This window comes from Mytilus galloprovincialis, chromosome 14 (assembly GCF_965363235.1).
Source record: "Mytilus galloprovincialis chromosome 14, xbMytGall1.hap1.1, whole genome shotgun sequence".
Classification (NCBI taxonomy): Eukaryota; Metazoa; Mollusca; class Bivalvia; order Mytilida; family Mytilidae; genus Mytilus; species Mytilus galloprovincialis.
The window spans coordinates 21524581-21668759 of NC_134851.1; the positions used below are offsets into that span (position 1 = coordinate 21524581).

The 144179-nt window shown below is 31.7% G+C and overlaps 1 protein-coding gene and 1 long non-coding RNA gene across 2 annotated transcripts; both read left to right on the top strand.

The window, feature by feature from the left end:
• Positions 1–1638: 1638 nt before the first annotated feature.
• On the top strand, positions 1639–64069 carry LOC143059015 (uncharacterized). The gene is made up of 3 exons (XR_012973342.1): positions 1639–1809; positions 2662–2706; positions 63992–64069. It is a non-coding gene; the product is annotated as an uncharacterized LOC143059015 (long non-coding RNA).
• Positions 35854–62847, top strand: LOC143059298 (uncharacterized). Its single transcript, XM_076232778.1, has 10 exons — positions 35854–35926; positions 37331–37441; positions 38842–38952; positions 45683–45805; positions 52607–52711; positions 56284–56400; positions 58274–58483; positions 61368–61469; positions 62054–62239; positions 62795–62847. Exons 1-10 carry the CDS (start codon positions 35854–35856, stop codon positions 62845–62847), a joined length of 1191 nt encoding a protein of 396 aa, XP_076088893.1.
• Positions 64070–144179: the final 80110 nt, after the last annotated feature.

Genomic DNA, 144179 nt, shown 5'->3' on the forward strand with positions numbered 1-144179 from the left:
ACGAACGTGCCTATTAACGGTATAAATATATTAAATAGAACAGTTGTATTTATCTTAATTTTAAGTTACAAGCATGCATATTTATAGAATGTCATGTAAACTAACAGTTTTAAATATATTAAGTTGCGAGCATGTTTGTTAGCGGTATGTCATGTAAATGAACAGTTTTATATATCTGAATTTTAAGTAATGGCATGTTTGTAAGTGGTATGTAATGAAAACGAAGAGTTGTATATATCAAATTTTACGAGCATACCTGTTGGTAGTATGTATGTTATGTTAACGCACAGTTATATATATATATATATATATATATATATATATATATATATATATATATATATATATATATATATATATATATATATATATATATATATATATATATATATATATATATATATATATATATATATAACTTTTACCTACGATAATACCTATTCCCGGTTAAAAAAGCCAGTTAATAGTCATACATATAAATTTAAAAAGTTCTTTATGACATTGCGTACATGTATACGTGTTCACGGTAATTCTGAAAACAAGCGTTATGGATCTGAGTATTTATATTCAAATTTGTTGCATTAAATCTATCGTTTCGAATCTCTAATTTGTTTTTGGAGTAACTAGTCAGAGGTTTGCTCGTGAAAACTCTTTTACTCATTACTGGAAATATCAATAACACTTGATAACTTAGCCATAAACTCAGACATCAGAAGAAAACAAATATTGATACATGAATATAAGATGAATCTTGTGAATATACATAAGGACCTAGTTGATAACATGTCTGTCATTTCATTTCGCATCAAATCGACTTTGGCTTGTTCCAACACGTGATTGTCAAAAGTAGATCTCTCAGATTCTTAAACAAATGGAAATTGACAGACTCAGTGTCGTCTGGAGGAGCAATGTATGCTTGTTATGTATGACTCGATTTTAATAGAAGTCATAGTTGAGGAATTTGTCAAACATCCAGCTAGTCTTAGAATTGCAAGGTATAACAAACTATCGATAATGTTACCTATGCGTATAATAGGAAGATTAGGAAATCTCATAGAAATTCATGAGCAGAATTTACAATCGGTGCTATGTATATTAACTGTACATCAATGATTTTGCTGAATTAAGTTATCATTGATATGTTCATAATAATAAATTAACTGTTAACAAAACTTTGAATTTTTGAAATATTAAGGCTTTTTTACATTAGGAATAGATTACTTTAGCTGCATTTGGCAAAACGTTTAGGAATTTTTAGTCTTCAATGCTCTTCAACCTCGTACTTTATTAGGCTCTTCAAATATTTTGTGATTGGACCGTCACTGATGAGTCTTTTGTAGACGAAACGCGCGTTCGGCGTAAATATAAAATTAAAATCCTGGTATCTATAATGAGGTTTTTTTTGTAGTGCATAGAAGACGTAAAAACATTATTTTGATCCTTAATTGCATTTTTTTTTTTAAAGTTTGATCTTTGTTCTTTGAATTGCTCTTACTTGACCAAGTGCAAGAATATCTTTATACAGAGAGTAGACACTAATCGTTTGTATGATAGTTTAGTTTGTATTACGTTTGTTTGTAGTAATTATTGTCATGCCTTTCACGAATATAAATGTAATACTCTTTCTTAAATTTACCACAGAAACTCCAAATGATGATGTCGAACACACTTCCAGTGATGGTGATGGCGACACTGACGGTCTTGATGACGGCCGTACAATCCAAACTCGTGTCGACAATGATGGCAGAGCAGACCATAGTACTGCAGGCCCTACAATAATGGAGGATGAAAAGAAAGAAGAAGACAAAGGTAAAAATCCCTAAAACCGCATGTCGTTTGATTGATTAAAAAGGAAACGATGAAGTGACTAGAGCTAATACAGTGTATGAAATGTTCATTGCAAACATCATAAAGTTATCAAGAGATTTATAAAAACATTGATACATTAAAAACGTAAATGTGGTACGATAACAGATGAAACACATGTTTGTCCAAGTTCAAATGACATGGAATTAAGCATCCATACCATATAAGGTGAATGCATATTGTACAACAATGGATACAACCGCTATCATGACTATTACAAAGTGAGCTGCTATCCTACTTATATGACCTGCCATTACAAAATGCAAAACCATTCAAACGATTTAACAAGCAGCCTGAAAAAGGACAACAAAAAATTAAATCAAATATGAAAGACTACAAACAAACGCCAACCATTGGGGCAGAGATTCCTGGCTTGAGGCAGATACATAACAATTGTGGCGGAATTAAACATGAGTCAGTAGTATTACACCAAATAATATAAAGCAAGCTGTAAAAATCACCAGGCTTGCCTCATCAAAAAGGGTCGAAGTACAAACATTTTTTTGTATACATAACATAGTAAATTCCGATGATCATGGTGGAATCACGTGCGATGATGAGACTTATACATGAAATTATGTTACATTAAAACTAGTAAATGTGATATGATAGCTTGCCAAACAAATAATCACTTAATTTCAAATAACTTTGATGAAAGTCAGCATAGCATGCATAGGTAAATATATATAATAAGATATAACCTATATTGCATAGTCAGTTGTATTCATGACAGTATTTCGTGCCAATGACGTTATTTATTTTACAACATGGCTACATGGAAATTTCTACTTTCAGAATGCGGATCGAATATGATAATGGATTTTTTCAATAATTGTTCAAGTAAGTAGAACACATGATGTATTTAAAATATTTTGACAATATAATTATGGATATTACAATAAGTTGTAAAATAATTAAAACATATTTCTTTACAGAATTCAAAATTACAGTAAAGAGATGTGCCATAATAATCAATTTGAAAATTTTTCCCAAGATGCAAAAGTATGAGCACTTTTACCAAATCAGGTCACCTGTTACAATGAAAAAAAGAACATACTATACTAGCAATGCATTCTTGTTAAACATATTGATATACTTGCTCTACAATAAGAGTTTTTTTCATTATTGGTCACAAATAAATGAATCTTTATCCTTTGTTTTGAACTAAACAAATTTACAAAGCTCATTGTAAAATTGTAAAGATTGTCAATGGAACTGAATAATGTTCTGTATATCAACAATCTATGAATAGTATAAAATTCTCACTTTCACGATACACCATTGCACTATACACCATACACATTACTCCATACACTGTACACCATTTTACACCATACGCCATATACTAAACACTTGTATACCATACAGCATACACTATACATCATTGTAACATACTGCTATACTACATAACTCATTTACAACTACACCACACAACATACCCTTTTCCATATTACACCATAATACATACACTATACACCATTATACAATACTGCATACACATTTACAATATGAACGTTTTTTATTGAGAATTCTTTAACTACAGGTGCAACAAGTGTAGGAATGAACATCATGTTATTTGGACTTTGTTTACTTGGAGCAATTTATATCACAGCTTGATGGATCAAGTGTTAATCAGAAGTCATTTTAAAATTAAATTGTTGTCTGTTTTTTTATAACTTCACAGACCTCATTTTGATATAAGAATTGTTTTGTTTTTTTGTAAATTTTTAAACAAAAACTTAGATATCGTCGCTGGGCTTCCAAAATGTTGTATCTGACTTTTTGGCTAAAAATACTTTTTAACACCAATGATTTGGGCGGGAGGAAATCTGTGGTATTACAAAATAGCATGCAGTTAGACCAATCAAAACGTTTGAAATAAGACATATTACAAAATTGTCAATGTCAGTTGTATGAAAATGAAAACTTGAAATTCGTTGTATAATGGCTTTGGGGATACAATAAATAATACATTTATTTATTTCTTTAAAAATAATTTAAGTTCTCGGATAATCCAGAAATGTCAAAGTTTTTATTTCACTGCTACTTACAAAAATGTTTAAGTCCACATACGACAGTTTGGAAGCATGCATGTTGTCAAAATATTCAAAGCCTGTTTGTGAGATACATTTTTCTTGACAAAAATGTAATTTACAACATTTTGGAAGCCCAGCGACGATATATGATTTTTATATTAAATTTTGTCACTTATTTTTCAGTACTGTCGGTTATTTACGTACATGTTTTGATGTTTAATTACTATATTAATTGTGAAACAGTTGTATTCTTCTTAACCTTTTCATTTAGTTGCTTGCTGGTATATTTTAACAAATTTGTTCACGATTTTCTTTAATTTGTATTTCTTTTTTGCTATAAGCTATTTCTAATTAGAATAATTACTGATTGTTAACACTTAATGTAAAAAGTCAGAAAGAATAATACAACGTTTTGATTTTTATTTATCATTGTTCCAAAAAACAAACAGTTTTTCGAAAATGATTTTGAGGCATACTTTCGGACGAAGTCACTCCATCCACTATGAAATTTAATTCTTATTTAAATTGTGATTGTATACAGTAACGTTTTTGCTCGACAGAACGAGATTCAAACGTTATTTTTTTTGAACTGAATTGAAAAGTATCTTTTTAAATATAAATATAGAATATCGGTTTCTTCCTCAGTTAAATTTCAAAGGATATTTTTTTTTGTGAGCCTAAAATTTTGGAAGCATATTTTTTTCTCTAAACAGTTAAAAGATAATACTATGATATCTAAATTACGCATGGGACAATTGTGTACATGAATAATTTGTTAAAGATTATAATTGTGTTTCCTTCTATTGAATAAGGATTAATGTTGTATGCATGTTATTCAATGTAAATATTCGGTTTTGTAATATAAGCATACTGTATTAACGTCAGGACTTATCTATTATTAAGCAGTTAACTATGAGAACAATACAATGTTTTAAACTTTTTGCATTATTCATCAAAGAAAGCTGTGCTATTTTTCATCAATTTGTATATTTCTGTCGACGATTTTTTGAAAAAGAAAATGAAAATAAATTTTAAGAAATTGTACAATTGTTATTTTTTCCAGCCAGTTTTTACAAGGTTCATATACATATTTGTTATACATCTTATTTACTCTTATTTCAAAGATTTCATTTTTAAGGAGTAAATCATGGCAGAAACATTAATGACGTCGCGGTCTATATTCTGACATGAGCTAATAAAAAAACCATATAATATCTAAAACTAAACTGAAATCAGGTGTACACATAGTTTTCATCATTTCCATGACCACTTATCTCTGGTCGTTAAATAATCGAACTGATCATGTTCTGCTTCCCGTTGTTAAAGCTTTTGTAATTGTTGAATAAACAATAAATAAAATGATTATCAAAGAAGTTTTATTATTCCGTGGATTACCTGTCGATATGTAATAGTATATTATATATTGATGTATTTCTCTGTCCTGAGTGTTCTTGCATTTATTATACCCACGCTTTCAAATAGGGCGGGTAATACTGTTTACCTCTGTCTCTCCATACATCTATCTATTCATCTATCAGTCCATCCATCAGTCCGTCAGGAACTACAATACAAGTATTTCTGAAATTTGGACTTCCTGTTTACCGAACACTTGTGTCATCTTACACCTGATACCCAAGTTGAAAATTCTCGTCACATTTTCTCAGGAATTACAATACAAGGATTTTTGAAATTTGGTTTCAGAATATATTAATGTCAGCTTTACTGTGTGATGCGTTTTCAGATTCATCACTCGACAACTTCCTGATTACCGAACACTTTACACCTAATAGCCAAGTTGAAAATGTTCGTCGCAGGAACTACAATACATGAATTTCTGAACTTTGTATTCAGGGTTTACATAAGTCAGCTATACCGTGTGATGCGTTTTCAGATTCATCATTCAACAACTTCCAGTTTAACGAACACTTGCATATTTTTACATTACTAAAATTATCCCCTTACGGCGGGAGTATCACATAATATTGTCATTTTGTGGTATTCTGAACATTTTCATATACACGATGTATTAAATACAGAAGGTGATGTCACATGGTTGACGTTTATTCAGGAAGTGGCTCTACCTCTCAAAAACAATTTATATCTAACATGAATTTGAATAACAATCAAAAATTGTTTAAACCTGCAACGTACTATTTTGCAAATAGCTATTTACAGTATTACTAGGTGTCAGGCAAATACTCTTAGGGATTGTACTTTGAATAGTTTGGTAAGACTTTTTAAAACGAATTCATATTGACTAGACCTGTACATTTGTATGTGTATCATTGTTTAATAATTTAATTTTGGATGTAACGCGTCTTCTGATTGGCTGACGTTATTTTGTTATGAGCCCATAGACATAATTTAGTCATGTGACCGTGACGTCATCAACGTTTTTTCATGGTTTTCTACGGTTTAAAATGGAATTTAGAATACATTTATAAGAAATGACTGTAATATTTTTTCTGTCTATTCGAAATAACATAAAAAATGTGGTACACACCGTTAAATAACCCGCTACGCGCGTTATTCAGTGTGCACCAAATTTTTAATGTTATTTCTTCATAGACAGAAAAAATATAACAGTCATTCCTTAAATGTATTTAAAGAATAAAACATAATCTAGTTTCCTATAATGAGTTTGAAAAAATATAATGCTGATGTTTTTGTTTCTTTTTCATTTTGAATGTCAATCTGGTATCTTTGGCCTGTCTTTGAACACGTTGTTATAAATATTGAAGTTGAAAACGGCATGAAGCAAAATGATTTAAATGAACTGCTGATAGTGTCATGAAAAATCAACAGATTATTGTGTAATACGACCATGTCCAAAAATAGAAAATGCGTCGACTGTTCTCAAATACAGTTTGTTGTATTATAATCATTATGTCAAATTTGACATACAAGTTAAATGAAACAGAAACAAAACTAATAACATTATAAGCTAGACAAATATTTTACGATAAAATATATTTTAGATTATAATCATTTAGGTGTTTGTTAGGTTGCTACGCAACTAATATATATTCCACATTGTCATTAATTTATACTTATACATGTACGCCATGTGTACCCTGGTTGATAGTTATGTTATTATAAATCAAACCCATGTTATTTTGTTTATATCATTAATTACCAATTTAAGGTATTATGAAAAAAAGATATGGTAAGATTGCCAATGAGACTATTCTCAAAAAAAGATCAAATAACACAGAAATTAACAACTATAGGTCACCGTGTGTTAAAATGCAGTTACATTATAGATAGCAATAAAAAAAATATAGTTTTTGTGTCATTTAAGGGACTATAATAGCTTCAAACTCGTTGAATATCCAAGAATGTACACTCACGTCCAGCTAGGTGTACTGCTTCTTCTTTAAGTATGTGGTCACAAGTCTCAGCATAATTGATAACTTTTTGATTAGGCTTGAATATTCAAATTAAATATATCAATGGTTTTCATGGTGAAGTCTATTTCTAAATAAGTTTTAAAAAAACTATAGCGCAATTGTCTTTTAAAAAGATTCGTATGTAATGATTTATGGTCAGAGTAAATGAAGAACGAAAGGGGTAATTGTTTTGATAGAGCTTTTTAAAGTTCCTAGCAAATTGTATTGTTATAAATTGAAATGCCAGTTCTAAATATAAAATATTTCAATTGATAAAGTATTTAAAAGGTTGTTTTTCATTTGTGAAAGCTAACGTATCATTTTCTTATGTTGTTACTTTCATTTTTTTGTTTTCTCGTTTCAACGTTTTATTCTGTCATGTAGTATTCATGCAGCACCTGATACCAACTATTTGTTTTAGAGATACGATCATAAAATAACTGTGACTGCGAGTCTTAAGTAGAAGTCAAATCCTAGAGTTAAGCAATATTGTTATTTAAAACACACTTTGCATACATTCAATTGTTGGTTGTGCAACTTTGATTCAATTGAAGTTGATGGAGACCTCTCAACTCATTCGGTACATGTATATAGTACTCGAACTGTCTCTCTATATTAACTAGTCCAGTCTTGACTCGCTCAAACTTTGATATAAATTTCTTCTTGAATCACAATTCGCCAAAGCTGTCGGTATATATATATATAACTTGCTTTTTTTATGAACACGTTTTCTTGATAAACAGAACTTTGTTCGCTTTATTATTTAATAGTTGATTATTTGAATATGGTGCAGATTTCTCAATAAGTTTTTTGTAGGTATCGGTTTTTACAAAAAGTAAACTATCGCGAAAAGAAAATTAAAACCAACAGTTTTAATTCGTATTTATTGTACACATTGCGCTATATTCTTTGAAAATATATGGCTAAACCTGTACAAATGCATTTTATATCAATGAAATTAAGTACAGTTAAAGTAATGTATCAATTAATATTGATAAAGATATACAAGTTTATTTGAAATAGCATGTGTACAAACTTTTTGACATGCACATTGCTATTAAACATTCATCAATAACTTGATCGTGCTGATCAGTACCATACTCGTTATGCACTATAGGATTAATATTAGATAGATGTACAGTATATATGTACATCCTTGTTCTAACATAGCCGTACTGTCGGCACGGAAAACTCGTTACGAGGAGATTAATACGTAAAACTTACATTTCCTTACTGTGAAAAAAAAACAATGGTAGATTTCTTTACTTACAATGTATGATGTGTATGATGCTATTTGTGTGTGGTTCGTGTTGCTTTGTCTGGAGTTTGTAAGTGATGTTGACTTGCGCTTGTTTTTCGTTATTTTCTGTTACGATTTTGTCCGTTTTCAGTCGCTCATTCAAATTTTGATGGTGCATTTAGAATCATTCGTTCTTTTTCATGTTTCGAAGTATATCTTCATATGTAGAATGCTACACTGTTGCCTGTTACGTATTATTTTTTTTGTGTAACCATGATGATGTCTTTTAAGGGATATCCTTCCATAAATAGACTATATATTTAACTATATGTGATAGTGTGGCATGTTGAATCCCGTTATAATTTTTTATTTTCATGGCACTTGTCATTTAGTAGTTGTCGTGAGATACTGCCTATCACATTTGTTTTTCGTTAATTATTTTGTCTTCAATTAGTCCGATTTCCCGTATAAAATGTTCCACTTTTCGTCATGTCGGGACTTTCTGTAGACTATTTCTGCGACATTTGCGCAATGTTGTCGTATGGTAATGGATAGTTGACTCCATGAATGTCATATACTATCTGGTGCATAGTTGAAACATTTGCAGTCGTATCACATGGCATTATTTCATACTTGTCAGATTTACATCATGTAAACAGTTATGTTTGTTTCCCAAAAAATGGCCAACGTAGATACACATACATTGACTTAGGAAGGGATACATCGTACTTAAAATACTAAATAAAACAAAAATTCTCTGAAACTGAAACTAAAATCGTCAAGACGACCGATGTCTTCATTGGCAACATATTTGTTAATAACGAATATGGAGACGTGTTGGATAACAAACAATCGACATTCCCATGGGAATCAACTGTGTACCTCTTCTTGCAAACTTATTCCTTCATTTACACGAGGCTGACATCATACAGGTGCTTCTTAAGATGAGTGAAAATAAGCTAGCATTTTCATTAAGTTCACGTCCGCTTCATGATGTCCCCTCACTAAATAATTCAGAGTGTGGTGACTTAGTTGAACGCAACTATCCTATCGAACATGACATAAAGGATATAATAGATTATAACACAATATTGACTGCTGTACCCCTATTTTTGACATTTTTACATATTGTGTATTTTTGTTTTGTTCACGCAGCGTTGTCAATGTAATGTCATACAAGTGAGTGATTTAGCTAGCTATAAATCCAGGCTTAATCCATCATTTTCTTTTTTTTTCGAAGGTTAAAAATCTAAAAGTTGACAATGACTACAATTGGAAATATGAGAGTAATAAGGTGCAGCATACACTTAATTCTGGATTTTTAGAAGACCTTTATCGAGTAATTTGGGATATTGAAAATTGTAATTCAGACTATAAATGTAAAACTTAAGTTGAGGTTATTGTCGCTACAAATTATTAAAGATTGCTGATAGCAAAGATGGTGATTGGGATACGGTAAGGCAGTATTAGATTAACCCGGTTGGAGGATGAAAACAAAATGACCAAAGCCAAAAAAGCACTATTAAAAAGCATTCGGCATTTAAATATTTGTATCAATAGTTAATCTGTCGAGCTGTTAGCATCGGCGTTGTCATGCCATCATCAATTTTACAAAATATTTAGTAGTTATTATTATTTCATTGCGTGGTATAGTCATATTTTGATAATAAATAAACTCATCATAGATACCACAACTACAAAGACGCGCGTTTCGTCTGCAATACCCATCATTGACGCTCGAATAAAAAATGTTAAAGGCCAAATAAAGTACGAAGTTGAAGATCAATGAGGATAACAAATTCCTAAATGTTTTGCCAAATACAGCTAAGGTAATCTATTCCTTAAGTAGAAAAGCCTAAGTATTTCAAATATTCAAAGTGTTGTAAACAGTCAATTTATAATTATGACCATTTCAATGACACTGCATGACAAAACACAAGTGCTGACTACTGGGCTGGTGATACGGCAGTGTCAAATATATGCTTAGATATTTTATATAGGCGTTAGTGTTATGTCTTCATTGTTGGGTAGTTTATACAAGGAGTAAAAATATTAAAAAAATATATTTCCTTATCTGACTTAAACGTCATCTTCGACTGGGAGTAAACACAAAATATATATGTTCTGTGAATTCATCAATTATCGTGGGTATCAATTTTCCTGGGTTTCTGAAATCTTGCATATTCGTGGATATTTAATTTCGTGGTTTTGCCAATCTCTGTAACAAATCTTATAAAAAATGTGATATTCGTTGAACATTTGATTCCGTGGTTCACCAAATCCCCCAAAACCTATGAAAATTGGTATCCAACGAATAATAATAAATCAACAGTATTACGATTAATTTCTGAAGTTTAATGAAAATATAATTACAAAAATGAAGTATCGATGATGCATCATGTCAACAAGAGATAAGAAAACAGGACAAATTATTGTTTTATATTCGGACGATACCATGTAGCACAGTTCGAACACAAACAATGTTTTTTTTATTTTGTTTAGACTATTTTTACCACTGAAACGGTCATTTTAAACTGAGCAACTCTTAAATGGCAGAAATTACCTCAAGAAAAAATGTCATGATCTTTTCCAGTTGCTCAGTACATGTTCAGTACCCTAACTATTGCGATAGATTAAGTACCAGTCAGTAGTAGTTCATGTGATAAATAAAAAAAAAACCAGATGGTTAAATCAAGATTTGTTACTAGTAATTACATAATAGTACACCTTAGTTCCTAGATAAAATACTTGTTTGGGAATTTTCAGTAGCGTTCAGTACTAGATAAATCTATCAATTTAAACATAAAATTATATGTTCAGACTCATAAGGTATGTATTCCTTTATTCCAGCTTGTTAAAAAAATATGATATATAATTAATTACTTCAGTTCTTACTTACTGTTTCGGTTATTATGTATGCATCCTTTTCTGTCAAATACTCGGTTATAAATCAACGTTCCCGTTGAAGTTTATTCATGAATAGCATATCCAACGTTAAATTTAGAAAATGGACGCATGTTATTTCTAAAGTTTAGTTTTCAAAAATCAAATTAGCTATCGCTTCTTGAAGAAATGACCGTGAAAGCACAAACACGGCATCCAAATAATTAAAGGATTTGAAGCAGCAAGTCTTACTTTAACATCAATACATGTTTATTATTAACTTGAGTCATTTTTGCTAGTATCTTATTTAAAGTAGAAGCTTGAAGCTTTCTTTTAAGTTACTAGCTATATAACTTTATTCAAAGTTGTAGTTTGAGCTTTCTTTCAAGATTTGAAAGGTAAAGATATGCTCTTGATTAAGGAAGCTGGCTTGTCATTTTTGGATTTTTTGTCAGATTTTAGGAATCCTCTGGTTTCATCCATTTTCATGCCTGAAACAAATTTGCCCATTGACCCCCAGTTTTCTTTTTATAAATTTTCGACATGTATAATGATAAGCCATCTGAAAAAGTCTTAACTATTTTTTGAGAACTTAAACTTGTCAATGAAAAGTCAAGAGAGAATATTTTCCTGTCAAAATTTTAAGTGCTAATATCTCGAAAACAAGCACTCCTTTGATTCCTATATTAATCCCCTGTCATTATAAACTTGTGTTTTAAAAAGTTAATTATTTTGAAACTGAGAAACCAACTCCCTTAAATTGTATCTTACTGTATTTAATGGTTTTCGCCTCTTTTGTGTAGGAAAATAATACAATATCAGGCTTTAGTTTATGAACCATCAGGGGATGTTTTAAGCGGTGTTGAGATCTCTGAATCCATTGAGAAATTCAAGATAGCAGCGAGAGAGAACAATGCAATTTATGAAACATCAGGAAACTTTTCAAGAGGTGTTGAGATCTCTGAATCCATTAAGTAATTCAAGATAGCAGCGGGGTAGACCAATACAATTTCCACTGTTCAGATCGCGGTGTCGTGCTAAATGATTACATAGGAAATACTGGAAAACAATTTAGGCCCAAGAAAATCTAACAATCTCTTTGTAATCCCCGATGGTATCACAAGTCCAGTATTTCAAAATTCTGTGTTGACATGAATTATCATTGAAATAGTCTAAATATAGATAAACTGGTTACACATCTTTAAAATTTTTAAATACTAAGGCTTTTTAAGTCTTCAGGAATGGATTTCCTTAGCTGTATTTGGCAAAAGTTTTAGGAATTTTGGTTCTCAATGCTCCTTAACTTAATACTGTATCTTAATTAACTTCTTTTGATTGGCCGTCACTGATGAGTACTTTAATTGTAGACGAAACGAGTCTAGCGCAAATACAAAATTTCAATCATTAATAAAAACTTATCTCAAATGAATTTTAATAAAAACATTAACTTAAAAGATATTGTAATAGGCTACAAAATAACAGATAAGGAGTATATCGGATTCAATATAATTCTGACACTTACAGGATTTGCTATCTACAAATCATACTATGTATCCAATCAAAGAAATAAATCTACTAATGTATTCAATCTCTTTAAATTTGAATTAGACGAATACGTAAGATCCTACAATCTACAAGAATATACTACAGTCCAAATGCTTCAAACTTTAATTTCTCCAAAAATAAAATACTCTTAAAGAAGATATTTCTAGAACACTTTAACTAATATAAATAAAGAAATGACTTACCTAATATGTTTAAAATCCAAATAAAAAGAAATTAAGTCGCCAAATTCAACATACATCCTTTAAAAAGCATGCTCTCTCTCACCTTTAAACAAGGTAAAACATCCGATCAAGAAAATCGATATCACACACTCTTAAATCATGTAATTTTTAAACGAGATAATTGACACCAGACAATCAATTTCGGATAAGTGTATTATATGGGTGTTATTTAATTATGTATGGAAGAAAAGTATATCATTAATTTCAGATCAGGGTATTGAATTGTATTATATTATTATTGAACATTGTACTTAGTTGTAATATTCTAATATAAAATTTAAGAAAATAATACTTATCTATATGAAACCTTGTTCTTATAGATACTAACAATTTCAGGGTACCTTACCGTTAAAGCTGTAGCGGTAAGGTTATTGTTAACAGCTTTAGTGCAATAAATTTATATTCAAGTGAAAAAAACAAAATTTCAATCTTTGTATCTATGATGAGTTTATTTACTACATATGACCAGAACACCCAGTAGAAATTAATTTCATTCTAATTAATGCAATGTCTGATAAACCGAATGAATTTACAATTTCAATGCTCCTCAGCATTTAAATTTCATTTGATAGCATTAGTTCAGTGACACTGATGAGTATGGTGTAAGTATCGTAAATTATAAAAAAAAAGGTATTTAAAAAGATAATGAACAATTGTTAAATAGTTTTTCAAAGTCATAAACGTAGTTCGTAAACATTTGTAAGGTTAAGTATTTTTTAAAAAACATTGAATATTCCTACGCTTCGAATAGAATTTAGCACCTACTTAATTTTTAGCTAAAACAATATGTTAATACTGATCACATGCTGTTCACATTAAAACTAATATAAGCAATAAAAAGGACATAAGACTAAATAAGTCTTCTGACTAGACATAATTTAAAATTACATTAATCATTTTAAAACACGACATCACACTCAAAGTGTTTTGACTTTTTGGGTGCTAACAAAAATAAACCAAATATTTTATATATATCCAATCATATCTTAGTATACAGACCTATAAATTATCTTCAAACAGTTTAGATATACTGTACAAGAAGGTACAGGAAACAGTCCTTGAAAGTAGAAAATCAAGAAATAATGGTAAGTTCATACTTCGTCTTCTTTTTGTAACTTCCTCCTGCGGTTAGGAACACCCCAATTTCATGATTTGTACAGTGAAATTATCCCACATGGACGAAAATAGATAAAAATAGCTAAAGTCACTTTAGTATTTATTTAAGGAATGACTGTACTATTTTGTCTACGAAGAAATAACATAAACATTTTTGTGCACACTGAATAACGCGCGTAGCGGGTTATTTAACAGTGTGCACCATATTTTTTTTATGTTATTTTGAATAGACAGAAAAAATATTACAGTCATTTCTTATAATTTAATTCTAAATTCCATTTTAAACCGTAGAAAACCATGAAAAAAAGTTGATGACGTCACGATTACATGACAAAATTATGTCTATGGGCTGATAACAAAATAAATACACCACCGTTTTGTATTTATGGCACCTTCCACTTGTTGTACTACTGGCACAATTTACTTATATTCATGACATTATTTCAAGTAACGCAGTTAGACTAAACACGTTTTACAAGTAAATTGAAGTAAATATTGGTGGAGTTTAATGTCGTCATTATTATTAATGATCCATGATTATAAGGAATTCAACCACACATGCATAGCACCACTGCTTTCTACGTTAAACTCGCCATTTTTTCTATGTTTAACTCACCACTGTTTTCTATGTTAAACTCACCACTGTTTTCTATGTTTTCAATCATCTACAGCTATGTCGTCCTTATTTGAAATAAAGTTACAGTCATTTAATAAAAAAATTATACTTTATCCTAGATTGTGCTTAATATTCAACATACCATTATCGAATATTAGAGTGAACTTATTCCCCAGAAGTTTGGTAGCACAAAACAGATACCTCTGATCTGAACAACAGATAAACGTGCCCTCCTTTTTATATTTTATATCTTCCTATCATTTGGAAGAAAACGAATAAAGGGAATCTACAGTGACCACAAGTCCTTTTAAGCTTTCATTTGATACCATTTTTGTTCTAATATCTTACTAATTGACACAGTTGCAGCAATACGTCTGAAAGTTTGTGTTTAAACATTGACTTCTTTCTGTATGTTGTTTTTTTCCGAGCCCTGATTAGTAATTCTATATCACAAGGAAACCCATGTAGAGTAAAGAGTAGAAAACAGACTAATACATGTAACTGGACTCGTGAAGCTATTAATTTATTAACGGACACAACCAGATGACCAATACTTAGTAAACTCATCATATATATACCACGATTGAAATTTTGCGTTTGCACACGACGCGCGTTATGTCTACAATTGACTTATCTGTGACGCTCGAATAAAAAAAGGTTAAAAAGGCCAAATAAATTAAGAAGTTGAACATGTTGAAGAGCAATAGAGACCAACATTTCCTTAAAGTTTTGCCAAATACAGCTAGGATAATATATTCCTGAGGTAAAAAAAACCCTTTGTATTTCACAACATTAAAGTTTCTGAATGGATGATTTATAATTACTACCATAACAATGATAATTGATGTCAAAACAGAAGTCCCGACTACTGAGCTACCCTCGAGGAATAAAAACTCCACCAGCAGCGGAATCGACCCACTGGTTATAAGTAAAATTATCTTAAATACCAGGATTGAAATTTTGCATTTGCGCTAGACTAGTTTGTAACGCTCTAATAAAAACAGGTGAAAAGGCCAAATAGATGACGAATTTGAAGAGAACTGAGGACAAAAAAATCCTAAAATGTTTTGCCAAATACAACTTGGATAATATATTCCTTAGACTTTTTACCCTTTATTTTCTATTTTTTATACTTTTTGCCCGTTATCTCTATTGTTTATAATTGATTCCCTCATTATTCTATATTCTTTTTATTTCATTGACTCATCTATTCTTAATTTTCTTGGGGTAGATTTTTCTATATTTTTCATATGTGTTGCCAATTAGTCTCCTTTCTTTTTATTCTACTACCCATTATTCTCTATTCTTTATTTTCTTGGGGTAGATTTTTATCTATTCTTTCAATTGTTTGCCCATTATTCTCCTTTCTTTTTTTATTTTACTACCCTTTATTGTCTATTTTTTTTTCTTGGAATAGATTTTTAACTATTCCTCAGATTTTTGGCCCATTATTCTCTATTCTTTGTTTTCTTTGGTTATATTTTTATCTATTCTTCAGATTTGTGGCTCATTATTCTCTATTCTTTATTTCCTTGGGGTAGTGTTTTTATCTTGTCTTTAGCTTTTTGGCCGATTATTCCCTACTCGTTATTTTCTTGGGGTAGATTTGTATCTATTCTTTAGATTTTTGGCCCATTATTCTCTATTCTGTAATCTCCAACCACATCCTTATGTCAGGCTTTTAAAGGTTGTACGAAACGGATGACAAAAGTTAACTCTATTTAAAAAAAAAATTGACACTACATCAATAAAGAGGTAAGAGCATTTAACACCAGAAATTATAAAACGATTGTAATAAAACTATGAAATATAAAAAAGAAGATGTGGTATGATTTCCAATGAGACAACTATCCACAAAAGACCTCAATGACAGACATTAACAACTATAGGTCACCGTACGGCCTTCAACAATGAGCAAAATCCATACCACATAGTCAGCCATAAAAGGCCCCGATAAGACTGCATTTGGCCTTTGTAATTTTTTTAAGTCTAGTATGTCAATAAACTCATTATAGAGTTTGGATTGAAATTTGTATTTGCGCCAGATGCGTGTTTTGTCTGCAAAAACCCATCAGTGACGCTCGAATCAAAAGAATTTAAAAGGCCTAATGAAGTAAGAAGAGCAAAGAGGACACACCATTACTTAAAGTTTTGCCTAATACAGTTAGGGGAATCTATTCTTGTATGTTTTCTAATTTTAGTTCATTGATATGTTTCGGAGTTTAGTTTGGTGTCCATTTCACTAAACTAGGACACATTTTCGTCTAGGGGCAACAGAAGGCCGCTTGTGCGATTTTAATGCTGTGCTGAAGACCCATTGATGGCTTTGGGCCTTCTTTTCCTCTTTGGTCGATTTGTTGTCTCTTTTGCACGTTCAAAATTTACTTTCTCAATTTTATCTAGGTATGGGGTTTAAAATTTTAGAATTTGAACCAGTACAGCGAGTCTGTGTTTTAACACACTAGTGACCTGTTTTTGTGGTTATTTATCAATACCAGTTCATAGTTGTATGATCTGTAAATGTTTCTATATTGTCCTACTCAGGACTGGTCCTCTCCCATGCTAAGGACAAGGGACCAGTTTTTGTGGTTATTTATCTTTCAATACCAGTGTATAGTTGTCTGATCTGTAAATGTTTCTATAATGTCCTATTCAGGACTGGTCCTCTCCCATGCAAAGGACATGGGACCAGTCTATATCTTATTCCAAATTGTAACATTTGATCCGAAATAATGCACAGCAGAAGACGCCTACCAGCCCAAAGCAACCACCCTCACTTTTTTTTATGTTAATTTGTTTCCATCAGATTTCAAAAAAACAATAAATGATCGGGACTGTATTATACTTACTATTTACATTGGTGAAAGTAGTTATAAGAAAAATAATATATATACTTTGAAGTATATGTTTGTCAAAAAAATGATGTGAGCTCAGCTCAGTAGTCAGTGCTTCGGTACTGACATGATTAAACAAACTTTACTAAAATTGTCCGTTGATAAATTTTGAAATTATTATGAAACTAAGGTTTAACTCCCTCAGGCAAAGTTGGCTTTAGATGAATTTGGCTATTTATTTTAAGTATTTTTAACATATAGCTCTTCAACGATTTTCGGTACTTATACATCTTCGGATTTCAAATGTTTGGCTTCGAGCGTTCCTGATGAAGGTAAATCCAGAAAAGCGCTTCGGACGCAATAAATTATTAAACATGTTGTTTTAAATTTTTACATCACTGGGTCGATACCTCTGCTGGTGGACTATCAGTCCCCGAGGGTATCATCAGCTCAGTAGTCAGTGCTTCGGTACTGACATGATTAAACAAACTTTACTAAAATTGTCCGTTGATAAATTTTGAAATTATTATGAAACTAAGGTTTCAACTCCCTCAGGCAAAGTTGGCTTTAGATGAATTTGGCTATTTATTTTAGGTATTTTTAACATATAGCTCTTCAACGATTTTCGGTACTTATACATCTTCGGATTTCGAATGTTTGGCTTTGAGCGTTCCTGATGAAGGTAAATCCAGAAAAGCGCTTCGGACGCAGTAAATTATTAAACGTGTTGTTTTAAAATTTTGGCTTTTAGTTGAAGACCGTACGTTGACCTTTAATGATTTACTTTTGCAAATTGTGAATTGAATGAGAGAGGTACGGTGTCTCATTGGCACTCATAAAATTACCAAGATTTTAATTTGTGGACCCTACGCGGTTTTAGTGATGACTGAATCTAAAGGATCAAGTGCGGTAAGAAGGCCAAATGAATAACAGTAAAATAAATAAAGGCAACAGTAGTATATCGCTGTTCAAACTCATAAATCCGTGGACAAAAAACAAAATCAACCTAAAACTGAGGGAAACGCATAAATATAAGAGGATAACAACGACACAACACTACAATGTAACTAACACAAATAACCCAGATTACCGCATAATTGATATTTCATGTCAACAAAGCCCAATACTGATTTTTGGTATCCAAGGTGAAGCAACGTCCACCAGCAGTGAAATCGACCTAGTGGTTTTTAAATCTTTCAAAGTTATCATGTTTATAAATAAATAAATTAGTTTTGGATGTAACGCGTCTTCTGATTGGCTGACGGTGTTTGTTTATCAGCTCATAGACATAATTTTGTCATGTGACCTTGACGCCATCAACGTTTTTTCATGGTTTACTCCGGTTAAAAAATGGAAATAAGAATAAAATTATAAGAAATGACTGTAATATTTTTTTCTGTCTAAAAAGTATGCTACGCGGGTTATCTAGTGTGCACCACATTTTTGATATTATTTGTTCATAGACAGAACAAAATATTACAGTCATTCCTTAGATGTAGAACATCAATCGCACATCTCATATACATTGTAATCATATACTGTGGACTTATTATTATTGGTTGGATACCAATTTTCGTGGGTTTTGTTTGTACAGGCGAACCACAAAATCCAATGTTCAACGAATATCATATTTTCAATATGCTTTGTATACAGAGAATGACAAAATCACGAAATCAAATATCAACGAATATACAAGTTATAAGAAATCCACGAAAATTGATACCCACGAAAAAAAAATTAATCTAAAGTATTGATTTAAAAGCTCGACTTAAAAGATAAACACCAATGTAATAAATTAAGGTGGTACCAAACACCTTGACGAAAATTAATTTGGCTAATTTAATTTTCATAAAATTTTGACGAAATATTTCATTTGATCCTTAGATAAAAATATGAAGAAATCAAAAATCTCGAACCACACACTTCTCTGAAAAATTGTCATTGAATATACAGCAGTTATATACAATTGTTTATCATTGAGCAGCTTGAATTTCCTCAACTGTTACAATAGAACGTGTTTCAAACGCGCAGCTAATTTCTGCAGAGTTATATCCCTATAATGTAATGTACCACCTTAACCAGATAATAAACTTTAATGTTTTTACTTACAATGTAGGATATCTTAAAAATATGGACAGTGGTATTATTACTAGGAACAAGCCTGCAGTGTTCAAGTAAGTTATTATTTGTTATGGTATGCATTAGCAAGAGTTAAAGCCAATGAAATAATAAAACAATTCACATCCTACAATTTAGATAGGTACATATCTAATAAAGATATAATTCATGTAAGCCATAGATTTGTTGGAAATTTACACATAGCCTGGGCCTTGATATACATTTGTACGAATTTAAGAATTTAAGACTAAAGTATATCATGGCCCAGACCATGTGTAAATTTACAAAAAAATCTATGGCTTCTAAGAATTATTTAGATTCTAATAGGACAAATACGGTCACTCTAAAACTGAAGCGATTATGGGTATGCCGTCTGTGTGGCTGTTCTATTTTACCAAGAGTTCGATAAATGTAAAAATTTACATTTTATCTTGTAAGCTACCGTCATATTATAATCAAGGAGGCGCCATGATGACTTGCTGAAATTAACCAAATGTGCCGATAATGCAGCAGAATAAAAAAAAAACCTACCTTAAATCTTTTTTGTAATGTAATTATATCCGTGTTTATACGGTAAACGCAATGGAAAAAAAACCCTTCAGCGTTGATTTTTTCATTTTTATGACGTCATGATAAGAAATAACGTTAATGTGTCAAAAACAATAATGGAATTTCGCGGTAATTTAATTTATTTGATTTTGCACATTTTTCCAATCTCACGCATACATTCTTTTTATTATGCACCAGAGTAAAGATTATGTAAGTTTTCTTTCCATTGTAAAATTTAACACAAATAAATCAACATAGCATTTGCGTAAAGGTTTCGATACATGTGGATTTACGTGGGAGGTATATTTTAACAGCCATTTATATGTTCATCTCAGAGTCTGCGCTGAGTATAGATACATCGAGAATACAATCACGGCGTTGTTTACAAAGCGAAAGAAGCAAGTCATATTAGAGTAACAAGTACACACCCGTGATATCGCTGGTCCGTAACTGAATTAAAGTATACAACTATGCCTAAGCCTTATTTTAGTAATTGGTATTGTCATCTGATAAAGTCATGTCGATTATAAGATAAACAGTTTTCTCTGCTTTCAAATCTTTCTGTTTGAACCCGTCGACCTAAAAATTTGACAAAGATTGAATTTAGTAGTGTCGGCCCTTTAATTATGACCCGTGTGTATAGCAAAATCCTAAATACACCGTTTGGTGGTGCGCCTGTCAAATGCGGAACGTACCCTTTGATTATGACCCGTGTATATAGCAAAATCCTAAATACACCGTTTGGTGGTGCGCCTGTAAAATGCAGAACGTACCCTTTGATTATGACCCGTGTATATAGCAAAATCCTAAATACACCGTTTGGTGGTGCGCCTGTCAAATACGGAACGTACAGATAAGGTAATAGGTAACAGGTGAATATACTATTGGTATCGGTATCGGATTCGACCCGGAACTTGTTAATTATTGGCAATATTAATTATTTGGAAAACAAAAGGGTCTGGAGTGGTGTAATTTTTAATCTACACCATTGTCCTATATTAGCTATATATAGAGTTGAATTGTTTGATTTGTCGTTTTTACCCGATGACGGCTGACAAATTGGACCTCGTAATTTTAGTATTATAGATGCGTTACAAATGGATATTTTTTGTAACGATTTTTTGTATAGTCTACCTATTGTTTCAAGAGACGTTTGTATATCGTTGCATATAAACTTGTAATCTTTTATTTAAATAAAAAATTCTCAACACAAATTCTTAGTATGATAAGAAAACCAATTCAACGTATTGTCCTTATCACTTATCACGTGACTACGTTAAACCAATCATAACGTCATAATATACGCGAGGTGTGATAATGTACCATTAGCCAACTAAATGAAATTTTCGTATCGTTTATTCATACAACACAACGTTCAGTAATCACTCAACCTTGGCCCCAAGGATTATCAAGTCTTTTTTTTTTCGAAAAGCAATCGAGTTGTGATGACAGTCAGTAACATCAAAGAAAAAAAACAATTTAAAAATCATCAAAATTATTAGTGAATTTGTAGTCATAAAATCATAATACTATGTCAATGAAATAATTTGGTTGTTCTTGTAGGTGCATGCGAAGAATGGGAATTTAGCTGTTCGGACAACACATGTATTCCCACTCATTGGCAATGTGACGGTGAAAATGATTGTGACAATGACGAGACAGCGATAAGTTGTATTTCAGGTAAATGATATAAGTATGTTCTCTCCTCTTGTTTTTGATTTTTTTTGCCAAATATTCGGAATCCTCTGGTGTTATACATGTAGGACCTGTATTGTTTATTTGTTTTTAATATTATAACTCTTTTACTTTATTTTGTCCTAATTTTAAAAGAATAAATCTTCAAATGTTAAAAGTATGGAAAATCTAGAGAGCGTAATATCCAATAAATTCAATTGATTATATTGCAAAAACAAGAACACGTAAATATCATTAAGGTCTTTCCTTTTTCTATAAGGAAAGACCTTACTGTATTTCTTCTGATTATTAGGTCTTTCCACTTTTCCGTGGAAAGACCTATTGGTTTTCTTCTGATTATTATTTTTTTTTCCGCCTAATTTTCTTTCCTTCGCTAACTTTTTGTTTCACAAGATGTCACTTAGATATTTTGTATATGATATCGAAGAGTTAATACGCTTTTGAAACTGATACCGCGTAACTAAAATCTTTTCCATATAAGAGTTATCTCCCCGAACACTGTTTTTCTTGTTATCACTTATATGTCGCAACCATATAAGAAACCGACAAATTTATTTTACCAAATTGCTCGTTATATCCTCAGGATGAAATGAATAAGTTTAGTCGAAGCTATCCGGAGACTCCATATGAGAGTTATCCCCCTTTTGTATATGATATAACTGATTTGCATTTCTAACTGGTGAACGATAAGTGACATAGGCCTAGGGTCTTTTGATTTGAGGTCCTTGGTTCAAAAAAATGAAAATGAGGTCAAGGTCAAAGGTCAAGGTCATGTTCAAAATTTTGACTTTGGCTTGTTATCGCCCATTTTTAGAAATCTTATAAGATATCGACAAAATATTTTCACACAATTGTTAGTCGCGACATGTAGTTACACATAAATTTTAGTCAAAAGGGTACGTAAACATTTGATGTTAGTTTTCCCCCCTTTTATATCTAATATCAGTCGTATGGTAATATAACTCATTAACAATATAAAGTAAAGACCTAGAGTCTTTTGATTTGAGGTCCTTGGTTTATGACCTTGAAATTGAGCTCAAGGTCATATGTTAATTTAACATTCAAGATTTTGACCTTTGCTTTTATCTCATATGTATTCATGTTAAAGCTATTAGACTTTTTGCATTAGGTTGCAAGCAATATGACGTTGAAAAAGCTAACCGGAAGTGACCTTTTGCAAACCCGAAGTAGCTAATTTTTGTAATAAATTATTGTAAAAGTATGTAAAACCATATATTTTTGGAATCAGCGTCGAGTAATCTATAGGACAGTACCGGAAGAAACATATTTTGAACGGGAAGTAGAAAATTATCTCCCTTATTTATATCTTTTTGTATATAAACTTTATATTTTTGTAATCAGCGTACAATAAGTTGTCATTTGACGCTGAAATTGACATTTAAAACCAAATTTTAATATTTTCATATAAAAAAAATCATTACTGGTGGAAAGACCATCAATGGTTCTCTAAACAATTGGTTTTTAATATTGTTCTTACATCTCTTCTGAAAAAAAATCCACATGTTTGTTATCAGTTAAACTCTGAAACTACAAGTCCAATCGACCCAAAAATTTGCATTCAGCAGGGCATACATGTACTAAAAGTTTATAAAACAACGTGGTGCAGATATCTCTCAAGACCTTTCCTAGAGAAAAGAAATTGCAATGCCGTAAAAATCGCTTGCCAGGTCCGTAAATCTCAGTGAAATCTTGCAATAAAATGTCCGCTCCTAGATTGAAATACTAATCTGTGTTACAAACAGGTGCTGAAAAATGTACATTATCAGAAAATAATCCTTAAATGTGTATTAAAGTTACACCGGATCAATTAAATCCAAAACATGCACTGCTGGTGAATTGTGATCAAAATGTCAATTTCCTCCTACAATGACAAAAGAAATTACATTGTGTACATTCAGTCTCTATACATGTTGTCTGTTCAACGTCCCCACCTAAAAAGGAATAAAGTTTTCGTTATTATAAACCCGCGTCACGTGATGTCTCCTCAATCTGGCGCGAGAAGTCGCACGCTGGACCTGAAATAAAATAAAAACTTTCCGAACTAAACATGAAACTTCCCCGGAATAATATAGACCCCTTACAGAAACAAACAAACAAACAAACAAACAAACAAACACACACACACACACATAACAAACAATCATGTTTCTAAGTGGGGAAAGACCGTTTACAATTGCTTTTTAAAAGCAATTGATTTATATTTATTATTATTAAGGTCTTTCCTTTTTCAAAAGGGAAAGACCTTACTGTATTTCTTCTGTTTATTAGGTCTTTCCACTTTTTCGTGGAAAGACCTATTGGTTTTCTTCTGATTATTATCATTTTTTTTCTTCCGCCTAATTTTCTTTCCTTCGCAGTTTTTTTGTTTCGCAAGATGTCGCTTAGATATATGGTATATGATATCGAACAATTAATACGCTTTTGAAACTGACAGCTCGTAACCAAAATCTTATCCATGTAAGAGTTATCTCCCCAAACACTGTTTTTCTTGTTATCGCTTAATCTTCGCAACCGTATAAGAAACCGACAAATTTATTTTACCAAATTGCTCGTTATTTTCTCAGGATAATTTGATTCATTTTGACCGAAGCTATCCGGAGACTCCATATGAGAGTTATTTCCCCTTTTATATTTGATATAAGTGATATGCATTTTTAACTGGAAAACCATAAGTGGTAGAGGCCTAGGGTCTTTTGATTTGAGGTCCTTGGTCCAAAAAAATTAAAATGAGGTCAAGGTCAAAGGTCAAGGTCATGATTAAAATTTTGATTTTGGCTTGTTATCTCTTATTTTCAGTAATCATACAAGATATCGACAAAATATTTTCACACAATTGTTAGTTACGACATGTCGTAACACATAAATTTTAGTTGAAAGGGTACGTAGACATTTGACGCGAGTTTTCCCCATTTTTATATCTAATATCATACGTATGGTAATATAACTCATTAACAATATAAAGTAGAGGACTAGAGTCTTTTGATTTGAGGTCCTTGGTTTATAACCTTGAAATTGAGCTCAAGGTCATATGCTAATTAAACGTTCTAGATTTTGACCTTTGCTTTTACCTCATATGTACACATGATAAAGCCATGGGACTTTTTGCATTAATTTGTAAGCAATGTGACCTTAAAAATCACAACCGGAAGTGACCTTTTGTAAACCGGAAGTAGCTATTTTTTGTACTAAATCAAAGTAAAAGTATATAGAACCATATATTTTTGGAATCAGTGTCAAGTAAACTATCAAACAATACTGGAAGTAAACTTTTTGAACCGGAAGTAAAAGATAATCTCCCTTTTCGATATATTTTTTTTATAGAAACCATATATTTTTTTAATAAGCGTTCAATAAGCTGTCATTTGGCGCTAAAATTGACATTTTAAACCAAATTTTAATATTTTAATATAAAAAAGGTCTTAACTGGTGGAAAGACCATCAATGGTTCTCTGAACGATTGGTTTTTAATTATTATTATTATTCTTTTTCCGCCAAACTTTGACGAAGTTAGCAGCCTTAACCGTAAGACTTGTCGCTTTCATGTTCACACTTTGTATCGGTGTCATGAATACCTATCCAGAACTCACCCTGTTAGTCGAAATATTTTGTCGGTTCGGAGTAATCCCTCCGAAACCCAAAAACCTTGTTATCTTTCCAACACCGTAACCGTAATAGGTAGAAAAAAAACAAAGGGTGAAATTTGTTCAGGACCAGACCCCGGTTCTTCGTTACATTTGGATCGAAAATATTCAACGACTCATTGGTAGGGTTATGCCCCTATGAAAATTAACCGGTGTCGGTTGGCCACCAAAACTCAGAAACCGTAAGTCGTAGACACCTAGGATCTTCACCATTCATCATCAATTCATGTGACTTTGAAAAATACCTCAAGGTCAAATGTGTATGTTGACCTTGACCTTTGACATAACACCTTGTTATGGGATAATCTCAGAAACCATTATACTTACAGAAGTTTTGAATAGTGGAAAATGTTTGGGTTATTTGGGCGCAACTTTGTTACATTTTGACCAAAGAGGTTTGACCTTTCTGTAAGGGGCATAACCCCTGATTTAGGTTTCTGAAAAGACAAAATCAGCTTTTACTATATAACCAAAGGTCCTAGACCCATGGGGTCTTCAGCAATGACATTGGGGACTAATGACCTTGACAAAGGTCAAAAGGTCAAAGGTCAAGGTCATGTCCTATATAGCGAATTATGTGTTTTTGACCTAATTTAAAGGATTTTCAGTGTGTTTTAAAGCTTTTCAGTACATTCTACGTCTATTGGAACATGTATTTTACATTACAAAAGGAAAGACCTCTCAATTGTTCAAGAACAATTGACATTTTAATTATTATTATTATTCTTTCCGCCAAACTTTAACGAAATTTCCCAAAAAAAGTACGCAACATGTTGAAATGATATTAGGTATCTAGTATCGGTTGACCAAAAGCTATCATGTGGTGAGGTCACGACCCCGTAACATTTCGTTTCTAGGGGTTATCTCCCCTAACACCAAAAAACTTGTTATCATTCTAACTCCATAACCATAATAGGTAGAAAAAAAACAAAGGGTGGAATTTGTTCAGGAACAGACCCTGGTGCTTCGTTACATTTGAATTGAAAAGATTCAATGACTCATTGGTAGGGTTATGCCCCTTTGAAAATTAACAAATGTCGGTTGGCCACTAAAACTCAAAAACTGTAAGTTGTAGCCACCTAGGATCATCACCAATGATCATCAATTCACATGAACATGAAAATTGACCTAAGGTCAAAGGTCAAGGTCATGACCTAGATTTTGACCTTAGCTTGTTATCGGATTTACTAAATAACCGTAAAAGATGGCTGATAAAATGTAACGGAGAAAATATCTTGTCGAGATCTACATTTGTTATGTTGGGTTGAAAAACATTGGACCAACTGTTATGGAACTAGGGAACCAAAACTGTTTTTGGGGTCCGAAATGATGATTGTTTGCTTATAACTCAAAAGTGGTTACAGATAGAAAGAAACTTTGAAGCGCAAAAATGATCAGCATAATAAGATCTACAAAGTTAGGTCAAGGTCAGAGGTCAAGTCCCTAGCAACGACAAAAACACCATAGCAACCATATATTTTTGAACTTAGAAGGCTATGAATAATATAAATATGACATTTTTATTACTTGAAATGACATTTTTGTCCCTAGCAACGACATACAAGTCCTTAGCAATCACTTATTTTTTTAACTTTAAAAACTATGAATAGTACATATGACATTTTTAATAACTTATTTTAATATATTTATCCTTAGGAATGATTTTTGCCCTAAGCAACCACTTATGAACATAAAAGTCCTTAGAAACCATCTATTTTTTAACTAAGAAGGCAATTAATAAAAGAAAAAAAAGGAAAGACCATTCAATTGTTCATGAACAATTGACTTTTTAATTTTTTCTACATTTTTTAAAGTTCAGTTATTCATACACTATCAATTAATACCAGTGTTACAAACAGCTTGTCATTTTAAAACACAAAGGCGAACATCCATAAACTCTATATTCTTACCTATTTGTATGTTAACTATGTTATCAATTTACTAACATGAAGGTGTCAGAACACCAATTCAAAACGCATACAAAAGTAACCCTACTCTGATACAAAATAGTGCTCTTGATATTTTCAATCAATCAATCAATTAATTAATTTCGTCAAACAACTTCATAACTGTATACACTCCACTCCTAGTATTCTGCCATTGAACAAACGGTCAGTTTACATAATGCCAATGCATATTATGAACCATTATTACTTTTAACTTCTGCTCACAAATATGTTTATTACTTAGTTTCCCTCGTTTTTAGTTTTTTATCCGGAATTGTTTGTTTTCTGAATCGATTTATGACTTTTGAACAGCGGTATACATGTAGTAGTGTTGCCTTTGTTTATCACCTATACATTTCTACAAGTATACATAATTATATCAAATAGTTTTTCCCTTGAGCCACAATCATAGATAATCCAAAAATTACCAGAGCAAATACTTTCAGCAGAAAATATCATGATTAATTATGGTAAAATTTTGGTAGATTTTACACATGATGTATGAACAGATATGCAAATTAATAAGGGAAACAATGAATGTTATTGTGACTTATTTCGTAAAACAGATATTTTTAGTTAGAGTATTAGTATATTGACGGACTTTAAGATCACAACACTAGATATTTTTTTTATTCCCATTTCGAATATGCAAATTTTGTAAACAAAATGTTTAAACATAAATTCTATTCATTTCTTTGATGTCTTACAAAACGTTTGCCGTCATTTAATGTTCAAATCGTGTGGTATGCATCCAAACCCTGGTTTACCCCTATCAATGGATTTATCACCGTTTGAGGCAATGACCAGGGGCGGATGCAGGAATTTTCGAAAGGGGGGATGCTAACCCAGGGCAAAGGGGGGGTGCAGGGGGGTGCAAAACATATGTCCCGATACAAATGCATTGATCGGCAAAAATGAAGGGGGGTGCGCATCCCCGGAACCCCCCCCCCCCGGATCCGCCACTGATGACTGTATGTAACGAATGACAAAATTATTGTCAGAGAGGTAAATAAAATTTGTTAGGCATGTTTTGAGTGTTTTGATGTTGCCTCTGTCCCATACATTACAATGTGTTTTGTCAATGATTCGGTAGAAATTTTAGTACTTATAAATGTTTATTTTATGCAGACGATTTTTTTACAGGCATTTCAGTATATTGGAAAGATTTTTTTAGCATTAGTCGGTCTGTAATGACATTTGGCGACTAAATTAGTAGTTGACGTTGTGACCATGAATATGTCTTTCTAATGACTTGCACAAATTGTTGTCACTACAGGTTAATCAAGTCACATATGATCATCAACAAATCTCATCTGCTAGTACCGTTGTTGTAAGGACAGTAAGACTGAGTTTCTGACATGATATTGTCTGGAAACAGCACGGTCATGATTTCCTGCCTGCGATATTATTATGACTTGATTAATATTTTTATTGCTAATTCTCGACAATATGGAGATAAAACATTTTGTTAATGATTCGAGTGTGGGTATGGATTGAACATTTTTTTTTAAGAAATTAAACCCTAAATAAAGGGTTTCAAATTTTGCTTTGAAAATTCGTGTAACTTTTATAATCTGGTATATTCAATTGGCTGTTTCGAAATCTAAAGGACTATGGGTAATTTAATTGTTCGTACCCCAAAATGAATATTACGTCACGTCATTGGTTAAATTCTATTGTTTATGACATTTTTTAACCAATCCCGATGTTTTGGTGTACACTTTTGAAAATATAACCCAGGATGCATTAGATTACATGTAAGTCATTTGATGATTTGTTTTCTAAAAATAAAGGAGCACGGTAAAAATGAATAGTAGTTCTATTATGATCAAACATGATTTGGTAAAACACATTCTAAAAATGTGTGTTCTGTTTCTTAAAGTCCATCAGTGTTTCTGTTGTTTTGTTGATTTCCTCATAAAGTTGATATGTTTATCACAGTTTTAGTTTGTAACCCGGATTTGTTTTCTTTAGATCGATTTATGACTTTCGAACAGCGATATACTACTGTTGCCTTCATTTAAGTACTTAAACATAAAACAATATTATGGATTATGCTAATCGGCTGTATGTAAGAACATAAGAAGAAAATAAAATAACAAAAAATATCGAACATTTAAAAATTTAAGACAAAGACAATATGTTACTTATGAGCCGACAGACCGACATATGAGCCGCGTCGGATAGAAATCGACCTTATACAAAAAAAAAACTCAATTTGAATTTTCTTCAAAACAATTTTGCTTATAGTCATACAATTTGAATACAAAAAAACGTTTTTCTCTACTTTTTTCCTTAAAATATTTTGCCATTTCAAAGTTTTGACGGGTACATATATTTAACATCAGAATCTCACGACAACGTCGTGAAATTAACGTTATCTTGCATTAACTTTATTCAGTATCGGTCCTTTTTCTCGTAATAAAGAGAGACATGAAAAGATACATTTGTATACAATATTTAATTGAGTTTATAATTAAGATTGTTTTAATGAAACAATACATGATTCTCAAGTTTGCAATCCAAGTTTAACCAGTATATGTAAAATGTTACTCCTCTGAAGTTCATAAGTATGCAACCTATCATAATGCTACTTTTGTATTTATATATCAGGAAATTATTATAAAAGAATAGAAATATTCATTTTCGATAAAAATAAACAATCCGTATACAGTACTTGCAACCTTAGGCGTTACTATTTCAGCGATCAGTCAGCGGTCATCGATCAGTCACCGATCAGTCCAGTTCGCGTCAAACTCACGTCAGCAATCCGTCAGACTTATAGTAAAAGTGATTGACTGATCGGACTGATCGGACGGATAGTACCGATCGACCTTGATGACGGATTGAACTTTAATACGTCACATGATAAACTAATACAAATTACGGAATCTTAGTTTCGTTTAATCTAATTAAAATGGCGACTCTTGAAAATCGAACGTTCAATGATACATTTTGTTTATTAAGTATTTAGCAAAGTTTTATGAATTGAAATGAAAAGAAATGTACAGATAAAACCTAAATTAAAATATCATCATTAAAGAATGGTCTTTTTCGTTTTATTTAGGTTATATATTTTCAAAACCGGCGAGTTCTAAAACGGTGTCTACATCGCGATTTTTATTTCATAAAATTCTTAAAAAAAAAACTTATCATAATCACGGACTTTCTATATTCTCGTCACAATCGAAGCATTTAAAATAACAAATTACAAAAATAACTGCTGTATTTTTTAACAAGAAATAGAAATAATTTTAAACAATGCAAACAACATTACATTATATTTTTCTGATAGTCTTTTTTTTAATAAAAAATCATTTATAACAACTGATTGCAATTGAAATTACAATATTTTCCAATATGAGAAGAAATATTTGCATTTTTGCCAACACGTGCAAAAAAATAATATCTCTTTCCTTAAAGTAAACATAAATTATGAAGAACAACCAATCCTGATGGACAAAAAGTAATGCAATCATTTATTTTAAGTATTTTAAGTCTCATTACATCTCAATTCTAATAAGCAGACTTGTCTCAAGATGGTAAAAATAACTGATTGTCAATAAAATAGTATCATTTTTTATAAAAAGAAGAATAATTTTGATTATTTTAAACAATGCGAACAAAATTTTAGTATGATTTTTCTGATATTCTTTTAATTTATGAAAAAAAAACTATTCTTAAATATAAAAAGTACAAAAATCCAATGGCAGTCAATAATTTTCAGTAAAATGAAACAATATTTGCATTTAAGGAAACGCGTACAAAAATTTTATATCTTTTTCCTAAAAGTAAGCATATTTTATGAAGAACAGCCAATCCAGATGTACAAACAGTACTGAAATCATATGACGGTTAATAATTTGTATAAAACTAAATCAATAACTACATTCCTGACATTCTTATTCCATATAAATAAAAGTTTCAGTATTTTAATTCTCACTATATCTCAATTCTGATTAGAAGACTTGTCTCTAGATGGTAAAAATAACTGATTTCAAATAAAATAGTATTATCTTTAATAAAAACAAGAATAATTCTGGTTATTTTTAACAATGCGAATAAAATTTCAGTATGATTTCTCTGCCATTCTTTTAATTTTATGAAAAAAAAACTATTCTCAACTATAATAAGTACAAAAATCCAATGGCGGTCAATAATTTTCTGTAAAATGAAGAAATATTTGCATTTTAGGAAACGCGTACAAAAATTTAAAATCTTTTTCCTTAAAGTAAGATTATTTTATGAAGAACAACCAATCCTGATGTACAAAAAGTACTGAAATCATATGACGGTTAATAATTTGTATCAAAATAAATCAATAACTGCATTCTTATTCCACAAAAATAAAAGTTTAAGTATTTTAATTCTCATTATATCTCAATTCTAATTAGAAGACTAGTCTCAAGATGGTAAAAATAACTAATTTCAAATAAAATAGTATCATTTTTGATAAAAAGAAGAATAATTTTGATTTTTTTAAACAATGCGAACAAAATTTTAGTATGATTTTTCTGATATTATTTTAATTTTATGAAAAAAAACTATTCTCAACTATAAAAAGTATAAAAATCCAATGGCGGTCAATAATTTTCAGTAAAATGAAACAATATTTGCATTTTAGGAAACGCGTACAAAAATGTTATATCTTTTTCCTAAAAGTAGGCATATTTTATGAAGAACAGCCAATCCTGATGTACAAAAAGTACTGAAATCATATGACGGTTAATAATTTGTATAAAACTAAATCAATAACTACATTCCTGACATTCTTATTCCATATAAATAAAAGTTTAAGTATTTTAATTCTCACTATATCTCAATTCTGATTAGAAGACTTGTCTCTAGATGGTAAAAATAACTGATTTCAAATAAAATAGTATCATTTTTAATAAAAAGAAGAATAATTTTGGTTATTTTTAACAATGCGAATAAAATTTCAGTATGATTTCTCTGCCATTCTTTTAATTTTATGAAAAAAAACTATTCTCAACTATAATAAGTACAAAAATCCAATGGCGGTCAATAATTTTCTGTAAAATGAAGAAATATTTGCATTTTAGGAAACGCGTACAAAAATTTAATATCTTTTTCCTTAAAGTAAGATTATTTTATGAAGAACAACCAATCCTGATGTACAAAAAGTACTGAAATCATATGACGGTTAATAATTTGTATCAAAATAAATCAATAACTACATTCTTATTCCACAAAAATAAAAGTTTAAGTATTTTAATTCTCATTATATCTGAATTCTGATTAGAAGACTTGTCTCAAGATGGTAAAAATAACTGATTTCAAATAACATAGTATCATTTTTGATAAAGCGAAGAATAATTTTGATTATTTTAAACAATGCAAACAAAATTTTAGTATGATTTCTCTGACCTTCCTTTAATTTTATGAACAAAAAAACTATTCTCAACTATAAAAAGTACAAAAATCCAATGGGGGTCAATAATTTTCAGTAAAATGAGACAATATTTGCATTTTAGGAAACGCGTACAAAAATTTAATATCTTTTTCCTTAAAGTAAGATTTTTTTATGAAGAACAGCCAATCATTATGTACAAAAAGTACTGAAATCATATGACGGTTAATAATATGCATCAAAATAAATCAATAACTACATTCTTATTACACAAAAATAAAAATTTAAGAATTTTAATTCTTATTATATCTGAATTCTGATTAGAAGACTTGTCTCAAGATGGTAAAAAAAACTGATTTTAAATAAAATAGTATCATTTTTGATAAAAAGAAGAATAATTTTGATTATTTTAAACAATGCGAACAAAATTTTAGTATGATTTTTCTGATATTATTTTGATTTTATGAAAAAAAACTATTCTGAACTATAAAAAGTATAAAAATCCAATGGCGGTCAATAATTTTCAGTAAAATGAAACAATATTTGCATTTTAGGAAACGCGTACAAAAATTTTATATCTTTTTCCTAAAAGTAAGCATACTTTATTAAGAATAGCCAATCCTGATGTACAAAAAGTACTGAAATTTAATAATTTAATAATTTGTATCAAAATAAATCAATAACTACATTCATGACATTCTTATTCCACAAAAATAAAAGTTTAAGTATTTTAATTCTCATTATATCTGAATTCTGATTAGAAGACTTGTCTCAAGATGGTAAAAATAACCGATTTCAAATAAAATAGTATCATTTTTGATAAAACGAAGAATAATTTTGATTATTTTAAACAATGCGAACAAAATTTCAGTATGATTTCTCTGACCTTCCTTTAATTTTATGAACAAAAAAACTATTTTCAACTATAAAAAGTACAAAAAATCCAATGGGGGTCAATAATTTTCAGTAAAATGAAACAATATTTGCATTTTAGGAATCGCGTACAAAAATTTTATAACTTTTTCCTAAAAGTAGGCATATTTTATGAAGAACAGCCAATCCTGATGTACAAAAAGTACTGAAATCATATGACGGTTAATAATTTGTATAAAACTAAATCAATAACTACATTCATGACATTCTTATTCCATAAAAATAAAAGTTTAAGTATTTTAATTCTCACTATATCTCAATTCTGATTAGAAGACTTGTCTCAAGATGGTAAAAATAACTGATTTCAAATAAAATAGTATCATTTTTGATCAAAAGAAGAATAATTTTGATTATTTTAAACAATGCGAACAAAATTTTAGTATGATTTCTCTGACATCTTTAAATTTATGAACAAAAAAACTATTCTAAACTATAAAAAGTACAAAATCCAATGGCGGTCAATAATTTTCAGTAAAATGAAGAAATATTTGCATTTTAGGTAACGCGTACAAAAATTTAATATCTTTTTCCTTAAAGTAGGCATGTTTTATGAAGAACAGCCAATCCTGATGACTTTGTACAAAAAGTACTGAAATCATATGATGGCTAATAATTTGCATCAAAATAAATCAATAACTGCATTCTTATTCCACAAAAATAAAAGTTTAAGTATTTTAATTCTCATTATATTTCAATTCTAATTAGAAGACTTGTCTCAAGATGGTAAAAATAACTGATTGCAAATAAAATAGTACAATATTTGATAAAAAGAATATTAATTTTGGTAATTCTAAACAATGGGAACAAACTTTTAATATCATTTCTTTGACATTCTTTAAATTTCATGAAAAACCAACCTATTCTAAACTATTAAAAGGTCAAAAATCCAATGGCGGTCAACAATAACCATTTTCGTAGAAATAAGTTCATGTTAACAGAGACATACAATACAATTATGTATTATATGTCTCTGATGTTTATAATATTTAATACGAAAATATTAATCAACACAAACAATTTAACGCTCTAAGCATCTTATTCTGTTAAACTATTTTTACTTTTGTATTGCAACTAATTTTATTACAAATTATAACGTGTAAATTAAGGTGTCTTCGTAGAGGTCCGCGTTCATCGATTGTAAACACTGTGGAGTTCGGTTTACATAAGAATTTTAAATATATACGTATCCGTCCGATCCGTGCATAAATTTAATTTACTGATCGATCGGTGACAGTTGTCAGGGTAACTCTCACATAGGTTATTTGATTTATCTGACGGATCCTATGGGTCACCGATCACCGATCACTCATCGATCAGTCAAACATCCGTCACCGATCATTCACCGATCAGTCAAGTTCACGTCAAACAGTAACGCCTAAGGTTGCAAGTACTGTAGTGTTAACGTGCAAAGCATCACGTGTAATTGAAATACTGTATCTTCGCAATATACGTAAAACAGAGTATATTGGTTTTTTTAAATGTCCTGTACCAAGTCAGGCAAATGGCAGTTGTTATCTTATAGTTCGTTTCTGTGTGTGTTGCATTGTCGTTTTGGTTTTTGTTGCACTTCAGTGTTTCTGTTGTTTCTTTGTTTTCCTCTTGAAGTTGATGTGTTTTCTCAATTTTATTTCGTAACTCGGATTTTTTTTCTCTCAATCGATTTATGACATTTGAACAGCGGTATACTACTGTTGGCTTTGTTTACTTCTGACAAATGGTATATTGACAACGAGAAAGTTACAATTATCAAGTTAAAACTTTCTTCTTTTTTTTAAAGTATGTGGTGATGACCCGTTCATCTGTGCCTCGGATATGTCGTGTGTTCCTGGTGACTGGGTATGTGACGGTGAGGCAGACTGTACATATGAAGAAGATGAATCACAATGTAAGTAATGACTAATTAAAATAACAAGAAGGCTGCCACATGTGGACCAGGATCTGTCTGCCCTTCCGGAGCACCTAAGATCACCCCAGTTTTTTTTATGGGGTTCGTGTCGTCTATTCTTTAGATTTTTATGTTGTGTCTTGTGTACTTTGTCTGTTTGTCTTTTCCTTGTTTATCAATGGCGTTGTTAGTTTATTTTCGATACATGTATTTTACTGTCCTTATTGTATCTTTCCCCTCTTTTCTATAATAAAAAGAATATAGATGAATCATATGCGTCAGTAGCTATTTTTGGGGTTTTGCTCAAAGCTGAATAATTGATAGCCTAGGACCAGAAAAAGTAAAAAATAACAAAAATACTGAACTCCTATGAAAGTTAAAAACGCGAATATACTAATCAAATGGCAGAATCACAAGTTCAATCACATCAAACAAATGGATAACTACTGTTATATTCATGACTTGGTTCAGTATGTTTCAGTGACAAAACGCACGACGATATATAAAAAAAACCAGATTATATCCATAAAAAAACACCTCTGCATGAAGACGATGGAACCTTAGTTTCTAAAAATTCAATAATTCATAAACGGAAATTTATCAATGGTGTATTATAAAAGAGAGGCGAAAGATACAAAAAGACATTAGAACTTATAAGTCGAAAATAAACTGTCAACACCATGGGTAAAAATGAAGTCGACCAACTGACAAACAGTAGTACACAAAATACAACATAGAAAACTAAAGATTCAGCAGACGAACCCCACCAAAACAACAAGAGATGATGGTGGTCTCAGATACCTTGGAAGGGTGAGCAGGTCCTGTTCAGTACCGAGCACTGCGTACTGATATTGATGATACCCACGAGAACAAATAGTCCACAGCAAACTATTAATTATCTTGGTCGTGTTACCATAAAGTATATATACCAATTTGTATGCAGAACATGGATTACTTTGATAAATGATTCAATTAATTCAAAAATTGATTTTCAAAATGTGAACGTCAATGCTTTAGACATTTGTTTGGCTACGGTTCAAAGACAACATATTTTTAAACGAGGACGGATGTTGATTTTCTTATTCAACATATTGCAGTCCTCTAATTCATCAGTTATGTTTTAAAAATTGGTTGACATGATAAATTTAAAAGAAAAAAAAATAGGACAAAATAAGACAACAGAAAACACTTTTGTATACGAAAGCCAGACATTGATTAATACATGGTTTAAAAATAGCAATATTGTAAGGTGATACATATTAATTCAATTCATTATTGTCATTATTTTTTTTAATTCGTAAACGAAAACTATTTAACATGGCAAATGTAACAAAATTGTTATTTGACTTTCGATAAATAAAATCATAATACTATGTCAATGAAATAATTTGGTTGTTCTTGTAGGTCGTGCATGCGAAGGTTGGGAATTTAGCTGTTCGGACAGCAAATGTATTTCCATGGATTGGCTATGTGACGGTGAGCCAGACTGTACAAATGGAGAAGATGAATCACAATGTAAGTAATGACTAATTAAAATAACAAGAAGGCTGCCACATGTGGACCAGGATCTGTCCGCCCTTCCGGAGCACCTAAGATCACCCCAGTTTTTTTATGGGGTTTGTGTCGTCTATTCTTTAGATTTTTTATGTTGTGTCTTGTGTACTTTGTCTGTTTGTCTTTTCCTTGTTTAGCAATGGCGTTGTTAGTTTATTTTCGATACATGTATTTTACTGTTCTTTTTGTATCTTTCCCCTCTTTACTATAATAAAAAGAATATAGATGAATCATATGCGTCAGTATCTTTTTGTGGGGTTTTGCTCAAAGCTGAATAATTAATAGCCTAGGACAAGAAAAAAGTACAATAACAAAAATACTGAACTCCTATGAAAGTTAAAAACGCGAATATACTAATCAAATGGCTGAATCACAAGTTCAATCACATTAAACAAATGGATAACTACTGTTATATTCATGACTTGGTTCAGTATGTTTCAGTGACAAAACGCATGACGATATATAAAAAAACCAAGATTATATCCATAAAAAAACACCTCTGCATGAAGACGATGGAACCTTAGTTTCTAAAAATTCAATAATTCATAAACGGAAATTTATCAATGGTGTATTATAAAAGAGAGGCGAAAGATACAAAAAAGACATAAAACCTTATAAGTCGAAAATAAACTGTCAACACCATGGGTAAAAATGAAGTCGACCAATTGACAAACAGTAGTACACACAATACAACATAGAAAACTAAAGATTAAGCAGACGAACCCCACCAAAACAACAAGAGATGATGGTGGTCTCAGATACCCCGGAAGGGTGAGCAGATCCTGTTCAGTACCGAGCACTGCGTACTGATATTGATGATACCCACGAGAACAAATAGTCCACAGCAAACTAATTATCTTGGTCGTGTTACCATAAAGTATATATACCAATTTGTATGCAGAACATGGATTACTTTGATAAATGATTCAATTAATTCAAACATTGTTTTTCAAAATGTAAACGTCAATCCTTTAGACATTTGTTTGGCTAGGGTTCAAAGACAACATATTTTTAAACGAGGACGGATGTTGATTTTTTTATTCAACATATTGCAGTCCTCTCATTCATCAGTTATGTTTTAAAAATTGGTTGACATGATAAATTTAAAAGAAAAAAAATAGGACAAAATAAGACAACAGAAAACACTTTTGTATACGAAAGCCAGACATTGATTAATACATGGTTTAAAAATAGCAATATTGTAAGGTGATACATGTTAATCAAATTCATTATTGTCATTATTTTTTTTAATTCGTAAACGAAAACTATTTAACATGGCAAATGTAACAAAATTGTTATTTGACTTTCGATAAATAAAATCATAATACTATGTCAATGAAATAATTTGGTTGTTCTTGTAGGTGGTGCATGCGAAGGTTGGGAATTTAGCTGTTCGGACAGCAAATGTATTTCCATGGATTGGCTATGTGACGGTGAGCCAGACTGTACAAATGGAGAAGATGAATCACAATGTAAGTAATGACTAATTAAAATAACAAGAAGGCTGCCACATGTGGACCAGGATCTGTCCGCCCTTCCGGAGCACCTAAGATCACCCCAGTTTTTTTATGGGGTTTGTGTCGTCTATTCTTTAGATTTTTTATGTTGTGTCTTGTGTACTTTGTCTGTTTGTCTTTTCCTTGTTTAGCAATGGCGTTGTTAGTTTATTTTCGATACATGTATTTTACTGTTCTTTTTGTATCTTTCCCCTCTTTACTATAATAAAAAGAATATAGATGAATCATATGCGTCAGTATCTTTTTGTGGGGTTTTGCTCAAAGCTGAATAATTAATAGCCTAGGACAAGAAAAAAGTAAAATAACAAAAATACTGAACTCCTATGAAAGTTAAAAACGCGAATATACTAATCAAATGGCTGAATCACAAGTTCAATCACATTAAACAAATGGATAACTACTGTTATATTCATGACTTGGTTCAGTATGTTTCAGTGACAAAACGCATGACGATATATAAAAAAACCCAGATTATATCCATAAAAAAACACCTCTGCATGAAGACGATGGAACCTTAGTTTCTAAAAATTCAATAATTCATAAACGGAAATTTATCAATGGTGTATTATAAAAGAGAGGCGAAAGATACAAAAAAGACATAAAACCTTATAAGTCGAAAATAAACTGTCAACACCATGGGTAAAAATGAAGTCGACCAACTGACAAACAGTAGTACACAAAATACAACATAGAAAACTAAAGAAGATTAAGCAGACGAACCCCACCAAAACAACAAGAGATGATGGTGGTCTCAGATACCCCGGAAGGGTGAGCAGATCCTGTTCAGTACCGAGCACTGCGTACTGATATTGATGATACCCACGAGAACAAATAGTCCACAGCAAACTAATTTTCTTGGTCGTGTTACCATGAAGTATATATACCAATTTGTATGTAGAACATGGATTACTTTGATAAATGATTCAATTAATTCATAAAAATATTTCAAAATGTGAACGTCAATGCTTTAGACATTTGTTTGGCTAGGGTTCAAAGACAACATAATTTTAGATGAGGACGGTTGTTGATTTTGTTATTCAACATATTGCAGTCCTCTTATTCATCAGTTATTTTTGTTTTGAAAATTGATCAATTTGAAAGAAAAAAAATTAAGACAAAATAAGACAACAGAAAACACTTTTCTATACGAAAGCCAGACATTGATTAATACATGGTTTAAAAATAGCAATATTGTAAGGAGATACATGTTAATCAAATTCATTATTGTCATTATTTGTTTAAATTCGTAAATGAAAACTATTTTAACATGGCAAATGTATCAAAATTGTTATTTGACTTTCGATAAACCAACTATATAATAGTAAGAACAGAAATAATTGCATGCATTTACTATTGTGATTTTGTCATTTAAGACTAAAATGCGATTATAATTATTGCATAATTGACAAAAATCCTGTTTAATTAATAACAAAATTTCAAAATGCAAGTTTTAATTATTATGATTATAACCCTGTTGCATTATTCGCAATAATAAAAACAGTGCAATAACTTCTGAATTTTAGTATAACAAGTAATTCACAAAGCCTTTTTTCAATTTTTGAAAAATATTTACAACCAAATTAAAGCGTTTTTCAAAAATATTGGGATAAGGGAGCAACAATTTAATTACTACAAGGAGTAGGGGTGGAGATCTATATATTCATCGGTTGACATTATGTTATTTGTCAATATGTGAAGGTGATTGCCTAGATCTATATATTCATCGATTGACAGAACGTAATTTGTCATTATGTGTACGTGATTGCCTAGATCTATATATTCATCGATTGACATAAAGTTATTTGTCATTATGTGTAGGTAATTGCCTAGATCTATTTATCATCGATTGACATAACGTTATTTGTCATTATATACATGATATATAGGTGATTGCCTGGACTCCGACTTTTTTTGTAATGATGGTTCTTGCATTACATCTGATTGGGTATGTGACGGCTATAGCGATTGTGATTCAAGTGAGGACGAGACAAATTGTAAGTTTTTACATTATTTGTATTATAATATAATTTTGGATGTAATACGTCTTCTGATTGGCTGACATCGTTTTGTTTATCACATCATAGACACAATTTTGTCATGTGACCATGACGTCATCAACGCTTTTTGCATGATTTACGTCGGTTTAAAATGGAATTTAAAATTAAATTATAACATGTATAAGAAATAACTAAAATACTTTGTCAGTCTATTCGAAATAACATAAAAAAAACGGGCGCATACTGTTTAATAACCCGCTACGCGCGTTATTCAGTGTGCACCAAATTTTTTATTATGTTATTTCTTCATAGACAGAAAAAATATTACAGTCATTTCTTAAATGTACTATGTTGTGATGTTGCACTATTGTTTCAAGAAAGGATGAAGGTTGTTATCTATTAAAACGTTTGAACCTGCTGCATTTGTTTGCACCTATCCTAAGTCAGGAATCGGATGTTCAGTAGATGTTAATTGTTGATGTAGTTCATAAGTGTATCTCGTTTTTTATATAGTTTAGACCGTTGGTGTTTCCTTTTAATTGGTTTTTACAATAGTACTTTTTGGGTCCTTATAGCTTGTTAACCAAGGCTCCGTGTTGAAATCTGTACTTTAAGTTTTTTTTCGAGAGAGTTGTCCCATTGACACTCATACCACATCTTCTAATATCTATATAAGAGATAGTAGATGGCATGGAAATTCAAACTCATTAGAAAATAAAAGGGCAACGACATGGCTAACAATAGTATATAAAAAATATGTGTCTCAACGTAGCCTTTAAAAGACATTACAGTTTCGTTAGGGAAAAGGAAATTGTTTGTTTTACCATTGGTATACTGCAAAGTCTCTAATAATAAAAAATAACGGGCGAACATATCGACCAATCAGGATTAGCTATACTCTTAATCCTAAATACCATATTATCTTCATAAAAGACTGCGTCCATAAAATCTAATGGTTTATTGTAATCTACAAGTGTATACGTTAGTATTGATAGTAAAACTAATCACATTACACATTCGGATTGTCATTAATTGGGCCGTTCGGATTTTTTTTATACACAATGGCAATAATACAGATAAATCACAATGTACTTGGCGGGGACATTATTAGAATTGTATAATGTTTCCAGGACAACAACATTGTAACAAAGGTGAATGATTCATTCAATAAACAGCCTTTATTAGTAGTATAAGACCCCTTGTTATAATGGTATATCCAAATATCTGTCAAATCCCTCATTTGACACCACATTTATGATAATATAGAAGCTATTAAATCAATTGTGTTTTTTTAATCATCTTGTTTCGTTTCCTTCAGCCTCATTAATAAGGACCTCCAATCTGTTAAAATGATAATATGAACTTACTTTTATGACAATAACTTGTTATTTCATTCCATTTACAATAGTGTACAGGTTAGAAAAAACGCAAGTTTCGGGATAAGATAGTTAGTTGAATCTTTCATTTGATTTCAACCAACATTACGTATAACGTAACTAAGAAACCTATCACATGCAAAATGACGATTTTGAAAGTGGTTGAAACTTCAAAAGTGCAGAGATATAGACCTCATATCTGTGAAATGACGTATAAATGTAATAAAAATCGTAAGAGGGCTCTATAACGGAGAAGGACTTGAATATTTGGGTTAAATGCATTGATATAATGAGTAAGACTGCATAACTTATTATCAACATATAAAGTTCTTTGAGATTGCCTTCAGTAACTCAACGAATGTATGGATATACAACTACCTATCATATTATTCGTGTGTTGTGTGGTTTGTTATATAATTCACATTTTTAATAACCACAAAGAACAAAGTAACACGACGGGTAGCACGAGTTGAGCAGGATCCATTCATACTATCGAAGCATCCATTTTTTGATTAGGTTCCTGTCGTTCAATCACAATTATTTTACGCAGTGTTTTAAAAAATTGTTTGTCTTCGTTATGTTTGGATTTTTCAAATTTTCTCTCATTGTTTACATCTTTCTCTAGACTGATAAGATATCTGTGAGTTGACCATTCATGTACACATTGTTTGTCAACATATAGCAATTACTCAAGAGATACTATATAGCTTAACATGTGACCTATTTTATATAATAGTCATTTCAATGATTTTAAATTCATTGCTATTCATTCAATGTCAATGTCACTTTTTTTTTTACATTCATCGCTATTAAAAACTTGATAAATGGGAATATGTGTCGATGCATGATAATGTGAAGGATCGTTTGAAGAATAGGGAATAATTGTCAAAAATAAAGTATTTAGAATAATGAGGTCTAAAATATAAAGAAAAGACAATAGTGTGCAACAAGTGTGAAAAATAGAGAAAATTGACTTAAAATGAAGAATACAAAAATAAAGTAACCCTATACAGACCCTTTTGTATGTGTCATTGATGTATGATTTTAATTTTGAAATGCTGCTTTCAAATCTATTTCTCTGCAGGTTTTTATTTTATTGCAACACCAACCCATTAACATATTTTGCAATGAAACGTATTACACAGTTCATGCAGTTAACGAACTTGTTACAATTATATTCATGAAGATGTATACATCAACATTATATAATTGTAAAATCATGTCGAAAAAAAAACAACAATCATACACGCATATATATTTACTGTTGTAAACAAAATACAGGTGAACCGACAGAGCCATGTGTGGCGATAAGGTGCCTAGACTCAAATAGAGATACATCATCATTATGACATCGATCATTAATCATCTTGAATACAAGACAATCATACACGCATATATCTTTACTGTTATAACTCAATTTTAGGTGAACCAATAGAGCCATGTCCGGAGATCACGTGTTTAGACTCAACTAGGGACACATTAACATTATAACATCATTAATCATGTTGAATACAAGACAATCATTTATCTTTACTGTTGTAACTCAATTTTAGGTGAACGAATAGAGCCATGTGTGGAGATCACGTGTTTAGACTCAACTAGAGACACATTAACATTATAACATCATTAATCATGTTGAATACAAGACAATCATTTATCTTTACTGTTTTAACTCAATTTTAGGTGAACCAATAGAGCCATGTGTGGAGATCACGTGTTTAGACACAACTAGGGACACATTAACATTATAACATCATTAATCATGTTGAATACAAGACAATCATTTATCTTTTCTGTTATAACTCAATTTTTAGGTGAACCAATAGAGCCATGTGTGGAGATCACGTGTTTAGACTCAACTAGGGACACATTAACATTATAACATCATTAATCATGTTGAATACAAGACAATCATTTATCTTTACTGTTGTAACTCAATTTCAGGTGAACCAATAGAGGCATGTGTGGAGATCACGTGTTTAGACTCAACTAGGGACACATTAACATTATAACATCATTAATCATGTTGAATACAAGACAATCATATATCTTTACTGTTATAACTCAATTTCAGGTGAACCAATAGAGCCATGTGTGGAGATCACGTGTTTAGACTCAACTAGGGACACATTAACATTATAACATCATTAATCATGTTGAATACAAGACAATCATTTATCTTTACTGTTATAACTCAATTTTAGGTGAACCAATAGAGCCATGTCCGGAGATCACATGTTTAGACACCAGTTGCATAGAACATTCAAAAGTATGTGACGGTAACTATGACTGTCCTTTGACGGAAGACGAACAGCTATGTAGTAGTAAGTAAAAACGTGTATGAAGACACACTTATAAACCAATTTTCTCTGTAGTTAGTAAAAACGAGTATGAAGGTACACTAATATCCCAATTGTTTCTGTAGTAATTAAAAGCGAGTATGAAGACACACTTATACATTAATTGTTCCTGTAATAAGTAAAAACAAGTACGAAGACACATTAATACACCAATTGTTTCTGTAGTAAGTAAAAACAAGTATGAAGACACTCTAATAAACCAATTTTCTCTGTAGTAAGTAAAAACGAGTTTGAGGACACACTAATAAACCAATTTTCACTTTAGTAAGTTAAAGCGAGAATGAAGACACACTAATAAACCAACTTTCTCTGTAGTAAGTGAAAACAAGTTTGAAGACACGCTTATAAACCAACTTTCTCTGTAGCAAGTAATGAGGAGTATGAGGACACACGAATAAACCAATTTTCTCCGTAGTAAGTAAAAGCGAGTACGAAGACACACTAACAAATCAATTTTCCCTGTAGTAAGTAAAAACGAGTATGAAGACACACTAGTACACAAATTTTCTCTGTAAAGCTCTTGAAAGACCGACTAATGAATTTTAAAATCAAAATCACACTTATAAGTCGTGTCCAATCTTCAGTTTAGTTCAGACATTTTGCTTCCGGTCAATCGAAATCTATTCAGTCTATGCTTTGGTCTATGCTATGTATTTGGCAAAACCTTTCGACATTTTGGGTCCGAAATACTCTTCCACTTCGTACTTTATTTTTTTTTGTATGCGACATCTGCAGCTGTCATACAATATTTTATAAATAACACATAGCATAGAGGGTGAAAGAGCAGATTGTCCCCTTCAAAAACGCATTGTCAACTAATTATTGCAAGTATCGTTACACTCGTGTGGTGTCCAGTTTAGTCGTTCTATGTCATAACCAAGCTGGAACTGATTTCGTCTCTTGAGCATTCAACAACTGTTGTTTAATTTTAATGATTTTTTGTTTCATGTAGGTACATGCCCTTCCGGACAAATGACTTGCGTATTAGATGATGCATGTGTATCAGTAACAAAGATGTGTGATGGTATTGCTGATTGTAAAGCAGGAGAAGACGAACTTTTTTGCGCGCCTGCAGGTAAATATGAACGTGACCCATATTAAAAAAAGACCACAAAATTCATAATGTAAAACAATTCACAAGAGAACCTGCATACATTATGTACAAAACTATAGACTGAAAACAAATATGATATTCATCAACAAAGGACTACCACTGAGTTCAGGCTTTTGATTTGATACTGCGTATACATAGTCTGTTTGGATAAACATGTGTACTAACGGCATCCGTCCCCAACATAAGCAGAGGTGTTACAGTACAAAATAACATGTATAACTATAAACTATAAGCTGTCCTAGATCAAGAGCCTGTTGTTCAGCAGATGTCGTTGGTTCAAGTCTGCCATATTTGATTTTCTTAAATCGTTTTGTTCTAAATTCAGTCGTAAGTTTTTAAAATGAATTGTTAAATATTGTTCATTTCGGACCCTTTTTTTGCCGAATGTACGGCATGAATTTTCTATATATTTCGTACCCTGACCATTTCGTACCTTGACTATTTTTTACCTTATGTTATATTAACAGAATACCATTACTTACCTCATTGAATATTCGTATGTTTACTATTTCTTACCTCATGGAACGTTTAAATGTATGCCACTTCGTACATCTTGGAAGATTTATATGTGTTTATTTCTTGGTTGAAACAATCTGAATGATTATTTATTGTAAGGCGGTAGAGGTCACGAATAATGTCTAAAATTCCAAATTAAACATGTTAAGGCACATACGAGATATTATTTAGGAATAAATCAATGAACGATACTTTTACTAAAATTTGTAAAACGTTGTATTTATTTAGGATATTTATTTGAAATTTAAGCTGGCGCTGTAGTAACAGATATATCATATGCATCCAAGAAATATGCAGTACACATTAAAAATAGATATCTACCAAACGTTTTTCAAAATATGAATGGTTAGATATATAAGGATAGCAAATAAATGAATTTGTACTTTTTGTTTTCTGTGTGACAATTCAATGCATTTCCTGACAAAAACAACTGTTAATGATTATAAAAACAGTTGCAGATATGTATTCCTGTGTTGGTAAATTAACCTCATATTTTTAGCGATGAAAACATAAATAAAGGATAAAATCCTGCAAACCAGCGAAATAAAAACTGTTTGTTTCAATGTGCTGCTTAATCAAATATTTTTTTTTATTATCTCAAAATGTTTTATATCTTAAAAAATGAAAATTTCTACAATATGAAACGATATAATAAACTTGTATTTAGTTTACGAAATGGTTGATGCATTTGGACCATAAAATTCCGCAAACAAACAAAGGTTGGATACATTTTATTTGTATTATATTTAAATAAAATCATCTCAAAAATATTTACATCGTATTGTTTTTAAGAACTATTACAACTATACGATAACAAGTTGTGAACATGTATATAGTCCATGAGGTACGAAATGGTAGTTCTGTTTTGCCCATAGAGTACGAAATGATGATTTTGGGTTCGAAATTGCCAAGGTACGAAATAACATGCTACCTCCTTAACTATGTAGTCAGTACGTCAATACTAACTTCTAGTTTGCAAGGGTAGCAATCACCAACTCAGCAGTCAGAGTGTTAAAACTGACTTTGGACGTGTAGTCTCCAGGGGTATCAATCATTAACTCAAAACTCAGTTTGCCAAAACTAACATTGGAATTTTATTCTGTAAGGGTATCAATTACCAACTCAATAGTCAGTGTAATCAATTCTAACATTTTACTTATAGTCTTCAAAGGTTTCAATTATCAACCATGGTGTCAGTGTGTCAAAACAAACACTGGACGTGTAGTCTCCAGGGGAACCAATCATTGATTCAGCCGTCAATGTGTCAATACTTAAATTTGAAATTAAACTCATCATAGATAGCAGGAATAAAATTTTACACTTACGGCAGACGCGCATTTCGTCTACAAAAAGCTCATCAGTGACGCTCGAATCAAAAAATGTTTAAAAAGCCAAATAAAGTACGAAGTTGAACATGTCAAAGAGCATTGAGGACCAGAAAACTTTTGCCAAATACAGCTAAGGTAATTTATTCCTGAGGAAGAAAAGCCTTAGTATTTAAAATATTCAAAGTTTTGTTAACAGTTAATTTATCATTATGAACACATCAATAATGACTCAAGTCAACACAGAAGTACTGATTACTGGGCTGGTGATACCCTCTACTTCAAGTCTTAAGACCTGATTTTACATATTAAAAAAAGAACGATATGAAAGTTATTATAAAAGACCTTTTTAAAATTGCTTTCATGTATCTTAAAATTTTATCAACTCTTCCTCATATTTAAGCAAGGAAAAACCAATAACTAAAATATGACTTTTTTTTTTAACTTTAATTTGATATAGAAGGGTGTGAACAATACCAGGGTGTTTTCAAATGTGATAACACGTGTACTGATTTGCACCGCAAATGTGATGGTTATAATGATTGCAGTACTGGTGAGGATGAAGAGGGCTGCACAGGTAAGAGGCCGTATCAGAATCAAAAGGAATATGGGGTTTTATTTGTTTCGGTCCCCAAAATGAAAATAACGTCACGTTATAATTAGTTGATTTACAATTGTTTTATTACGTTCTTAACTAATAACGACGCTTGTGTGTACAGTTTGAAAATATTACCCAGAATACATTAGATTCTGAAACTGTGAAGTAGTAGGACAATCAAAACCAGTTGTTTATACCCACACTGTAATCATTCTCTAATAAATCGAACAAGATAGTCATATTTACCAAAATTATCAAACTTACAAGTGGGTCAATAGTAAACGTTGTATCACTTCCTCGTATCGGTTTTTGAATTCTGTTATTTACGAATTACGCCATCTTATAATTTAAAGCATTAAAGGGGCACTAGCTGTAAAATTCATGTTCACTGATTTGACTCAAATTCTCATATTTTATTTATAACAATGTAAAACATTTTTTCAAACTATCAAAAGTATAAATTAAACAATTTATAGGACTTAGTCTTAATAAGATGTAGCTTCGTTTCGTGTGAATTTTAGCCAAGACGCCAGCTAAATAACTATCGAGTTGACCTTGTATGACCATATAAGCGATGTAGACCTAAACATAGATATAAATAGATTAAGCAACTCGTGCAATTGGATTTTTATAGGTCTGTTAAATTTTGTAATATAGATTAAAAATGTATGTTTATGGTCGTTTTAATTTTAAAAGAATAATTTTGTGTGGATTGAATCAGTTAATCAAAGTAGTTCATTATCAAAGTTTATTAGCTAAATTTGACAAAATTGAACTATTTTAGCAGATAAAAGCAAATTATTATTTAACTTTTTCACTTTCATTAATGATTGAACCAAAAATATCATACTTGATTTTTTATATATCTCGTAGTTAGTGCACCTTTAAGGTTAACTTAAGGTGGCTCGGGACTATTCGACTGCGCATAATTTCACGCATGAATTACAAAAGTATTTGTCGTAAATTTGACATAATTTTTCTAAATATTTTGATTGATTAGAAATGTTAAATCATTGTTGTTATGTACTTATAGAATATTTTCGTTATTATCCGTATTTGTTAAAGGGTCAAAATGACATTTCAACCATTTTCACCATTTTCCCGCCAAAATTTGGGTTTTAAGGCAAAACATTTTTTTTCCTTATCGGTGACCTATGTTTTTTATTGGCTCATTCTTTGAAGCTATATTCCAGCTTTCCATATTACAGTTTTGGACCAATTGTCATAGAACGTTTTTTTTTTTGATATTCCGATAAAAATATGTCAACACCTCTATTTTCCCTATCATTTCATTGAAAAATGGTCCCTTTTACATACCTGTTTAAAAGTAAAATTTTGAGCTTAAATGGTCCGCGACCCCCTATTTTTTTTTCGACCAATTTGATTCATTTTGTTTAAAAAATAAAATAACAGAAAATACGGCACTTCTGATAGAAACTTCGAATAGGCCCGAGCCACCTTAATTGTTCGTATTCTTTTTGAAAAAAATATACCTCTTGTCATTTGTTACATAATCGTTATGGAAGATGTGTTTAACCAAGTAGAAAGTTTTGGTGTACGCTTTTATAAATTGTAAAAGTGAAGTAGATTTAGAAACGGCGATCTCTTAATAAAGCTAGCAGGTTAATATATAAACGAGAAAGCAATACCACATCTTTTTGTGGTATTTTTACTGGAAGGTTTTAACAATAAATCAAAGATTCGGAGATTTTCATGCCAAAATTAGTAAATTAAAAGTAAAAACTAATTTATATTTATTAATTATTTGAGCAAGCAACGTTTTCTTTACGGCAGCACTATCGGTGGAGTATAGGAAAATAGTTCCGGAAACGGTCAATGTACGGAGTTGTTACATAAACATCAGTTCAAATAAATCTATGTAAATAAATTATTATAAACTTAAATGAATAATATAGAACTTAATATGCCAGTATAACTTAAGTAACGATACACACTTATCGGGGAAGATTTTTGGTTGAAAGAGCAGTGCATCATTTAGTGGCATTTCATGCCAAATAATTTTTCTATATTAAGTCTTTTCGTTGAAAACTTTGCGTTGATCTAGCTAAACGCATCTTTTTTTCATAATCTTCTAGAATATTTGTATAACAATGGCGGCGTCAGCTATATAAATTTTGCAAATACGCAAGTTCAAACACAAAACAAATGAAGTATCTTATCTGCTATCGATATATAACCTGCATCAACCTATGTAAGTTAACGCGTCATTGTTGTTAAAAACATGGAATGCAGATTTCAGATATTTCATTTTCGATCACCTTAATTATTGTTGCACATCCTTTGAGGAGCGAAAATATTTATTGTTGACATTATTAGTATTATTGATTTAACCAGGATCGACCCATGGCCATTTTTCTTTTTCACAGCCTCCATCGCAAAAACGATATTTTCGCAATGTTTGGTTTCGTGAACTAGCAAAAACATATTTTTTGTTTAAGATTTTCCATCTTTCCAAAGAGCAATCAGTTTACAGATTTGTTGTCTTTTAAAATCTACAGTATTTTTTTCAATCTCAAATAGAGACAATAGTAGTATACCGCAGCTCAAAAGTCATACATCGATTTAGGGAAAAGAAGTCCGCGTTAGAATATAAAACCAAAAGTAACACTTCAACTATAAGACAAAAATAACGAAACAACAGAACTCTGAAGTGCAACAAAAACAAAACGGCAATGTAAGCTACATAGAAACGAACTGTTATATAACAACTTCCATATTCCTGACTTGGTACAGGACATTTTCAAAAAAAATGTTGGGTTGAACCGGGGTGTTTGACTGGCAACACATCGCACTGTATGGCAATGAAAAATTAATCGTTAAAATGTCAACATTACATGACGGGAATACAGTACAAATAAATAAAAGAACACTTAAGACATAGACATACATTAGAATATAGATTGTAATGCTTTTCCACATGTTAACCGCAGAGTCACCACGATAAACTTGAATTAATTTAGGAAAGCATACGAAAACGGCATAACATAATTACTAACGGTGTGTCTGTCACACAAATGTGTCAACGCCTCAAAAAGTAACGTCAATAGCATATTCATTAAAATTAGATATTAATCAAGATATGTTTTTATAAAATAAATGTTTTTTGGTGTATTTTATAATAATTACGAGAACATTAAAATACAATTGTGCTAGTAACTGTGCAACTAAATGCGTTATCGAACAATGCCGGTCTTTCTTACAATTCAAACTGTGTAAACCAAATAAATCCTGTGCACAAAGATACTCCTAAAATGCAAAAAAGATCAGTTTGGACTTCTGAGAACACGGGATTCATCTTTAATACGTGTATTGAATAATTCTCATCTATTTGAAAGGATTAGGTCATATATATTCTCTTTCTTTTGAATCCATTTATCATTAATTACAATAGTTTTCTTTTCCGGACCATCGTTAAAAGAAAATGCGGAAAAAATATGTGTCAAATACATATGTTGCTAAAACGATTCTGAAGTTCCCAATTCTATATGTAACATCTGAAGCCATTAAAGCACAACATTCCATGCAACACTACAATTAATACCTTTATTAGTTAGTTAATTATTGCCAACAACTATTGAATTATAATCCTGTTAGCTATGATAACTAATCATGCAATCATTTGATTATTGATTTTTAATCTAAATCGTAACGTGTTCAGGGTTAAATCGGTATTTTCTGATCATGAAAAGTCTGCGAAGCACGACAAAAGTAAATAAGAGGGACGAAGTTGAACCATTATATGTCTTTCATCAAGGATATATATGACTGTTTCCAGGTTGATGCCTCTTTCTTGTACTAGTTCATTTAGTGGACAATGTTTTCATCATTAGAAATAATCATATGTATAAATGAGTCAAGCTATTATTGATATGCTACTTTCAGATTTAGAACATTTTTTTTAATATACTGCGGAACATTCACAGTAGAAGTTTCAGCTCGCTCAATTATTCTTGGCGTCTGTTTCAGTATCGGTATCGGCCGCGTTCGGTTAATCTTATGATGTTTTTGTTTATCAAGGGTTGCCCTTAAATGAATATTTTGAAGTAATTAAATTATGTTTGTTAAGTAGTTTTTGCCAAAATGAAATAAACCGTCCTGCTTTTTTCATGTTTATGCTTTACTTTCTTTACTGTGATCACACGCGAAACTGATGACAGTAAATCAGGAGAGACGAAGTACTCGAACGGAAGATACATAAAATGTTGTTTAAATTATTCTCCAGCGAAACTTATGACGGTAATTCAGGAGAGACGAAGTACTCGAACGAAAGTTACCTAAAATCATGTTTTAATTATTTCCCAGGATGCAATGCTAATTTCCAATGTAATGATGGAAGTTGTCTTCACTTTGCTAATGAGTGTGATGGCAATATCGATTGTGCTGATGGAGAGGATGAAGGACATCAATGTAAGTAATATGCATAAAAAAAGTAAAATTAAAAAAAACGGAACTCCGAGGAAAATTTAAAAAGGAAAGTCCCTATTCAAATGGCAAAATTAAATGATAAAACACACCAAACGAATTGACAACAAAATTCATATTCCTGACTTAATACAGGCATTTTTAAATGTAGAAAATGGTGGACTCAACCTTGTTTGAACACGCTAAACCTTTCCCTTGTATGAAAGACGCATCAAATTCCATTATATTTACAACGATACGTGTACAAAACAGACATTGTAGGTAAAATTGTAAAAATAGGGGTATAGCAGTCATCACTGTGTCACAATCTCAATTAGAATAATAAACAACAAAGAAGCACAACACGCATCTTTTAAATTTAACAACCACATCCATTTCCCACTTATTTTTTATTACCTTGGCGAAATTACTTTATTATCCCTTAGGTATCTTTCTGCTCTATTTGTAGAAATACATGTGATATCTATTTTATTCTAACTTAAAAAAATAGACATTGGTTCAGGGAGGTTTCTCTTTTAAATCATTAATGCGTTTGTAAAAGTCAATTTTCATCAATGCGTTTTAAGACATTACCTGAAACAGATTGAAAATAATCTCTGTAACCCAGATGTTTAGAATATATTTATGAAAATGGTTGACATAAACGTACTGATTTAAAGAGTTATTTCCCTTATCATAGGTCTTCCTCCTTAATATAGAACGGAAGCTTTCAGTTGAGATTAATTGAGGTTTTAAAAAGTTCATTGTTGCATCCAAATATCATCAAATTCTATAGCATCAATGCACATTTCGACAAAAAACGACAATTAACTAATGAAAAACGATGACAAAAAATAACATTATTTTGTAACGTCGTATCTATTTAAGGAATGACTGTAATATTTTTTTCTGTCTATGAAGCAATAACATAAAAAATTTGATGCACACTGAATAACGCGCGTAGCGGGTTATTTAACAGTGTGCACCACATTTTTTTATGTTATTTCAAATAGACAGAAAAAATATTACAGTCATTTCTTATAATTTAATTCTAAATTCCATTTCAAACCGTAAAAAAACATGAAAAAACGTTGATGACGTCACGGTCACATGACTAAATTATGTCTATGGGGTGATAACAAAATAACGTCAGCCAACCAGAAGACGCGTTACATCCAAAATTAAATTATAGTTATTTCGTATACTTAATCAAAAGTTAAGAAAGGCTGTTTGTCAGTATCTTTGTAAGCTTTAAAATTGAGAATGAAAACAGGGAACGTGTCACAACGACTACAACCCGATCAAAGAGCAGAAAACAACCCGAATCCACCAATGGGTCCTTAACACAGCAAGCATATCCCGCACCTGATTGCGGGCTTTGGATAGCCCTTGAACAAAAATGTGTACTAGTTCAGCGAATATGAACGTCTCGCTAAAATCCGAAACATATTAACCCATTTAAAAAAATAACAACACAAGACTATTAATACCAGAGGCTCCTTTTTTTTTTGCGTAAAAATGCAGTGGAGGTTAACATGTTCCCTTGTTCTCAACCCTCTCTTATTCCTGTGCATACTTGAAACTTTCATAGAATTCGGTTCTGTTTTTTAAGAGGTGGCTAACAGTTTATCATGTTTATGTTTATATCTGAAACAGCAAATCAATCAAGCAGTTAGAGTATCATGAGTATGAAGTATGCCCATTGAAATAAAATTAACGGTACCAATTTTCTTGCACCAGATGCGCATTTCGACAATACATGTCTCTTCAGTGATGCTCGTTGCCAAAATATTTGAAATCCAAAGCTTATATAAAAGATGAAGAGCTATAATCCAAAAGGTAAAAAAAGTATAGCCAAATCCGTGAAAGGAATTAGAGCCTTGCATGAGGGAGATACATTCCTTAATTTTTAATAATTTCTATTTTTTGTAACAGCAAATTTTAATAACACAAAACATCCGTATTTTCATGCCAGTACCGAAGTACTGGCTACTGAAGTTACACAAAACTTCTAATGTACACGTAAGACATAAATAATCAGGAAAATGTTATATGATTGTTTAATAAACAGGTAACAAAATGGTAAGGATATGGAATTTAAAAAATGATTCCTAATACTTTCAGCAATAATCTTTACCTAGATATTCGACAAATTTTTTTTTTTTTGTGGCTTCCATGTGTATTTGTATAAAATCATGTTGTTATATATACATATATCGAAATTTAATTTCCAATCAAATATTTGTGTGTCCATTCAGCTAAATTAACTAAAATCAGTAGTTCATAATTGTTCGTAAAATTACACCAAAAAGCAATTTAAAAAGGAAATAAAAAAAATCAGCAGATTTTCTGGTATGGATACATAGTTAAGGTCATTCGTCACAACTCGGCCGATTCCGTACATTCATCTGGAGTAGCAGATTGAGATACGATGTGTAAGAAAACCAAACTGAATGCAAAATAGAAAAATTATTTAAAACACTTTCAGAGGCATACCATTTTACAGCTGCCTAGAATACATTTATTTTCACACGAAATAGATTTAATGTCTTATTTTATTTTTTGTTGTTGTTAAGATAAATTCAGACTATGGCCGAGATGCATTGGAACTGAACTTTGCTGACAGACAATTTACAGCTTCTAATTTGATTAATTTACAATATTTAATAGCCAGTTAGAAATATCGATCAAATGTTTTAATATAAAACAAAAGGAAACTCTTCTACATTTGCATATAATTACATTAGATGTATGTTTCATTACAATACGTCATTCTGATTGGCTAACTGCACATCATGTGTTATTCCTTAAGCAGTTGTATCACTCAATAAAACTTCTCATTCATGATGACACGAGGTCCCACAATAAAGTGCACAGGTAAAAGAAATAAAACTTGATAAAAGGCGTGTTTTCATGATTCTATAGGTAAAAATGTAATTATAAGTATTGAATGCTTTTTTTTTGTAACTTTATAGGGTTGTAAAAGCGTTGACCGTGCGCACATTTTGAGTATGAAGCGCGTAAGCGCTTCATACAAAATGTACTTCGGTCAACGCTTTTACACCCCAATAAATTTACAAAAAAGAGCATTCAATTCTTAAATAAGCGATATAGAAAAATAAGCCAGGAGCCTGAAATTCAGTCGTTGTCGTTTGTTGATGTTTTTCATATTTGTTTCTGTTAATTTGTTGGTTCATAAATTAGGCCGTTAGTTTTCCGTTTGAATTTGTCTTTTGTTTCTCATTTCGGGGCCTTTTATAGCTGTCTATACGATATTAGCTTTGCTCATTATTGAAGGCCATACCTATAGTTGTTAATTTCTGTGTCTTTTGGTCTCTAGTGGGTATTTGTCTTATTGACAATCATACCACATCTTCTTCTTCATATGCAGATGAAGAAAAATCTCCGGCGCGGAGACCATTTCCGTTCCGATTAATACTTCGTAATACTACATTCAATATAAGTGCAGTAATGCGGAGCTTGTATTGATCGGAAATGAACTTTGCGCCGGAGATTGGGTGAAGACATGATTATCATACAAATGCATGTATTGATTAAATTATTACTTGTTTTTTAAGGTCAATGTCCTAATGGTGAATTCAGATGCTTTGGTGGAAAATGTATTGACTACTCTTTGGTTTGTGATGAAACTCCTGATTGTATAGCGGAGGACGACGAAGTAGATGAAGCATGTGGTAAATCATTAAAAAAATTATCACAAGTTATAATTATTCACATTTTACCACTAGTTAGAATTAATCACATTTTACCACGAATTAGAATTAATCACATTTTACCACGAATTAGAATTAATCACATTTTACCACAAGTCATAATTATTCTCATTTTACCACGAGTCAGAATTAATCTCATTTTTCCACGAGTCAGATTTAATGACACTTTACTTCGAGTCAGAATTCATCACGTTTTATTCAAATATTTCGAAGAATGATAAAATGGCAGGTTTAAATTTTTTCATTATGAAACTGAAGATTACATATCAAAATTATAAAAGAAACCTTGCAAACATGGAAATAAGACAAATTAAGGTAGGAAGATAAAGTGTACATATGTTGCCATATTTTTCCTACTATGAGTATACCTACCGTACAGCTATCCCCAAAAATAGCATTTAATAGCAAATGTTCAGACAAGTCATACTCAGATAATGCATCACGTAAGCTAAAAATTAAATCTCATTGAAGAAACTCTGCTCATCATTAAGGTAACCACAAGCGTGAAAGGGTTGCATAAGACTTATCAATCACCCTAAGGGATGTACTTAGCTGAGGCTTTGGAATTTGTGTCAGATGTTCTCTTTTAGTAAACGATAAAATATTTTGCCCAATAACATCAATTTATCTTTTCATATAAGACTAATAGCTCATAAAAGGTCAGTTACCAAAATGTAACCAGATCATAGATTTTTTTCATTTGATTTGAGACCCAAATTATACCAAGGTAAATATAAGGTAAGAGAGTGAGCCTTTTCCCGCCATATCTAAAAAAATAAAATTTCTCGAAAAGGATCTGCATAACCTATGAATATGTTTAACTTATTTTATTTCTTAACCAATACTTTTTCGACTGAAAGAATTAATTTTGATTCGTGATTTTTTCAATTTCATCTACGTACACCCTTAAGGTAAAGCAGGTGGACGACAACAATAAATCAAGACGTTGAAGAGCATTGGTGTCCAAACATTAAAAAAAAAAAAAAAAGATGTGAGTGCAAAATATTGCTAAATCCATCATGTTCAAACTCTATTTTGTTCAAAATTGACGTTCGTCGATAACCAAAACATATGTGAAATATGAATTGCAGGTCATCTATACGTTCGTTATTTTGGTCTTTTAACTTTTTTGTTTCGAGAGCCACGGATGAGTCTGTTGTACAAATGTTGTAGAAAAAAGCGCGTCTGACGTTTCGATATTTGAATCGGGGTTTATTTATGACAGATGTATAGACTACTGATCTCATGATACCCTCAATGACGATGCATCCATCATCGCAGGGACATCGAATTCAGTCGATCAGGTTGTAAATCCGAGTTTCACATGGATTCATATTTGTAAAAAATCGTTCAAGACACCAAGTTTATCATTAGTGAGTTGGGTACTATGTGGACTCAGACATGTAAACTAAACTTAACACTTGGTGTGATGGGGATCCACAAAATAATGGCGAAAATAGAATCAAGCATTACCACTACCGAGTGTGTTTGGAAATCGATAGGGTGAATCCCAAATAAAACAATAGGTTTTTTGAGAAGTCGAATGGCATCATCACAGTCTACAAGTGAGATTTGTAGAGAGATCTTTTTATTAAATCAGGACAGTGTCATTGATAGAATAATTAAAGAATGTAAATAAAGACTCAGGATGGGGTTATGATTCAAAATGGTGACTCAAAATTATCGAACAGTTTGATAGTTGATGAATTAAAAAAAGGAGTAAAAATTTAAACCAATTTTTACCATTTGAGCGTTGCCTAAAATTATCTGTGTATAACTATATCTGCTTTTACCCTGACACTCAGTTTTAATGGCTGACAATTTGTTATTATAGCTCTCACAACACAGCGAGTAACGACAGTACTCACGACCACTGTACCAACGACTACTGTACTAACGACTACAGTTCCAACTACTACTATACCAACTACTACAATACCAGCGACTACAACACAAACGACGACTGTCCCATCGACGACCGTCCCAGCGACAACAACACAGCCAATAACTACCCAAACGAAGACATCAGTACCTACAACTACAGGTACTGAATATAACAATTAAAATGGAACTTAATTTCAACTTTGATTGAATTTTTGTTTTTAATAAAAACAAAAATGTGTAAAATCAACACTAGGAGAAAAACTTTCAAGTATAAATACAAGTGAAAGGCTAAACAATATCTCTTTTATTATTACAAAATAAAGGGTTGTATCAAACATATTAGAATATGTCAACAAGATATAGGTAATGTCATAGTTAATGACTTTTTAACCGATTTAGAATCAAAAGGAACTTTTTTGTATAGTTTAACTTGGGATTGCTGAATCATGGCTATGAGTGCCTCGTCAGTTTAACACTAGAAAGTATTAATATAGGTTCCTATATTACAAAAGTAAATAATGTCTATTTGGTTTTTAAGAAGAGTCGACATTTGTGTTAAAAATATTTTTTCATATTATAATCATGGGTTCATGGAAACATAAAACAATACAGTTCAAAAATATAAGTTCACACATTTTGTTGATGGTAATCACTGACATCTTTTTGGTTTTAATATCCAGCATATGATTCTTGGAACTAAAATAAAAAGATTTAATAAACCTTCATATGAATATGTCCTTATGAAGATGTAATTTGTTTGTTCTATCATCGCATTCTTAAATTTACAGTTTATTCATTACATTAATTCCTTATCATAATAAAGCCAACACAAATACATATATATCAAGTGTGTACCATAGCATCAAATATGAGACAATATTTTTCCACTATCTACAGTAACATTTTTATTTTTTACGCTTGGAAAGCATCGCGAAATTTGAATGCATTGAATCTGATCATGATGCATTTGTACTAGGTTACACATATTACAAATTCGAATACATGTGTATAGGTAAAAAATGTACCTCTGTATCGAGTTGGATACGTAGAGAGTGTAAAATTATCATGATAATGGACGAGATTTTGTGTTAAAATCTATTCTCTAATAATATGCAGGGAACGTAATGCTTGGTTTCAAATGATTTGCCAAAATATGTGTTCTTTGCATGTACTGTCATCAAACAAAGTTGTCTTTCACATGACTTTCAAATGAAATCTAGGGAAAGCAATAAAATTTTACGACCAATTTAGATTTTGACAAAAGAAGAACTGAGATCAAATGATTTACATGTTTGATTAGATAGAAATAATAAAAAGGTTAGGATAAGTAAACAGAGCTATTTTGTTATACCAACATCTTGTGAGTATCTATTAATTATTCTATACCAACAACTTGTGAGTATCTATTAATTATTGTATACCAACAGTTTGTGAGTATCTATCAATTATTCTATACTAATAGTTTGTGAGTATCTATTAATTATTGTATACCAACAGCTTCTGAGTTTCGATGCCATCAAGACGGTAAATGTATTTTATAAGTTTGCAATAGACAAGAGTACCTATTAATTATTTTATACCAACAGCTTGTGAGTATCTGTTAATTATTTTATACCAACAGCTTGTGAGTTTCGATGCAATCAAGACGGGTAATGTATTTTAAAAGTTTGCAATGGACAAGAGTATCTGTTAATTATTTTATACCAACAGCTTGTGAGTTTCGATGCCATCAAGACGGTAAATGTATTTTAAAAGTTTGCAATGGACAAGAGTATCTATTAATTATTTTATACCAACAGCTTGTGAGTTTCGATGCCATCAAGACGGTAAATGTATTTTTAAAGGTTGCAATGGACAAGAGTAGCTATTAATTATTTTATACCAACATCTTGTGAGTTTCGATGCCATGAAGACGGTAAATGTATTTTAAAAGTTTGCAATGGACAAGAGTATCTATTAATTATTTTATACCAACAGCTTGTGAGTTTCGATGCCATCAATACGGTAAATGTATTTTAAAAGTTTGCAATGGACAAGAGTATCTGTTAATTATTTTATACCAACAGCTTGTGAGTTTCGATGCCATCAAGACGGTAAATGTATTTTAAAAGTTTGCAATGGACAAGAGTATCTATTAATTATTTTATACCACCAGCTTGTGAGTTTCGATGCCATCAAGACGGTAAATGTATTTTTAAAGGTTGCAATGGACAAGAGTAGCTATTAATTATTTTATACCAACAGCTTGATAGTTTCGATGCCATGAAGACGGTAAATGTATTTTAAAAGTTTGCAATGGACAAGAGTATCTATTAATTATTTTATACCAACAGCTTGTGAGTTTCGATGCCATCAATACGGTAAATGCATTTTAAAAGTTTGCAATGGACAAGAGTATCTATTAATTATTTTATACCAACAGCTTGTGAGTTTCGATGCCATCAAGACGGTTAATGTATTTTAAAAGTTTGCAATGGACAAGAGTATCTATTAATTATTTTATACCAACAGCTTGTGAGTTTCGATGCCATCAAGACGGTAAATGTATTTTAAAAGTTTGCAATGGACAAGAGTAGCTATTAATTATTTTATACCAACAGCTTGTGAGTATCTATCAATTATTTTATAACAACAGCTTGTGAGTTTCGATGCCATCAAGAAGGTAAATGTATTTTAAAAGTTTGCAATGGACAAGAGTAGCTATTAATTATTTTATACCAACAGCTTGTGAGTATCTATTAATTATTGCATACCAACAGCTTGTGAGTATCTATTACTTATTTTATACCACCTGCTTGTGAGTATCTATTAATTATTGTATACCAACAGCTTGTGAGTATCTATTTATTATTTTATACCAACAGATTGTGAGTATCTATTTATTATTTTATACCAACAGATTGTGAGTATCTATTTATCATTTTATACCAACAGCTTGTGAGTATAGTATCTATTAATTAGTTTATACCAACAGCTTGTGAGTATCTATTTATTATTTTATACCAACAGCTTGTGAGTATCTATTTATTATTTTATACCAACAGCTTGTGAGTATCTATGCCATCAAGACGGTAAATGTATTTCCAAAGATAAAGTTTGCAATGGACGAGAAGACTGTATGTTAGGAGAAGATGAAGATGATTGTGGTTAGTCATTCTAACATATCAAAATATCTTATTTTTTAGTTACTAGCATATACATGTTAATGCTATGTCATGTAAACGAACATTTTATCAATCTAAATTTAAAGTTTAGAGTATGCCTATTAGCTTATATGGCATTCAGTAAACGTGTTGACGAAAAAACTGGAAACAGGCTTAAGGGATATGAAGATTTAAATCCAAAATGAGTGGCGCCATTCAAAATCGATAAAAAAATAACAAGCTGACATTTTATGTAATCAAATTATTGAAAGAAAAAAAGACATTAGCTAAAAAGAAAAAAAGACATTAGCTAAAAAGAAAAAAAGAAAAACAAACAAATAATAGAACACAAGACACAACATAGAACACTTAAGAATAAGCAAAACGAGGGTGAGCAGATCCTGCTCCACATGTGGCACCGACTTGTTGCTTATGTTGTTTCAAATCCGGTATACAGTCCAACTCGGTAGGTCACATACGTTAAAAGGGAAGGGAATAGTTAAGCTTGTACTATGTTTGTTTGTTGTAATTAATGTTCATGTCTTTGATGAAGATATACGTAACACACTTTCTTATTTTTAACACAGAAACTCCAAATGATGATGTCGAAGATGATGATGTCAAACACACTACCACTGATGTTGATGGCGACACTGACGGTCTTGATGACGGCCCTGCAGATGGCGTAACACGTGTCTTAAATGATGGCGGAACAGACGATAGTACTGCAGGCCCTACAATAATGGAGGATGAAAAGAAAGAAGAAGTCAAAGGTAAAAATCCCTAAAACCGCATGTCGTTAGATTGATTTAAAAGGAAACAATGAAGTGACTAGAGGCAATATAATGTATGAAATGTTCATTACAGACATCATAAAGCTATCAAGAGATTTATAAAAACAATGTTACATTAAAAACGTAAATGAGATACGGTAGCAAATGAAACACATGTTTGTCTAATTTCAAATGACATTGAATTAAGCAACAATAACGTGTAAGGTCAAGGCATATCATAAAACAACCACTATTACAAAGTCAGCTGTGATCCTGATAATCTTGATAATATGACGTGCCATTACAAATGCAAAACAATTCAAACGATTTAACAAGCAGCCTGAAAAATGACAACAAAAAACTAAAATCAAATATTTCAGACAACAAATAACGTTGGTGAAAGCAACAACATCATGTATAGGTAAACAAATATAATAAGATATAAACCATATTGCATAGTCAGTTGTACTCATGAAAATATGTCGTGTCATTACGTTGTGTGTTTGAACAGTTATTTTATTACAACATGGATAAAAAGGAAATTTCTCTTTTCAGAATGCGGAGGGAATATGATAATGGACTTTTTGTATGATTGTTCAAGTAAGTAGAGCAAATGTGGTCTTTAAATTTGTTTGACGATAGAAGTGGGGATATCACAATAATTTGTAAAATAATTCATGTCTTTACAAAATTCAAAATGATAATAAAGAGATGTTCGATGATTATCCTTTTGAAAACAGAGACAAAAGAATGAGTATATTAGCAATTGCAGGTCACTCCGGTCACCATGAAACTGAACGTACTATACTAGCATTGCATACATGTTTAACAAGTTGATAAGCTTGCTCCACATTAAGTGTTTTTCTCATTATTGGTAAAAGAAAGGGGTCACGTTGTAACAAAAGAATCACAGAATCGTCTGTACAAATTTAAATTAATCTGGTCCTATAAATCATTTATATCACATTGTAATGTAAATTGCGTTTTTTAGTTTTATTTTGTAATGAAATACTTTGTTCAAAAAGTGTGTTTGGGAAAAAATCATCTGCAATTTGATGTTTACTTTGATAGCTAAATATGAACTTCAACTTAAAATTAATAGGAAGAGGGCGGAGCTTATAGTTATGGTACAACATATTGATTTTTGAATTTCATTCACTGAAAAACATAACAGGTCATGAACATTTATTAGTTTTCATTTCATTGCAAAAATGTAAACACATGATAAATCACTTGTACCACATTCCAAAAAACCTTTTTGAAATTAAATAGGATTTTGGTACGAGTTGCCCTAAGTTTGGAAAAATACTGAAAGTTTCTTCTTTTTGTTTTGAAAAAAAATAACGTGCTTTCACTAAATTGCTAAGAAATAATATCATGAACGAGATAGGGTTGTTTAGATGAAGAAAAATTGCACAATGAAATTTGTATCTACATAAACATATACATGTAATTAAAATGAATTTGGTATAAGAACAGTGTATATATTCATGTCAAAGTAAAATGCAGACACAGAGCGAAAGAGATCTACATACAACACTTATTGCACAATGCACAATACACAATTACACAATACTGCATACACTATACACCATTACACAATACTGCATACACTATACACATTAAACCATACTGCAACACTCCATACCCTATACACCATTGCACCACACTGCATACACTCTACATCATTATACAATACTGCATACACAATTACAATATTAACGTTTTTTATTGAGAATTCTTTAACTACAGGTGCAACAAGTGTGGGAATGAACATCATGGTATTTGGACTTTGTTTACTGGGAGCAATTTATATCATAGCTTGATGGATCAATTTTTAAGAAGAAGACATTTTGAAAATTTAATTTTTTTACTGTCTTTACTGTTTTTATAACTTCACGGATCAGGGTTTCACCGGACCTCATGTTGATAATAGTATTGTTTGTTTTTTGTGGATTTTCAAACAAAAACTTAGATATAAGATTTTGATATTACATTTTGTCACTTAATCATGTTAATTTTCAGTACTGTCTGTTGTTTACGTATGGACGTTGAATTATTATGTTTTAATGTGAAACAGTTGTATTTTTCTTAACTTTTTCATTTAGTTGCTTGCTGATATAGTTTAATAAATTTATTGACGATTTCCTTTAAAAAGTAACAATTTTTTGCTATAAGCTATATTTAATTAGAATTATTACTGATTGTTAACACTTACTGTAAAAAATCAGAGAGAAATATACAACTTTCTTTTTTTTTCATTTCGCATTGTTCCACATACCATTCGAAAAAGGTTTTGGGGCATATTTTCGGACGAAGTCATTCCATCAAGGATCCACGAGGAAACTTAATTTTGATTTAAATTGTGATTGTATACAGTAACGTGTTTGCTCGACAGAACTAGATTCAAACGTTATTTGTTTTGAACTGAACTGAAAAGTATCTATTTAAATATAAGTATAGAATATCGGTTTCTTTTTCAGTTTAATCTCAAAGGATAAATTGTTTGTGTGCCTACAATTTTGGAAGCATATTTTTTTCTCTAAACAGTTTAAAAGATGATACTATGACATCTTAATTATGCATGGGACAATTGTGTACATGAATAATTTGTTAAAGATTATAATTTTGTTTCCTTCTTTTGAATAATAATGTTAGAATTAATGTTGTATGCATTTTATTCAAGATAAATACTCGGTTTTGAAATAAAAGCATACTGTATAAATGCCATAATTTATTTGTTATTAAGCAGCTAACTGTGAGAATAATGCAATGTTTAAAACGTTTCGCATAATTCATAAAAAAAAAGCTTTGTTATTTTCTATCATTTTGTATATATATGTCGACGATTTTTTTCAAAAGAAAATGAAAATGAATTCTATGAAAAATGGTACAATTGTTATTTTTTTAAAGCCAGTTTTTACAAGGTTCATACACATATTTTTCGATACATCTATTTACTGTTATTTCAAAGATTTCATTTTTAAGGAGTAAATCATGAAAGAAACATTGATGACGCCGCGATCACATGACATCATTATGTCTATGAACTGACATGAGCTAATCAAAACACATAAAACATTCAAAACAAAATTAAAATGTTGTGTACACATAGTTTTCATAATTGTCATGACCACTTACCTCTGTTCGTTAAATAAGCGAACTGATCATGTTCTGCTTCTCTGTGTTATAGATTTTGTTATTGCTGAATAAACAATAATTAAAATGATTATCAAAGAAGTTTTATTATTCTGTGGATTACGTGTCGATATGTAATAGTATATTATTTATTGATGTACTTCTCTGTCTGCCCTGAGTGTTCTTGCATTTATTATACCCACGCTTTGAAAAAGGGGGTATGCTGTTTTAACTATGTCTCTCCATCCATCCATTCATCTATCAGTCCATCCATCAGTCCGTCAGTCCGTCAAGATCTATAATACAAGGATTTCTGAAATTTGGTTTCTGGGTTGATATAAGTCAGATGTGATGCGTTTTCAGCTTCATCACTTAACAACTTCCTGTTTACGGAACACTTGTGTCATTTTACACCTGATAGCCAAGTTGAAAATTTTCGTCACATTTTTCACAGGAACTACAATACAAGGATTTTTGAAATTTGGTTTAAGAATATATAAATGTCAGCTATACTGTGTGATAGTTTTTCAGATTCATCACTCGAAAACTTCCTGATTACCGAACACTTGTATCATTTTACACCTAATAGTCAACTTGAAAATGTTCGTCGCAGGAACTACAATGCATGAATTTCTGAAATCTGGTTTCAGGGTTTACACAAGCCAGCTATATCGTGTGATGCGTTTGCAGATTCATCACTCAACAACTTCCTGTTAAACGAACACTTACATATTTTTACACTATTAAAATTATCTCCTTACGGCGGGGGTATCATCATTGAGCAGTAGCTCGCAGTTTCACTTGTTTGGACTGTATTCCTGTCACATAATATTGTCATTTTGTGGTATTCTTTACATTGCCATATACACAAGAGGTTTGGTGGAGTGTGTGTTGCACTGTTTTGTATACTGTTTAAAGTCTTTGGTAGTTTTTCTTTCATGCCAGTTTGGTAATGGCTAATTAGGATGAATACCCTTATTGTATATTTCGTCTCTTTTTCGCAGAAGACACATCGTTGTCAATATATAAAAAAAAGTAAAAACACATTACACAAGTAAATGAATTGTATGTGACTGTCATACAAGTTGAGGTGAAGCTAGCTTTACAAACAGGGTTTATCCACCATTTTCGACATGGGCAAATGTCTGTATTAAGTCAGGAGTATGACAGTTGTTATCCATTCGTTTAATGTGTTTTAACTTTTAATTTCGTTATTTGAATAGAAACTTTTCTTTGAATTGTCAATGGAGTTCAGTAGTTTTGTGATTTTACTTTTTTCGTGTTATAGTTATGAAGACGAACATGCTTTTGTAACTACCTCATTGTTTAATGACCCAGGTATTATGTCAGATTGAGTTGAACCACAAGCTATGCAACTGAACTAAAAGTAGACTAAAAATATTGTATAAACATAAAGCGAAAGGAATCATCCACCTGCCACATTTGGAAAACGTTTCAGTCATCAGTTAAATGTAACAAATATAAAAAGACTAAAAAAAGCTCAAATTCCCTTTTTTGTACATAGTAAATAGGTATCAAAGGTCCAAGGATTATAATTTAATACGCCAGACGTGCGTTTTGTCTACAGATTAATGAGACTAAAATTCATTTATATTTACATCACCTGTATTTGAAAAAGTCATTTGGATTTTTTTACCCCCAAAAGTGTACATAAAGCTGCATTTTGTTTTAATTGAATCGAGTGTCACTAATTGGTCTTTTGTTGACGAAATACGCGCGAGTGTTTCGTACAAATTTTGTAGCTTGGTATCTTATATTCCAACATTCCAGCAGCACCTGCATACGGGGTATATATCTCCCAACTGATACGATATTCCCTTGCCAAGAGTTTCAAATGGTGAAGTTGAAATCATTCCTTCGTCAATTTTACGGACGCCATCACGAGTTGGTTGACCGTTATGGAATAACCGTTTCACAAATGATATCGGATATGTTCCTTACGTCGTAACTACAATCCCCTTCCCTTTCATGAATGTGACCTACCGAATTAGACTATTTACCGGATTTGTTATCACATAAGCAACACGACGGGTGCCACATGTGGAGCAGGATCAGCTTACCCTTCCGGAGCACCTGAGATCACCCCTAGTTTTTTGTGTGGGGTTCGTGTTGTTTATTCTTTAGTTTTCTATGTTGTGTCGTGTGTGCTCTTGTTTGTTTGTCCTTTTCATTTTTAGCCCTGGCGTTGTCAGTTTGTTTTAGATTTATGAGTTTGACTGTCCCTTTTGTATCTTTCGTCCCTCTTTTATACGTACTATATATACTATTATAAGCCAATATTAGGGTAAGATAATGTTGTTCTGTGGCAGCTACTGCTCTCAACATGAGTGCGAGCTTCTTGAATCGACATGTATTATAATCATTATGTCAAATTTGACATACACGGTAAAATGAAACAGACACACGTGACAGAACTAATCACGGTATAAGCTAGAAATATTCTAGCAAATTTGCCATGTTATAAATTGAAATGCCAGTTTTGACTACTGTAAACCAACTTATTTTTGCGGATACTTTATTTCGCGTTTTACCTTTTAAAGAGCACTTCGCGGTTATTTAATTCTGCGATTTTCTGACTAACATTATGAAGTGTAATAAGGAATGATCCAAGTTTTACATATTCGCCACGATTTTTATTTGCGCTGATTTTCTATTCGCGAAAATAAATCGCTCTCGAAATAAGTTGGTTTACAGCATTAGATGTTTCTGCTTACGAAACTTTCGTTTTTTACTGGTAACCTATATATAAATACGTGGACATTATCGAGTGCAAAATACAATTCTTTGTCCTTTGCTATAAATTCATTTCTTCAATAAATACTCATAGAAAAATTGTTTAAAACAAAAATTAATACTATAAAAATGTTTTGTTGTTAGAAATATACATATCATTGAAAAATCATTAATATCTATGCACACGTACAAACAAATTGGATTCACGCATGTGGGAGAATATCTCAAAAACGTTTTGCGGGGAAATGAAAAAGCCTCCTCAAACAAAATATTTTAAGAAAAATGAATTATTACAGAAAAGTGTTCACCATGCACTTGCACTGCACTGTTATTAGACAAGTAAAATAAACTTTGAATTAACTTTGTTTTATGCGCGAAAACTTTATATATAGGTTAATACCGACCCTCAAACGTAGTCAAGGTCAATAAACACCCCCATTGTCATTATTTTAATGATTGAATTGAACTTATTGACTAATGATTTCTACTACAGAGAAAGAGACGTGACAAAACAATTTAAAAGATATGAATTGCAATGCATTTATAAAAGCCAATTATCGATAAAAATTTGCTATTAATTATTGGTTAGTTTTATTGTTAAATAAGATCATAAAAGGGGGCGAAGTATACCAGAAGGATATTCAAACTCATAGATTGAAACTAAACTAATAACGCCATGGCTACAAAAGAAAAGAACAAACAGACAAATAAAAGTACTCAAAACACAACATAGAAAACTTAACATTAAGAAACACGAACCCAACCAGAAACTAGAGGTGATCTCAGGTGCTCCGGAAGGGTAACAGGGGTTAGCAGATCCTGATTCATATGTGACACCCGTCGTGTTGATCATGCTTGTACAAACCCGGTAAATTGTCTTAATTCGGTAGGTCAAATTCGGTAAAATGTCTTATGTTGTTAACGTGTTATGTTTTCGACATTTTATGTAGTAAACGTCTTATGTTGTTATTGTCTTACGTTGTAAACTTTTTTTGTTGTTACCGTTATATGTTGTAAATGGCTCATGTTGTAAAAGTCTAATGTAATACACGTCTTATGTTGTATAGTGGTCATCAGAATCAATAATTAAACTCATTAAAATCCTTGTTCATGGAAGCCTTAATTTTGCCTTAACTTAGAAATGGAATACATGTGTGCTAAGGGTGTGTTCAGTTTTTGAAAAGAACATATTTTTAATAATGAAAAGACAAACACGGGAGCCAATCAAAAAAGAATTGTTGGTGAATGATTAAGGTTACAAAACATGATTCCTACGCTTAAAACTTAAAAAATTGACGACAATTTATGTTGTAAATAAAAGCAACAGTAGTTTACCGCTGTTCTAAATTCATAAAACGATTGAGAAAAAAAAATTGGGTTACAAACTAAAACTGGGGGAAACTTTTATAACATAAAACGTGTACAACATAAGACGTTTTCAATATAAGACGTTTACAAATGCATGTACCAAGTCATGAATATGACAGTTGTTATCCGTTCGTTTGATGTGTTTGAACTTTTGATTTTGCCATTTGATTGGGGACTTTCCGTTTTGAATTTTCTGTGGAGTTCAGTATTTTTGTGATTTTATTTTTTAAAACAAAGACGTTTGGCCATTTTTTTTTTATGAAACAAAGCAATACCAACTCTTTCAATTTGTCTTTTAGTTTGGAATGTGTAATACTTGTATAAAGTTTAGAAAAGTCAAATGTTTTAATTCTATGACAAGATGAAAGAGAGTTAAATTGTATGTCCTCTAAAAGATCTTTGGAATTTTTAAGTATCCACATCTGATTCACGCCATCTCTAGAATATATAGGCAGTTTCACAGTAACTTTGAAGCCCGTCTTTGATTGCTGATAAAATAGATGTTAATAATGTATGATAAACATAAAGGCTTTTTAAAATCTATTAACGAAAAATATTTATTTTTTATAATGAATTGTATAAAATAATACTACAAAATGATAATTGTTGTCTAATCTATGGTCAGGTTGTTGTCTCTTTGACACATTCCAAATTTTCATTCTCAATTTTTATTGAACTATCGTCTTAAGGACGAGCTCTACCAAAACTTTTTTAAAGACTGAAGCTGCCTGTTTATAGCTCATTTGCATTTAGAAATCTCAGCTGTAGCCTTCTTTAATGAAATTAAGGCATTATGCACATCCATGTTATTTGTCAGTTGTTCCCAGACCACAATTGTCGTCCCTTGATTTTAGTTGTCCACGAATATAGTCCCTAGTGTTGACAGTGGGTTACTTGCCATTAACTTTTATACCCTTCCAAATTTATTTCTCCATGTTTAATGCCTCGAATTGCAAGTAGGGGGGGTAAACTACACTGTAATATAGTTTGGGTCCAGAACTTTAAAGGAATAGTAGTGACTTGGTGCAGCTGAAAGAAGTTAAAAATTAGCACTTTGGAAGCTGTCAAAAGATTTCAAGACGCCCTAAACATAAAGTTGTTCATATTTTAAGTTAGACCCGATGAAGTTTTCTATAATTTTGATATAATTTGTCCCAAAAGTAGTACAACACACTAAAAATTTCATTGAGAAAGCGCAGGTGGGATTTTTGAAATTTTCATTTATGTTCTAAAAGAAATGCACTACGAAACAAGTGTGGTCTCAAACCTAAAAGGTGAAATCTGTAAATATAGAATCTGTACTTTGGCAACTTCCCTAAATGATTTGATGGTGTCAATTTGTCAAATAGCATGAAACTAAAGGATTAAACTTTATTTTATAGAATTTCTTCAAAAATGACTTATATTGGCGATTTGTGGTCAAAATATGCATTTTATAGCTTTTTTAAATATTGATGCATAAATGGCATTCTGACTTTCTATCTGACAGGTTTTCATGTTTCAATATTTGTGTTTCTATTCCTTTATCTAGTTTACCTATTTATGAATTCTGGATCTACAGAAAAGAAGATTATCTCAGACAATATGTGCAAAATGCTATGTATAAATGACCTAACGCCCTGTTTGGATGAAGTCATAAGTGGGGAGCTTGGTACATAAAATTTGAAGACCATAATAAAGAACTCACTAAATTTGTATCAAAAGCACTTTACAATGTCTATTGTACCTGTTCCATTTCACATAATATCTTTCTTTTCTTCTGTAGGATAGCAAGTGATTTAAATATAAGCCTGCTGAGACTAAAATTGCAAGCAAGTTTTTCACTAAAAAGGCAAAAATCTTTGTATCAGACCATACTGTCTGCAAGAAAAGTTAATTGCAAGAGTCTTATGGTCTTTTTGTGCTCAGATTTGTTGTATCATGTCATATGAGTATAGAAATGATAAAAAAGACACAATTTCTTATTTCTTATAGCCCCAATATGCATTGTAAATATGTGTCACGGTCTAAATTGACCCTAAATTTTTTTTCCATTTTTACTTGGCCTAAGACCTTTTTAAACTAATATGATATGTTATTTGTAACTTTTCTTTCCATTTAAAATACATTCAATATATATGTAAGGATTATTTATAACCAAAAAGCATCACAATTTTAAAATTGCTGGAAAATATCACATCTTCATTTATGGCCCCTTTACCGAAAAACCTCAATTTTTAGGCGCAGGCTCATATAAATTTGACTTTTGAATAATTAGGCTAAGTCTGATAAATGAATGAGTACTCTATTGCTTTTAGTACATGATAAATTATATATTAAGGCATTTTTAATTTTTAAAGCCCCAAATGTTGATATGTGAAATATTTTAATTTTAACGTCTAAATTTAACACGCAAGGATGAGTATAGAATTAAAAATATTGTCTATAATTATAGTACACAACCTATTGTTATGAAACTTTGTAAGCAGTGTTATAATTTATTAAGCTTTGGTCATACCATGTTTTTTTTAAGATTGGTCAACTCTTTCTATCCTATTGGGTCTGAGACCACAATTCTCGTCCCTTGATTTACGTTGTCCACGAATATAGTCCTTAGTGTTGACAGTATAGAAGTTTTCTATAATTTTGATATAATTTGTCCCAAAAGTAGTACTGTAAAAATTTCATTTAGAAAACGCAGGTGGGATTTTTTTTATTTTCATTTATGTTCTAAAAGAAACGTCCTACGAAATAATTGTGGTCTCGGACCAGTTCATGTTAGTTATATAGGTCAAATTCATTGATAAAAAGGTATATTTGTCATCGATTGTAATTGATCTGTATCATTGAAACATAAAACGCGTTTTCTGTTATAGAAATTCAAAGCGAGAATTAAGTAATTTCGTTGCCAATTAATCAGGAAAATAACAAAATTACACGTAAGATATAACGAAACAAAATGGACTCAAACGACCAATCAAAACCGATTAAAGCAAAAAATCAGATCAACTGAACAATCTTATAGAGGTATACTACTATTGTCTTTATTAACCATCATCAATAGAAGATAAATATCAGCAGTAACAGATCGATCCTTACAGTTCTATTATCAAATGATCATTTAGAAGATATGAGGATATAAAAGAAAGATTTTTTTTCATTTAATCGTGAGTTACTGATCGTGAGTTACAACAGCTACAACTAACATGACTAACTTAGCGATGAGCTACTACAGATGTAGCGATTACCTATTGACACTAGTGTCGCAATTATGTTTAGTTTCAAGTAATTAGTCAACAATAACATGTGTGTAGATACACTAAACAGGGTTGTTTTAACGATATATGGTGTTATGAAAGATGGCTGTTTTGCTAGACATGATATCGGGACCTTGTATTGTTCGTAGTTGTTTGTCTTTGTCTTGTGTTTGTTCAAAACAACGTTACGGCCATTTCAAAAACAGCAAAAGTTCAGCGATATCTTTTTCATATTTTGACAATAAATGATAAAGATGTTCTTGGGCCAGCACGTAGAACTAGAGCATTGTCTTACATATTTGATATTGTTCTTTGAATAAACGGTCACTTTTACACATTGGTGTGCCCACAGAGCCATGGTTCACAAAATAAATAACACTCTGAAAGGTTGATAGATAAACTGGTGGCATCGAAGAAATATTGAAAACTGAGGCGAAACCAAGGTTGACAGTGTTTTTTTGAAAAGTTATCAATCAGATCGCTCATCTCTCAGACATGTGTTAAATGTATGCAATTTGCTATACTGAACGTTTTGTGATCTGACAGCCACCCTTTTTAAATAAATCAAAAACGTTCGACCAAACGTCTCCGTAAACGACAATAGAGTATTTAATCTGGGACAGATAGAATTATCTTCATCGTATCAACCAAATAAAATCTTTAATTTTGACATTGAGAAAAATGAAATAAAGTATCTTGTACGAGCCAGTCAAAATTTGTCATTCAACATGAAGTATAATAGAACTATAAATATTGTTTCTGGCTTAGTTGTAGATGTTGTACTTCAAAGACTTGCTTTGGAATTAGCATTTTAAATAATGAATGAGAGTAAAGGATTGTTTCTTACTCAAAACTTTTAAAGGAAAAAATAGTATGTATGTAACACTCCCAAATGTGTCCAATTCCCCCAAACGTGTCTGTTCTCCTCAAACGTGTCCGTAATATTCAATATTCCCAAAACTGTCCAATTTCATAACCCCAAAACTTGTTCGAAAGGAGTAGGTCCGGTAAGGACCGATTTGGGCCTCAAATTTCAAGTTTATCTTACGAAAGATTTTGACCACTTTTTAAACACTTAAGTGTCTATTTCATTTGAATCAATTAATTTATGTGAAAGATTTTAACTGATATAGTCATTAAAAACAACCCGAATCAAGCTCAAATATGAAAAATCTACCAAATATGCCGAAAAATGTCACTTTTCAGATGATTTTTGTAAAAAATGAAAGTGGCCGCATCCGTGTTCATCCGCAACCCTTATATATGTTATGTATTATCGTAAAATACAACTTACATTTCAATATTAAGGATGAACACGAATGCGGCCACTTTCGTTTCACACGAAAACTATCTAAAATTTAACTAAAATGCTAGAATTGTGAAGATTTCAGTAATTTAGCATGACTTAATGGTGCTAGTACCCGATATATGTGCATTGTATTGTCAAAAACAGCCCATATTTATGTAGCAGAAGCATTCTACTGTCCAATAATTAACCAAAAGTTTACATTTTAACAATTTTGTAAAACTGCTATATTTTGGGGCCAAAAAGGGGTCTTACTGAACCTACTCCTTTGTGTTTCGCCGAAACGTGTCCATTATTACAAGTCAGAACGCCTCACGTTTTTAGCGCTTATATATGCATAGCCGTCCAAAATCAATAACGTTTACGGCAATTCTATGATGGGGGACACAGTTTAGTAATCATTTGAAGTTTGTTCAATGCCAGTTGATAATGACAAGCATAAAAGATATTGCAAAATTTAATCTGTAACATATGAATTGACTTTTGACTGAAATTGATTATTGTGCAGTTGTAAGTATTTCAAGCGCATTTAGAGCAAGCATACATATAATTCTTGTACTGTTGAATTAATTATGTGAATTATTGTGTAATAAACTCCGTTGATGCCTTTTATATTCATACAAATATTGCATGACTTCCCTTCTTTCAACAGTTCTGATATTTTAAAAGCTCTTAAAATCATAAACTGGTTATCTGGTTTTTTCAATAAATTTTAGGTTTCGAACATCGCTTAAAGACACACGAACAAGAGACATAACGTCCAGTGCCAAATATGATATGCCTTATTTGAACGATATCATGTTAGCAATAAATGCATGTTTCACTGCGGTGACTTTTATAGCTGACTATGCGGTATGGGCTTTGCTCATTGTTGATGGCCGTACGGTGACCTATACCAGTAGCTGTTAGTTTATGTGTCATTTGGTCTCTTGTGGAGAGTTGTCTCATTGGCAATCATACCACATCTTCCTGTTTATACTGTTGATAGTTTTTTTTTATCATACCGGGAATTAAGGATTGGGCCTAAATTTTTATGGTTATTCGGGATTAACACTAGTTGGGATTTAAATCTAAAAAAAATAAAGAGTTAGTAAAAACTGATTTAATTATGACTTCAGTAAGAATTGCACAGAGAATGGGACATTCTCCCTACACGAGGAATCTGATTTAATATCTACAATTTAACTCAGTATTTACATCCAACATTGAAAAACGAACGCCCCCACTTTTACTCAGGTTATACTGCCGATTAAGAAAAAAGATCTAAAGTTGACAAAGCTATTTTTCTAATCTTTAATGAAATAGTGAAATGAGTATACATTATAAAATGAAACAGCTGTAATCGAATAACCCACGTATTTATTTTATTGACACAAATGATAGTTCCAGTAAAAGAGAAAAAAAATGTATGGACACATTAAGGGGATTGGACACGTTTGGTTGATTATACCAATGACACGCTTTGGCGCTATTTTACAACTAGACATGTTTTGCAGTTCAGTGACGTCGACGAGGACACGTTTGGAGGAATCCGACACGTTTGAGGGGAATGACTCATTTCTCAGTTTTACATATATAGCAGTCATGAAAATCCTGATGGGCCCCAACCCCTTTCTTTTTAAGAAAGATCATATATCGACGAACACACCAACAGTAACATTCTGCTTAATGCACCTACCAACATGTTATTGTTGACTACTATGGATGAATTTATTTTCGTGGGAATCAATTTTCGTGGATTGAGGAAATCTTGCATGTTTTAGGATATTTAATTTCGTGGTTTCCCCGACATCTGCATACAAGCCTAAAGAACATTTGTTATTCGTAAAACATTTAATTTCGTAGTTCACCTCCACCCACGAAATCCACTAAAATTGGTATCCAACGAATATAAATGAATCCACAGTAATTACTTGAAGTTACTAATAATTTCTACTCTAATGCAATACATTACTCGCTTCATCAGTTACCTATAGCTAAGTCTGTCAACGCTGCTGTTTGTGCAATGAGGACTCGTTTTATAACAATCGGTGACAACAAAACCTTCTTTATTATTGAATTTGACCTATATAACTAGCATAAACTGACTAACAACATGGAGGTGTATTAGGCCAATACCAATGCACACAGTAAAATGAGTAATCCCTGCCATAATATAGTTTTTAATTCTTCCAGAATCGTCATTCTACAAAGTAGTATATAAATAATATATGTGCTGTAGACACATACTCTTGATTCCCGTACGATTTCAGTGAGGGTGACCAACTCATTAGATTGAATTTCGAAAACATTGTATGCATGCAGTATGAGATAAAACTTTTGCAACCGTCGCTTAACATATTATGTTGGAATTGATGAACCTACATATTGTTCACATAGTGATGAAAATGATGACAGTCAAAGGACAATTTCAATATTTAGGTGTTGACATGAATATCAATGATATGGTCATTTTTATAAATTTCCTGTACACAAAACTTTAAATTTTACGAAAAACTAAGGATTTTCTTATCCCAGGCATAGATTACCTTAGCCGTATTTGGCACAACATTTTGGAATTTAGGATCCTCAATGCTCTTCAACTTTGTACTTGTTTGACTTTATAAAGATTTTGATCTGAGCATCACTGATGAGTCTTATGAAGACGAAACGCGCGTCTAGCGTACTAAATTATAATCCTGGTACCTTTGATAACTATATATATTTAACTAACCATTGTCTTTCCAAAGTATACTATATAGACCTTAAATAGGGATATCAGACAATTCAGACCATAAATCAGTATGCTTTTTTTTTCTGTTTTCATTAAAAAAAAACATGTTCATTCGTCTCCAATCAGTTTCCATTGACTAATTTTGTTTTCGGCCCGAATCATTTACCGACATGCGTTTTGTTTATGTGCTCACTTGTTTGTCGTTCCAATGTTTAAAATAATTTATCTTGTTTAACTGAACATACTGAATACGCTCTTAGATTATTGGCAAATCATTTAATTCAAAGACCAAAAATAAAGCTTGTGTGATTACGGAATCAAATAAGGTTGATTTTTTTTATATTTAAAGACTAATATGCAACATGCAACATTTATGAGCTTGTTTTGTAAAAAAAAAAGATTGTTAGATTAATATTAATAGCATATTTTTTTTTATATCAAATTTAATTTTATAAATGCATTGAAATAAATATTATTTTACTTTTGTCCAAATAAGGAACATAATTTTTGCAATTATTTAGGTGGAAACAATGATTTTATTATACTTCACGTTAAAATGCCATATTTTGATTGACTGATAAGAGGGTGTTAATTTACTCTATCACATAGCTGAGAGGGGACCAATTTTTTGAATGTTACCTTCTCGTCCAGACCAATCAAAACCGATAGTTTAAAGAACAATGCATTGACTATACATCAAGTCATTAAATACAATGCTAAAAATCTACGTTTTGGCTCAGATTTTATTATTGGACTGTTAAAATAAAAATAATAAAACATCTTGAATAGCTTTTGTCATTTTTTTTAACACCCGTAACGTTGTTATGTACGTGACGTCATAGAAAATACTTTAAAATAAAATTAATCTGTAAAATACTATAATGATAGGACATTCAGTATAATAAATTAAATAACACATAGCTGAGAGGGTCATAGAGCAGATTGGTACCCCTCGAAAAAGCATTGTCAACCTTGTCTTCGCCGCGGTTGACAATGTTTTTTCGGGGTAACAATCTGCACTATCTCCCTCTCATCTATGTGTTATTTGTATACTATTCCATATTTCGAAGTTCCTCGTCCGTTTCTCCTATCGCCAACAACTTCCGGTTCAGTTTGTGTAGTTGTTACAGTTGTCATGGTTGTTGTCATGGTTGTTGGTGTGATAATTGATGAAATTATAGTAGTTGTAGTTTTAGTTGAAGTTGTAGTTTTAGTTGTAGTTTTAGTTGTAGTTGTAGTTGTAGTCGTTTTCATCATCATTTTAATCATCATCGGCATCATGAGTGTCACCATTACAAGTATTGTCATTGTCATTAGTGGCGTAGTTTGAGATGTACCTACAATACCAGAAACAAAAAGATTGAATATATATATATATAAAGTATATGTCCTTCCAATACCGTTTCGATCCCTAACATCACTGAAGAGAAATATATTGTCGAAATCTAGATCTGGTGTTAAAAAAATGTTGACAACTTATGCTTGTGGCATAATATCTGGGCTACAAGTTTATTGTTTTCTGTTTCGTATAAAATTTATATTAAGATCCATTTTGTTACATCTCGTGATCAATTTTATTTGGCAATCGCCAATGGCAGTCAGCAGGGTTAAAGAACACCAGTTGTTCAACCTGTTAGTCAAATGCGTTTTGTTTGAATATACTTTTTCACTTTTTTTGTATTTTGGAAAATGTTGTTTGTGCTCTATTTAGACCCTTCTACAACGAAATTTGTTTTACATGCACACGTATAAAAATTTCGGTTTTTATCCAACGCAATCATAGGTTTGAACGTAGTTTTCAGTTTAGACTTGTTTATATACTTTTTCGTTTGGGCTTGTATCATATTTTCTCTCCGGTTTATATGATCCGTTCATCGTATATTGACTCTTAAAATTCAAGAGTCTATCTTAAATTTAGGGTAAACTTTATGGCCTTCCAAATACCGTTTCGCTCCCTAACATAACTGAAGAGACATATATTGTCGAAATCTAGATCTGGTGTACCAAAAAAATAGTGACACCTTATGTTTGTGGCATAACATCTGGGCTACAAGTTTATTGTTTTCTGTAGGTATTAAACTTATATTAAGATCCGTTTTGTTACATCTCGTATTCAATTGTATTTGGCAATCGCCAATTGCAGTCAGCAGGGTTAAAAAAACATCAGTTGTTAGTCAACTGCGTTTTGTTTAAACATTGTTAAATATAAGACTTTTTTGGTCTTTTGGAAAATGTTTGTTGTGCTGTATTTAGACCTTTCTTCAACGAAATTTGTTTTACATGCACACGTATAAAAATAGCGGTTTTTATCCAACGCAATCATAGGTTTGACCGTAGTTTTCAATTTAGACTTGTTTATATTTTTTTCATTTGGGTTTGTATCATATTTTCCCTCCGGTTTATATGATCCATTATCCCATATTGACTCTTAAAATTGAGGGTAAGTTATATGGCCTTCCAAATACCGTTTCGATCCCTAACATCACTGAAGAGGCATATATTGTCGAAATGTAGATCTGGTGTATAATATATATATTGACACCTTTTGTTTGTGGCATAACATCTGGGCCACAAGTTTATTGTTTTCTGTTTAGTATTAAAATATTATGATCCATTTTGTTACATCTCGTGATCAATTTTAAATAATCGCAAATGGCAGTCAGCAGGGTTAAAGAACATCAGTTGTTCAACCTGTTAGTCAAATGCGTTTTGTTTGAATATACTTTTTCACTTTTTTGGTCTTTTGGAAAATGTTGTTTGTGCTGTATTCAGATCCTTATACAACGCAATTTGTTTTACATGATTACGTATAAAAATTGCGGTTTTTATCCAACGCATTCATAGGTTTGACCGTAGTTTTCAATACAGACTATTTAATCAGCCTTTAAGATCTTAATCAATGATATTGCATAGAACAAAACTGTGCATGTAGTTTTGCACATCCCTTCGTTAATTTTACGGACGCCATCACGAGTTGGTTGACCGTTATGGAATAACCGTATCACAAATGATATCGGATATGTTCCTTACGTCGTAACTACAATCCCCTTCCCTTTCCTGAATGTGACCTACCAAATTAGACTATTTACCGGATTTGTTATCACATAAGCAACACGACGGGTGCCGCATGTGGAGCAGGATCTGCTTACATTTCCGGAGCACCTGAGATCAACCCTAGTTTTTGGTGGGGTTCGTGTTGTTTATTCTTTAGTTTTCTATGTTGTGTCATGTGTACTATTGTTTTTCTGTTTGTCTTTTTCATTTTTAGCCAGGGCGTTGTCAGTTTGCTTTAGATTTATGAGTTTGACTGTCCCTTTAGTATCTTTCGTCCCTCTTTTGCAGTTCATAATTTTAGCATATATTGTTTTTAATTTTGTGAGTCGAGATTTGTATATTTAACTTTTAAAAAGAACATATAGAAAATCTGCTCTTCAAAATTATTGGAACTGATTTTTTGTAATTGATACAGGTTAATATTTCGATTAGAACGTATTTTTGAATTGTTACGGTTTAAAAAACATATACGTTAAATATAAAGATGAAAGTTATTTTAATAAAATTAAAATGAAAAGGATTTGAAAAGAAAAATTACAAAATCTGATATTTAAATAATTGAAACTAATTGTTTGCAATTGATACAAGTTAATGTTTCGATTCCATGTATTTTTGATTTGTTACGATATTAAAAAAATATAGGTAAATATATAAAGATATAGTCTTGTAAACAAAATAAAAATATGTACAAATGAACAAATATTTATCCACACGAATTCACTTGCCCGCATGACGTTGTTGAATTTATATATAATCGGTGTTTAAATCTTATAAATCGACTAAAAAGATATAAACTAAGGTGATAAAACATGAGGGAATCGCATGAACGTTTGGTTTTTTTTAATAACTTTTGCATTTTAAGCAAAATATCTATTTTGAAATGGTTTTCAACTTTGTTGTGTTTGACTTTTTAGTTATTTTGATATGAGCGTCACGTATCAGTATTATGTAAACAAAACCCGCGTCTGGCGTATTAAATTATAAACCTTAACTTTGGTATGAATGACAACTGGCCTCAAATGGGAAGACTCAATAAGCGTTCACCAGTTTTATTTACAATTAACGTCGTGCCAATTAAAGTTGACGAGCAGTTGTTAAATTAAAAATAGAGACGGAAAATGTGTCAAATGGACAACAGCGCAAGGCAAACAATTAGTTAACTCAGAGATAAATTCAAACACCTAATAAAGTTGAGAATGGAAATGGGGAATGTGTCAAAGAGATAACAACCCACCAAATAAAAAACAACAGCAGAGGGTCACCAACAGGTCTTCAATGTAGCGAGAAATTCCCGCACCCGGAGGCGTCCTTCAGCTGGCCCCTAAACAAATATATACTAGTCCAGTGATAATGAACGCTAGTAAAGTCTTCAGCTAGCCCCGAAAGAAAATGTTATGATCGTAGTTTTGACCTTTTTTGACCTATTATGCCTGTTTGTTGTGTTCACACATCTGTAGCATTATCATTGAATTTTTGTGACTCTCCTACAAGTGAGAGGTTAAGCTAGCCACAACACCACTTTTTATTCCTCATGTTCTTCATGAGAAAACGCCTGTACCGATTCAGGAATATGACAGTTGTTATTCATTCCATTTTGTTTTACCGTTTGAAAAGGGTGTTTCCGCTTTGAATTTTCCTCTGATGTCGATATTCTTTGTTAATAGAGACCAGAGGCGCAGATATGCCTTCGTGTCAAAATGTTTTGTGAGATCCCAACCCTCCTCAATACCTCTTACGAAATGCAGAATAAAAAACACACATAAATACACTCAGTAAATCTCAGTTTAATAAAAGTACAAGTAAATTTGATAAACTTGGAAATAAATATGTTTTTAACGCTCAATAATTGATGATTATCTATAAGTGGAGTCAGAAGCATTACAAATGAATTCATATCAAACAAAGTATTAATAAGATTGTTTTATTTCCTGAGGTAAAAAAAAAACCAATGTAGACAATTTAAACATGTTAAAATAACGATAGACCATTCTTTAGTTTGGTAATTAATAAATTTTACATATTTGGAAATAGTTCAACATCTTCTTATGTAAATGCAACGTCGTTAACACCCTTATAAAGTAAATAAAAAAGGAGCACTATCATTAAGCTACCAAGCAAACGTTTATTTTTCTTTAAAGAAATTGTTATTCGGGTTATATTTTTTGTTGTCTTAGTATTGTTTGCAGTTCAGATGATGAGTTTTCAGCTAAATCATAATTAAAATGTTTAGACGCCTTTAATTTTCTTATAGTCATATCATTCTTATCACATCTTTATTTCAATTGGAAAGAGAAACAAATCATATGTCATTCCCTATTTCATGTCTTTACTCACTTAGTGGTAGATATTAGCAAGCAAAATCGAGGGAATTGTGCAAATGATAATACAAGCATGAAAATTACCACAAAGCATCATTGTTATATACTTTTTAAGAAATAATTGCTGGCCATTGAAAAAAATATTTTTTTCAAGATGGCCACGGCAGTTTTCTAAAATGGCTGTTTTCTTCAGTTTGAAAAAACTGAGTTTCTTGAAAACTTTTCTTTGAACTTTTATCAAAAACCAATTTCAGGTTTGCCGGCTACCTTCCTTGCATCACATATTTATTTAAAATTAATATTTGACATATATCCAGTATTTGCCCAAAAATGTTACAAAATTCTTTCAAAAGCATTTGAACTATTTACTATAATATATTATGAGTTTTGGGATTTATAATGATATTATGAATTGGTTTAATAACATTTTTCAAGGTTATGATACATATGTGTTGAACACTTTTGCGCATGTGCAAACTATTTTTAGACCTCAAGAACGATTTGTATGCACTACCAGGCAATAATCAGGTATTCGATGGATAAGGCGAAAATGTGATGAATCCCGGAGAAACACTAATTGTAACTGCAGATCAGCCACTTTTGGAAATGCCAAAGCAAATTCACTGGGAATTGCCTGATTTTTTTTATGGAAATGTTGTCTTACTGAAGCCAATATTGCAACACCAAGAACGGCAGATTATTTTTATGTATGTTCAAATGTACCTAGGCCTAGACAGGCGCATCAGACAAATGCATGTATTTTGCTTGAACTGTTAATTTCGGATTATGAAAGCTTAACTCAGAATGTATAATTATGTCATGACTCTATGACGTTCAATGATTTAAAAGACTGGTGTATGGAGTCATCTCGACCACAGTTTCATTCCTGGCGTTCAATTATAAATTAATTAAGAACTCCTTCTGATTTTGGTATTATGCTCATTTCATGATTGAGAGTTCGTACTTTACAAATAGTCCATATAAAGCATGATAGCGTATGTTTTAGGTTTTGATCGTGTAAATTATGTTCGATCGTTACCGACACGTCTCCAAGATATAACTTCCCTTCACGAACATCACCCACAGGTGGGAATGGTATTTGAAAATGATAATTTCACTGTACGTAAGACCAGCAAATTTCTTTCTTATGACACAATTGATCATGCATAATAAAGCAATTGTGAAGGGCGATGTTGGTGCCATAGGATAAACCGAGGATCCAATTTAGACAAATGGATGGTAGCTGCACCAGGAGTCAGTATACTAGAAGATGAATTTGAAAGATCTTGTAGTTTGGGTCATTCGATAACAAATGAACGACCTAATGAAGACTCTACGATAACACAAAAAGATAATTTTAAACAGCTTTAAAGACTTTTTAAAGTGATGAACTAGTTTGGAAATTCATTTCTTAAAGAGTCGTCGGATTTGTAAAAAAAAATACTCCACTTAGGAAATTGTTGAACAGGTAAGATATGTAAATACCCTCCAAGATATTGGTCCAAACAAAGATCTTTTGAAGCAAATGCAAAACGGAGGAGAACCCGCTTTTTATAACCAAATAAAAAATAACAACTTCTTATTTTGGCCGCAAAATGAAACCGAAAACGTCTTTGTCAAAAACAAAGCTAGAGAACTTTAAAAGCGATTGCGATATCTTTTCTAATCTTTTCATTTCTTGTCACAGTAGACAGTTTTACTTGAAATATTTCTTTATCCATAAAAACCAAACTTCTCCTACGTCTTTATCTCAGGATGATTCTTGAAATAGTGCTATTAAATCGCTGCAAATGGATTTTTTTTAAACATTCTGCGATTTTCTGATCCAAATTCGGAAGCATTTATCGTTGATGGGGCAGCATTGGTTAAATCCAGGTCACAAAGTTGGGCAAAAATATTTGATGATTATGCAAATGATGTCATACTGCCTTACATAAAATCTTGCATCGATAAGTATTCAAGAGTAGACATTGTATTTAATGTATACTAAATGAATAATTTTAAAGCTGTGACAAGACAAAGGCAAGGTTTTTGTGCCCGATGGAAAGGTGTTGGTTCTGGTAAAACACCAAGGGTTTGGAGTAGTTTTCTCTGTGAAGATGACAACGAAACGAAATTGTTTAAGTTTCTTTCTGACAAAATTGCTTCTTAAGACACTAATAAAAATGTGTATGTTACTCGTGGTGAAAATATTCTTTGCAATTTCAATAAGGATACTTCCTATCTACCCCTTGTAATCATGAAGAAGCAGATTCACGAATGTTTGTCCATGTTCGGCATGATTATGAAAAGTGTTGTAAAATGTAATTTTAGGTAGTAATGAAACAGATGTAATAGTATCAAGAATTACAGCAGTCGCAAAACTAGGTAGAACACATTATGATAGGTAATGGAAGGAATAAAGACGTTGATGGCTTCCTGCACGTGACATATCAAATGCGTTTGGTCCTTGAGTAACTGCTCTTCTTTTCGTCCATGCATTCAGTGGATGTGACACTTTGTCGAACTGTCGTAAGAAAGGGAAGAGGTCAGCTTGGCTAACAATGGAAGGTTTTTCAGATGTAAAGGACGTTTTTTTTGGCTTAAGTATGAAGCGGGGCACGATATGAATTGTATGCCATGAGGCAGCGGCATTGTGATGCAATTCCGCCTACAAGAGGTTCTTTTCCAGAGCACATCAAAAGAGAAGTTAATCAAGGAGGAGTTGTTTGGGCTCAGCCTGATTCATGTATTCGACAGGTACATGTACATGATGTACTACGTCATGAACACTGGGGTTAGATAAAAGAAAGGAAAGTCAGGAACTTTTGAAATGCGGAGGCAAACATCCAGCTGTGTTGGTTACTGTAAATGCAATGTTCTGGCCTTCCTTGTACGGGTTGTTGTATAGATAACTGTTATCTAATTATGAGATGAACAACCTTTCTTTCTAACCAAAATAGGCATTTAAACTTAACAAAGAGTGTTATTACTAGTTAAAGTGATGGAAATTATAGAAATATTATCAACGTATTTGCCTGCATTGCGGAACCGGAAATCACTATTTTTCTTCATTTATTTGTTGTTTTGTCGTACTTAGGAATTGTTTTTAACGTTTTATCATAACTTACATTGGATTATACATATAACACATCTTTCAAGGATTTACATCCCTTGTGAAGTTGCTTGAAAGTATAAAAATTGAAATTTTGGACATTTTTGGCCGGCATTTTTGAAACCGGAAGTCACTTTTGATTTCATTAATGTATTGTATAGTCGTAATTTAGGAACTGTCATTTACATTGTTTATCAAATTTAACATTCGATTTTATATATAACACACCTTTCAAAGGATTAACGAATTGTTGCCAATTTGTAATGACGCCATTTCTAAAATATGTGGTGGCCATCTTGAAATTATTTTTTTTTTCTGGCCAGCAGCGGATTTTTTATAAGTATCATTTAGTCAACCTTTATACCAAATTTCATGCTTGTATCACGATTTGTACAATTGTGTCCATAATAACTCCCACTAACTGGTCCATAAAAATTGCGGATTTGCATGGATTCTTATTAAATGAATAAATAATGGCGTCAAGATAATTAACAAGAATGGCAATTTCTCTTCGGTATTTTCCAGCTATTAAGCGATTCATAAGTTAATTTCAGAAGCAATCATCAAAAATGTAAAACAATTTTGTGAAACTTGTTTCGAAATCTGTTTGTAATCGGTTGAGTTAGTCTCAGAATCAATTGTAGTTAGAAATTTCACATATATTTTACAATTGCGTTGTGCTTAATCATTATGCCAATCGCTAATGAAAATAGTGGCATGACTTAATACAAACCAAAGGGTAATCCTAGTAGAAATCCCTGAAAATTTCCCGAAAATCCATCACTTGAATCTCCAGTTGTCGTTAAAGATAATAGAATAGGACGTCTTGACACTTCCTGGTTTGTGGGATTTACTAAAATGCGTCCGATGTTTCCAAATACAGAAGAGGAGGTGTACACGGCCAGAATTATGAGTAAAATATGACTAAGCTGAAATATGTTTCTCTGAAAATAGTTGAAAAGTAATTTAAACTACCAGTCTAAATTAAAAGACATATAATGTATTCATTAGCCCCTAGTTTGGTGAGTTAATCACTTTACATACCTGCCTCATAAAGAAATTGGATTTTGACAATCCACGTTTAAACTCAAAATATAACCCCAATCTCAGTAGAATACCCAGTTAGAATTTTAACAAAAGAAATGGAACTTTTTGTGAGTGAAGGTAAAAATGACAAATTAATATTACTTTTTATGGGTTTGAATAATTTAGAACATTATTCATATCGTATACGTGTCATATGAACTACAAAATTATTCATTTTGTAAAAGACATGTTTTGTATCTGTAAATTATTTGTATTTACCTGTGTACATTATTGTATTTTGTTCAAGGTAGTAGTTGTCTTTCTAAAATTGTTTAATATATCATTCCTTATTTTATTGTTTTAGTATTAACATCACTGCGTCATAAATTTCTATGTTGTGACGTTGCCTTATTGTTTCAAGTAAAGGTGAAGGTTGGTGCTTATTAACAGGTTAAAAGCCGCTGCATTTATTTGCACCTGTCCTAAGTCAGGAACTTGTTGTTCAGTGGTTGTCCTTTGTTGATGTGGTGCATAAGTGTTTCTCGTTTTTTGTTTTTTATATAGATCTCGTTTGAATGGTTTTACACTAGTAATTTTTTAGGCCCTTTATAGCTTTCTGTTTGGAGTGAGCCACGACTCCCTGTTGAAGATCGTACTGTTATCTTTAATGGTTTACTTTTACAAATTTCGACATGGATGGAGATTTGTCTCATTGGCACTCATGCCACATCTTCGCAAATCGCTTTACTTCAATTATCATATTGAGCTTCTGGATTTTGTAAATGTTTAAACTATAGACAATTTTTCATGAAACAGTCGATTTTGGAAGGTTCAAAATACAAGTGTATCTGTTAAGTGCAAATGCATATATACAACCGTAAACTATACACAAAAGGATGACAGTTGTCGTCTGGTTGGGGCCTTTCTGTTTTGGGTTTTCCTCGGAGTTAAGTATCTTGTGATTTTACTTTTTATAGCAAAAGGAAGGACATCCAAACTCATAAATCGAAAACAAATGACTCCGCGATGACTAAAAAACAAAAAGACTAATAGACAAACAATAGTACACAAAACACAACATACTAAACACTGAGCAAAACACCAACCCAGCCAAAAACTGGATGCGATCTCATGTGTTTTAGAGGAATATGTTGATCCTGCTTCACACGTCACCAGTAGTGTTGCTTTTCTTAAGGTGGTACCCAACACTTTAGCTGAAATTAATTTGGGTCGTTTAATTTTCTTAAAATTATGACAAAGTATTTACTTTGACCCTTTTACAAAAATATAAAAATTTCAAAAAATTTGAACCAACCGTTTTATCAGAAAAATTACACTAGTTATATAGCAGTTTGACAAACACTTATTTTGATCATTGAGAAGCTTTATATTCCCTTAACAACACAACGTAATTAAAACGTTTAGCTGATTTTACAGAGTTATCTCCCTGTAGTGTTAGGTACCACTTTAATACAAACCCGGTAACAAGTCTATTTCGTTTTATTTTCGTACAGGTGACCAAAGTAAATTAAAGTCATTACAGAAATAGTCTTTACTATGAGAAAAATGCATGATTTCAATTGTCACCTTCTAATAACAAACAAAACAATAGATTATAGTCTGGATGATGTTCAAGCGTAAATGGGTAAGTTCTTTAGATTGATTTTAAATTGTTCAGTTACACTAGTTAAAATCAATCTTTAAAAATCATTTGCATCGTCGTCTTTTTGAAGTGGTGAACACAAATAGCCACTGTTTATATTCTAGCATAGCAACGTAAATTGGGTCATGCGCATAAATTGTGCATCTCTCAACTGCAGTGGACTGTTTAAACAGATTCTTCCCCAAATTTCCTTTCAGGCCAGTTCTTACATGCTACAACGGTATGTTGAATACATATATTCCAAAATACTAGCATTTTCTATGACGATGTTCTTGGTGTTGCTTTAAGGGACAATATTAGACCAAATGTTTTATATGGCAAGTTATCAACATATATCAAACTACAATGAGTAAACATCTCTTATGAAGCAAAAACTATTTGCTCTGTCATTTCACCCGCTATTTTGTTACTTAATCTGTAGTTGTCTCATTTGTTTGATTTCTTGATTTTTTAAGTTTAATCTTTTTTATTTCCTGGTCATGGTCCAAATTTGTCTTGCAATGTATATTCGTTTTGAATTAATTGTTGTGAGTGCAAAGACATTTCAATTGTTGAAACAATTTTCAACTTATCCCAAAAATTGATATAAAGATAGGAAGACATCTGAGTGTGTTTAAAGTATTCCCTATTAGTGTCAAATCAATTACATAAAATGTATCTTTACAGCTGTGCATGTACCCAAGGATCCGTATGCATGAAGCTACTCAAATTTATATTTGTTCCGAAATGATGGATTTATCTACATGTCCAACGACAAATAAGTACAACGATTCGATGTCTTAACTTAAGAGGCTTTATGCATACGATCCCAGGCTTTTAGTAAAAAAAAATTACAAAAATACAAAATTGCCTCTAAAGCGATTTGGACGGTAAAAAGTTAAAATTCATATAAAAAAATACCACACGCAGAGGATTTTCAAAACGAAAAATCCACATTGCAAAATTAAAAGCTGAAACAATCAAACGAATGGAAAGCAACTCTCATGTATGTGCTTGGTAGAGGTATTCCCTCTGGCTTGAATGACAGTCGCATAAAATTTCATTATACTGCCAACGGTGTAAGAGCAAAACAATATGTAAAAATGCGGCATTGTACATATTGTATATATATAACAGAACGTTATACTTTATTGCTGAATCAAACATCAATTGATATTTTTAAATATGTCCAAAGAGAAAACCATGATTTTGTCTGTGTTCTTAATCTATTTCCAGAAAGTATATTCGGCACATTTGTATCATTCAACAGGAAAATAAAAAGAGCAAATGATTCTTAACGCACAATCACAATTGAATGGGCCACATAAAACAGATAAACTATTGAATGTTCAACAGAAAACTGATAAACTTGTAACATAAACAAATATTCAACGATAAGACAATTATAATGCTATGTTTGTGGGTGTGTGGTGCCTGTCTTTTGCTTCTAAACGGATATCAATTGAATGGGCGACAGAAAACGTATAAACTCGTAACATGAACACATATTCAACGAAAAGTCAATTATTATACTATTTTTGTTGGGTTTGTGGTACCTTGTCTTTAGTTTCTAAGTAAAAAGCGAACTTATAAAACATTACTTAGAAACTAAAGATAAGACACTACAAACCCAACAAAAATAGCATTACAATTGTACGATGTACACATTAGAATAGAAGCATTTACATTCCTTATCAATGATTCAATATATTATATATAGCATTACGATCATATGAAATGTATTAGTAAACGTAGCCTACCATTGTTTTATCCCAATAAGCATACAGAGCAAACTTCTATGCTTTCATCTCCACGTATCTACTTTTACGTGTCGACATAAAGAGTTCGTTGACTTCAGAACCAGGATATGCATAAGACTGAACATGCAGTATATCCATATTATATAATTTAGATATTACTAGTATAGAGGGTACTAGTCAGCGCGCGTACGATCAAGTAATGTATGACTGTTCAATGCATATATATATGCATGTTAAATTGTCAAATAGGAATAATTGATGACTTAAGATCAACACATTTTGGTTTATTACCTAATTATGATACATGTTTGTATACATCTTATTTCAAATCAAATCTTGTATAACTTAATCAATACAGTATCTTGAGACATATTGATTTGACTTTACTTAATTTCATTAGTATGAAGTGCATTTATACGGTTTTAACCAATTTGTTTTTACTTTTGATAATATAGTACATTTAATTGTGTTATTTGATACGAATGAAAACTGCTTGGCTAAATTTTTTTTTTACTTTTTATTTAGACTTTTCATTTTAGTCGGTCGGACATACAATTTGTAGACATGTACCATATGCGAACTAAGATGTATTAATTTCGAGAATCCGTTTACTGAAACCAACAAGGTATTAAAAAGAGATCGTATAGATTGATAGGTATGTACATTGTCGGAAAATATCAAATTTAATTGTATGAGCTTTAGAAACAGGATTAAAAGCAATGCTCGCCGAGCTTTTCTCTTGTTTCATAGTGAGTATAAACACATTTAATATTTCCAACAATATAAATGTATTGTTTTTAAACCTGCACTTTACACCTTGTTCTTGAGCATAAGTTTTAAATCCTAATCATTGCCTCTGATTTTTCAAACAGAAATCGACATAGATGAAGTTTGGACCGCGAAGAGGACCCCATAATGCAATGTTACCCAGATAGAAATATTTACGTTACCGCTTGCTCAACATGGAAGCGGTTAAAATGATACTTTATTTGTAAATATACAAATAAAGCAAATATTTATTCATGTATATGTTATTTGATTGTATTTGATAGCAGGATAAAATATATCACAATAAATAAAGGTAGAAAGTGCATGTAGACGTTGAGTTAAAAGGTCTTAATCAATTTTAATAATATGGCCATTGTTATATTATAGTTCGTTTCTGTGTGTGTTACAATTTAACGTTGCGTCGTTTGTTTTCTCTTATTTTTTAGTGTAAATTGACATTGCGATAAGACGTGTCACGGTACTTGTCTATCCCAAATTCATGTATTTGGTTTTGATGTTATATTTGTTATTCTCGTGGGATTTTGTCTGATGCTTGGTCCGTTTCTGTGTGTGTTAGTTACATTGTAGTGTTGTGTCGTTGTTCTCTTATATTTATGCGTTTCCGTCAGTTTTAGTTTGTTACCCCGATTTTGTTTTTTGTCCATGGATTTATGAGTTTGAACAGCGGTATACCACTGTTGCCTTTATTTAAGGGGTAACCAAGTAACATAACCCTCGACTGAAAGTATGCAACGTGTAAGCTAGTATGGCAGTCAACAACATAAAACAATTGAAGAATTTAAAAACGGTCTTTAATTCCAATTAATTGTTACGTGCTTCATTTCCTCAAATTAGAAGTCCTCACATACGATTGTAAAAGTTTAAAAATTCTATAGGTTCTGCGAATTGATTATTAAAATTCTTTAGAAAAGGACTGTAGCATTCAAATAAAATAATTTCAATTTGACTATTTGATTCAAATTTAAAAAGAAAGAAAAAAAACGATAAATCATTATCACTTTTCGTATTCATGAACACGTACTTTGAAAAGGGACACACCATCTATTGTGGTCGTGGAGTTCATTCTGGCATGTTTAATGATATATGGTCTAACACATGACAACAAAATGGAGTTGTTGCTCTTCTTTACGGCTGTTAGAGTCCAAACATGTCACCAACATGTTTTAATTGATATCTATAAGGTAACTGCATTGTATTGGCTTTTCAAAATTTATTACTGTACTTACATGTTCACTATCTTCAAGTTGTTTATATTGATATAAACGATGGAATTTGGTTTCTGACACACCTTTTAACAAGGATTCACATGACGTGAATGGCTTTGTAGGATATGCTAAGCAACCAAACAATTAAACCATTATCAAAATATAAATTAAATTCTATCGTAGAAAATATGTCTAACATATAATATGACAAGTCATATCACGTATGTCTGATTAAATATGTGTTATGTAATATATTGAATTTGTCATAATAATTATAATACGACAAACTATTTAGATAATGACACTTGACAATGATCGACGCAATCCCTTATTTTGAACATTCTCGTACATAGATCTGTTTTGTATTTAATGACACCTCTCAGCAGTACATTTAAATCATTCAGTTTTATACTGTCCTCAACTTTTTTATTCAAAACATACCATTTCCATTCTCAATTTTATGTAAAGAGAGGCAAAACATACCAGAATGACATTGTAAATGCAAACGTCGAAATTTCTTTCAACTCAATAATGAAACTAGATAATGTGTTATCCCTTACACACGCTTAACAATGATTCGCGTACAAATGTACTGATACATGTATAATCAATAAGAATTAGTTTTTTAAAGTGTTATACAATTATTTAAAGGACAACCCTCAACATTTTTTCCCTGATGCGTAGTATTACTGTAAATAACTACTTGCAAAAAGGTACGTTGCAGGGTGTAACAAACTTAATTTCTTATACAATGTAATTTTGAAATTAGAATCAATAAAGTTTTTAGGGGTACTGCTATTTCCCCTGAACACGTAGCTCATTATATCCTATATATAATTCTTCGTTCAGTTCACAGACATGTCCAATTGTAATGCTTCATCAGGAGAAAAAAGATATACAGGTGACATTGAAAGCTGACAATCAAATTTTCCATTCATTGTTTATTATATATCATAGGAGTCCTTGTTGTGCAGCGTAAAATAGTATGACTTAAAAAGAGTAGGTCCGGTAAGGACCGATTTTGGCCTCAAATTTAATGTTCATCTGACGAAAGATTTTGACCACTCGTTAAACACTTAAGTGTCTATTTTATTTGAATTAATTAGTTTATGTGAAAGATTTTAACTGATTTAGTAATAAAAAACGAACCGATTCAAAATAAAATATGAAAAATCTACCAAATATGCCGAAAAATGTCATTTTTCAGATGGTTTTTGTCAAAAATGAAAGTGGCCACATCCGTGTTCATCCTCAACTTTTATATATGTTATGTGTTATCATAAAATACAACTTACATTTCAATATTAAGGATGAACACGAATGCGGCCACGTTCGTTTTACATGAAAACCGTCTAAAATTTAACTAAAATGCTAGATTTGTGAAGATTTCAGTAATTTAGCATGACTAAATGGTGTAAGTACCCATTATATGTGAATTGTATTGTCAAAATCAGCCCAAATTTATGTAGCATAAGCATTCTACTGTCCAATGAATAACTAAAAGTTTACATTTTAACAATTTTGTAAAACTGCTATATTTTGGGCCCAAAAAGGGGTCTTACTGGATCTACTCATTTATTCCTGTGATAGTCCTTTTTTCTTATGTTCGCAAGAGTTTTCAGTCCTAATTCAATGTAAAGTTTATGAATAAGAATTTCGCCCTCATGTTTAGAGCAGCTGCCAAAAATGAACATCGTTATACACATAATAATAAATAACTCTAGTGTTAATTTCAATTATATATATGATCGCCTTTATTTTATCATTATGATGATAGCACCATATTGGTCATTGGACAAAAGAAAGGTTGCATCAAAGAAAAAAATAATACGATTTTACAAGATATTTTTCGCTAGTGAGGACAATAAAATGGCTGTAATTGCATTTAAAACGAAAGCTATATGTATGTCTCCAACTAGAAGCTTTCAGATACGTCAAATCAAAAGATTTAATCTTGCAATAAATAGACGACAAATTAAAGAAAATACACGTGAAAAGCTTCTAGGTATTTGTATTGATGGATCTCTATCTTGGTCTTATAAAAAAAAGTCAACTCTTCTTTAACTTTACTGAAAAGGATAAAGAAATACTTAAATCACGAAGATAGACAACTGTTTAACATATAACGCTTACGTGTTACCTCATTTAGATTATTGGTGTTAAATATTAGGAAACTGCAATAACTTTCTATTAGAAAGTGTACTGAAACTACAAAAGAGAGCAGCAATAATAATTCTATACGAACATGATAACATAAAACCTTCAAGCGTATTATTTCACGAATGTAACATTGTGCCGATTAAACAAAGATCACATTATCATAAATCCATACTAAGACTTGATTAATATTCCATTTTAATTACTTTTTAAACTTCTGCTCAATTTAAAAATCCAAATTGGCTACAGTACTGTTGTCAATTAGTCTATAATGGTGTTTCAAATATAGTTAATACTATTCAAAGATAACAGGCTTTGAAAATCAGAACAAAACAACGGTATCATTAAAATAAATTGAAATATGCATTTTAATTATAGTATTTTAACAATACACTTCTACTAGATTAACTTACTATAAAGGCTTAACGACCCTGTTCTATTTTCTCATGGTTGTTCATATTGTAAGGGCTAATGTATTTTTAACAAATCTTATGTTTACAAAACTCCACATCTTCAACAGATATCGTCATGATCCGCCATTTTGTACCTGTACGAAGTAAGGAAAATAACAGTTGTTGTCCATTCATGTGATGTGTTTGACACTGCATCAAGTTGGATATAATATCAATCAACTCGATGCAATTAAATGTTCAAATTGAAAACGTGAGGCTCGCTGAGCACTTTAAATATTCAAAATTTAACTGTAGGGAGTCGATACATATTATATTGCACTATTTTCTGTGGTGAAACCTATTTCTCTAATGATATGCAGACAATTTTTAATACTTTTCTCTGAAGGATCTGCTAAAAGATGGTGTCTTTCATGTGGCGTCTTCAGACCTTTTTTTCTTGGCGTCACAAAATAAATTCAGAGAAAAGCAAGAAAAATTGACGTCATAACGAAATTCTGACCAATGAAGAACTGTCATGACACGAATCACACTATCAACAATGTATAATGAGCTTGGAGGAAATTAATCGTAACAAAGTGATATTGAATAATCATTTATTGTGATTTTCAAGTGAAAATTCGTCGATGCATTAAACAAAAAAATAATAATAAGTTCCGAATATGTATTCCGCTATATTGCATTTAGTGAATGAAAGGATTTAAATGATACTAAATGATTAATATATTAAACAACATACACATTAGTATCTTATAATTATGATTACAAGCATTAAATATTAAACTTAACCACCCAACTTATATTAGTCAATCAACTTATTATTAACTGAGCTAGAACAATTTCAAAAGTTTTATATGCTATGACATGATTGTTTTGAATGTCCAAAACATAAGCACGTGTTTCAATTACTACCAATATATAAAACCATTCGTATCTCAAACAAAGAACATATGATTCATAAATTGAAAAGTAGCATTAGGAAAATTGAAAATGTATCCAAGATTCAAATTTTTTATTTGTGAATGTTATTGTAAAATTAATTTTACGGTTAACATTTAACAATTTTTAAATATTTGTAAAGTGTTTTGTGTTACTAACATTTGCTATATGACCATGTTTTGTACATGTTGTTCATATTTATAACCGAAAAATGATGTTTAATATGCCCATAGATAATAAGGTAGTATATAAAAAAAAATTAAAAAAAGATATGCCCACTTTCTACCTCCTAAATGTCCAAATACAATAATTATTAAAAAAAGGTAACATAAAAATTGATAAACGTTATAGATAGAGAGTTCCAAGAAAACGAAAACAAATTAAGGAAAAGAAATAATATTTGATATTCAGTTCCTTTCCCATTACCATCCGTCAAGTAATCACATATAAAGCCCCAACTAAACACAGTCCAAACACCATGATGCTCATTCCAACACAAGCTGCACCTGAAAATATATTTTTAAAATATTAGGAAGTTTATTACAATTGAGTACCTGAAGAAAAAAATTGGAGAACTCTACGTAATACTGTACTATATTTTTGTTTTCTCTCGTTATATTGATTGACATCACATAATCAGCTGTAAAACAGTTCTTTTAACCGAAGTTTGTAAAGTGTCCAATGACTAGATAAATCTACTAGAAAATTATACATGTTTATGCAACCACTGCTGTAGTGAAAGATGTTCATTATGAGCTTTAAAAAATATACTGCAACCAATGTTTATTTTTTCTTAAAATGTCCGATACCAAGTCAGAAATAAGGCAGTTGTTATCAAATAGTCCGTTTCTATGTATGTTGGTGTTTGTTTTTGTTGCAGGTCATTGTGTTTGTTGTTCCGTTGTTTTCCTCTAATAGTTGATGTGTTTCCCTCAGCTTTAGTTTGTAATCGACCAATGCCTAAAGGCCCTTGGGCTGATATTGGTGTCTCGGGATGATACAACATACGATACGGATTTTGCCATGTTTTATACACGTTATCATATATTTCAACAGGAAAGTTATATTAAATGAACTGTTCACAGGGTTACCTTCAGTTCTATTTTTGTTTGTTTTAAAAGCCTTAAAAGAACTGCTCAATTACTTATCCAAAGCACCTGGTTTACCTTAACATTTGCGTGGTGTTTTGTATTTTTTATAGTTGCATTTAGTGTTCAAAAAAATATGAAAATTTGACGTTCGTGACGTCACATGTACATACGAAACAATGACGTCATTCAATAAATTGCGTCACGCCCAAATGACCGTACCTATTTTGAGGAAAAATATTTTTTAAGCTTACATAAATAAAAACTGACTTTATGTAAAAAATAAAAAAAAAATAAAAAAGTAGGGGTGTGATAAAGGGTAAATGTGTGATAAAGGGTATGCGATAAAGGGTAGGGGAGTGATAAAAGTTATGCGATAAAGGGTGCGCATCAAAGTTGCGTGATATGAATTAAACAGCAGGCTATTTATCAAATATTCAAAACTACTGTATTTACTTCTAAACATATGATAAATATATATATTACTGTCACCGTTATCAATGTGCAGGGTGGGTGAAAAATAATAGTCATTAATAATTAACAAATATTCATTTCTTGGTTTGCATGTACTTGCTTTTATGAAAAAGTTTATTTCAGTGTTGCTTTTAAGTGTTGCATTTTAGTGTTATTGTATTGTTGTGTTTCTGTTGTGTCGTTGTTCTCCTCTTCTATTTAATGTGTTTCCCACAAATTTGGTTTGTAACCCGGATTTGTTTTTTTTCTCAAACTATGTGTGAATTGCGAGCAGCGGTATACTAGTGTTGCCTTTATTTACTATTTACCTCAACTATAAATAGATTATAACAATTATATTCTCATTACTTACTCGAGCATCCATTCAAATAGTCTCTTATGATATCTAATCCACATTCTAAAATTTAAACAAATTAACAATAATGTGAGAAAAAAATAAATGCATTTTAACTATATAGCTTTTACAGAATTTGTGAGGTTTTCAAAAGAAGATAAGGAGCTTTTAGGACAACACAAACATAATCATAACCAACATAAATTCCTTTTCATTAAGTATAAGAGGGGCGAAAGATACCAGAGGGACAGTCAAACTCATAGATTGAAAATAAACTGACAACGCCATGGCTAGAAAATAAAAAGATAAACAGACAAATAAAAGTACAGAAGACACAACACAGAAAACTAAAGACTAAGCGACACGAACCCCACCAAAAACAACTAATCATCGTATTTTATAGGAGTAATAAGACGGGTGTCTCAATGTCTCTTTTTGTATCCTTCGCCTGTCTTTGAAACAGCTAGAACCATTTATTTTACACTATATCAAGATCTCTTCAAGCAGAGTTTTGGAAAATTATGAATGATTTTAAAGAGACTTCAACATATCGGTCATAATTATTGTAATTACAGCATAATTAAAACATAATAAATCTAAACATTTTTCAAATGCTTTTAAATCTTTTTGGAAGGATGGAACAATAGTTAAGACACATTCAATGATTTACAAGACAGCTGGGACCAAATCAAAGTAAAATAATTGATGTAAGTAAAACATTTATTCGTTTATCTAACGAAAATCGCATTTATCATTTAGAAAGAAGGCTTAAAGCATTTTTATTGGTAAAGGAGAAAAATATTAACAATATGAATGCAAAGAAGGATATTTATACAAATTTGACAGAATCTTCGAAAATTAGGGAAAACGCGAAATTGGTAGAAAAAAAGTAAATGGTAAAAACAAAGTGTGTTATAGGGCGGTGTAAAGCTTTACCAATTTCATGAAAAATAAGGTAAATAAGGGGAAAAGAAAACATAACGTTGTTCTTATGTTTTTACATTAGAGTGGTGAAATAGAAAATACTAAAAAACTGGTGACCCCGTACATTATTTAACATCGATTATAAAATCATAGCTTAACTCCTTGCACCGAGATTTTCTCATTACCTTAAGTGTTGTTAAGGATGTACCTAGGTGATGTTTGTGAATTCTGATTTCTTTTCTTTCAATTTGAGACCAAATAAAACCAATGCAAATATAAGGTAAAAGCCCAAGTTACCCTTTTCCCGCCATTTTTAAAAAAAACTAATGCACTTGAAACTTATAGTATCATTTCTACATTCTTGAATGTTTTGTAATTTCAACTCAGTACATCCTTAAGGTAACACAATACCGAATGACGTTACGCCACGAGTTATCGTTCCTGACGTTATCGAATAACGTTCACACATACAAGCCAATGCAGCAGGTTCTGCAATCACAAAGTGATTACATAATAAAGAAAAAATATTTTTGATAATCATAACCATGTGACATTTTTAACGGTTACTTTTTCTAGATGCAGAGTGCCGAGAGTTTTGATGCAATACGTAACGGTTAACTTTTCGACATAGATTGTTTTATCGTTTTCCGGCAATTCTTCTTCTCATTGTTAACCTTTAAAAATGTATTACTTTACTTTTACTTTTAATTCATATTCTGTTTCTTTAATATTTTAGCATCTGCACGATTTATCTATATATGTTTTTATGCAAAATAGACTGAGTTTTATCACTTATTTTACTCTTAGTTTATTTTTGCAATAAAAACTTTTTCATGATGCACGCCGTATCACAATGGAATTTTGTTTTGAAAATAGAAATCTTGTCTATAAAAACTTAGGATGATGTGTAAAAAACGGGGAATTGTACAACTATTAATTGGTGTTAAAATGGTCGTCAAAAACACCGCTCGGGCAAAATAGAAAAAAGGAAATTTATCTGGATGAGAATACGGATAGAATAAGGCAAAAAAGCACAATAAAAGCAGACTTTGAAACTCATACAGAAAATAGTTTGTTAGTCTGGAATGTAGAAAAGTGGTTTAACTTGGTTATTTTGCCGAAAAACATTTCCTGTGTTCCAAGTGTAAACATTCTCATTGGCTGTACAGAGTAAATCTGATATAGTTTCGGAAACATTTTAAAAATAAAGTGCTAGCTTAGTAATATCATAGACCAAGTCTACACAGGACAGACAGCAACATCAGAATGAGGCCTGAGAAAGTTACCGTAGGCTGAGAAATACATGGGAACTTGATTCGGCAAAAATTTAAAAAAAAATAAAACCAGGTCCCGTTAGAGTCTGATTAAAGCCAGTCCCAAGTATCCACTTGCATCTATAAATATTTTTGTGTGATTTGAGTTGGAAATGATGTACATGTACAAGTTCGGAGACAAAATGACTGATAGATAATTAACATAGTTGCCTTTTTAGGTCATGGGTGGCATATTGCTCACATGATATACCCTCATTTTCCAGTGTCAGTCCAAATTTTCTCAACCATCTTCCCGGATCGCCTCTATTACAAAACCTATCTATTATTGTATTAAAGTTAACTTGTTCTCGTCCTGAACATTTATGACATATTTGCCACTGGACGTTTAAGCAACCAACAATCAATCCTACAATTTACACCCGTCACTTGAAACTTCAGTTGTTCAAATTTAAATCATTGCCTCTATTTTTTTCAAAAAAATCGACAAAGTTTACGAATATTTACGCAAAAAGAAATATCTACGTTTCCGCTTGCTAAGTATGGAAGTGGGGTAACATGAAACTTTATTTGTAAAAGTACAAGTACAAATAAAACAAAAAAATATATGGAACATGTCATTTGTACAAAGAATGATAAATAGAGACATGGGATTTGCAATTTATGAGATAGCAACATCTGGACATTTAACGACATCAAAACCAAAGACATCAAGCAAATTTTGACTAATGGTAATTGGACGAGCATCTTTTTATTTCTAATTTGTAAATTTAGTAAACGTTGGCCCCCTAAATTGGAAAGTATAATTATCACAGTAACATTTCAGTCTCCTAGTACATATGTGTTTAAGTCCTAAAACTTTTGTTCTTCTGGAGAAAATGTACTCGGAATTATTATAGAACGCTTTTTTTCTCCGCGTCCGTTCTACCGTCAATCCCGCACTTGGTGTATATAGGGTTTACAGTCTTTTTGCTTCAGGTTCAAATTATGTACCTGGTGTTAACGTTACTTCTCATATTAAAAGTGCGCATATCGTCTGGATTTTCTTTATTTTTTGTTCATGACAGGTTGCTGGATTAGGCGTTTCGATAAAATATAAAAGGCACGCAGACTCCGGCTTACATCTCCTACATGTGGAATTTCAAGCTGAAACTTTTATATTTCGCATTTGTAGTTTGTCTCACTTATAAAGAATGCATATATGATCTCAAGATTTGTTTGTAAATAATTTTCCACAAATGACACTGTGAAATTTTGCATACAGTTTGCAAGGTTTGTCCGACTTGTTGAGCAGTCAACTCACACATTTACACCACGGTAAACCAATGTGTGTAGCAAGTCAAGAATATGACGGCTGTTTATCTATCATTCTTTTAATGTATTTGAGCTTATGATTTCGTCATTTGATAAGGGACTTTTAAGTTTTGAATTTTTTCTTGAGTTTTGTTATTTTATTTTTAGAATGTGCATTTTATCAGGATCATTATTTCCCCTCATAATATTCACAACTAACAGAATTTTAAACCTTTTTTGACTGGTGCATCAAATGTGTCTTTTATTAACAACTGTTTTCAAAATTGTATTGTATCGTCCCGAACATGCATGAACTATTTGCCACTGAACGTTAAAGAACCATCAAAAACCGATCAATTATAAAACTATAAAACTATAAAAACCGATCAATTATAAAACTGTTAACTGAATCAAATTTTTAAAGTACTCTATTTCTGCATGGATGAAGCAACGACACCACCATTGTCTTAAATGATGGAGTATTTTCCATGATTTTAATTAAATTTTTTAATAATCTTATTTTGAAAATTTACGTGAATTCAACGTGTACCTGATTTATTCATGATTCACGTGGAACCAACCAGTTCAAGCAAGTTTCAAGTATATGCTCGTTATGAAAATCAGACGAGATTAATGTTAATTCATGTGAGTGAAATTTCCAGGTGCAGAACGAAATAAATTATATCAGCAGAATTGTGTATTTCATTACTAGGAAATTAACGAAACCCGACAGCGGAAATAAAAATGAAAATAAACACCATTCAGATCCCGACACATATTTTGTTTTCAATATCTCTGAGTAGTAATACCGTAACGTTACATTCTGTATTCAATAACGTCACACGTTTTCGGTCCAATTCTAAAGGTATCAATCAACTTTGAAGCCATTTATCTCAAATACAAGGATGGTGACATATGAGTTTCTATACGTGTATGGATTCAGTATGCAATTCTGGATATTATGTTAGTTTTTTGTTTTTCTCCGTATATAAGAACATAGCCATCCATTGGAAAATCTAAAAAGTTAAGCCGAAAAAAAGGCATTTCCCCTATATACCTAGGTAAATTTGTCGCCAAAATTGACGTTTTCCTATGAAAATACCAAGAAAACAAAAATGGTGACCCCCATTTTTTTTTTACATATTCCGATGTAACTCAATTCAAAGAACACGTGTGCAAAAAAGTTTGGAAATCGGGAGATATGCCATTCGGTATCGTGTTACCTTAAGTAGGGACATAGTGCTCATATTTAAAAATACGGCTTCAATAGATAAAATAAAAAATCTCTAATTTACTGCTTTAGCACATTTGTTTATAATATGAAATTATAATTCTCATATTTTATTAAGTACCTTCTGGCTTCATTGTCGTCTGTGTTGTTGTCATCTGTGTATTTGTCGGTAGTGTTGTTGTTGTCAGTAGTGTTGTTGTTGCCGGTAGTGTTGTTATCGTAGGTTGAGTTGTTGTAGAGGGTTGAGTTGTTGTTGTTGGTTGAGTTGTTGTCGTGGGTTGAGTTGTTGTCGTTGGTTGTGTTGTTATTGTTTTTGTTGTTGTTGTAGTAGCTACTGTTGTCGTGACATGTTGCGTTGTGAGAGCTATAAAAAATAGACAAAAGAGACACCAACCCGTCCATAGAGCAAACAACAGCCGAAGGACACCAATTGGTCTTCAATGCAGCGAGAAATTCCCGCAACCGGAGGCGTCCGTAAGGATGTACGTAGGTGAGGTTTTGGAATTTGTGATAAATGTTTGGACTCCTTCGTGTTTTTTCCATACAATACAAGGTGAAACATTTTGCCCCATAACACCAATTTATCTTTTCATATAATACTTTTATATAGCTTATAAAAGGTCATTTAACAAAGCAGATTCTTGATTTCTTTCTTTTGATTTGAGACCCAAATATTACCAATGCTAATATAAGTTAAAAGTCAGAGTCAGCTAATTCCCGCCATATTTCATTTTTTTTATTTTTGAAATACTTAAGATTTTCTACCTCAGGAATAGATTACCTTAGCCGTATTTAGCAAAACTTTTAGGAATTTTTTGTCCTCAATGCTCTTTAACTTCGTACTTTATTTGGCCCTTTAAACATTGTTTGATTAGAGCTTCACTGATTAGTCTTTTGTAGACGAAACGCGCGTCTGGCTTATATATAATATTTTAATCCTGGTATTTATGATGAAATTATTATACATCATATATATCGAAAAGGAGCTCCATGACCTGTCAATATGTTTGGCTTATTTTGATTCTTAACTTATACTCTTTTAGCTTAAAGCATCAATATTAAATTCTTGATTTATTTCAATTTCAATGATATCACCTAAGTACATCCTTAAGATGGCCCCTACACAAATATGTTTACTAGTTCAGTGATAATGGACGTCATCCTAACTCCGAATTATATGTATATATTGCTATGATAAAGTGTTTATTTTATATCCTCGTAACTCTCGAAAGGGCTTGCTTTAGAATTCATTTTACTACTTAGGATACATTAATAGGAATTGTGTCTGAGTTTTACTAATATTTTTTTTTAATTTTATTGTCTATATAACTGTTTTTTTAAATATCATGTATGCATATCCAAAAACATGATTGTTTCTATTACAACGACAAATATTGTTATCATACCACATGCTGCTTCCGTTTCATCATCTTGGGCAGGACAATCGGGGTTTCCATCACAACGCAGCGCATCGTCTATGCACGTTCCACCGATGCATCTAAATCCAGAACATAGACCTATATATAATATAATATGATAATATAGTTGTCATTATTTATGATTACTGAATGCATGTGAAGATTAATTATTCAATTCTTAAAGCGTTATATTCATATTTGGATGTATTATTTGCTGTTCAGACTAAAACCATTTAAGTTTCTATGGTAGCTAAAGACATCAATTTCGAATTAAAATCTTTTATGTATATATATATATATATATATATATATAATCATGTTCAACTGAAAGATTTTAGCAATACACTAAGAGTATAATCATTTATAATACTTATGTGTACTCTCTACGTATAAGAACTTCGCTGATAATCTCCTTTTTAGCTCGTACAAAATATTATGTTTCATTAACTTGTTGCCACTTTATCTATTTTATACGTCCATTTATGCAAAACATTACCGTTATATATAAATATGTAAATATATGAATATATGATGTGTCTAAATTCAGCTCAACAATGTATGATCTGTACATTCGTGGAAGCAATTTGTTTGTTCTTCGCTGGTTTTCGAACTCATGCTACTGAGATATTGTGGCACTATATCGCCTTTCATTATGCCCGACGTGCTAGACCACTCGACCACCTAGACGCTACAAAAATAAAGCTTTCGGTGTCCGTGTGTTACCTTTCCTCTTAAGTTTTAATCTAGCATTTTAACACATTACATGACAATTAAGGCATGAAAATAGGTTTTGTTTTACAGATCAACTGAATTATCTATCGTTGAGGATCCTACACAGTGTGTGATGCAGTATCAGAAAGAATTATATGATAAGTAAGTTTGAATCAGTGACAAAACTAGGACAGATTATATCCATCACATCACCAGTGATGGTGGTACAAGACAACGTTACATGCTATAGATATGTATATGAAATTATTCTTTTAAACTTAAACTAAAATCGCTTACATTAACAACACATGCAGGCTATATATGTATATGGCATCATTAACTTCAGCTTTAATCGCTTGTTGTATGTTAAAGGAGGAATAAGACTGGCAAATCAAAACTACAAAGTCTATATTTGTATGTATAAAGTCTATTAAAAGAACCCACCAGTAAATTTGCTATGTACCGGATCGACTAGAATAGACGATACTGTGCAGATAAGGAAAATATTATACAAGTCTAAAAATGTGTACAAAGGTACTTATATAAGATGGTATTATACGAATATGTTGTTATTATATCGTGTTAATAAATATTTGGGCTTAACAAATAGCCTTCGTCAGTGTCAAAAATGTTAACAATGCTGATAGTAGATGTAAGAAAGATCAGTAATACAGGTAAGTTTTGGTCTATTGACATGATTGATTTAAATTTATATCTATATTTATTTATGTTACATACATTGACTTCCCTCATCTTCTCCGTTGGGACAATCAATAACGCCATTACACTCTTTAAGAAAAGAGATACAACTACCATCATGACACTGGAAATTGGCATTACACCCTGAAAAAAATAAACAATTCATTTATTTAGATATATGCAAAGGACATTATATTATCTATTCAGCGTCACACAGAATGATAGATAACGATAACATCATTTTCTGTTTTTGTACAAATTTTATTCCATATAATGACTCAATTGGACATGTTCGATTATTTGCTTTAAAATAGAGATCATTGCATTGTAAAACACTTAAAACGTTGGTTTTTATTGACGTTACTTGGTAGTCTAAAAAAGATCGGCGTTACGCAATACAGCGAATTATGTGTACTACTACATTTAGATATACATGTACTGTCGTTATTCTGATCTGTTCCTGTTAATGATAAAAAAAAGTTGTCAAATTAAGATGAATATCACTTAAAACAAAGTGTTCAAATAGTTTTTTGGGTGAATATTTTCAAAAATATTATTTCCGGTCCTGGCAGAAAAGCAGAGTGAATTGCAATGAGCGTTTCTATAGGCATTATTTACTTCCAAGCCAGGACCGAAGCTCATAAACTCGGCATTGAAAATGCAGGACTTCGGGAATGACCGGAGCGGCCGACAATCTTGCTTCGGGTGTTCAGGCAATGTAGGTTGTTGGGCCATTTACCTGTGCATCCTTCCTCGTCCTCACCAGTACCACAGTCAACTTTTCCATCACATTTAGTAATTAAGGAATAACAGGCGCCATCACATGCAAAATGACCTGGGTATTCGTCACATCCGTCTGAAAAGAAAGATTATATTATTTTTTTGTAGACGAAACACGTAATTACAAATTTAATTCTGGTATATATGATGAGTTTATTCAAAAATATAAACATGATAAATAAAGGTAGCAGTAGCATACCGGTATGCAAACGCCAACAATTGATTGAGGGCTGAAAATTCCGAGTTACACACTTAAACCGCGAGAAAAACCTCAAATGTTAAAGGAAAACAAAAAACGAGACATAGACAATGAAGTTCAACATCATATTGTGTGCATTTTCTGGTTTAAAAAAAACAACAAAAGAGGTTTAAGTTAATACAATCTCGTAAGTTTCGAAAGATGATCAAAATCAAGAAAAACTAAATTCAGAGAGACAGATGCCAGACCAACCTTCCTCTTTTCACCAATAATAAAAAGCCAAACTAAAAGACAAGCTTTTATAATATGCCGAGATCCTTTCGCTTTGTAAATAAACCCATGATCTCAATTCAATAATTAAAAGGCCATAAAATGTGATAAAGTCAAATGCTAGCAATATAGCAATAGACGGAACCGGTGAAAACTTACTGCCATATTCCATACGTTGTACATTCGTTTTTCGGCGAAAAAGGAAACGCAATTAAGAAGGGACATACTATATTATTACCGCTGATCATAAAACTTTTTTAGTGTTGACAGTTGTGTCCCCTTAACTGTGCTTGAATCATTATTTGTCTAATTTTTGTGCTAGTGTCACATTTCTTTATGGGTGTGAGAAAAATATTTCTTCTCACTAGTGAAGTATCTGTTCTCTGCAAATGATTGGTCGAAATTTGATTATGACGTCAAAACGTTTTGTTTTCTTCTGCATTTTCCTATTGTGACATCATGAAAAAATGCGACCATACCCGATGACGTCGCATTTAAAGAACACAAGTTTCTGAAAAACTTTAAAAAAGAAGGATATAGATAATCAGGGAAACAGATTCCGACACTATAACTCGTGTATTACCATATTTCTCCACTCTCGGCAGCCTCGCGTTTTTTGAAAATTTTAAATTCGCTATTACGAGTGGAGAAATATCGAAATATACAAGTTGCAGTGTAGGAATCAATATTTCTACTATTTTGTATTTGATGGACACCCCCTTTTGATAAAGTCTGTATGATTTAATAACCCTTCATCGAAACGTATTTCTGAAGATATATATCCACCAAACGTTGGACAATAGATTATGTTAATAAATTCTAAAATAAACTTTACCTCCTGATGTGCATGTAAATTCGTCTACTCCTGCCTTACAATCGGCTATCCCATCGCATACCTTTGATGCATGTACACATGCACCATCTAATAAACAGGTAAGTTGTCCTGGAGGGCAAGCACCTAATGAAATACAAAATACAACACCACATATGTTATTATTTATCAATGGAAGGATACTATTTTACATTTATATTTTGCCAACGATTAATAAGTATAACGATCGGATTGCTTAGCCTTAGTGGTTTCATGCATGGTCCCTGACGTACAAAATTAGAAAGAAGGGAATAAGAGATGTTTGAGGATAATCTAAATACACAAACTATGCACAAAATATTATTGATTGATAGAAATACATAAAGAGGGTTTCATTTTTCTAAAAAAACAGAAAGATTTGTTTTGCAAGTCGAGGATTAATAAAAATTTATTGTCAGGTTGTCGTCTTTGTGAGCCCGATGATTACGTTATAACATTTTTTCTATCAAGTTAAACTCAGTAATATTTGAATTCCTTGTTTTCTTTTAAACGATTTTATTGTTCAAAGTCGTAGCTAGATATATACCAAGCTACGACTTTGAACAATAAAATCGTTTAAAAGAAAACCAGGAATTCAGTTATTATAAACCGTCTTCTTTCTAATTTTTACTTTATTCTTAAAAGGGGAGCAACCCCTGATAAACACTTGGAAAGTTTCACTCGTTTTTTGTCCAAATTATTAAAATCTGAACACGACTGGACACGGTCTGACACCATCTTCACATAATTTTGTATCTATGGTCTGTTTTGGTCTGACACGGTCTTAACGGATCTAAACAGCTCGCTAGAAGATTCAGTCGTGTTTATCTTGACATGCCTTAACGGGCTGATAAACCTGATGAGACTATCGATCGGAACGGCGCCTTATTAAACGGTCTAAAAAATCTGAACGTTTTTATCTAGCAGTAAATCCAGTCAATTAAGATATGATTAGATAAAAATGACCGTTTCATACTAAAATCGTGCTACTAGTGATAGCTAGTTACTTACTTCAGCAAAACAAAACATTGGCGCTGATTTTGAATAACGGTAACGTTCAAGAAAATGTTAAACCAAGCGAACCTAAACTATTGCTTAACGCTGACAAAAATATCACAAACATAAACTAGAGGCTCTCAAGAGTCTGTGTCGCTCACCTTGGTCTATGTGCATAGTAAACAATGGACACAGATAAATTCATGACAAAATTGTGTTTTGGTAATCATGATGTGTTTGTAGATCTTACGTTACTGGACATTGTTCTTGCTACAATTATCTCTACCTATAATGAACTCGGCCCAGTAATTACAGTGTAAAATATTCTTAAAATTTATGAAAATCGTTAAAAAATGACTATAAAGGGCAATGACTCCTTAATGGGTCAACTGACAATTTTGGTCATGTTGACTTATTTGTAGATCTTGCTTTGTTGAACATTATTGCTGTTACAGTTTATCTCTATCTATTATAATATTTAAGATAATAACCAAAAACTGCAAAATTTCCTTAAAATTACTAATTCTGGGGCGGCAACCCAACAACAGGTTGTCTGTTTTTTTCTGAAAATTTCAGGATGATATATCTTTACCTGATAAACGATTTATCCCCTGTCAGATTTGCTCTAAATGCTTTTATTTCAGAGATATAAGCCAAAATCTACATTTCGCCCATATGTACTATTTTTAGCCATGGCGGCCATCTTGATTGATTGACAGAGTCACGCCACACATTTTTAAAACTAAATAACCAAATGATGATCGTGGCCAAATTTGATTAAATTTGGCCCTGTAGTTTCAGAGAAAAAGATTTTTTAAAAGAATACTAAAATTTTTTAAAAATGGTTTAAAATTGACTATAAAGGGCAATTACTCCTTAATGGGTCAACTGACAATTTTGGTCATGTTGACTTATTTGTAGATCTTACTTTGCTGAACATAATTGCTGTCTACAGTTTATCTCCATCTATAATAAATATTCAAGATAATAAGCAAAAACTACAAAATTTCTTTCAAATTACTGATTCAGGGGCAGCAACCCAACAACGGGTTGTCCGATTTGTCTGAAAATTTCAGGGCAGATAGATCTTGACCTAATAGGTTATCATACTTATGTCAGATTTGCTCTAAATGCTTTGGTTTTAGAGTTATTAGCCAAAATCTACATTTTACCACTATGTTCTATTTTTAGCCATGGTGGCCATCTTGGATGATTGGCAGTGTCACGCCACACATTTTTTAAACTAGATACCCCAATGATGATTGTGGCTGAGTTAGGATTAATTTGAGCCAGTAGTTTCAGAGGAGAAGATTTTTGTAAAAGATTACTAAGATTTACGAAAAATGGTTAAAAATTGACTATAAAGGGCAATAACTCCTAAAGGGGTCAACTGACCATTTCGGTCATGTTGACTTATTTGTAAATCTTAATTTGCTGAACATCATTGCTGTTTTAAGTTTATCTCTGTCTATAATAATATTCAAGATAATAACCAAAAACTGCCAAATTTCCTTACAATTACTGATTCAGAGGCAGCAACCCAACAACGGGTTGTCCGATTTGTCTGAAAACTTCAGGGCAGATAGATCTTGACCTAAATGCTTTGGTTTTTGATATACAAGCCAAAAACTGCATTTTACCCCTATGTTCTATTTTTAGCCATGGCGGCCATCTTGGTTGATAGGCCGGGTCATTGGACACATTTTTTAAACTAGATACCCAAATGATGATTGTGGCCAAGTTTGGTTAAATTTGGCACTGTAGTTTCAGAGAAGATTTTTTAAAAGAATACTAAAATTTTAGAAAAATGGTTAAAAATTGACTATAAAGGGCAATAACTCCTTAATGGGTCAACTGACAATTTTGGTCATATTGACTTATTTGTAGATCTTACTTTGCTGAACATTATTGCTGTTTAACTTTATCTCTATCTATAATAAATATTCAAGATAATAAGCAAAAACTGCAAAATTTCCTTAAAATTACTAATTCATGGGCAGCAACCCAACAACGGGTTGTCCGATTTGTCTGAAAATATCAGGCCAAATAGATCTTACCCTAATAGATTATTTTACCCCTATGTTCTATTTTTTGGCCATGGTGGCCATCTTGGTTGGTTGGCAGGGTCACGCCACACATTTTTAAACTAGATACCCCAATGATGATTGTGGCCAAGTTTGGATTAATTTGGCCCAGTAGTTTCAGAGGAGAAGATGTTTGTAAAAGATTACTAAGATTTACGAAAAATGGTTAAAAATTGACTATAAAGGGCAATAACTCCTAAAGGGGTCAACTGACCATTTCGGTCATGTTGACTTATTTGTAAATCTTACTTTGCTGAACATTATTGCTTTTTACAGTTTATCTCTATCTATAATAATATTCAAGATAATAACCAAAAACTGCCAAATTTCTTTAAAATTACTAATTCAGGGGCAGAAACCCAACAACGGATTGTCGGATTAGTCTGAAAATTTCAGGGCAGATAGATCTTGACCTAATAGATTATTTTACCCAATGTCAGATTTGCTCTAAATGCTTTGGTTTTTGAGTTGTAAGCCAAAATCTACATTTTACCCCTATGTTCTTTTTTTAGCCATGATGGCCATCTTGGTTGGTAGGCCGGGTCATCGGACACATTTTTTAAACTAGATACCCTAATGATGATTGTGGCCAAGTTTGGTTTAATTTGGCCCAGTAGTTTCAGAGAAGATTTTGTAAAAGTAATGACGACGGACAACGACGGACGACGGACGCAAAGTGATGGGAAAAGCTCACTTGGCCCTTCGGGCTAGGTGAGCTGAAAAGCTACATTTCTTGATTTTAAGTCATTTCGTCATAATTTTTGAAGTGATAATTCATTTAAAATACAATATTTATGGCACCCTCAACGGAGTTGGGGTGACATATTGTTATTGTTCGTTTCTTTTTGTCTTATTATTAGGTCTTTCCACTTTTCTGTGGAAAGACCTATTGTTTTTCTTCTGATTATTTTTTTTTTCTTCCGCCAAATTTTGTTCTTGCGATAAACATTTGTTTCGCAATATGTGGCTTAGATATTTGGTATATGATATCGAACAGTTTATGCGCTTTTGAAATTTACCCTGCGTAACCGAATACTTTTCATTGTAGGAGTTATCTCCCCAAACACTGTTTTCCTTGTGATCACAACTCCTTCGCAACCGTAAAAGATTACGACAAATTTATTTTATAAAATTGCTCGTTATATCCTTCGCATGATTTGTCCAATTTCGACTGAAGCAATATGAACGCTCCATATGAGATTTATTTCCCTTTTTGTATTTGAAATTTTGAAATGTATTTTAAACTGGAACACCATAAGTGATAGAGACCTAGGATCTTTTGATTTGAGGTCCTTGGTCCAAAAAAATGAAAATTAGCTCAAGGTCAAAGGTCAAGGTCATATTCTTATTTTTGAATTTGTCTTATTTTCACTCATTTCATTTACCTTATAAGATATCGACAAATTATTTCGTATAAATTGTTAATTGCGACATGTGGTAACTAAATAATTTTAGTTGAAAGGGTGCGTAAACAATGAATGGGAGTTTTAGCCCCTATCATATCTAGAATTATGTGTAAAGTGATATAACTTATTAACCATACATATTAGAGACCAAGGGTCTTTTGATTTGAGCTCCTCAGTTTGTGACCTTGAAATTGAGGTCAAGGTCATAGGTCAATATGACGTTCTAGATTTTGACCTTTGATTTAAATTCATATCTATACATCATAAAGCCATATGAACTTACATTTTAGACTGATTTTTAATATTTCAATATCAAAAAAGATATTAACTGGTGGAAAGACCTTCGTTCACCCCTATATAATTTTTATATTTATTCTTCCACACTTTTTTGTCAATACTATTTCTCAGAATCGGCTTAAACAATATTGATGGAATTATACCATAATGTTGACCACCACATTAAATAGTGCAGTGAGGTATGGCATCATCAAGATGGCTGCCGTTACCATTGAAACGAAACAAATGTGAAAAATTTCTGTTTTTTGTTTTGGTGAACTGTTTGAATATGCTTAAACTCAGAATCATCATATTTAAATACAATGTAGGTGCCCACTATATACAGGTGTTGGATGATTTTGGCACTCATTGGACCTACTATGTTGCCATGGAAACTACACCAAATATTTCAAAAATATCAATATGCTCCAAACTTCACAGTAACGATGAGCAACATTGGAAGATGTGGAATTTGGCGTTGGAATTTCCAAAATATCTGTTGTTACCATGGAAACAATGCAAAAAGGTCAAAACTTTGAATTTTCACAGAACATTCCAGAACACCAATGTTAAGTTTATTCTAGAGACATTAAATGGTATATGATGGTAAATATGATTATGGAGGGAAAAAATTGCAGCGGATGTATGACTTTGGAATATTCTAAATGGCTGCCGTTACCGTGGGAACAGCAAAATTATGAAAAACTTTAAAATGCTTTAAATTTAATAAAGCTTATAACAAATTTTGTCTAGCTTATGTAGACTTAACTTTTGAGTTTCGAATTTTCAAAATGGCCATGGAAACAGCAAAATTTTTCTGAATGGCTGCTGCTGGCCTTGTAATGTGGGAAGGGTGCCATCCGCTATTGCTTGCAATGGCAAATCTAGTTGTATCTGTGTTCATGTTAGAAACTACAGTATTAAAGTGGTACATGACACTACAAGGAAATAACTCTATAGAATAATCAGCTGTACATTTAAATCATGTTCTATTGTTAAGAAATATAGCTTCTGACGGATTAGAATTAGTGTTTGTCAAAGTGCTATATAGGCAATGCAATTTTTCCTATACAGTTTGTGGTTCAATTTTTTTGTATCGCTCAAATTTTTTTGTCAAAGGGTTAAAATAAATATTTTGTCAAATTTTTTTGAAAAATTAAACGAACCAAATTATTATATTTTTTTTGTTCAATCTTAAAGTACTGATGATCCTGCGATACCAACTGGACTAATATTTTGAGAAAATATATATAAAGTTTTGGTTTAAAAAAAGAATGCATATTGTAAATGAAAAGACAGTATGTTTGCATATCTCATGGACAATTTCTAAATATTTGAAGATAATATTAATACCCGTACCACATATCATCTCATCGTCTTGCCATGGACAGTCAAAGTGACCGTCACACACCTGAGAATAGTCTATGCATGATGTGTCCGCACAGGTAAATTCGAAACATGGTTCTGGTTCTGTACCTGCAATTTGAAAAGTTATGTTAAAACATTTATTCTATAGTAAATGTAGAGGACTTGATGGTGCGATGGAGAGACTGTAGTCCTGTGGTCTTTTTTTAATGTATGATATGGTCTATATGGCGCTTGTTTGGTGGTTTAAATTATAAAAACGTGCAATTATCATCAAAAGTATTATCTAATTTTGCTATATACTCTCGTTGATTTACTAAAACATATGCCAATCAGTTGATAAAGGTTACAGTAGCAGACCGCTGTTCGAAATTAATGAATCGATTGAGAAAAAAATACGGGTAGCAAACTTAAACTGAGGGAAACGCATCAAATATACGAGAACTACGACATATCAGAAACACAACATTAAAAATAACACACACATAAACTAACTATGATATAGCAATGGCCATTTCCTGACTTGGTACGTATACAGGACATTTAAAAAAAAGGGTGGGTTGAACCTGGTTTTGTGGCATACCAAACCTCCCGCTTTTATGGCAATGTTAAATATTACATTAAAATGACAACATTGCCTGACAAGAGTACAATACAGGACTACAATACAAATAAATTATGTTATCCATCGCATTACAACTTTACCGTAAATTCAGAAATTATTGCGATTATTTTTTTATTGAAGACTAATGCGACTGCGTGAGTTTCGAATATTGATATTTGAAACATACACCTGTATGTAGATATTCCTGAAATCGCGATAGTTAATCTTGCATTTTTGTCCATTCTAGTAAAATCGCAATAATACATGCACGCAACAATTTCTAGATTTTCAGTACCACCAATGCACTTCGACGTAGCCATTAACAAGATAATGTCACAAAGCAACTTTTACATTTCAAAGTGTCCTAAAAAAAGAAACACGTCATCACCAAACCATTGAACTTCAGCGTGACCATCGCGGTTCGGACACGTCATCACCAAACCATTGAACTTCAACGTGACCATCGCGGTTCGGACACGTCATCACCAAACCATTGAACTTCAGCGTGACCATCGTGACGATTCGAAGTACTATTACAATTCAGATTCACGTAATGTTTTTTTTTATATCTAAACTGAATGATTTATTCCAAATGAAACCGATCTGCTACATTCAAACAATGCCAAGTATAGGTATATAATAATCACTATAATTCACATTAGTTTTACTTATAAACTATTCTATTTTATTTTAAGATGTTGAGATTATTAAATGATAAGCTCATGCAACTAGCTTTTTAATAAACAACTATTTTCGGCGTAATGACTCAAGAATTACAATTGATGAAGACATAATCTCTCAATCAGTCTTATTAAGGCCTGGATCTGGCATGTCAGTAACTGCTAGTAGTTCATTGTTAATGTATGTACCATTAATTGTCATTTTGTTTAGTGCCTTTTGTTACTTATTCTGACATTGGATTCGGACTTTATTTACACTGAGTTTTACTGTGCTTACTAATGGGTGTTTGTTTTTGTAAATTGGCTAGAGATATGAGGATGTTTGAGATTTCAAAAAAACTTGTTTAACCCCCGCCGCATGTTTGCTTCTGTCCAAAATCAGGAGCCTAAAGCTTTTGTTAGTCTGGTAATAATTGTAATTTTAGTTTCTTTTATGTATTTCAGTATGACGTCCATTATCGCTGAACTACTGCATACTTTTGGCCAGTTGAAACACGCATCCGGTTGCAGTATTGTCTCGCTGTATTGAAGACCAATTAGTGGCCTTCGACTGTATTCTGCTCTTTGGTCGGGTTGTTGTCTCTTTGACACATTCCAAATTTCCAATCTCAATTTCATTTGAATCAAAAGTTATCAATTCTTATTACAAATAGTATAAACATGATGAAGACGTCAACCATAAGGGCAAGGAAAACAACTTACGAAAAGTATAACTTATTTAAATATAATTTTTATCATACACATTTTTTTAAATTAAGAATTGCACTCTCCTTTTTGTAAATTCATTAGGGTGTAAAAGCGTTGTCCGAAGTACATTTAGTATGAAGCGGAAGCGCTTCATTTAAAACAGCCAACGCTTTCACAACCCTATGAACTTACTAAAAGAAGCATTCAATACTTATAATTACATTTTTTCGCTTTGACAATGGAAAATCGTTTTTATTATTGATTTCTTTAAATAACCTTTGCCTTTTTTGTGATAGCACGTGTCATCATGCATTTTAAACTTCATTGGGCTATGAAAGTGAATTCTTAGTTGACGACCAACCATTGTTATCCAATCAAAATAACGGATTCTTTTGAAACATACATGTAATGTTATTATAAAAAATAAGATAAAACAGGAGTTGTAGATGGATTTTTTGATACATATACTATACAAAATTGAAACATGTAATATACTCAATAGATATAAGGCGATGAGGTATAAGTGTCAATAAGACAACTTTCCATTTAAGTCACAATTTGTAAAGATGAACCATTATAGGTCAAAGTACGGTCTTCAACACGGAGCCTTGGCTCATACCGAACAACAAGATATAAGAGGCCCCAAAAATGACAAGTGTAAAAAAAAATCAAAAGGAAAAACTAACAGTCTTATACAAAAATGAGAAACAATAAACAGAAATTAACCACATCAACAAAAGACAACTACAGACACCAGACTCCTAAATTAGAACAGATGTAAACAAATACAGCGGATTACAACGTTTAAAAAGGTTCAAACCTTTATCTAAAACAATAGTGTAACATCATAACATAAACAAACACACTATCAAACCCACAAATTGAAGGGAAGTCATTCTTGATAATTTTCATACAATGACTCTTGATGAACAGTACCATTCTCCAACAAATTTGACACTGCTTGCATTTATTGTTTACGATGACCTGTTGAAATGTAGAGTCTTATTTATTTATTTTGTTTCTAGTGCCCGGGGAAAACCATCGACCGTCGATAGGAAATCTGACAATTCTAGTCAATTAAGATTGGAGTCGAGTATACCCTTACGAGCAGGGTTCCAACTCACAACCTCAGAGTTGACTGGCTGGTGATTACAGTAACAACTACTTAGACCATTCGGCCACAGAGGCCCTATGTTTAGTCGTAACATCTGATGATAATAGTCGTTTGATAATAAAACATAATAATACAATAATGATCAAAAACTGAATGCTGAAAATACTCAATATTGTACTTTAATTCGCCGTTTCAGTATCTTATAAATTCTGACTAATATTTTCAAAATTCTACACAAAAACATCATGATTGGTTACAAATGTTAAAAAAAAATCAATCAATGACGTTACGTTATTTACATTTAGGGGTATGAACAATGCAATTACCAATCGTCCTTTAGATTCTAAAAACGACCAACTCTTATATTCTGGTTACATATCATGATATGTAAAGCCTACAGTATAAGAAAGTATAAATTTCAACTTACATCCACCTTCGTCTTCCCCAGTGGTACAATCGTAAACACCATTACATAGAAAACTGAGTGGAATACACTCAGCATCGAAACAAGCAATTGCATCTTCTCCGCAAGCACCTTCAGAGAAAAAACGTTAGAAGAGTACAAATCTGTTGGGTCGAATCAGGCAACCAGAAACTAAGAAAGGAGAATTATAATTATAGTGTGATGTGATAACCTGCTTAATTCCCGTTTTACTGATGCTTTTTTGTATCAAATTTTCAAATTTCAGCATTTTTTGTTACACAAGCATTTTAATTATACACTCGTCATTGAGGAGTGAAATTCGGGGTCATAAAACAAAACGAAACGTGTATACAAATTAAAACTATTACCGCGATTTGTGTAATTCGATAACTGTAAATTAAATAATCTTCAAGTTAGGTCTCTTGCCCGAGAACTCATCTATTTCGTAATGGATTTCCTTAAGACTATACATAAAAATTAGAAGAAAAAAACACACTTGCGCTTTCTCAATAATGATTTTACAGTGTGTTGTTCTATTTTTAGGACGGACTATTTCAAAATTGTAAAATAAATTCATAAGCTCCAACTCACCATTTGGATACTTTTATGTCAAGAGAGTTTGAATTGTTTTGACAACTTCCGAAATTCTAATGTCTAACCCTTTTCAGCTGGACTAAATCACTCTTCTATTTCAAATTATTGACCCTTTTTTGTATAGAGTGTAATTTCATCCCCCTACTTGCTATTTGAGGCAAACAACATATGAAGATATAAATGTGGAAAGTGTATACAATAAAAATAAGTAACACACTGTCCACACTAGGGACTATATTCATGGACAACAAAAATCAAAGGATGATAACAGTGTTCACAAACCCTATAAAATGTACGATGGAAATCGAGTGGAGGATATTCAAGAAGTTGCTAATGTTACTTCAATCCAAATAAATGTAGACGGTTTTAATAACATTGCTGTGATGCAAACGGCATGTTGTAGATAAATAATAAAATGTTAGATACAAAAATAAACATCATGAACTTTCCATTTTATATGGCTACACTTTTCATTACATGTTGTGCTTGATATCGAAATTAGAACTGAGAAGACACTTTGAGACAAACAACATTTGTGTCGTTACGTGAATATGGAAATATAAACTTCAATTTGTGTTGCGTCCGCAGTGCATTTCTGGATTTACCTTAACAAGATACCCCTAAAGAAATTACAAAAACCTTCTTAGCTTATTATTTATGATGATCATTTCTCTGTCAACACCAATCTTAAAAGTTAAAATCCTTCTGGTTGAAGGTGTGTCCGACTTTCAATTAAATTAACATGCCGATGATTGCTGCACTACTGGTTGACAACATACAAAACATTATCCTGCCTCGATATAGTCCAACCAGATTTAAGTGATCAAATACCAACAAGCAAGCAATTGATATTCTTTTCTCGTGACAAATATATATTCCATTGATGAGTAACATTCAGAAATATAACATATTATAAACCAACGTATTTTTGAGAATACTTTATTTCGTGTTTATCCTTTCTATTAATCTACTTCGCGCCTATTCAAATTCGCGATTTCGTGATTTACGTCATGCAGAAATATCTAAGCTTTACACTTTTACGTGTTTTCATACTCTCGTATTTTTCTATAAGTGATGAGTGTGCCATAAGCTTAGAAACAGTATCCCTACTCTCACACAAATAATCTATACTTATAATTACTTACTTGAACGGTGTAAACTTGTTCCTAAGACTATTAACATTATCCATATACTTAACATATTCTATAATGTAAAATAAATATCAAATTAGGAAGTTTATCATCATGACACATTGCAAAAGAAAGAGAGTCACATATTGCCTACCTATAAAAAAAATAGGAGTTTTAAAAAGATGAGAAAGATGTCCTTACTGATTGAAATTGTAGGATGAAATAATTACTGGTAACTGTATGCCAAAGATTGCGTTTCGGGCGTTTGCATTCAAAGATTTCTTTAAAGTGTGTCAGAAGATAAATTATAGGACATACTAATACTATTATTGTAAAATACAAACATTGGTTTACACATAATTATAATATATATTATCTTGATGACATTAACAAATTTAAATGACGGAATTATTAAGAACTGGCATACAAAAAGGGGGTAAGTTAGCTATAAAACAATGTTTAACTTAGATTTTGTTTTAAAAATTCCTGTATTAAGTTATGACTATGGCAGGGTTTTTTTATTCATTTGAATGATATTGTCAATGTGACGGAGTGTTTCTAAAATAAAGCATATTGTATTGTATTGTATTGTTTGAATAAAACCTTTTTTTTTACCTTTTACTTTTGAATTTGCTTTGGAGTTCAATTGTTTTTTTGGTATACTTTCATATGATTAAACAAAACTTCAAACATATCGATATATGTAAATGCATGGTTCGCAAGAAATGTACCTTATTTTTTAAATACATCCACAATATTTTTTTACTTTAAGTACATGTTGATAGTAATATAAAATTTTATGAACACATTATTTTTTTTAAAGTTTGTCTAGAAATAGGATTGTCTCATTACGTGACATTTTACAAATAACTACTATGGATTACTTCTTATTTGTTGGATACCAATTTTATTTGGTTCCGTTAGTACAGGTGAACCACGAATTCAAATGTTCATCGAGTGACATAATTTTAATAGGCTTTGAATACAGAGATTTGCAAAACCACGAAATAAAATATCCACAAATATGTAAGCTTTCAGCAATCCACGAAAAACGACTCCGAATCAACAGTAAACATATTTACAAAACTCATATTCTGTTCAGAAATTGATTTGATTTGGAATCTTGTCACTAGTCTGATATTGACCTGGAATTATGAAATGACTTGAACATCTTTAACGTTAACTAAGGTACATTGTTCCAGGCTTATAATTTGATACGTCAGACACGCGTTTCGTCTACATAAGATTCATCAGTGACGCTTAGATCAAATAAGTTGGAAAACCAAACAAGCATAAAGTTGAAAAGCATTGAGTACCCACAATTCAAAACTGTTATGCCAAATATGAATGCGGTAATTTATGCCTGGGATAAGAAATCCTTAGTTTTTCGAACAACTCATACTTTTGCAAACAGTAAATTAATAGATAGGACCACATAATTTATATCCATGTCAACATCGAAGTTCTGACTACTGGGCACTTATATATAAACTTTATATAAACCTTCTATAAGCTTACCTTTTTATAAATATACATCATTTTTGGAAGCAGTGACGAAGACTTATACGATGTCTTCCTACTCTGACTTCTGCCTAGAACCTTTGAATTTGTTAGACTTATTTTAGAGATTTTTCATCAACAAGATCTAATTCAATAATGAAAATCTGAATTTGGATACGACTCGATATAGAGAATATACCGTATATTTGCTGGTATGTGTGTGGCATAATCACGTGCCGTATGCGCATGGTGTTGATTTATACCGTATGAAAATAAACTTCAATAATTTGAACTCACAAGTCTTATTCAAATGTACTGTTTTTATGTCCTTTTAACTGCTTATATGACGACGTGAGGGGTTTTTACGACATTGTTTATCCTTTGGAGTCTTATATTAACCTTGGTAAACACTATTATTTTATTTTTGTTGATTTTTTGTTTCGAGGTGATAAAAAATTCAGTTCGTTTCCTGGTGAAGTGTTTTCTCAAAGATACATGGCTTATAATGACAAATAAACATAATAAACACAAATCGTGCTTAAAAATATTGTTTGATACAATCTATTTTGTAGGTGTTTGCTCCGGGTTTTTTCTATTATGTTAAGTTAAATTATATTTATTTTAAACCTAAAAACATTTAAAGGCAACTTTACTATTTAAAAATATATTTTTTTTTCGATATGCTTTGCATTTTGAAATAGTTTGGCCTTGATCATCACCAAAGAGATAATTATTGTACAAATGTGCGTCTGATGCAGACAATTGGTAACAATAATGTAACTGGCAGTACATTGTTAATCATGTGCGAAGCCAATGTTTAAAAAAGGTTGTTAAGATTGAAAGGATAAAACTAAGGAGTCAGATAATGTCTGTTGATTTATATTTGTTTCAGACAATGGTTGAAATACCTCAGACAAAGTTGACCTTAAGCTTCTTTAATTGTATTCTTTTTCAGTCATATACCCCATCTGATATAAAAAAAAAACTTAAGTGTCAGGTTTAATAATTGGTCAGTTATTTTATAAAACTTGATATATCGTTTAAAACCCAATTTAAATCTAAATACATAAGTATGTCATCTTCCCTAACCATATGTATTAATATAAAAAAGAAGATGTGGTACGATTGCCAATGAGACAACTGTCCACAAGATACCAAAATGACACAGACATAAACAATTACAGGTCACCGTACGGCCCTTAACAATGAACAAAGCCCATACAACATAGTCAGCTATAAAAGGACCCGATAAAACAATGTAAAACAAAACTAACGGCCTAGTTTATATATATAAAAAAAAAAGAAAAAATGAACGAAAAACAAATATGTAACACATAAACAAACAACAACCACTGAATAACAGGCTCCTGACTTGGGACAGGCACATACTTAATTAATGTGGCGGGGTTAAACATGTTAGCGGGATCCCAACCCTCCCCTAACCTGGGATAGTGGTATAACAGTACAACATAAGAACGAACTATAAAAATCCGTCGAAAAAGGCATAACTCATCAGAAGGACAAAAACACAAGTTGACGTGGCCGGGTACTTGTACATCCCGACAAAAAAAAAGACACTAGGAACAGATCTGAGAGTACTCGCAGTTATCTGACTGCTAGTTCAAAGCCACTAACAACTAATAAAAAAATCATGCATCTAAGACTAAACTATCAATCCGTACACATCCAACATCCAATGGATTTAGTGTAAAGACGTCATAAACAGCCAGAGAAAAAACATGACCTTGTGCAATGCCACGTTACAGGTATCGACAGATTGTAGATCCATGAATGGATATATGTATATAACATATTAAGTAATATTTAGTTTGTAAGTATGTATGCAAGCTATAGAGACCTATATAATGATCCGATTGGCGAACTTGAAAGGGGGCCATTTTTCCGTTCATATGCACCGTAACGTAATGCGATTGTATTTTGTTTTTAACACAGCAAATAATTTTGATCTCATTAGTTTTTTTATTACTTTAAATGTATATATCATCGATGTATTTTGTTTAAAACAGTGTTTAAATGGCGTTTATCATAACGTTATAGGTGTTAGCACATAACGCAATATGCGTTTATCATTAACGTTTTTGCACATAATTTAATAAGTGTTTGCACTAAATATAATAGACATTTGCACATAACGAAATAGGTATTTGCACATAATAGAATACGTGCTTGCACATAACGTACCGGTAGACTCACATGAAATCTTGAATATTCTCAAAAGTGTAAACCAAAACATCGTTATTGGTAAAAAGACAATAACAATTGATATCCAACCAATGTGGTGATGTTATTTTCATATTGAGATACGAATGTGAATTAATCGAACAAAACCCATCTTTTTCACAATACATGTACTAAAATATAAATTTGACAATACATGTACTAAAGTATAAATTATTTTAAATGATAAGGATGTTCTGGTAACTAACAGAAAACCCTGGCCGTTTTTGGCACAACTTTTTTGATCTTTTGGTCCTCGATGCTGTTCGACTTTGTGCTTGTTTCGGCTTTCAAACTTTTGTATCTGGGCATCACTAGTAGATCTTGTGTGGATAAAATGCACTTCTGGCGTATTAAAATGTTCAACTTGTTGCCTTTTGTTGGCTGTTGTTCGTGTGTTTCTTTGTCAATTATATTCTCCAATTTATTTATATTGTAGTCCTGTAGTGTTGAGTTGTCATCTTAATGTTATATTTCACATGGCTATAAAAGGGGAGGTTTGGCATGCCACAAAACCAGGTTTAACCCGCCATTTTTTTCTTTAAAAATGTCCTGTACCAAGTCAGGAATATGGCCATTGTTATATTATAGTTCGTTTCTGTATATGTTACATTTTAACGTTGCGTCGTTTGTTTTCTCTTATTTTTGAGTGTAAATTCACATTGCGATAAGACGTGTCACGGTACTTGTCTATCCCAAATTCATGTATTTGGTTTTGATGTTATATTTGTTATTCTCGTTGGATTTTGTCTGTTGCTTGGTCCGTTTCTGTGTGTGTTACATTGTAGTGTTGTGTCGTTTTTCTCCTCTTATGTTTAATGCGTTTCCCTCAGTTTTAGTTTGTTACCCCGATTTTGTTTTTTGTCCATGGATTTATGAGTTTGAACATCGGTATACTACTGTTGCCTTTATTTGACAATACATGTACTAAAATATATCTCTAAGTTGACTATTTGTCTATTTCTCATATATGCATTACGTTAAATTATGTCCCCTTACATTATCAATTTAGCTGTATTGTGCTTTTCAGGGTCAGAAAATACAAAAAAAAATGAATAAACTATGTAATATTGCTGATAAAAAATCATAATCACATTCTCTGTAAATAAAATGTCTTGTCAATGAAAATGAAACCCCTATTGCAATCTCTATTACAGCTAAATATGAGGGTTAATTGAATACGTAAGGACCCCATAACCTCTTACTAGTTCATAAAAGGATCATACTGGTGTCATTTTACAACAAAACTGCAAATCAAACCTAAAGAAAACTAGTATAGCTGTACTTGTGTGGAGAAAAATAAGAAATTATGCACTTTATTCATCTCAGTGAAAATAGTAGGACGTACAGGCAACTAAAATATGTCGCGTCTCAGATTCCAGTTGTTGCACATGTGTCAGACACTGCGAACACTTATGATTAAAAATGTATTGCAAGTTACTTAAAAATAATGAAGTTCTAATTTCTAGGTAAATTCTTACAATATTACCCACAGATCAGACAAAGTTTGCTGAATCAGCAATTTTCACTCCCAGGGGTGGAATTTAAGATCTGTTTTTATTCTAGTTGCCCTTAATCAACTTGTTATTGATAAACTTACAAATTTCAATTTGAATATGTATCATGACCGTTTACTTTTTTTTGATATCTTTGATAACCTAAGGCCACTAGTTCTTTTATGCCTTTTATCATGCAGTGAATACAAAATTTAAAAAAAAAACTGAAAAATTCATTTTTACCTGTAGGTTAAAATATTTTATATTTTCTACACCTGATTCATCCCTCAGTTTGGGAAAGTATGTTCAGTTGATACTGTATTTTTTGTCCAATCACACTGTCCGGATACATTGACTTAAGAAGGGTACACAGAGTAGCAGCCTAAATTTGGGAATGCAAATACTATAGCTACCCTGCTACCTTAATGTGACTGTCATACAAAGGAGAAAGTTAGCTAGCTTTAAAACCAGGTTTTTTCCACAATTGCCAAGTCAGGAGTATGACAGTTGTTCCAATCGTTTGATGTGCTTGAGTTTGGAATAACCCTCCAAGTTGGTTATTTTTGTTATATTTCTTTTTATAATATACATTAAAGTCGTATATATATGAAGTCGAGGAGTATTTTTCCTAAATTTGATCATACAACGATATTTCAACTACGCATGCAATTCATAAAACATTTGGTAATAAAAAGATTTATGTGAAGTGACATCATGTCGAATTTTTTTTAAATAGTAGACTGCAAATTAAAAAAAAACACATTAAACTTAAGGCGAAAGTAATATTTGTTATTCTTTCTTGTACATTATCATCAATTATTAAATTGATTTGTAATCTCTTAAAACAGAAAAATAGGTTGATGGATTGCACTTTTACTCCAGTATCATAAGCTTGAACTAATACCTTTAATCATTTTGACAATGCTCGTTTATCATGGTTTATTCATGAAGTGATGTAATTGTATATTATTATAATTGTAACCTGTTTTCGAAAATTGATTGCCGTGATGATCACAAAAACATCTAATTTAAATCAAATATTTCACTTAAGATTGTGATTTTGTAAATATTGCTGGTATTTTTATTGATTATCTTGTTAAAAGATAAATTTCCGGCTATTTTGATATTAACGAGCAACCTTGTTTGTGATATGTTTAGAAATTGTTTGTTTAATCATAACAAACTGTGTAATGATATAAATATCAGTGACAATACACCTACGATATAAAATTGCTGTTATTAGGAATACATGTATGCATAATGGCCATAATTTTATTGTTTTAACAGGATACCTTAACAGTCCTCAGTAAAGGATATATTTAAACTCCGCAGTCTACTTTTAATTGGAATAAGTGTCTTAATATTATCCACAACTCACCCCATACTAACTAAACGAAATGGATACAACGAGAAAAAGCCGACAACAAATCATTAGGGCCTTTTTTCAATTCAGTTATGAACATTTGTTAATTCGGTGCCTTATATAGCTGAATATGTAGAATGGGATTTGTTCATTGTTGAAGGCCGGGGTTGTTCATTTCTGTGTCGTTTTGTCTCTTGTGGAGAGTTGTCTCATTCGCAACATGACACATTTTTTTTTATGGTTGATGAAATTCTGAATAATGAAGAACTGTGATGAAACGAATCACTAATCAACAATTGTAATGTGCTTGGAGGAAATTAATCATAACAAAGTGAGATTGAATAATCTTTTATTATTAATTGCAATTGAAAATTCGTTAATACATTAAAAAAATAATATTTTCGGATACATATTGCGCTATATTTCAATTGGTGGATGAAAGGATTAATAAGATACTAAATGATTAATATATTAAACAAAATTCACATTAATACCTTATAAGTCGGATAATAAGCATTAAGTAAACATTAAACATAACCATTTTTTTTTTGTTAACTGACCTGGAACAATATCTAAAATTTCATATTCTGTGAAATGACTATTTAAAAATGGCCAAAACATAAGCACGTGTTTTCAATAACTAACAATATCTAATCGTATTTCGAACAAAGATCATCGGAATCATAAATTCAAAAGTAGCATTCGGAGAATTGAAAGTTTAGCAAAGATTCAATTTTTTTATTGATTAAATATGATGAATGTTATTGTAAAATTCATGTTACGGTTAACATTTAATAATTCTAAAATATTTGTAAAGTGTTTTGTTCCTGCGACGAACATTTGCTATATTACCATGTTATGTACATGTATGACATATTGTTCGAATTGATTCACAGGAAATGGTGTTAAATATGTGCAAATATAATGAGGTAGTAAATCCAAAACATCATGAAGATATGAACACTTGCTACCTCATAAATGTGCAAATACAATGATAATGATAAAAATAGGAAATTTAACATTTGCATAGATAAACGTTATACTGTGGATTCATTGTTATTCGTTGGATATCAATTTTCGTGGGTACAGTGGAACCACGAATTGAAATGTTCAACGAATTACAAATTTTCTATAGGTTTTGAATGCAGAGATTTGCAAAACCATGAAATACAAAATATCCAAGAAAATGCAAGTTTTCCGTCTCAATCCACGAAAATTGATATCCACGAAAATGAATGAATCCACAGTACATGTAGTATATATAGAGTTACAAGAGAACTAAAACAAATTAAGGAATACACATTATATTATATATTCAGTCCTTTTTCGATTGTGATATTTTAAGTAATCACATATAATGCTTCAACTACACAAATTCCAAATACCATGATGCTCAATCTAACACTAGCTGCACCTGAAATTTTTATTTTTAGAATATTAGGACGTTTAGTACAATTAAATACCTAAATGAAGGAAAAATCGTAGAACTCTACGTTATACTATAATAATTATTTATCTCGTTATATTGGCAATACACAATCAGCTGTAAACCATTTCTTTATATCGAAGTTTGTAAAGTGTCCAATGACTAGATAAATCTACTAGAAAATTATACACGTTGATGCAACCACTGATGGAGGTGAAAGATGTTCATTATGAGCTTTAAAAAATATACTTCAACCACTGTTTTTTTCTAAAAATGTCCGATACCAAATCAGAAATGTGGCAGTTGTTATCAAATAGTCCGTTTCTATGTATGTTGGTGTTTGTTTCTATGTATGTTGGTGTTTGTTTTTGTTGCAGTTCATTGTTTCTGTTGTTCCGTTGTTTTCCTCTAATAGTTGGTTTAAGTTTGTAACCTAGATTCGTATTCGCTTAGTCGATATATGACTATTCAACATAGTATACTACTGGGGCCGTTATCTATATGAAAAATAAAAATCATTAACAATTATTCACTCATTGTTGGGTTTGCATGTGCTTGTTTTTATTTTTTTTTATTTTAGTGTTGCTTTTAAGTTTTGCATTTTAGTGTTATCTTAGTGTTGTGTTTATGTTGTGTCGTTGTTCTCCTCTTATATTTAATGTGTTTTCCTAAGTTTTTGTTTTTAACTCGGATTTTTTTTTTCAATTGATTAATAAATTTCGAACAGCGGTATTCTACTGTTGCCTTTATTTACTATTTATCTCAAATATAAATGAATTATAACAATAACAGTTTTCGTTACTTACCGGAGCATCCATTTAAATAGTCTCTGATGATATCTAATCCACATTCTTAAATTTAAAGAAAAATTAACAATAATGTGAGAAAAAAAGGCATTATAACTACTGTGGATTTTCCTCTGAGTTCGGTATTTTTGTGATTTTACTTTTTAATTATTATTCGCCGGATACTAATTGTCGTGGATACAGATGAACCACGAAATTAATATTCAATGAAATACAAATGTTCTATAAGATAATATGCAGATTCTGGCAAAACCACGAAATCAAATACCCACAAACACGCATTTTTTTTTTTTCAATCCACGAAAATTGGTTCCCACGAAAATGAATGAATTCACAGTATATAGCTTTTAGATATACATTGTAGAATTTCTGAGGTTTTCAAAAAAAAAGAAGGAATATTTAGAACGATACAAATATGATCATAACCGACATAAATTCCTTTTCATCATGGATTACTTATCATCATTTTATAGGTGTAACATGACGGGTGTCTCAATGTTCCTTTGGTATCCGTTGCCTGTCTTTTGAACAGCTAGACCCATTGCCATTACCCTATGGCAAGCTCTCTTCACGCAGAGTTTAGGAAAATTATCAATGATTTTCAAGAGACTACCACATATCGGTCATTATTATTATAGTTAAAACAAAATTAAATCTGAACATTTTTCAAATGCTTTTAAAATCTTTTGGAAAGGATGGAACAATAGTACAGAAAAATTCAATGATTTACAAGAAACCTGGGATGAAACCAAAAGTAAAGCAAAATTTAACATTTGATGTTAGTTAAATATTTAATCGCTTATCTAACGAAAATCACATCTAACAACTAGAAAAATACTGAGCATTCAAATTGGTAAAGGAAAGATTATCAATATTAGAGTAAAGAAAAGATATTGATACAAATTTGACAGAATATGCGAAAATTAGAGAAAAAAATTGGTAGAAAAAAAGCGAAAATCTACGACATAATTTATCAATGAAAAACAGTCAGAACAAACTGTGTAATATGTAATCGTATGAAAACAAAAAATGGTGAGTATAAATATAATATTGATTCGATATTAAAAGAACAAGTACAATTTTACTCCACATTTTTTACTTCTGAATAATCGGACAAACAGGGTGGTTAAAAGGCTTGGTCAATTTCATTATAAATAAGGTAAAAATAGTAAATCTCATCATAAATATGTTCTTATGTTTTTACATTTGAGTGTTGAAGGAGAAAATACTAAAATCTCGAGACTCACCTTACTTAACACCGATTATAAAATCATAGCAAAACTCCTTGCACTGAGATTTAAAAAAGTCTTACCAAACATATTACATCCAGATCAAAAAGGATTTGTGAAAGGAAGAAATATCACTGATGGTTATAGATTGATTCCAGATAGATAGACAAAGAGGACGAAGATGGAATAATTTTATTTCTCAACTAACAAAATGCCTTTGATAGGGTTGAAAAGAATTGGATGGATTTTGTATTAGAAAAGTTTAAATTTTTGGGAAAACTTTAGACGAGTATCAAAAAGTTACTTTATGATGATCTTACTTTATAAAAAAAACGAATGCACATGTTTCGAAACATTTCGAGAACTCGTTTGTCTGATAGCATCCCTTACATACATTCAACAGAACCAATGACATGTGCAATTTGAGGTTACAAGGACAACGAAGGGATTCAGATACCTGATGATGAGAGGATTAAAGTATTGAAACCAAATTATGCATGCAATTATGTTTGCTGATGACACTTTATTATTAAATAAAAAATAAGAAATCAATATGAAAACCTTTTGATGTCCCAATACTATATGAAAAATCTTTGGGATATACAAATATTTTCGACAAAACGAAAAAATACTTAGAATATCTCTCAGTATAAGTTATTTTGTTAATATCGTTTTTTCGTGAAGTTAGGTTAATCAAGATTTAAAGCATGTAGATTATTTCTTGTCATTGACCTCCAACTTAGGTTGCAATTGCATAAACAGAATGTGACCATTGACATTTGTAAATCCATTGGTTTATTTCCTTTAATTTTATGTTTTTGTTTTAATTCAATTTTGCACAGTCACCATAAACAATACGATGTCAGTCTTGATACCATTTACTAGGATCACATTGAACTAGAAAGTAAAGTCTGCCTAATATGTCAGATTTTTCATATTCAAACCCGGTTCGTGTTTTTCAAAAAATGTAATAGGAAATATCTGACACAGCAGATCCGTAAATTGATAAAATTATTGACAGACACGGCATATAATATGTAAATTATTTCTTGTTATTTATACCTATAGACCTTTAGGCTTTTCAGCCCACTCGATCCATCAACCGAACCTATCCCCTTACATAGAATGTCTTGGCAAGTTTTTGCAGAACTATTGATCTTTTATTTCCAATTTCCTAAAAATAGTTTACTGGAGTTACCGGGCTTATCAATTTTTACAACTGACTAGTGTCTTATAAATGAACATGCCTTCCAATTGCTAGGCGTGTGATTGGCTTAGTAGGTTTTATTTTAACTACATCAAACGGTAACAAATATCTCATTGTGCCATTAATCTGTATAATTGTGGTGTTAAGGATGTACCTAGGTGATGTTTGTGAATGGTGTCTGATTTCTTTTCTTTAATTTGAGACCAAAATAATAGCAATGCAAATATAAGGCAAAAGCAGCTTCAATGAACAAAATAAAAGTTCTCTAATTTAATGTTGCAGCACGTATGTTTATCATATGAAGTTCTAATTCTAATAACTTATTAAGTACCTTTTGGCTTCATTGTCGTCTGTGTTGTTGCCATCTGTGTTGTTGTTCTCTGTTCTGTTGTCGATTGAGTTGTAGCACCTACTGTTGTCGATAGTGTTGTTGTTGTAGCCTCTGTTGTCGAGAGTGTCGTCGTAGATAGTGTTGTAGTTGTTGGTTGTGTTGTTGTAGTTGTTGGTTGTGTTGTTGTTGTTGGTGGTGCTACTGTTGTCGTGACAGGTTGCGTTGTGAGAGCTTAATGATAAATAAAAGTGTTCATCATATAAAATAAACATCTCTTTACGAGTAAATGTAATGAAAAATTTGATAACTAACCTGGGAACTGTATATCCGATGGGAAATGAATCTGATTTTCAGTATAAAATTTATGAAATCACGGAACACCGGAGACTTGCCGAGATTTATAGATATATATGTTCCTGAACAAACTGACTTGTTTTAGCTCATTCACAGTGTATGTGGATTCCTATTTAAGTGTTTTTCTTTAAGATGAAAGTTCTTTTATTCGCAGGGAACCAATTGTCGGAGTTTTCATGGATGACTTTATCCACGAATTAAAGAGTTCAATGAAAAGTAACAACTTTTGTCCAAATTAAGACAAGGAAAGATCCCGATACATGTGGTTTGACTACCAATATGATCTAGAGAATACATTGAATATCGGCAAATCTGAGAATACTAAAATAGTAGTCAAAGAAAAAAAGCTCTATAAACTAAACCAGCAGGCAAGAGTATACCCATTTAATCTTTAAATCCTAAACTGTACAATTTTTTCATCTTTTAATTATCATAAACAAATATTATTGATCGATGAAAGTCAGATTTCCGGTGATGATATGTTATGATAAAGTGTTCATTATAATATACCCTTGTTATTCTCGTACGGCTTGCATTTGAATTTATTTTACAATTTTTAGATACATTGATATTAGTTGTGTCTGTGTTTTATTAATAGAGAATGTTATTGTATTGTTTATGTGTGATGTATGCAGATCCTAAAACATGATTGATTCTATCACAACGAAATATATTGTTATCATACCACATATTGCTTCTGTTTCATCATCTTGGCCAGGACAATCGGGGTTTCCATTACAAAATAACGCATCGTCTATGCACTTTCCACCGATGCATCTAAATCCACCATTAGAACATTCACCTATAAATATATAATATGGTATTAAAGATGTCATTTTTATCATTGCTGAATACATGTGAAGACTAACTGTTCAATCCTAAAAGCGTTATTTTAGTATTTGAATGCATAATTACAGATAAAGACCATGTAAGTTTCTATGGCAGTTAAAGACCTCGATTTCGAATTTAAATATTCTATATATATGACATCATTCTTTTCAATTTGAACTGAAATCGCTTCTACTATATTTGCAGAGCGATTACAAAGACAACGTTACATGCTATATATACACAACAGCCCGGTCTGATTTTGCTTTTTCCACCGGCCCACCGTGGACAGCCCACCCGTGCCCACTCTAGCTATAATCTCTTTTCTTGTAAAAATTATTGATTATAATAGCTTATCTGCATTTTTCAATTGATTGTACTTGCAAGTCTTTTGATTAAACAAAAGAAATTGCATGCCCACTCCTATAGGTGGGCAGAGTGGACAAGCTACAAATTTTGCCCAACTGGTGTCCACTCACACTCTGGACGGGTGGACAAAGCAAAATCCACCTGAACTGTAGTGTATGTATATGACATCATTCTAATCTACTTAAAATGAATTCGTTTGTTCTACATTAAAGAGATAATTATAAAGGCAACCCATAAAGGCTATATATATGTATATGACATCATTTTAATCTTCTTAAACTGAAATCGTTTGTTCTACATCAAAGAGACAATTAAAAAGACAACCCATAAAGGCTATACATATGTATATGACATCGTTCTAATCTACTTAAATTGAAATCGTGTGTTCTACATTAAAGAGACAATTATAAAGGCAACCCATAAAGGCTATATATATGTATATGACAGCGTTCTAATCTACTTAAACTGAAATCGTTTGTTCTACATCAAAGAGACAATTAAAAAGACAACCCATAAAGGCTATATATATGTATATGACATCGTTCTAATCTACTTTAACTGATATCGTTTGTTCTACATTAAAGAGACAAGTATAAAGACAACACATAAAGGCTATTTATGTATATGACATCATTTTAGTTTACTTAAACTGAAATCGTTTGTTCTACATTAAAGAGACAATTATAAAGACAACACATAAAGGTTATATTTGTATATGACATCATTCTAATCTTCTTAAACTGAAATCGTTTGTTCTACATTAAAGAGACAATTATAAAGACAACACATAAAGGTTATATTTGTATATGACATCATTCTAATCTTCTTAAACTGAAATCGTTTGTTCTACATTAAAGATACAATTATAAAGACAACACATAAAGGTTATATTTGTATATGACATCATTAACTAAAGCTTAAATCACTTGTTTTATGATAAAGAAAAAAACATGGCGGACATAATAACAGTTGTGAAAAATGTTGAGTGATAAAAAGGCATTAACGCATGATATAGACAGTTTTATGAAGCTGATATTGTTGTGGAATAAATATCTTGTATTGTGGTGGTAACTGGGATGTCAAACAACCCAAATTCTAGACCCAAACGAACTAGACCCTCAGAAGGTGAGACACCCCGCCCTGATTGTAAACAAACAAAAATGGCTAGTACAGACAGTCTTGAAAGTTCGATCAAACTACTAGTTAATAGTGTGAAAGAAATAAAAGAAGGACAAGATAGTATGAAGAGAATGTTTGAATCAAAAATTGATAGACTTAGAAATGATGTTTTGACCACAATAGATGAAAAAATGAAAGCATTAAAAACTGATATTGATTTAGATATAGCAGGAGAATCCACACGAATAGACGAGTTAGTTAATACAGTTCAGATTCTTTCTTCACGATTTAATTACATTGAAATAAATCCAGATAACTTAATTGCCCAAGGCCCAAATCCGTCGTTTAATGATCAAAACAATCCGTTAAACAATAATGAAGTAACGGTGATAGTAAAAAAATCTACCGCACTCGGACGAAGAGAATTTAACGGATAAAATGAACGAAGTTATTAGTATATTGGGTGAAGATGTGTCATTTAGTGTAAAGATAGCCGCAATAACGCGCCTAAAGCAAAGGATATCCAGTAAACCAGGACTTGTGAAGGTCAGTCTCCAAAACGCACAACCAAAAAATAAAGATACTACGAAACAAGCACAAGCTGAAAAACGACGATCATTTTAATAACATTATCATTCAAAGTGCAAAATCTAGAGTTGAAAGGTTATTGGAAACAAACACGCGTATGATACTTTGAGAACTCCAACAAGGGAACGCATACAGAATGACGGGAAACGGGCGTATACTGCGAAAAGGAAATGACGGAACGAATGACAACGGCGGCAACCCAACAGAAAATATGGATGCGCAAAACTCGCAAGGCGGCGTGCAGAAATAGGATATAACCCGACGCAATGGTGTTATTAAACTCGGACATTTCAACGCTTGCGGATAGACACAGAAAAACAATTTATTAAGAAAAAACATTGTTCATAGCATCGATGCTGACATTTTTAGTGTATGCGAAACACACCTGAAATCTACTGACAATTTACAAGTAGACGGGTATACATGGAAAGGATTAAACAGACATTGCATTCATCGAAATGCTCCAAAAGGTTTCGGGTGGAGTCGGACTCCTAATAAACAATGGATACTGAACGAATATAACTGCGAATTGATTGACGGTAGCTTTGAAGGAATATTTTGTGTTTTGGTTTACATCAAAATCTACAAATTTCACCTTTACGGTACTTTCATGTTATTTACCGCCTGAAACCTCCATTTGGGGCAGAGATTCACAAGGTTTTTTTGCTCAGGTTCTAACAAATATTTATGACCAATCTGAGAGCGATATAATTATTCTATGCGGTGATTTCAATTCTCGAATAGGAAACCTAAAAGACTACTCTGAATTTGACTGTATTCCTACTAAAAATCAACATGGGAAATCCTTCATAGAATTTTTAAATGAGTCGAAAATATGTGTTTTGAACGGAAGGTATGACCCTGTACCTGATGACTTCACTTGTGTTTCAGGTAGAAGGAAATCAGTAGTGGACTATATTTGCGTTCCGCATGACGCTCTAAAACTGATAAAGTCATTTCAAGTTATTACTGCATGATCAATAGTTGAAAATTTCGATCTTTTTGAGTTTCTTGAAGAAAGAAGTAAAGTTCCTGATAATTCCGTTATATTAACAGAATTCAAAACCTACGAGGAAGCTAACGAATCCTACCAAGTTACGAGTTCTCTGCCAAAACGATACAAATTATACTCAATACCAAATGATTTTCTAGCGTAGGACATCGTAAAACCGCTTTGCAAACTTTGATATTCAGAATAGAAACCACAAGAGAAAATCAGACTAATATGGATAATATATATTCAGATTTGTGTAATATAATCATTGACGAAATGAACGCTAAAATTCCAGTTTTCGACACTAGTAGAAGGACAAGTAAACGTTTTAAAGTGGGAAAACCTTATTGGAATGACCATCTTGGCTCACTGTGGCATTCAATGCGTAATAAAGAAAAAGGATTTCTTAAATTCAGAGGTAATTTGTCCGTTAAAAGTAAACTCCGTGAAGAATTTCATACTGCCCAAAATATATTTGACCGCACTTTAAAGCGATGTGAACGACAATGTAGACATTCGTTTTGTGTTGAAGTTGAAAACATGACAACATCGAACCCTAATGAATTTTGGGAAAACGTTTAAAAAACTCGGACCTCGTAAAACCCAGAGAATCCCGATGGAGGTATACGGCGAAGATGGAACGATTCTCACGGATGATGAAACTATATTGAATAAATGGAAAACGGAATTTCAGAACATATACAATACGGATAATGCCGCTTCAAATTTCGACGATGAGTTTTATAGGCAAGTTTCAACACACAAATCGTCATTGGAGGACAAAATGCTTGACCCGCTTTAAAATGAAAATCAAGAAATAAATACGACTACAACCATCGAAGAAGTTAGACGGCTTGTGTACAAAACAAAAAACGGCAAAAGTTGTGGTATAGATAGTATTCCATTACAAGTACTGAAGTATGAACCTATAGTGGCCGTGATTCATTCATTGTTCCAACTGATTTTTGAAACCGGTATAATTCCGTCTGTTTGAAGACAGGCTATACTTTGTCCAATTCTAAAAGACAAATCTTCAGATCAACGAGTACCTCTCAATTACCGAGGAATTAGTTTACTTTCTTGTATATCAAAACTGTACAGTGCATTCATAAACAGTCGATTATCATCATATTTAGAATTCAATGATATTTTAGCAGACGAACAAAATGGTTGTCGTTCCGATCGATCGTGTTAGGATCATGTATTTACTCTTAATGCTGTATCGAGAAACATCAAGACTTCATTTGCAACTTTTATTGATCTTAAGAAAGCGTTCGATTTTGTTGATCGAGATTTGCTGTTATATAAGCTTTTGTTAAATAACATTGATGGAAAAATTTACAACTCGATTAAAAACATTTACCTTTAGTTATACTTCTGCTTGTGTTCGTGTGAACAACAGACTTTCACAGTGGTTTGTATGCAGTTCTGGGGTTAAACAAGGCGATAATTTATCCCCGACGTTATTTTCGATTTTTATCAACGATCTGGTAGAGGAAGTTAACAGTCTCGGACTTGGTGTAAATATTGACGACTCAACGCTTTCGTTACTTTTATTGGCATCATCCGAAACTGACATTCAATGTATGCTTGATAAAGTCCATGAGTGGTGCAAGCGATGGCGTGTTTTGATAAATACAGAGAAATCAAAAGTTATGCATTTTCGTCTGTCTCGATCTAAAAGAAGTGAAATCCAGTTCAAAATCGGTGACAATCTACTTCAAATAACTGACACATACCAATACCTCGGTGTAAATTTTTACGACCTAAAGGACTTTAAAGATAATGCAAATAGACTATCAAAAGCTGGAGGTAGAGCTTTAGGAGGAATTATCTCCAAGATTCATCATCTCAAAGACTTCGGAATTAAAACTTTTGAGAAACTTTTTACCTCGTGTGTAGTACCAGTGCTTGACTACAGCTCTTCGATCTGGGGATACTAAAACTTTGCTTTCTTCAATCAAATCCAGAACAAATCAATTTGTTATTTTCTTGGCGTCCATAAATTTGCACCGACATTGGCAATAAACGGTGAAGTTGGGTGGGTGAACTCAAAGGAACGACGATGGTGTAATATGATAAGGTATTGGAACAAACTTATAGCAATGGACGACACTCGCATATGTAAACGCGTCTTCAATTGGGACTACGAAAAATGCATGAACAATTGGTCATCCGAAGTGAAAAACTTATGTCAGTTATAGGACTAGAGAACATTTCTACTACAAAAAACACCTGCGATTCACTGATGTGTTCAACATTGCTCAAAGATGAATGCTCCGAAGATTGGCAGAAAGGTTTAACAAACTTTCCGAAACTACGAACATACATGCTCATAAAATCTGAATACTGCTGTGAACAATACATTGAACTTAATATTAACCGTACAGAAAGATCCATAATAGCACAACCCAGGTGTGGCATTCTTCCACTCAAGTTAGAAACTGGTCGTTTTGTAGGTGAAGACGAATGTGACCGTTTGTGTAAAATGTGTAGCTATAACTGTGTGGAAAACGAATTTCATTTCCTTATCAACTGTAACTTTTATAACAATCTGCAACTGCAACATTTCTCAAACATAGACAATTTATGTATACTATCAAATGAAGAACAGTTTAAATATTTACTATGTCAACATCCGAGAAAAACTGCTAAATATGTATTGCAAGCTTTCAGTAAGAGAAAAAACTTTTTATATGAAAATTTTCGATAACATTTTACTTATTTTTGTTCGTCGTACCATTGAAATTTATGTTTAAAGTGACTTATAGACCCAAAGGGTCGGGTGTTCTAATTATTGTTTTTATATCTCACTGTATTATATAATATTCTGTGAAAAACACAGGTCACTATAATAAATAATTAACTTACTTACTTACTTACTTACTTACATTCTTTATGTTAAGGATGTTCGCTTGTCATGTTTTATGATTTTTGTCAGATTTTCGGAATCCTCTAGTTTTATCCATTTGAATGCCTTAATAATTTTGCCTGGTGACCCCCAATTTTCTATTTATAAATATTTTAAATGTATAATTATAAGTCATCTGTAAAAATCTTATAAAAACTTTGTTATTTTTTAATAGTTTTTGAGAAGTTTAACTTGTCAATGATAAAGCTATGAAAAGTCAAGAGATAACATTTTTCCCGGTCAAAATTTCAATGGCTAATATCTCGAAAACAAGCACAATGACCTATTTATTTTGTTTGCCTTTTGGGTTCCTCTATTAATCTTCTATCAATATATACTAGTGTTATGAAAAGCTTGTTATTTTGAAACTGAGTCGCAAACCTCACTAAAGGAGGAATAAGAATTACAAATTAAAACTACGTGTATAAATTTATATATTTATGAAAACAAGTCTAAATTGAATACAATTTTCAAACCTATGATTGCGTCGGATCAAAAAACGCTACTTTTATACGTGTGTATGTAAAACAAATTTCGTGGTTAAGGGGTCTACAGCACAAATAACATTTTCTAACATATCAAAAGTGTGAATGTTTGTCTATTGGAAGATGTTATATATATTTGTGTTACATACATTGACTTCCCTCATCTTCTCCGCTGGGACAATCAATAACGCCATTACACTCTTTAAGAAAAGAGATACAACTACCATTAGTACACTGGAAATTGCCATTACACCCTAAAAAAAAATAAACAATTGATCTATTAAGATATATGCAAAGGACATTATATAATATATTGAGTGTCACACAAAATGCTAGATAACAATAACATCATTTTCTATTTTTTTAGAAATTTTATTCCATAAACTGACGGAATTAAACAGGTTTGATTATTTGCTTTAAAATAGAGATAATTGTATTGTAAAAAGCTCGGTCTACCTAAGCGTTGGCTTTTATTAACATACCGGTAGCATAACTAAGGTCGGCGTTACGCAAAACAGCGAATTATGTGTACCACTACATTTGTGCTAAACGTAGATATACATGTTCTGTCGTTATCCTGATCTGTTCTTGTTGATGATAAAAAAAAAACACATAAAAAAAAGAGTAAACGTAGATTCAAATAGTTTTTTGAGTGACTATTTTCGAAAATATAATTTTCGGTCCTGGCAGGAAAGCAGAGTGAATTGAAATGAGCGTTTCTATAGGCAATATTAACTTGCAAGCCAGTAACGAAACTCATAAACTCGGCAATGAAAATGCAGGACTTCGGGAATGTCCGGAGCGGCCGACAACCTTGCTTCGGGAGTTCAGGCAATGTAGGTTGTTGGGCTTTTTACCTGTGCATCCTTGTTCGTCTTCACCAGTACCACAGTCAACTATTCCATCACATTTAGAATATATAATATAACATGCGCCATCACAAGCAAAATGACCCATGTGTTCGTCACATCCGTCTGAAAAGAATGATAATATTAGTCTTTTGTAGACTAAACAAGCGTCGGCGTAAATACAAAATGGAATTCTGGTATATATGATGAGTTTATTCCAATATATAAACGTGATAAAAAAAGACAGCAGTAGTATACCGGTATTCAAACGTCATCAATTGATTAAAAGAAAAAATCAGTGTTACACACTTAAACCGCGAGAAACACCTCAAATGTTAATAGAAAACAAAGGAACGACACACGAAATGAAGTTCAACATTATATTTATTTGCATTGTCTGGTTTATAAAACAAACGAAAGAGGTCTTAGTTGATATAATCTCGTAAGTTTCGAGAGACGATTAAAATCAAGAAAAACAAAATTCAGAGAGAACTGATTGACAGACCAACCTTCCTCTTCTCCATATTCTCGCGAATAATCAAATTTCAAATTTTTAGACAAGTTAAAAAGGTTCATAAAATATGAGAAAAAGTCACATGCTAGCAATTGACGGAACCGGCGAAAACTAACTGCTATATTCCGTACTTTGTACATGCGTTTTTCGACGTAAATGGCCCCGCAATAAAGAAGTGACATACTAGTAGCCATATCATACGGTTCCACCATATTATTGTTGCTGATCGTAAAACGTATGTAGTATTGACATTTGTTCCCCCTTAACTCGGTTTGAATCATTATTTATACTATTTTGTGTCTGGTGGAAACCAATTTTGATAAAGTATGTATGATTTAATAACACTTCACCGTAACGTATTTCTTGAGATATGTATCCCCCAAACGTTGGACAATAGATTATGAAAATAAATTAAATTAAACTTTACCTCCAGATATGCACATATATTCATCTTCCCCTGCCTTACAATCGGCTATCATATCGCACACCTTTGATGCAGAAACACATGCACCATCTAATAAACATGTAAGATGTCCTGGAGGGCAAGCACCTGATGAAATACAAAATACAATAAAATTGAGAATGGAAATGGGGAATGTGTCAAAGTGACAACACTCCGACAGTAGAGGTAACAACAGCCGAAGGCCACCAACGGGTCTCCAACGACGAGAGAAACTCCCGCACCCGGAGGAGTCCCCAGCTGGCCCCCAAACAAATATGTTACCGAATTATACACACAAGAAACTAAAATCAAAACTCATACAAGACTAACAAAGGACAGAGGCTCCTGACTTGGGACAGGCGCAAAAATGCTAATATTAGGTAAAAGTCAAAGTCAGCCAATTCCCGCCATATTTTATACATCAAATATCCCGAAAAGGAGCTCCATGACCTATCAATATGTTTATTTTGATTCTTAACTAATACTCTTTTAAATTGACTTAAATGAGTTTATGAGTTTGACTGTCCCTTTGGTATCTTTCGTCCCTCTTTTAGCTTAAAGCATCAATATTAAATTCTTGATTCATTTAATTTTGACTGATATTACCTAATTACCTCCTTAAGCTGGCCACTAAACAAATATGTATACTAGTTCAGTGATAATGAACGTCATACTAAACTCCGAATTATACACACAAGAAACTAAAACAAAAATCATACAAGACTAACAAAGGCCAGAGGGTCCTGACTTGGGACATGTGCAAAAATGTAGCGGGGTTAAACATGTTTTTTTTAGATCTCATACCTCTAGCCAATGTAGAAAAAGCAAACGCCACGTATGTTCTTACTTATCAATGGAAGGGTACTATTTTATATTTATTATATGTCCAACGATGAATTAGTATAACGATCAGATTTCTTAGCTTAAGTGGTTTTATGCATACGGGCCGAGGCGTACAAAAATTGAAAGAAAGGAATGTGAGATGATTTATTATCATTTAAATACACACAATATGCACAAAATAGTATTAATTGATAGAAATATATAGTCTATAATAAAGTTAGCCGACTATCATAATCACTGTTGCTTACATGGCTAATTATGAGAAAATGAGGAATTAGAAAATATATCATCAAGATCAATTCTTTTTGAGAGGGTTTACTTTAATGAAAGACATATTAAGTCTTAATATCTTTAAAAGGATGTGACTCCTATTTTATGAAAATCAACAGTTTAAAACTTATTGACAAATAATATTTAATTTTTTTAACTTTTAGTCCTTTTTTATAAACAAATACTGAATTTCTATTTGCAAGTCGAGGATTAATAAAATTGATTGTCAGGTTGTCGTCTTTGTGCGTCCGATGATTATGTTATAAAATGATTTTTATTAAGTTTAACTCAGTAACATTTGAATTCCTGCTTTTTTTTTTCTTTTTAACGATTTTATTGTTCAAAGTGGTAGCTAGACATCTAGTTATTTACCTCAGCTAAATAGATTTTGAATAACGGTAACGGTAACGTTCAATAAAATTTTTAACCAAGCGAACGTTAACGCTGGCATTAAGAACAGAAACATTAAAAAAAAGCTTCATTTCTTGATTTTAAGTCATTTCGTCATCATTTTTGTTGTTGTGATAATTCAATAAAAATACAAGATATGTATCTGTGTTCATGTTAAAAAAAACACGGTATGAAGATGGTATATACCACTACAAGGAAATAACTCTATAAAAAAATCAGCTGAACATTTAAATCATGTTGTATTGTCAAGAAATATAAAGTTTTTCACGGACTAAAATTAGTGTTTGTCAAAGAGGGACGAAAGATACCAGAGGGACAGTCAAACTAATAAATCGAAAATAAACTGAAAACGCCATGTCTAAAAATGAAAAAGACAAACAGACAAACAATAGTATATATGACACAACACAGACAACTAAAGAATAAGCAACAAAACCCCACCAAAAACTAGAGGTGATCTCAGGTGCTCCAGAAGGGTATATATGTAATGATGTTTTTCCTTTAGAGTTTGTGGTACAATTTTTTTATCGTTTTAAATTTTTTGTCAAATTTTTATAAAAATTAAACGAACCTTATTATTTTTTGTCTGATACTATCTTAAAGTACTGATGATCCTGTGATACCATCTGGACTAATATTTTAAGAAAATATATATAAACTTGTGGTTTAAAAAAAGAATGCATATTTTAAATGAAAAGACAGTATGTTAGCATATCTCATGGGCAAGTTCTTCATGTTTGAAGATGATATTAATACCCGTACCACATATCGCCTCATCGTCTTGCCATGGACAGTCCAATTGACCGTCACACACCTGAGAATAGTCTATGCATGACGTGTCCATACAGGTAAATTCCAAACAAGGTTCTGGTTCTGTACCTGCAATTTAAAAAGTTATGTTAAAACATTTATTCTATAGTTAATGTAGAGGACTTGATGGTGCGATGGAGAGACTGTAGTCATATGGTCTTTTTTTTAAATGTGTGATATGGTCTATATGGCGCTTGTTTGGTGATTTAAATTATTAAAACGTGCAATTATCATCCAAAGTATTATCTAATTTTGCGGTATACTCTCGTTGATTTACCCAAACACATGACAATCAGTTAATAAAGGTAACAGCAATAGACTGCTGTTCGAAATTCATAAATCGATTGAGAAAAAAAAATCCGGGTAACAAACTTAAACTGAGGGAAACGCATCAAATACAAGAGAACTACGACACAACAGAAACACAACATTAAAATGTAACACTCACAGAAACGAACTATATATAACAATGGTCCCTTTCATGGTCATTTCCCTGACTTGGTACAGGACATTTTAAGAAAGAAAAAATGTTGGGCTGAACCTGCTTTTGAGGCATGCCAAACCTCCCGCTTTTATGGCAATGTTAAATATAACATTAAAATGATAATACATGACGGGACGACAATACAGGACTACAATACAAATAAATTATGTTATCCATTACACTTCAACATTACTGTAAATTCAGAAATTATTGCGATTCTTATATATACGACTAATGCGACTGCGTGAGTTTCGCAATAATAAGAACTCGCATTTTGATATCTGAAACATACATCTGTATGGAAATTATCCTGAAATCGCTATGATTAATCTTGCATTTTTGTCCATTCTAGTAAAATCGCAATAATAAATGCATGTAACAATTTCTAGATTTCCAGTACCACCAATGAATGCACTTCGACGTAGCCATTAACAAGATAATGACACTGCAACTTTTACATTTCAACGCGTCCGAAAAAAAGAAACACGTCATCACCAAACCATTGGACTTCAGCGTGACCATCGCGGTTCGGACACGTCATCACCAAACCATTGGACTTCAGCGTGACCATCGCGGTTCGGACACGTCATCACCAAACCATTGCACTTCAGCGTGACCATCGCGGTTCGGACACGTCATCACCAAACCATTGCACTTCAGTGTGACCATCGCTGTTCGGAGTACCATTACAATTCAGATTCACGCAATTTTTTTTTATATCTAAACTGAATGATTTATTCCAATGAAACCGATCTGATACATTCAAACAATGCCAAGTATAGGTATATAATAACCACTATACTTCACATTAGTTTTACTTATAAACTATTCGATTTTATTTGAAGATGTTGAGATTATTGAATGATAAGCTCATGCAACTAGCTTTTTAATAAACAACTTTTTTTCGGCGTGATGACTCTGGAATTACAATTGATGAAGACATAATCTCTCAATCAGTCTTATTAAGGCCTGGAGCTGGCATGTCAGTAACTGCTAGTAGTCCATTGTTAATGTATGTACCATTAATTGTCATTTTGTTTAGTTTCTTTTGTTACTTATTCTGACATCGGATTCGGACTTCTTTTAAACTGAGTTTTACTGTGATTACTGCTGTCTGTTTGTTTTTCTACATTGGCTAGAGGTATGAGAATGTTTGAGATTTAAAAAAAAAACATGTTTAACCCACGCTGCATGTTTGCTGCTGTCCCAAGTCAGGAGCCTCTGGCTTTTGTTAGTCTTGTATAAATTGTAATTTTAGTTTATTTTATGTTTTTCAGAGTTCAGTATGACGTTCATTATCGCTGAACTAGTGCATATTTTTGGCCAGTTGAATCACGCATCTGGTTGCAGGATTTTCTAGTTGCACTGAAGACCAATTAGTGGCCTTCGACTGTATTCTGCTCTTTGGTCGGGTTTTTGTCTCTTTGACACATTCCAAATTTCCATTCGCAATTTCATTTGAATCAAAAGTTATAAATTCTTATTACAAATAGTATAAACATGATGAAGACGTCAGTCATAAGGGCAAGGAAAACAAGTTACGAAAAGTATAACTTATTCAAATATAACATTTTTTTTTAAATTAAGAATTGCACTCTTCTTTTTGTAAATTCATTGGGGTGTAAAAGCGTTGACCGAAAAACATTTAGTATGAAGCGGAAGCGCTTCATTCTAACAAATTGTGCACGGTCAACGCTTTCACAACCCTATGAACTTACTAAAAGAAGCATTCAATACTTATAATTACATTTTTTTGCTTTGACAATGGAAAATCGATTTTTATCATTGATTTCTTTAAATAACCTTTGCCTTTTTTGTGATAGCATGTGTCATCATGCATTTTAAACTTCATTGGGCTATAAAGGTGAATTCTAGTATGACGACCAACCATTGTTATCCACTCAAAATAACGGATTCTTTTGAAACATACATGTAATGTTATTATAAAAAAAATAAGATAAAACAGGCGTTCTAGATGGATTTTATGATAAATATACTATACAAAATTGAAACATGTAATATACTCAATAGATATAAGGCGATGAGGTATAAGTGTCAATGAGACAACTTTCCCTCCAAGTCACAATTTGTAAAGATGAATCATTTTAGGTCAAAGTACGGTTTTCAACACGGAGCCTTGGCTCATACCAAACAGCAAGATATAAGAGGCCCCAAAAATGACTAGTGTAAAAAAAATCAAAAGGAAAAACTAACAGTCTTATAAAAAATGAGAAACAAGAAACAGAAATTAACCACATCAACA

Coding starts and splice junctions, on each gene's coding strand:
- LOC143059298 (XM_076232778.1), top strand. CDS start 35,854: ATGTCGTGTGTTCCTGGTGACTGGGTATGTGACGGTGAGGCAGACTGT. Junction 56,401..58,273: donor CGAAGTAGATGAAGCATGTG/GTAAATCATTAA, acceptor TTGTTATTATAG/CTCTCACAACACAGCGAGTA. Junction 61,470..62,053: donor AGAAGATGAAGATGATTGTG/GTTAGTCATTCT, acceptor TTTTTAACACAG/AAACTCCAAATGATGATGTC.